Here is a 118,230-nt window from a genome sequence, read left to right on the forward strand (position 1 = left end):
TTCTCATCCAACCGTCATTTAAAGTCAAAAGATTAAATGTTAAAATTTCATCAATATTGACCATTTTTTTAACGTTCGACAGGTCCGGGGTCATCGTATTTCATCAGAAAATTGATTTTTTGGACTCTACAAAAAATTATTCAAAATGTCATTTGGATCGGGCCTCATGTTGAATAACCACTTTTTGAACCCTCACAGTGACCAAAATTGCCATTTTTACAGAGTTTTCGCTTACTCAGAAGCTTCAATTTTGACCAATTTCAGGCACAGAAATGACTTTAAACACACTTATTTTAGTTGAAAAAGTAATAATTCACATCCAACCGTCATTTAAAGTCAAAAGATTAAATGTTAAAATTTCATCAATATTGACCACTTTTTTGAACGTTCGACAGGTCCGGGGTCATCGTTTTTCATCAGGAAATACATTTTTTGGACTCTACCAAAAATTATTCAAAATGTCATTGGGATCGGGCCTCATGTTGAATAACCACTTTTTAGACCCTCACAGTGACCAAAATTGCCATTTTTACAGAGTTTTCGCTTACTCAAAAGCTTCAATTTTGACCAATTGCAGGCACAGAAATGACTTTAAACACACTTATTTTAGTTGAAAAAGTAATAATTCGCATCCAACCGTCATTTAAAGTCAAAAGATTAAATGTTAAAATTTCATCAATATTGACCACTTTTTTGACTGTTCGACAGGTCCGGGGTCATCGTTTTTCAACCAGAAAATTGATTTTTTGGACTCCACCAAAATGATTCAAAATGTCATGGGATCGGGCCTCATGTAGAATAACCACTTTTTAAACCCTCACAGTGACCAAAATTGCCATTTTTACAGAGTTTTCGCTTACTCAAAAGCTTCAATTTTGAACAATTTCAGGCACAGAAATGACTTTAAACACACTTATTTTAGTTGAAAAAGTAACAATTCACATCCAATCGTCATTTAAAGTCAAAAGATTAAATGTTAAATTTTCTTCAATATTGACCACTTTTTTGAACGTTCGACACGTCCGGGGTCATCGTTTTTCATCAGAAAATTGATTTTTTGGACTCTACCAAAAATGATTCAAAATGTCATTTGGATCGGGCCTCATGTAGAATAACCACTTTTTCAACCCTCACAGTGACCAAAATTGCCATTTTTACAGAGTTTTGCTTACTCAAATGCTTCAATTTTGACCAATTTCAGGCACAGAAATAACTTTAAACACACTTATTTTAGTTGAAAAAGTAATAATTCACATCCAACTGTCATTTAAAGTCAAAAGATTAAATGTTACATTTTCATCAATATTGACCATTTTTTGAACGTTCGACAGGTTTGGGGTCATCGTTTTTCATCAGAAAATTGATTTTTTTGGACTCTACAAAAAATGATTCAAAATGTCATTTGGATCGGGCCTCATGTAGAATAACCACTTTTTAAACCTTCACAGTGACCAAAATTGCAATTTTTACAGAGTTTTGCTTACTCAAAAGCTTCAATTTTGACCAATTTCAGGCACAGAAATGACTTTAAACACACTTATTTTAGTTGAAAAAGTAATAATTCTCATCCAACCGTCATTTAAAGTCAAAAGATTAAATGTTAAAATTTCATCAATATTGACCATTTTTTGACTGTTCGACAGGTCCGGGGTCATCGTTTTTCATCAGAAAATTGATTTTTTGGACTCCACCAAAAATTATTCAAAATGTCATTTGGATCGGACCTCATGTAGAATAACCACTTTTTAAACCCTCACAGTGACCAAAATTGCCATTTTTACAGAGTTTTCGCTTACTCAAAAGCTTCAATTTTGACCAATTTCAGGCACAGAAATGACTTTAAACACACTTATTTTAGTTGAAAAAGTAATAATTCACATCCAATCGTCATTTAAAGTCAAAAGATTAAATGTTAAATTTTCATTAATATTGACCATTTTTTGAATGTTCGACAGGTCCGGGGTCATCGTTTTTCATCAGAAAAGTGATTTTTTGGACTCTACAAAAAATGATTCAAAATGTCATTTGGATCGGGCCTCATGTAGAATAACCACTTTTTAAACCTTCACAGTGACCAAAATTGCCATTTTTACAGAGTTTTGCTTACTCAAAAGCTTCAATTTTGACCAATTTCAGGCACAGAAATGACTTTAAACACACTTATTTTAGTTGAAAAAGTAATAATTCACATCCAATCGTCATTTAAAGTCAAAAGATTAAATGTTAAATTTTCATCAATATTGACCATTTTTTGAACGTTCGACACGTCCGGGGTCATCGTTTTTCATCAGAAAATTGATTTTTTAAACTCTACCAAAAATGATCCAAAATGTCATTTGGATCGGGCCTCATGTAGAATAACCACTTTTTCAACCCTCACAGTGACCAAAATTGCCATTTTTACAGAGTTTTGCTTACTCAAAAGCTTCATTTTTGACCAATTTCAGGCACAGAAATGACTTTAAACACACTTATTTTAGTTGAAAAAGTAATAATTCACATCCAACTGTCATTTAAAGTCAAAAGATTAAATGTTACATTTTCATCAATATTGACCATTTTTTGAACGTTCGACTAGTTCGGGGTCATCGTTTTTCATCAGAAAATTGATTTTTTTGGACTCTACAAAAAATGATTCAAAATGTCATTTGGATCGGGCCTCATGTAGAATAACCACTTTTTAAACCTTCACAGTGACCAAAATTGCCATTTTTACAGAGTTTTGCTTACTCAAAAGCTTCAATTTTGACCAATTTCAGGCACAGAAATGACTTTAAACACACTTATTTTAGTTGAAAAAGTAATAATTCTCATCCAACCGTCATTTAAAGTCAAAAGATTAAATGTTAAAATTTCATCAATATTGACCTTTTTTTGACTGTTCGACAGGTCGTTTTTCATCAGAAAATTGATTTTTTGGACTCTACCAAAAATGATTCAAAATGTCATTGGGATCGGGCCTCATGTAGAATAACCACTTTTTAAACCCTCACAGTGACCAAAATTGCCATTTTTACAGAGTTTTCGCTTACTCAAAAGCTTCAATTTTGACCAATTTCAGGCACAGAAATGACATTAAACACACTTATTTTAGTTGAAAAAGTAATAATTCACATCCAATCGTCATTTAAAGTCAAAAGATTAAATGTTAAATTTTCATCAATATTGACCATTTTTTGAACGTTCGACAGGTCCGGGGTCATCGTTTTTCATCAGAAAATTGATTTTTTGGACTCCACCAAAAATGATTCAAAATGTCATTTGGATCGGACCTCATGTAGAATAACCACTTTTTAAACCCTCACAGTGACCAAAATTGCCATTTTTACAGAGTTTTCGCTTACTCAAAAGCTTCAATTTTGACCAATTTCAGGCACAGAAATGACTTTAAACACACTTATTTTAGTTGAAAAAGTAATAATTCACATCCAATCGTCATTTAAAGTCAAAAGATTAAATGTTAAATTTTCAATAATATTGACCATTTTTTGAACGTTCGACAGGTCCGGGGTCATCGTTTTTCATCAGAAAATTGATTTTTTGGACTCTACAAAAAATGATTCAAAATGTCATTTGAATCGGGCCTCATGTTGAATAACCACTTTTTAAACCCTCACAGTGACCAAAATTGCAATTTTTACAGAGTTTTCGCTTACTCAAAAGCTTCAATTTTGACCAATTTCAGGCACAGAAATGACTTTAAACACACTTATTTTAGTTGAAAAAGTAATAATTCACATCCAACCGTCATTTAAAGTCAAAAGATTAAATGTTAAAATTTCATCAATATTGACCACTTTTTTGAACGTTCGACAGGTCCGGGGTCATCGTTTTTCATCAGAAAATTTATTTTTTGGACTCTACCAAAAATTTTTCAAAATGTCATTGGGATCGGGCCTCATGTTGAATAACCACTTTTTAGACCCTCACAGTGACCAAAATTGCCATTTTTACAGAGTTTTCGCTTACTCAAAAGCTTCAATTTTGACCAATTTCAGGCACAGAAATGACTTTAAACACACTTATTTTAGTTGAAAAAGTAATAATTCACATCCAACCGTCATTTAAAGTCGAAAGATTAAATGTTAAAATTTCATCAATATTGACCACTTTTTTGACTGTTCGACAGGTCCGGGGTCATCGTTTTTCATCAGAAAATTGGTTTTTTGGACTCTACAAAAAATGATTCAAAATGTCATTTGAATCGGGCCTCATGTTGAATAACCACTTTTTAAACCCTCACAGTGACCAAAATTGCCATTTTTACAGAGTTTTCGCTTACTCAAAAGCTTCAATTTTGACCAATTTCAGGCACAGAAATGACTTTAAACACACTTATTTTAGTTGAAAAAGTAATAATTCACATCCAACCGTCATTTAAAGTCAAAAGATTAAATGTTAAAATTTCATCAATATTGACCATTTTTTTAACGTTCGACAGGTCCGGGGTCATCGTTTTTCGTCAGGAAATTAATTTTTTGGACTCTACCAAAAATGATTCAAAATGTCATTTGGATTGGGCCTCATGTTGAATAACAACTTTTTAAACCCTCACAGTGACCATCATTGCCATTTTTACAGAGTTTTGCTTACTCAGAAGCTTCAATTTTGACCAATTTCAGGCACAGAAATGACTTTAAACGCACTTATTTTAGTTGAAAAAGTAATAATTCACATCCAACCGTCATTTAAAGTCAAAAGATTAAATGTTAAATTTTCATCAATATTGACAATTTTTTGAACGTTCAACAGGTTCGGGGTCATCGTTTTTCATCAGAAAATTGATTTTTTGGACTCTACAAAAAATGATTCAAAATGTCATTTGGATCGGGCCTCATGTAGAATAACCACTTTTTAAACCTTCACAGTGACCAAAATTGCCATTTTTACAGAGTTTTGCTTACTCAAAAGCTTCAATTTTGACCAATTTCAGGCACAGAAATTACTTTAAACACACTTATTTTAGTTGAAAAAGTAATAATTCTCATCCAACCGTCATTTAAAGTCAAAAGATTAAATGTTAAAATTTCATCAATATTGACCTTTTTTTGACTGTTCGACAGGTCAGGGGTCATCGTTTTTCATCAGAAAATTGATTTTTTGGACTCTACCAAAAATGATTCAAAATGTCTTTTGGATCGGGCCTCATGTAGAATAACCACTTTTTAAACCCTCACAGTGACCAAAATTGCCATTTTTACAGAGTTTTTGCTTACTCAAAAGCTTCAATTTTGACCAATTGCAGGCACAGAAATGACTTAAACGTACTTATTTTAGTTTAAAAAGTAATAATTCACATCCAACCGTCATTTAAAGTCAAAAGATTAAATGTTAAAATTTCATCAATATTGACCATTTTTTTAACGTTCGACAGGTCCGGGGTCATCGTTTTTCGTCAGGAAATTAATTTTTTGGACTCTACCAAAAATGATTCAAAATGTCATTTGGATTGGGCCTCATGTTGAATAACAACTTTTTAAACCCTCACAGTGACCATCATTGCCATTTTTACAGAGTTTTGCTTACTCAGAAGCTTCAATTTTGACCAATTTCAGGCACAGAAATGACTTTAAACGCACTTATTTTAGTTGAAAAAGTAATAATTCACATCCAACCGTCATTTAAAGTCAAAAGATTAAATGTTAAATTTTCATCAATATTGACGATTTTTTGAACGTTCGACAGGTTCGGGGTCATCGTTTTTCATCAGAAAATTGATTTTTTGGACTCTACAAAAAATGATTCAAAATGTCATTTGGATCGGGCCTCATGTAGAATAACCACTTTTTAAACCTTCACAGTGACCAAAATTGCCATTTTTACAGAGTTTTCGCTTACTCAAAAGCTTCAATTTTGACCAATTTCAGGCACAGAAATGACTTTAAACACACTTATTTTAGTTGAAAAAGTAATAATTCACATCCAACCGTCATTTAAAGTCAAAAGATTAAATGTTAAAATTTCATCAATATTGACCATTTTTTTAACGTTCGACAGGTCCGGGGTCATCGTTTTTCGTCAGGAAATTAATTTTTTGGACTCTACCAAAAATGATTCAAAATGTCATTTGGATTGGGCCTCATGTTGAATAACAACTTTTTAAACCCTCACAGTGACCATCATTGCCATTTTTACAGAGTTTTGCTTACTCAGAAGCTTCAATTTTGACCAATTTCAGGCACAGAAATGACTTTAAACGCACTTATTTTAGTTGAAAAAGTAATAATTCACATCCAACCGTCATTTAAAGTCAAAAGATTAAATGTTAAATTTTCATCAATATTGACGATTTTTTGAACGTTCGACAGGTTCGGGGTCATCGTTTTTCATCAGAAAATTGATTTTTTGGACTCTACAAAAAATGATTCAAAATGTCATTTGGATCGGGCCTCATGTAGAATAACCACTTTTTAAACCTTCACAGTGACCAAAATTGCCATTTTTACAGAGTTTTGCTTACTCAAAAGCTTCAATTTTGACCAATTTCAGGCACAGAAATTACTTTAAACACACTTATTTTAGTTGAAAAAGTAATAATTCTCATCCAACCGTCATTTAAAGTCAAAAGATTAAATGTTAAAATTTCATCAATATTGACCTTTTTTTGACTGTTCGACAGGTCAGGGGTCATCGTTTTTCATCAGAAAATTGATTTTTTGGACTCTACCAAAAATGATTCAAAATGTCATTTGGATCGGGCCTCATGTAGAATAACCACTTTTTAAACCCTCACAGTGACCAAAATTGCCATTTTTACAGAGTTTTTGCTTACTCAAAAGCTTCAATTTTGACCAATTGCAGGCACAGAAATGACTTAAACGTACTTATTTTAGTTTAAAAAGTAATAATTCACATCCAACCGTCATTTAAAGTCAAAAGATTAAATGTTAAAATTTCATCAATATTGACCATTTTTTTAACGTTCGACAGGTCCGGGGTCATCGTTTTTCGTCAGGAAATTAATTTTTTGGACTCTACCAAAAATGATTCAAAATGTCATTTGGATTGGGCCTCATGTTGAATAACAACTTTTTAAACCCTCACAGTGACCATCATTGCCATTTTTACAGAGTTTTGCTTACTCAGAAGCTTCAATTTTGACCAATTTCAGGCACAGAAATGACTTTAAACCCACTTATTTTAGTTGAAAAAGTAATAATTCACATCCAACCGTCATTTAAAGTCAAAAGATTAAATGTTAAATTTTCATCAATATTGACGATTTTTTGAACGTTCGACAGGTTCGGGGTCATCGTTTTTCATCAGAAAATTGATTTTTTGGACTCTACAAAAAATGATTCAAAATGTCATTTGGATCGGGCCTCATGTAGAATAACCACTTTTTAAACCTTCACAGTGACCAAAATTGCCATTTTTACAGAGTTTTGCTTACTCAAAAGCTTCAATTTTGACCAATTTCAGGCACAGAAATTACTTTAAACACACTTATTTTAGTTGAAAAAGTAATAATTCTCATCCAACCGTCATTTAAAGTCAAAAGATTAAATGTTAAAATTTCATCAATATTGACCTTTTTTTGACTGTTCGACAGGTCCGGGGTCATCGTTTTTCATCAGAAAATTGATTTTTTGGACTCTACCAAAAATGATTCAAAATGTCATTTGGATCGGGCCTCATGTAGAATAACCACTTTTTAAACCCTCACAGTGACCAAAATTGCCATTTTTACAGAGTTTTTGCTTACTCAAAAGCTTCAATTTTGACCAATTGCAGGCACAGAAATGACTTAAACGTACTTATTTTAGTTTAAAAAGTAATAATTCACATCCAACCGTCATTTAAAGTCAAAAGATTAAATGTTAAAATTTCATCAATATTGACCACATTTTTGACTGTTCGACAGGTCCGGGTCATCGTTTTTCATCAGAAAATTGATTTTTTGGACTCTACCAAAAATGATTCCAAATGTCATTTGGATTGGGCCTCAAGTTGAATAACCACTTTTTAAACCCTCACAGTGACCAAAATTGCCCTTTTTACAGAGTTTTGCTTACTCAGAAGCTTCAATTTTGACCAATTTCAGGCACAGAAATGACTTTAAACACACTTATTTTCGTTGAAAAGGTAATAATACACATCCAACCGTCATTTAAAGTCAAAAGATTAAATGTTAAATTTTCATCAATATTGACCATTTTTTGAGCGTTCGACAGGTCCGGGGTCATCGTTTTTCATCAGAAAATTGATTTTTTGGACTCTACAAAAAATGATTCAAAATGTCATTTGGATCGGGCCTCATGTAGAATAACCACTTTTTAAACCTTCACAGTGACCAAATTGCCATTTTTACAGAGTTTTGCTTTCTCAAAAGCTTCAATTTTGACCAATTTCAGGCCCAGAAATGACTTTAAACACACTTATTTTAGTTGAAAAAGTAATAATTCTCATCCAACCGTCATTTAAAGTCAAAAGATTAAATGTTAAAATTTCATCAATATTGACCATTTTTTTAACGTTCGACAGGTCCGGGGTCATCGTATTTCATCAGAAAATTGATTTTTTGGACTCTACAAAAAATGATTCAAAATGTCATTTGGATCGGGCCTCATGTTGAATAACCACTTTTTAAACCCTCACAGTGACCAAAATTGCCATTTTTACAGAGTTTTCGCTTACTCAGAAGCTTCAATTTTGACCAATTTCAGGCACAGAAATGACTTTAAACACACTTATTTTAGTTGAAAAAGTAATAATTCACATCCAACCGTCATTTAAAGTCAAAAGATTAAATGTTAAAATTTCATCAATATTGACCACTTTTTTGAACGTTCGACAGGTCCGGGGTCATCGTTTTTCATCAGGAAATAGATTTTTTGGACTCTACCAAAAATTATTCAAAATTTCATTGGGATCGGGCCTCATGTTGAATAACCACTTTTTAGACCCTCACAGTGACCAAAATTGCCATTTTTACAGAGTTTTCGCTTACTCAAAAGCTTCAATTTTGACCAATTGCAGGCACAGAAATGACTTTAAACACACTTATTTTAGTTGAAAAAGTAATAATTCGCATCCAACCGTCATTTAAAGTCAAAAGATTAAATGTTAAAATTTCATCAATATTGACCACTTTTTTGACTGTTCGACAGGTCCGGGGTCATCGTTTTTCAACCAGAAAATTGATTTTTTGGACTCCACCAAAATGATTCAAAATGTCATGGGATCGGGCCTCATGTAGAATAACCACTTTTTAAACCCTCACAGTGACCAAAATTGCCATTTTTACAGAGTTTTCGCTTACTCAAAAGCTTCAATTTTGAACAATTTCAGGCACAGAAATGACTTTAAACACACTTATTTTAGTTGAAAAAGTAACAATTCACATCCAATCGTCATTTAAAGTCAAAAGATTAAATGTTAAATTTTCATCAATATTGACCACTTTTTTGAACGTTCGACACGTCCGGGGTCATCGTTTTTCATCAGAAAATTGATTTTTTGGACTCTACCAAAAATGATTCAAAATGTCATTTGGATCGGGCCTCATGTAGAATAACCACTTTTTCAACCCTCACAGTGACCAAAATTGCCATTTTTACAGAGTTTTGCTTACTCAAAAGCTTCAATTTTGACCAATTTCAGGCACAGAAATGACTTTAAACACACTTATTTTAGTTGAAAAAGTAATAATTCACATCCAACTGTCATTTAAAGTCAAAAGATTAAATGTTACATTTTCATCAATATTGACCATTTTTTGAACGTTCGACAGGTTTGGGGTCATCGTTTTTCATCAGAAAATTGATTTTTTTGGACTCTACAAAAAATGATTCAAAATGTCATTTGGATCGGGCCTCATGTAGAATAACCACTTTTTAAACCTTCACAGTGACCAAAATTGCAATTTTTACAGAGTTTTGCTTACTCAAAAGCTTCAATTTTGACCAATTTCAGGCACAGAAATGACTTTAAACACACTTATTTTAGTTGAAAAAGTAATAATTCTCATCCAACCGTCATTTAAAGTCAAAAGATTAAATGTTAAAATTTCATCAATATTGACCATTTTTTGACTGTTCGACAGGTCAGGGGTCATCGTTTTTCATCAGAAAATTGATTTTTTGGACTCCACCAAAAATTATTCAAAATGTCATTTGGATCGGACCTCATGTAGAATAACCACTTTTTAAACCCTCACAGTGACCAAAATTGCCATTTTTACAGAGTTTTCGCTTACTCAAAAGCTTCAATTTTGACCAATTTCAGGCACAGAAATGACTTTAAACACACTTATTTTAGTTGAAAAAGTAATAATTCACATCCAATCGTCATTTAAAGTCAAAAGATTAAATGTTAAATTTTCATTAATATTGACCATTTTTTGAACGTTCAACAGGTCCGGGGTCATCGTTTTTCATCAGAAAATTGATTTTTTGGACTCTACAAAAAATGATTCAAAATGTCATTTGGATCGGGCCTCATGTAGAATAACCACTTTTAAAACCTTCACAGTGACCAAAATTGCCATTTTTACAGAGTTTTGCTTACTCAAAAGCTTCAATTTTGACCAATTTCTGGCACAGAAATGACTTTAAACACACTTATTTTAGTTGAAAAAGTAATAATTCACATCCAATCGTCATTTAAAGTCAAAAGATTAAATGTTAAATTTTCATCAATATTGACCATTTTTTGAACGTTCGACACGTCCGGGGTCATCGTTTTTCATCAGAAAATTGATTTTTTAAACTCTACCAAAAATGATCCAAAATGTCATTTGGATCGGGCCTCATGTAGAATAACCACTTTTTCAACCCTCACAGTGACCAAAATTGCAATTTTTACAGAGTTTTGCTTACTCAAAAGCTTCAATTTTGACCAATTTCAGGCACAGAAATGACTTTAAACACACTTATTTTAGTTGAAAAAGTAATAATTCACATCCAACTGTCATTTAAAGTCAAAAGATTAAATGTTACATTTTCATCAATATTGACCATTTTTTGAACGTTCGACAGGTTCGGGGTCATCGTTTTTCATCAGAAAATTGATTTTTTTGGACTCTACAAAAAATGATTCAAAATGTCATTTGGATCGGGCCTCATGTAGAATAACCACTTTTTAAACCTTCACAGTGACCAAAATTGCCATTTTTACAGAGTTTTGCTTACTCAAAAGCTTCAATTTTGACCAATTTCAGGCACAGAAATGACTTTAAACACACTTATTTTAGTTGAAAAAGTAATAATTCTCATCCAACCGTCATTTAAAGTCAAAAGATTAAATGTTAAAATTTCATCAATATTGACCTTTTTTTGACTGTTCGACAGGTCGTTTTTCTTCAGAAAATTGATTTTTTGGACTCTACCAAAAATGATTCAAAATGTCATTGGGATCGGGCCTCATGTAGAATAACCACTTTTTAAACCCTCACAGTGACCAAAATTGCCATTTTTACAGAGTTTTCGCTTACTCAAAAGCTTCAATTTTGACCAATTTCAGGCACAGAAATGACATTAAACACACTTATTTTAGTTGAAAAAGTAATAATTCACATCCAATCGTCATTTAAAGTCAAAAGATTAAATGTTAAATTTTCATCAATATTGACCATTTTTTTTCATCAGAAATTTGATTTTTTGGACTCCACCAAAAATGATTCAAAATGTCATTTGGATCGGACCTCATGTAGAATAACCACTTTTTAAACCCTCACAGTGACCATCATTGCCATTTTTACAGAGTTTTGCTTACTCAGAAGCTTCAATTTTGACCAATTTCAGGCACAGAAATGACTTTAAACGCACTTATTTTAGTTGAAAAAGTAATAATTCACATCCAACCGTCATTTAAAGTCAAAAGATTAAATGTTAAATTTTCATCAATATTGACGATTTTTTGAACGTTCGACAGGTTCGGGGTCATCGTTTTTCATCAGAAAATTGATTTTTTGGACTCTACAAAAAATGATTCAAAATGTCATTTGGATCGGGCCTCATGTAGAATAACCACTTTTTAAACCTTCACAGTGACCAAAATTGCCATTTTTACAGAGTTTTGCTTACTCAAAAGCTTCAATTTTGACCAATTTCAGGCACAGAAATTACTTTAAACACACTTATTTTAGTTGAAAAAGTAATAATTCTCATCCAACCGTCATTTAAAGTCAAAAGATTAAATGTTAAAATTTCATCAATATTGACCTTTTTTTGACTGTTCGACAGGTCCGGGGTCATCGTTTTTCATCAGAAAATTGATTTTTTGGACTCTACCAAAAATGATTCAAAATGTCATTTGGATCGGGCCTCATGTAGAATAACCACTTTTTAAACCCTCACAGTGACCAAAATTGCCATTTTTACAGAGTTTTTGCTTACTCAAAAGCTTCAATTTTGACCAATTGCAGGCACAGAAATGACTTAAACGTACTTATTTTAGTTTAAAAAGTAATAATTCACATCCAACCGTCATTTAAAGTCAAAAGATTAAATGTTAAAATTTCATCAATATTGACCACATTTTTGACTGTTCGACAGATCCGGGGTCATCGTTTTTCATCAGAAAATTGATTTTTTGGCCTCTACCAAAAATGATTCCAAATGTCATTTGGATTGGGCCTCAAGTTGAATAACCACTTTTTAAACCCTCACAGTGACCAAAATTGCCATTTTTACAGAGTTTTGCTTACTCAGAAGCTTCAATTTTGACCAATTTCAGGCACAGAAATGACTTTAAACACACTTATTTTAGTTGAAAAAGTAATAATACACATCCAACCGTCATTTAAAGTCAAAAGATTAAATGTTAAATTTTCATCAATATTGACCATTTTTTGAGCGTTCGACAGGTCCGGGGTCATCGTTTTTCATCAGAAAATTGATTTTTTGGACTCTACAAAAAATGATTCAAAATGTCATTTGGATCGGGCCTCATGTAGAATAACCACTTTTTAAACCTTCACAGTGACCAAAATTGCCATTTTTACAGAGTTTTGCTTTCTCAAAAGCTTCAATTTTGACCAATTTCAGGCCCAGAAATGACTTTAAACACACTTATTTTAGTTGAAAAAGTAATAATTCTCATCCAACCGTCATTTAAAGTCAAAAGATTAAATGTTAAAATTTCATCAATATTGACCATTTTTTTAACGTTCGACAGGTCCGGGGTCATCGTATTTCATCAGAAAATTGATTTTTTGGACTCTACAAAAAATGATTCAAAATGTCATTTGGATCGGGCCTCATGTTGAATAACCACTTTTTAAACCCTCACAGTGACCAAAATTGCCATTTTTACAGAGTTTTCGCTTACTCAGAAGCTTCAATTTTGACCAATTTCAGGCACAGAAATGACTTTAAACACACTTATTTTAGTTGAAAAAGTAATAATTCACATCCAACCGTCATTTAAAGTCAAAAGATTAAATGTTAAAATTTCATCAATATTGACCACTTTTTTGAACGTTCGACAAGTCCGGGGTCATCGTTTTTCATCAGGAAATAGATTTTTTGGACTCTACCAAAAATTATTCAAAATGTCATTGGGATCGGGCCTCATGTTGAATAACCACTTTTTAGACCCTCACAGTGACCAAAATTGCTATTTTTACAGAGTTTTCGCTTACTCAAAAGCTTCAATTTTGACCAATTGCAGGCACAGAAATGACTTTAAACACACTTATTTTAGTTGAAAAAGTAATAATTCACATCCAACCGTCATTTAAAGTCAAAAGATTAAATGTTAAAATTTCATCAATATTGACCACTTTTTTGACTGTTCGACAGGTCCGGGGTCATCGTTTTTCATCAGAAAATTGATTTTTTGGACTCCACCAAAATGATTCAAAATGTCATTTGGATCGGGCCTCATGTTGAATAACCACTTTTTAAACCCTCACAGTGACCAAAATTGCCATTTTTACAGAGTTTTCGCTTTCTCAAAAGCTTCAATTTTGAACAATTTCAGGCACAGAAATGACTTTAAACACACTTATTTTAGTTGAAAAAGTAATAATTCACATCCAATCGTCATTTAAAGTCAAAAGATTAAATGTTAAATTTTCATCAATATTGACCACTTTTTTGAACGTTCGACACGTCCGGGGTCATCGTTTTTCATCAGAAAATTGATTTTTTGGACTCTACCAAAAATGATTCAAAATGTCATTTGGATTGGGCCTCATGTAGAATAACCACTTTTTCAACCCTCACAGTGACCAAAATTGCCATTTTTACAGAGTTTTGCTTACTCAAAAGCTTCAATTTTGACCAATTTCAGGCACAGAAATGACTTTAAACACACTTATTTTAGTTGAAAAAGTAAGAATTCACATCCAACTGTCATTTAAAGTCAAAAGATTAAATGTTACATTTTCATCAATATTGACCATTTTTTGAACGTTCGACATATCCGGGGTCATCGTTTTTCATCAGAAAATTTATTTTTTGGACTCCACCAAAATGATTCAAAATGTCATTTGGATCGGGCCTCATGTAGAATAACCACTTTTTAAACCCTCACAGTGACCAAAATTGTCATTTTTACAGAGTTTTCGCTTACTCAAAAGCTTCAATTTTGACCAATTTCAGGCACAGAAATGACTTTAAACACACGTATTTTAGTTGAAAAAGTAATAATTCACATCCAACCGTCATTTAAAGTCAAAAGATTAAATGTTAAAATTTCATCAATATTGACCACTTTTTTGAACGTGCGACAGGTCCGGGTCATCGTATTTCATTGAAAATTGATTTTTTGGACTCTACCAAAAATTATTCAAAATGTCATTGGGATCGGGCCTCATGTTGAATAACCACTTGTTAGACCCTCACAGTGACCAAAATTGCCATTTTTACAGAGTTTTCGCTTACTCAAAAGCTTCAATTTTGACCAATTGCAGGCACAGAATGACTTTAAACACACTTATTTTAGTTGAAAAAGTAATAATTCACATCCAACCGTCATTCAAAGTCAAAAGATTAAATGTTAAAATTTCATCAATATTGACCACTTTTTTGACTGTTCGACAGGTCCGGGGGCATCGTTTTTCATCAGAAAATTGATTTTTTGGACTCTACCAAAAATGATTCAAAATGTCATTGGGATCGGGCCTCATGTAGAATAACCACTTTTTAAACCCTCACAGTGACCAAAATTGCCATTTTTACAGAGTTTTCGCTTACTCAAAAGCTTCAATTTTGACCAATTGCAGGCACAGAATGACTTTAAACACACGTATTTTAGTTGAAAAAGTAATAATTCACATCCAACCGTCATTTAAAGTCAAAAGATTAAGGGGCAGATTTATGTTAACTGGCGCATCCCCAGGGATGCGCCAGTTAACATGCGCCACGGTGCGCCACTGCTACGCCACCCATGGTGCGCCGCATTTATGATGCGGCGCACCATGGTGCAAGGAAGTGAGGATGCGTGACGCATCTCTCGACGTACGGCGGCGCATTGCAGGAGTCATGTCGCAAGTGCGACATGACTCCTGCAATGCACAGGAGCCACCTATTCTTTGCATTGTGCGTCACCCTTACGCCTGCTTCAAGCAGGCGTAAGGAAGTGACGTAGAAAGTGACTGAGTGAAATCACATAGATATCACTCAGCCACTTTTAGGAGGCGTTCCTGCGCAGGAACGCCTCCTTATGGCGCAGGGCTTTCCAACGTGACGCATCTCTCAGATGCGTCACGTTGTAAATAGGGCGCATTGTTTGCGCCGCCGTTGCGTCACATTTAGTGACGCAATTGCGGCGCAAGGAGGCGCAAGGCCTTCATAAATCTGCCCCTAAATGTTAAATTTTCATCAATATTGACCATTTTTTGAACGTTCGACAGGTCCAGGGTCATCGTTTTTCATCAGAAAATTGATTTTTTGGACTCCACCAAAAATGATTCAAAATGTCATTTGGATCGGACCTCATGTAGAATAACCACTTTTTAAACCCTCACAGTGACCAAAATTGCCATTTTTACAGAGTTTTCGCTTACTCAAAAGCTTCAATTTTGACCAATTTCAGGCACAGAAATGACTTTAAACACACTTATTTTAGTTGAAAAAGTAATAATTCACATCCAATCGTCATTTAAAGTCAAAAGATTAAATGTTACATTTTCATTAATATTGACCATTTTTTGAACGTTTGACAGGTCCGGGGTCATCGTTTTTCATCAGAAAATTGATTTTTTGGACTCTACCAAAAATGATTCAAAATGTCATTTGGATCGGGCCTCATGTAGAATAACCACTTTTTAAACCCTCACAGTGACCAAAATTGCCATTTTTACAGAGTTTTCGCTTACGGGGTCAGTAAACAACAAGGCAGACCCTGCTTACCGGACTCCAAGGACGGCGGACATCGGAAGACTAGCACTGCGGCTGGACACTCGGAAGGAGGGCGGATCCGCGGCGAGTGCACTGAAAGCCACCCGGCATCTGCTGGGCTGTTCGGTGGTCGAGATAGGAGGCTTCCGCGCTGAGAAATGCAGGGAGTCTGAGCCTGCGCCTCCGACGACGGAGGACAAGATCCGTCACGACAATCGAGAGGAGCGGAACAACCTCTGAGTACGACGGACAAGGTGTGAGCGCCCCTGCCCCATCGCGCGGCGCGGCGCCCCCTGAATGCATTCTGCGTGTATCTACTCGGGGGAGCAGAGGGCGAACGGAGAAAGCGGCACGCCTGACTTTAAAATGGCGGCCGCTGAAGACACTACCTAACAACATCACGATCTCCTCGGCAATGCCCACAATTGCAACCAACAAGAGACAACAGCGAAGGGAGTGAGAGCATACGGAGGATATGATGAGCAGTCCTCGTATAAGAGCGGAGAAAGTGAAGGCCAAGGAAATGATCTAAGCACCACATCACCAGCAAAGAACTGGGCCATAGACATTGTAAAGGGACTGCAGACTCAAAACCACCAATAGCATTAACACAGGGCATAGACACTGAAAGAGGACCTTTTATATAAGAAAGCAAATGGGAACTAACTACAGAAACAGAAACGGCGGACATCTTGGAATGGCTAGCTTCACCCCAGACTTCTCCTAACTCATTAATTGGAGAGTTAACTTAATACCTATGGCACGGTAACTGATATATGAAGATGTAATTGGTGTTTATCAGATGAAATAACACTTACCACGAAATACTGGTACCTGATATATTCTCGGATATATTCTCCAATTACTGAAGCCAAGACAGTGTCCAGCACTGTACACCGACAAGGGACCAACTCAGATCAAATCATCATAGACCGACAACAGGAAGTGAAAATGGATGAAAGGGACCAAGGGACGACTGGCCCTAAAGCGCAGAGCATAAAATATCCTTCTACCCTATCCAAAAATGCTGCCAAAAAGTTTAAACACAACACATTGAGAAAAAACCCGGACACACTGTTCGCCGACCCATACTTCGATATAGTCAAAGGCACCATAACGAATGACTTGATTTTCCACACAAATAAAACAGCGAAATGGCGTAATGCCATTACAGAAATGCTGATCATAAGAAGTATGAAAAACATCCCACATGGCACAAAAATAATGACCACTCAATCAAGAAGCTGCAATGCTGATCTATGCATCACTTTATACAAAACGGGAATAGTGCTGATACAAGCTGCCAATAGGGACCTTGAGGAATTCGAAAAGATTTTCCTAACAATAAAAGTAACGCTGGAGAAACCAAGATTCCAACTACCCTTGACCCCACGTGAAGTCACATGTGACAATAGTGATAATTCAACTAGAGACGTCAACCGACCCGGGGACCACAAGACTCAAACTTCCAGCTTTAGAGATATAACTGAAAGTGTAAATGCAACCCACGAGAATAATACAGAAAGAACACAGATGCCTTCCAAGCGGACAAACGAAGAGCAGGGCCAGGTCCAAAGAGAAGAGATGATGACGCCACCAGGTGGTGTAAATCTGCCTGATGAAGACACCTCAGCTCCGAGCGAGTCACTACAGGACTCGTTACCCCGCTCAAATCCGATATCAGAGCCGAATTTATCCCCACCCACAAAGTTATTACTTAGACCTCTCAACATAGATAACTCGCAGGACACCTCAAATAGAAGCGAGAACAACAACCATACCGAAGATACTAATGATGGAACTGTGAGAATGAGAACTGATCAGTCTCGGAGAAGAACAAAATACACTACCCGAACTGGCAGATCTATCCACACCAAGTAATCATCCCGAAATCAGAAAGAAATTAAGGAGCTTCAGAAAATAGTAGGCAACTTGGCACAAGGCTCGAGGAAAATCTCACATGCAATCGAAATGATGTGGGAGCTGACGGTAAGCACGCACTCTAAGGTTTCGCATATCCAGGACCTAGTACTCTCCGCACAAAAAAAGAATGACGAGATGGCTTTGTCACATAAAAATAGGCTCAACAGACCAGACAGGATAATCCCCTCATCAAATGAAGAAACATTGGCCTTACTCCGAACCTATGATCGACCAGCCAGGGAAAGGGAGGAGAGAATTAAAACCGTACCAATTGATTCCAATAGAACTTCCAGAAAGAATGACAGGAAAGCAATCCACCTCAATCTACAACATATCCAGTTAACAGCAACTGAACCCGAAGCTGGGAACCTCCTTAACTCGGATAAACCACTGAAATGCCTTCTACTCAACTGTCGTTCAGCAACTAAACATGCATCAGATATAGCAGCCCTCATCATCAGTAAGGAAATCGACCTGGCAATACTTACGGAAACATGGCTAAAGGAATCATCCGCTCCTGCTATTGATCTCCTAGTACCACCTCATTATAACATTGTGAGATTAGATAGGCTAAGAAAAATAGGAGGAGGTATAGCATGCATTCACCGATCAGAGATAGACGTCAACTTGATACAAGCCGACCCCTTAGAATCATGTGAATATCTGGGTCTGAATATAAAATCTTCAAACAATCAAAAATGCAACTTGCATGCATTTTACCACCCACCAGGAGAGAACGCCAAGTTCACAGAGGAACTAATAGAGATCATAACGGCCAATTCCAATCCAGAAGTCAACAACATATTCCTAGGAGATTTTAATTTACACTGGGATGACGGCAAGGACAAACTGGTCAATTTGGTTAAAGAGTTCCTCTCCGAACTAAACCTCACACAAGCATGCACCCAACCTACCCACGTGCAAGGAGCGACCTTAGATTGGATTATTTCAAGAAACAAAGAGTCATCAATCCGTGCTATAGACCCTTGTGATTGGTCGGACCACCACGCCATAACTTTCGTGATTCCCTCAGTGAAAAAGGGTAGGTCTGTGCAACCCCACAGGACCAAAAAATTGATCCGAGATACAAGAGAAGCGAACATTGAGCTATTGGCTGAAAGATGCGAGAGAGGCCTCAAGCCACCCAGTGACCTGCAGAATGTAAGCGAACTGACTGATCACTACTTAACCTCAATTGGAAATATAGTCAATGAAACTATGCCACTAAAATTGAAAAGGACTACAGATAAGCCAAAGAATCCGTGGTTCAGTGGGTCTCTGAATGAAGACAGGCGCAAGTTGAGAACTGCCGAAAGGAAATGGAGACAACATCCTTCATCACCAGAGCTGAAAGCCCTCAGAAAAATCAGAAAGGATTATAACAAAAAGGTAATCAATTCCAAAAAAGAATTTATAAGAGCAGAACTTGACAATGCCAAAAACAGGCCAAGAAAACTTTTCGAGATCCTAAAGCAGCAATCCGATAAACAAGCCAAATCGACTCAAGAGAATGCAAAATCTCCACTAAGCTGCGAGGAATTCTCTACATTTTTCTTAGAGAAGTCCAAAGCGCTAGAGGTAGAGCTCGCAATGGCCGCAAGTATCCTCCCGACCCAACCTCGACTGACGAGCGAGACCGGCATGATAACAGAGAGTAAGGCAAAAAGTGAGCCAAAAAATAGAGCAAACTGGGACACATTTGAACTATATGAACATGACAAGATCGCCAAAACGCTGTCCGAAATCAGACCGAATAACCACTATCATGACCCTTTGCCTGCAAAATGTGTAAGAGAAATAAGTCAAATTGTGGTTCCAATCTGGACCAAAATAATAAACGCTTCACTTACACAAGGGATCCTCCCTGATTGCCTAAAAACAGGACAAGTAGTTCCAATAATCAAAAAACCGACAGCGAATGCATCAGATCCCAATAACTATAGACCAGTAACTAACATCCCTCTACTGGCCAAACTAATTGAGAAATGCGTGCAGAACCAATTGAAGCAACACATCACTAAGTTCTCCCTACTAGACGAATGCCAATCAGGATTCAGAACAGGACACAGCACAGAAACAGCGATCCTGCACATTGCTGATGACGCACTACAAGCCCTAGACAAAAATCAAGCTTGCCTATTGATTCTCCTTGACCTGTCTTCTGCGTTCGACACGGTAAATCATGAGGCACTTCTGATCAGGCTACAGGACAGGATGGGATTATCCGGAAACGTCCTGAGCTGGTTCAACTCTTTCCTAAGTAACAGATCTCAACGATTCATGGTTAACCAAGCAATCTCCGCCCCATGTCCCAACGCAATTGGGGTCCCGCAAGGCTCAACACTATCCCCAGATCTATTCAACCTGTATGTCGAACCCCTCACAGACATTCTTCGGAATTCAAAGATATCCTACCACATGTATGCAGATGACACGCAAATATACCTAAAGATCGCCTCCCTTGAAGACATAGATCTACTCAATGAAACACTAAGGATGACGGTACAATGGTTAACTTCCAATCATCTGAAATTAAATGCCTAGAAAACCGAATTCTTGCTAATCTCACCTCCAAGGAGCCACCCAGAAATAAAGGAATGGACCAAATTGGTGACTGCGCTAAACTGCACACCTACCATAGTCAACTCTGCCAAATCACTAGGAATCACATTAGATGAGAAACTCGACATGAAAGCCCACATTAATTCAATGGCAAAAAGTGCCCGCTTCCATTTGAACTACCTAAGAAAACTAAAACCTTTCATCTCAGAAGCAGATCTGAAACTAGCTGTACAATCCCTAGTAATATCCAGGATAGAATATGGATGCTCTACCTTAACTGGCCTACCCAAAACTTCCACAGCACCTCTAAAAGCCTGTCTCAACGCTGCGGCAAGACTCATCACTGGATCTAGGAAATTTGATCATATATCGCCTCACCTGAAAGCACTAAACTGGCTACCTTTTGAGGCTAGAGTTCAAATGAAGATAGCTTGTATTACTCACAAAGCGGTGCACCATAACACCCCAGGATACCTAGCCAAGAAAATCAAGCTATCGGGAGGAAACAGACCAGGGAGAAGCGCCAAGGAGCTGCTGCTGAGACCAGCCTTCTTCCGAAAGAAAAAGACTTATGACCGAGCATTCTCTGGAGCTGCCCCCAGAGTCTGGAACTCACTCCCCCCTAGCATTAGGAAGATTCAAAATATTGTACAATTTAAACGTGAAATGAAAAGCCTAATGATGAGTAAATACCTTGCATAGGGAAGCCGATAGATCCCTGGTATGAACTATTTCATTAACGGAAGGGTGGCCTCCACATGAACACTATCGCTGACATGAGACTGACGCCACACACAAGCCTCGGCGGTATCCGCCAAACTATATAATCTATATAACCTCTACATCAACTTATCGACTGATCATTGTCTCTATCACTTCTTTTTACCATTTCCACATGTGTTTGGAAGATATATAGTTAGACACTCTATATAGCCATAGTCTCTGTTATCTCTTATTTATCTGTTGTATATCGATACCGAATTGGAAATGTATAACCTGCCTCGATGTTAAGCGCTCTGATACCCACGGGTCTTGTTCGCGCTATACAAAACTCTAAATAAATAAATAAAATAAATAAATACTCAAAAGCTTCAATTTTGACCAATTGCAGGCACAGAAATGACTTTAAACACACTTATTTTAGTTGAAAAAGTAATAATTCACATCCAATCGTCATTTAAAGTCAAAAGATTAAATGTTACATTTTCATCAATATTGACCATTTTTTTAACGTTCGACAGGTCCGGGGTCATCGTTTTTCATCAGAAAATTGATTTTTTGGACTCTACCAAAAATGATTCAAAATGTCATTTGGATCGGGCCTCATGTAGAATAACCACTTTTTAAACCTTCACAGTGACCAAAATTGCCATTTTTACAGAGTTTCACTTACTCAAAAGCTTCAATTTTGACCAATTTCAGGCACAGAAATGACTTTAAACACACTTATTTTAGTTGAAAAAGTAATAATTCACATCCAACCGTCATTTAAAGTCAATAGATTAAATGTTAAAATTTCATCAATATTGACCACTTTTTTGACTGTTCGACAGGTCCGGGGTCATCGTTTTTCATCTGAAAATTGATTTTTTGGACTCTACCAAAAATGATCCAAAATGTCATTTGGATCGGGCCTCATGTTGAATAACCACTTTTTAAACCCTCACAGTGACCAAAATTGCCATTTTTACAGAGTTTTGCTTACTCAGAAGCTTCAATTTTGACCAATTTCAGGCACAGAAATGACTTTAAACACACTTATTTTAGTTGAAAAAGTAATAATTCACATCCAACCGTCATTTAAAGTCAAAAGATTAAATGTTAAAATTTCATCAATATTGACCTTTTTTTTTTACTGTTCGACAGGTCCGGGGTCATCGTTTTTCATCAGAAAATTGATTTTTTGGACTCTACCAAAAATGATTCAAAATGTCATTGGGATCGGGCCTCATGTAGAAAAACCACTTTTTAAACCCTCACAGTGACCAAAATTGCCATTTTTACAGAGTTTTCGCTTACTCAAAAGCTTCAATTTTGACCAATTTCAGGCACAGAAATGACTTTAAACACACTTATTTTAGTTGAAAAAGTAATAATTCACATCCAACCGTCATTTAAAGTCAAAAGATTAAATGTTAAAATTTCATCAATATTGACCACTTTTTTGAACGTTCGACAGGTCCGGGGTCATCGTTTTTCATCAGAAAATTGATTTTTTGGACTCTACCAAAAATTATTCAAAATGTCATTGGGATCGGGCCTCATGTTGAATAACCACTTTTTAGACCCTCACAGTGACCAAAATTGCCATTTTTACAGAGTTTTCGCTTACTCAAAAGCTTCAATTTTGACCAATTTCAGGCACAGAAATGACTTTAAACACACTTATTTTAGTTGAAAAAGTAATAATTCACATCCAACCGTCATTTAAAGTCAAAAGATTAAATGTTAAAATTTCATCAATATTGACCACTTTTTTGACTGTTCGACAGGTCCGGGGTCATCGTTTTTCAACCAGAAAATTGATTTTTTGGACTCTACCAAAAATGATTCAAAATGTCATGGGATCGGGCCTCATGTAGAATAACCACTTTTTAAACCCTCACAGTGACCAAAATTGCCATTTTTACAGAGTTTTCGCTTACTCAAAATCTTCAATTTTGACCAATTTCAGGCACAGAAATGACTTTAAACACACTTATTTTAGTTGAAAAAGTAATAATTCACATCCAATCGTCATTTAAAGTCAAAAGATTAAATGTTACATTTTCATCAATATTGACCATTTTTTGAACGTGCGACAGGTCCGGGTCATCGTTTTTCATTGAAAATTGATTTTTTGGACTCTACCAAAAATTATTCAAAATGTCATTGGGATCGGGCCTCATGTTGAATAACCACTTTTTAGACCCTCACAGTGACCAAAATTGCCATTTTTACAGAGTTTTCGCTTACTCAAAAGCTTCAATTTTGACCAATTGCAGGCACAGAATGACTTTAAACACACTTATTTTAGTTGAAAAAGTAATAATTCACATCCAACCGTCATTCAAAGTCAAAAGATTAAATGTTAAAATTTCATCAATATTGACCACTTTTTTGACTGTTCGACAGGTCCGGGGGCATCGTTTTTCATCAGAAAATTGATTTTTTGGACTCTACCAAAAATGATTCAAAATGTCATTGGGATCGGGCCTCATGTAGAATAACCACTTTTTAAACCCTCACAGTGACCAAAATTGTCATTTTTACAGAGTTTTCGCTTACTCAAAAGCTTCAATTTTGACCAATTTCAGGCACAGAAATGACTTTAAACACACGTATTTTAGTTGAAAAAGTAATAATTCACATCCAACCGTCATTTAAAGTCAAAAGATTAAATGTTAAATTTTCATCAATATTGACCATTTTTTGAACGTTCGACAGGTCCAGGGTCATCGTTTTTCATCAGAAAATTGATTTTTTGGACTCCACCAAAAATGATTCAAAATGTCATTTGGATCGGACCTCATGTAGAATAACCACTTTTTAAACCCTCACAGTGACCAAAATTGCCATTTTTACAGAGTTTTCGCTTACTCAAAAGCTTCAATTTTGACCAATTGCAGGCACAGAAATGACTTTAAACACACTTATTTTAGTTGAAAAAGTAATAATTCACATCCAACCGTCATTTAAAGTCAATAGATTAAATGTTAAAATTTCATCAATATTGACCACTTTTTTGACTGTTCGACAGGTCCGGGGTCATCGTTTTTCATCAGAAAATTGATTTTTTGGACTCTACCAAAAATGATTCAAAATGTCATTGGGATCGGGCCTCATGTAGAAAAACCACTTTTTAAACCCTCACAGTGACCAAAATTGCCATTTTTACAGAGTTTTGCTTACTCAAAAGCTTCAATTTTGACCAATTTCAGGCACAGAAATGACTTTAAACACACTTATTTTAGTTGAAAAAGTAATAATTCACATCCAACCGTCATTTAAAGTCAAAAGATTAAATGTTAAAATTTCATCAATATTGACCACTTTTTTGAACGTGCGACAGGTCCGGGGTCATCGTTTTTCATCAGAAAATTGATTTTTTAGACTCTACCAAAAATTATTCAAAATGTCATTGGGATCGGGCCTCATGTTGAATAACCACTTTTTAAACCCTCACAGTGACCAAAATTGCCATTTTTACAGAGTTTTCGCTTACTCAAAAGCTTCAATTTTGACCAATTTCAGGCACAGAAATGACTTTAAACACACTTATTTTAGTTGAAAAAGTAATATTTCACATCCAACCGTCATTTAAAGTCAAAAGATTAAATGTTAAAATTTCATCAATATTGACCACTTTTTTGAACGTTCGACAGGTCCGGGGTCATCGTTTTTCATCAGAAAATTGATTTTTTGGACTCTACCAAAAATTATTCAAAATGTCATTGGGATCGGGCCTCATGTTGAATAACCACTTTTTAGACCCTCACAGTGACCAAAATTGCCATTTTTACAGAGTTTTCGCTTACTCAAAAGCTTCAATTTTGACCAATTTCAGGCACAGAAATGACTTTAAACACACTTATTTTAGTTGAAAAAGTAATAATTCACATCCAACCGTCATTTAAAGTCAAAAGATTAAATGTTAAAATTTCATCAATATTGACCACTTTTTTGACTGTTCGACAGGTCCGGGGTCATCGTTTTTCAACCAGAAAATTGATTTTTTGGACTCTACCAAAAATGATTCAAAATGTCATGGGATCGGGCCTCATGTAGAATAACCACTTTTTAAACCCTCACAGTGACCAAAATTGCCATTTTTACAGAGTTTTCGCTTACTCAAAATCTTCAATTTTGACCAATTTCAGGCACAGAAATGACTTTAAACACACTTATTTTAGTTGAAAAAGTAATAATTCACATCCAATCATCATTTAAAGTCAAAAGATTAAATGTTACATTTTCATCAATATTGACCATTTTTTGAACGTGCGACAGGTCCGGGTCATCGTTTTTCATTGAAAATTGATTTTTTGGACTCTACCAAAAATTATTCAAAATGTCATTGGGATCGGGCCTCATGTTGAATAACCACTTTTTAGACCCTCACAGTGACCAAAATTGCCATTTTTACAGAGTTTTCGCTTACTCAAAAGCTTCAATTTTGACCAATTGCAGGCACAGAATGACTTTAAACACACTTATTTTAGTTGAAAAAGTAATAATTCACATCCACCCGTCATTCAAAGTCAAAAGATTAAATGTTAAAATTTCATCAATATTGACCACTTTTTTGACTGTTCGACAGGTCCGGGGGCATCGTTTTTCATCAGAAAATTGATTTTTTGGACTCTACCAAAAATGATTCAAAATGTCATTGGGATCGTGCCTCATGTAGAATAACCACTTTTTAAACCCTCACAGTGACCAAAATTGTCATTTTTACAGAGTTTTCGCTTACTCAAAAGCTTCAATTTTGACCAATTTCAGGCACAGAAATGACTTTAAACACACGTATTTTAGTTGAAAAAGTAATAATTCACATCCAACCGTCATTTAAAGTCAAAAGATTAAATGTTAAATTTTCATCAATATTGACCATTTTTTGAACGTTCGACAGGTCCAGGGTCATCGTTTTTCATCAGAAAATTGATTTTTTGGACTCCACCAAAAATGATTCAAAATGTCATTTGAATCGGACCTCATGTAGAATAACCACTTTTTAAACCCTCACAGTGACCAAAATTGCCATTTTTACAGAGTTTTCGCTTACTCAAAAGCTTCAATTTTGACCAATTTCAGGCACAGAAATGACTTTAAACACACTTATTTTAGTTGAAAAAGTAATAATTCACATCCAATCGTCATTTAAAGTCAAAAGATTAAATGTTACATTTTCATTAATATTGACCATTTTTTGAACGTTTGACAGGTCCGGGGTCATTGTTTTTCATCAGAAAATTGATTTTTTGGACTCTACCAAAAATGATTCAAAATGTCATTTGGATCGGGCCTCATGTAGAATAACCACTTTTTAAACCCTCACAGTGACCAAAATTGCCATTTTTACAGAGTTTTCGCTTACTCAAAAGCTTCAATTTTGACCAATTGCAGGCACAGAAATGACTTTAAACACACTTATTTTAGTTGAAAAAGTAATAATTCACATCCAACCGTCATTTAAAGTCAATAGATTAAATGTTAAAATTTCATCAATATTGACCACTTTTTTGACTGTTCGACAGGTCCGGGGTCATCGTTTTTCATCTGAAAATTGATTTTTTGGACTCTACCAAAAATGATCCAAAATGTCATTTGGATCGGGCCTCATGTTGAATAACCACTTTTTAAACCCTCACAGTGACCAAAATTGCCATTTTTACAGAGTTTTGCTTACTCAGAAGCTTCAATTTTGACCAATTTCAGGCACAGAAATGACTTTAAACACACTTATTTTAGTTGAAAAAGTAATAATTCACATCCAACCGTCATTTAAAGTCAAAAGATTAAATGTTAAAATTTCATCAATATTGACCTTTTTTTTGACTGTTCGACAGGTCCGGGGTCATCGTTTTTCATCAGAAAATTGATTTTTTGGACTCTACCAAAAATTATTTAAAATGTCATTGGGATCGGGCCTCATGTTGAATAACCACTTTTTAGACCCTCACAGTGACCAAAATTGCCATTTTTACAGAGTTTTCGCTTACTCAAAAGCTTCAATTTTGACCAATTTCAGGCACAGAAATGACTTTAAACACACTTATTTTAGTTGAAAAAGTAATAATTCACATCCAACCGTCATTTAAAGTCAAAAGATTAAATGTTAAAATTTCATCAATATTGACCACTTTTTTGACTGTTCGACAGGTCCGGGGTCATCGTTTTTCAACCAGAAAATTGATTTTTTGGACTCTACCAAAAATGATTCAAAATGTCATGGGATCGGGCCTCATGTAGAATAACCACTTTTTAAACCCTCACAGTGACCAAAATTGCCATTTTTACAGAGTTTTCGCTTACTCAAAATCTTCAATTTTGACCAATTTCAGGCACAGAAATGACTTTAAACACACTTATTTTAGTTGAAAAAGTAATAATTCACATCCAATCATCATTTAAAGTCAAAAGATTAAATGTTACATTTTCATCAATATTGACCATTTTTTGAACGTGCGACAGGTCCGGGTCATCGTTTTTCATTGAAAATTGATTTTTTGGACTCTACCAAAAATTATTCAAAATGTCATTGGGATCGGGCCTCATGTTGAATAACCACTTTTTAGACCCTCACAGTGACCAAAATTGCCATTTTTACAGAGTTTTCGCTTACTCAAAAGCTTCAATTTTGACCAATTGCAGGCACAGAATGACTTTAAACACACTTATTTTAGTTGAAAAAGTAATAATTCACATCCACCCGTCATTCAAAGTCAAAAGATTAAATGTTAAAATTTCATCAATATTGACCACTTTTTTGACTGTTCGACAGGTCCGGGGGCATCGTTTTTCATCAGAAAATTGATTTTTTGGACTCTACCAAAAATGATTCAAAATGTCATTGGGATCGGGCCTCATGTAGAATAACCACTTTTTAAACCCTCACAGTGACCAAAATTGTCATTTTTACAGAGTTTTCGCTTACTCAAAAGCTTCAATTTTGACCAATTTCAGGCACAGAAATGACTTTAAACACACGTATTTTAGTTGAAAAAGTAATAATTCACATCCAACCGTCATTTAAAGTCAAAAGATTAAATGTTAAATTTTCATCAATATTGACCATTTTTTGAACGTTCGACAGGTCCAGGGTCATCGTTTTTCATCAGAAAATTGATTTTTTGGACTCCACCAAAAATGATTCAAAATGTCATTTGAATCGGACCTCATGTAGAATAACCACTTTTTAAACCCTCACAGTGACCAAAATTGCCATTTTTACAGAGTTTTCGCTTACTCAAAAGCTTCAATTTTGACCAATTTCAGGCACAGAAATGACTTTAAACACACTTATTTTAGTTGAAAAAGTAATAATTCACATCCAATCGTCATTTAAAGTCAAAAGATTAAATGTTACATTTTCATTAATATTGACCATTTTTTGAACGTTTGACAGGTCCGGGGTCATTGTTTTTCATCAGAAAATTGATTTTTTGGACTCTACCAAAAATGATTCAAAATGTCATTTGGATCGGGCCTCATGTAGAATAACCACTTTTTAAACCCTCACAGTGACCAAAATTGCCATTTTTACAGAGTTTTCGCTTACTCAAAAGCTTCAATTTTGACCAATTGCAGGCACAGAAATGACTTTAAACACACTTATTTTAGTTGAAAAAGTAATAATTCACATCCAACCGTCATTTAAAGTCAATAGATTAAATGTTAAAATTTCATCAATATTGACCACTTTTTTGACTGTTCTCGACAGGTCCGGGGTCATCGTTTTTCATCTGAAAATTGATTTTTTGGACTCTACCAAAAATGATCCAAAATGTCATTTGGATCGGGCCTCATGTTGAATAACCACTTTTTAAACCCTCACAGTGACCAAAATTGCCATTTTTACAGAGTTTTGCTTACTCAGAAGCTTCAATTTTGACCAATTTCAGGCACAGAAATGACTTTAAACACACTTATTTTAGTTGAAAAAGTAATAATTCACATCCAACCGTCATTTAAAGTCAAAAGATTAAATGTTAAAATTTCATCAATATTGACCTTTTTTTTTGACTGTTCGACAGGTCCGGGGTCATCGTTTTTCAACCAGAAAATTGATTTTTTGGACTCTACCAAAAATGATTCAAAATGTCATGGGATCGGGCCTCATGTAGAATAACCACTTTTTAAACCCTCACAGTGACCAAAATTGCCATTTTTACAGAGTTTTCGCTTACTCAAAATCTTCAATTTTGACCAATTTCAGGCACAGAAATGACTTTAAACACACTTATTTTAGTTGAAAAAGTAATAATTCACATCCAATCATCATTTAAAGTCAAAAGATTAAATGTTACATTTTCATCAATATTGACCATTTTTTGAACGTGCGACAGGTCCGGGTCATCGTTTTTCATTGAAAATTGATTTTTTGGACTCTACCAAAAATTATTCAAAATGTCATTGGGATCGGGCCTCATGTTGAATAACCACTTTTTAGACCCTCACAGTGACCAAAATTGCCATTTTTACAGAGTTTTCGCTTACTCAAAAGCTTCAATTTTGACCAATTGCAGGCACAGAATGACTTTAAACACACTTATTTTAGTTGAAAAAGTAATAATTCACATCCACCCGTCATTCAAAGTCAAAAGATTAAATGTTAAAATTTCATCAATATTGACCACTTTTTTGACTGTTCGACAGGTCTGGGGGCATCGTTTTTCATCAGAAAATTGATTTTTTGGACTCTACCAAAAATGATTCAAAATGTCATTGGGATCGGGCCTCATGTAGAATAACCACTTTTTAAACCCTCACAGTGACCAAAATTGTCATTTTTACAGAGTTTTCGCTTACTCAAAAGCTTAAATTTTGACCAATTTCAGGCACAGAAATGACTTTAAACACACGTATTTTAGTTGAAAAAGTAATAATTCACATCCAACCGTCATTTAAAGTCAAAAGATTAAATGTTAAATTTTCATCAATATTGACCATTTTTTGAACGTTCGACAGGTCCAGGGTCATCGTTTTTCATCAGAAAATTGATTTTTTGGACTCCACCAAAAATGATTCAAAATGTCATTTGAATCGGACCTCATGTAGAATAACCACTTTTTAAACCCTCACAGTGACCAAAATTGCCATTTTTACAGAGTTTTCGCTTACTCAAAAGCTTCAATTTTGACCAATTTCAGGCACAGAAATGACTTTAAACACACTTATTTTAGTTGAAAAAGTAATAATTCACATCCAATCGTCATTTAAAGTCAAAAGATTAAATGTTACATTTTCATTAATATTGACCATTTTTTGAACGTTTGACAGGTCCGGGGTCATTGTTTTTCATCAGAAAATTGATTTTTTGGACTCTACCAAAAATGATTCAAAATGTCATTTGGATCGGGCCTCATGTAGAATAACCACTTTTTAAACCCTCACAGTGACCAAAATTGCCATTTTTACAGAGTTTTCGCTTACTCAAAAGCTTCAATTTTGACCAATTGCAGGCACAGAAATGACTTTAAACACACTTATTTTAGTTGAAAAAGTAATAATTCACATCCAACCGTCATTTAAAGTCAATAGATTAAATGTTAAAATTTCATCAATATTGACCACTTTTTTGACTGTTCGACAGGTCCGGGGTCATCGTTTTTCATCTGAAAATTGATTTTTTGGACTCTACCAAAAATGATCCAAAATGTCATTTGGATCGGGCCTCATGTTGAATAACCACTTTTTAAACCCTCACAGCGACCAAAATTGCCATTTTTACAGAGTTTTGCTTACTCAGAAGCTTCAATTTTGACCAATTTCAGGCACAGAAATGACTTTAAACACACTTATTTTAGTTGAAAAAGTAATAATACACATCCAACCGTCATTTAAAGTCAAAAGATTAAATGTTAAAATTTCATCAATATTGACCTTTTTTTTTGACTGTTCGACAGGTCCGGGGTCATCGTTTTTCATCAGAAAATTGATTTTTTGGACTCTACCAAAAATGATTCAAAATGTCATTGGGATCGGGCCTCATGTAGAAAAACCACTTTTTAAACCCTCACAGTGACCAAAATTGCCATTTTTTACAGAGTTTTCGTTTACTCAAAAGCTTCAATTTTGACCAATTTCAGGCACAGAAATGACTTTAAACACACTTATTTTAGTTGAAAAAGTAATAATTCACATCCAACCGTCATTTAAAGTCAAAAGATTAAATGTTAAAATTTCATCAATATTGACCACTTTTTTGAACGTGCGACAGGTCCCGGGTCATCATTTTTCATCAGAAAATTGATTTTTTGGACTCTACCAAAAATTATTCAAAATGTCATTGGGATCGGGCCTCATGTAGAATAACCACTTTTTAAACCCTCACAGTGACCAAAATTGCCATTTTTACAGAGTTTTCGCTTACTCAAAATCTTCAATTTTGACCAATTTCAGGCACAGAAATGACTTTAAACACACTTATTTTAGTTGAAAAAGTAATAATTCACATCCAATCGTCATTTAAAGTCAAAAGATTAAATGTTACATTTTCATCAATATTGACCATTTTTTGAACGTTCGACAGGTCCGGGGTCATCGTTTTTCATCAGAAAATGTATTTTTTGGACTCCACCAAAATGATTCAAAATGTCATTTGGATCGGGCCTCATGTTGAATAACCACTTTTTAAACCCTCACAGTGACCAAAATTGCCATTTTTACAGAGTTTTCGCTTACTCAAAAGCTTCAATTTTGAACAATTTCAGGCACAGAAATGACTTTAAACACACTTATTTTAGTTGAAAAAATAATAATTCACATCCAACCGTCATTTAAAGTCAAAAGATTAAATGTTAAAATTTCATCAATATTGACCACTTTTTTGAACGTGCGACAGGTCCGGGTCATCGTTTTTCATTGAAAATTGATTTTTTGGACTCTACCAAAAATTATTCAAAATGTCATTGGGATCGGGCCTCATGTTGAATAACCACTTTTTAAACCCTCACAGTGACCAAAATTGCAATTTTTACAGAGTTTTCGCTTACTCAAAAGCTTCAATTTTGACCAATTGCAGGCACAGAATGACTTTAAACACACTTATTTTAGTTGAAAAAGTAATAATTCACATCCAACCGTCATTTAAAGTCAAAAGATTAAATGTTAAATTTTCATCAATATTGACCATTTTTTGAACGTTCGACAGGTCCAGGGTCATCGTTTTTCATCAGAAAATTGATTTTTTGGACTCCACCAAAAATGATTCAAAATGTCATTTGGATCGGACCTCATGTAGAATAACCACTTTTTAAACCCTCACAGTGACCAAAATTGCCATTTTTACAGAGTTTTCGCTTACTCAAAAGCTTGAATTTTGACCAATTTCAGGCACAGAAATGACTTTAAACACACTTATTTTAGTTGAAAAAGTAATAATTCACATCCAATCGTCATTTAAAGTCAAAAGATTAAATGTTACATTTTCATTAATATTGACCATTTTTTGAACGTTTGACAGGTCCGGGGTCATCGTTTTTCATCAGAAAATTGATTTTTTGGACTCTACCAAAAATGATTCAAAATGTCATTTGGATCGGGCCTCATGTAGAATAACCACTTTTTAAACCCTCACAGTGACCAAAATTGCCATTTTTACAGAGTTTTCGCTTACTCAAAAGCTTCAATTTTGACCAATTGCAGGCACAGAAATGACTTTAAACACACTTATTTTAGTTGAAAAAGTAATAGTTCACATCCAATCGTCATTTAAAGTCAAAAGATTAAATGTTACATTTTCATCAATATTGACCATTTTTTTAACGTTCGACAGGTCCGGGGTCATCGTTTTTCATCAGAAAATTGATTTTTTGGACTCTACCAAAAATGATTCAAAATGTCATTTGGATCGGGCCTCATGTAGAATAACCACTTTTTAAACCTTCACAGTGACCAAAATTGCCATTTTTACAGAGTTTCACTTACTCAAAAGCTTCAATTTTGACCAATTTCAGGCACAGAAATGACTTTAAACACACTTATTTTAGTTGAAAAAGTAATAATTCACATCCAACCGTCATTTAAAGTCAATAGATTAAATGTTAAAATTTCATCAATATTGACCACTTTTTTGACTGTTCGACAGGTCCGGGGTCATCGTTTTTCATCTGAAAATTGATTTTTTGGACTCTACCAAAAATGATCCAAAATGTCATTTGGATCGGGCCTCATGTTGAATAACCACTTTTTAAACCCTCACAGTGACCAAAATTGCCATTTTTACAGAGTTTTGCTTACTCAGAAGCTTCAATTTTGACCAATTTCAGGCACAGAAATGACTTTAAACACACTTATTTTAGTTGAAAAAGTAATAATTCACATCCAACCGTCATTTAAAGTCAAAAGATTAAATGTTAAAATTTCATCAATATTGACCTTTTTTTTTGACTGTTCGACAGGTCCGGGGTCATCGTTTTTCATCAGAAAATTGATTTTTTGGACTCTACCAAAAATGATTCAAAATGTCATTGGGATCGGGCCTCATGTTGAATAACCACTTTTTAAACCCTCACAGTGACCAAAATTGCCATTTTTACAGAGTTTTCGCTTACTCAAAAGCTTCAATTTTGAACAATTTCAGGCACAGAAATGACTTTAAACACACTTATTTTAGTTGAAAAAGTAATAATTCACATCCAACCGTCATTTAAAGTCAAAAGATTAAATGTTAAAATTTCATCAATATTGACCACTTTTTTGAACGTGCGACAGGTCCGGGTCATCGTTTTTCATTGAAAATTGATTTTTTGGACTCTACCAAAAATTATTCAAAATGTCATTGGGATCGGGCCTCATGTTGAATAACCACTTTTTAGACCCTCACAGTGACCAAAATTGCCATTTTTACAGAGTTTTCGCTTACTCAAAAGCTTCAATTTTGACCAATTGCAGGCACAGAAATGACTTTAAACACACTTATTTTAGTTGAAAAAGTAATAATTCACATCCAACCGTCATTTAAAGTCAAAAGATGAAATGTTAAAATTTCATCAATATTGACCACTTTTTTGACTGTTCGACAGGTCCGGGGTCATCGTTTTTCATCAGAAAATTGATTTTTTGGACTCTACCAAAAATTATCCAAAATGTCATTTGGATCGGGCCTCATGTTGAATAACCACTTTTTAAACCCTCACAGTGACCAAAATTGCCATTTTTACAGAGTTTTGCTTACTCAAAATCTTCAATTTTGACCAATTTCAGGCACAGAAATGACTTTAAACACACTTATTTTAGTTGAAAAAGTAATAATTCACATCCAATCGTCATTTAAAGTCAAAAGATTAAATGTTACATTTTCATCAATATTGACCATTTTTTGAACGTTCGACAGGTCCGGGGTCATCGTTTTTCATCAGAAAATTGATTTTTTGGACTCTACCAAAAATGATTCAAAATGTCATTTGGATCGGGCCTCATGTAGAATAACCACTTTTTAAACCTTCACAGTGACCAAAATTGCCATTTTTACAGAGTTTCACTTACTCAAAAGCTTCAATTTTGACCAATTTCAGGCACAGAAATGACTTTAAACACACTTATTTTAGTTGAAAAAGTAATAATTCACATCCAACCGTCATTTAAAGTCAATAGATTAAATGTTAAAATGTCATCAATATTGACCACTTTTTTGAACATTCGACAGGTCCGGGGTCATCGTTTTTCATCAGAAAATTGATTTTTTGGACTCTACCAAAAATTATTCAAAATGTCATTGGGATCGGGCCTCATGTTGAATAACCACTTTTTAGACTCTCACAGTGACCAAAATTGCAATTTTTACAGAGTTTTCGCTTACTCAAAAGCTTCAATTTTGACCAATTGCAGGCACAGAAATGACTTTAAACACACTTATTTTAGTTGAAAAAGTATTAATTCACATCCAACCGTCATTTAAAGTCAAAAGATTAAATGTTAAAATATCATCAATATTGACCACTTTTTTGACTGTTCGACAGGTCCGGGGTCATCGTTTTTCATCAGAAAATTGATTTTTTGGACTCTACCAAAAATGATCCAAAATGTCATTTGGATCGGGCCTCATGTTGAATAACCACTTTTTAAACCCTCACAGTGACCAAAATTGCCATTTTCACAGAGTTTTGCTTACTCAGAAGCTTCAATTTTGACCAATTTCAGGCACAGAAATGACTTTAAACACACTTATTTTAGTTGAAAAAGTAATAATTCACATCCAACCGTCATTTAAAGTCAAAAGATTAAATGTTAAAATTTCATCAATATTGACCTTTTTTTTGACTGTTCGACAGGTCCGGGGTCATCGTTTTTCATCAGAAAATTGATTTTTTTGGACTCTACCAAAAATGATTCAAAATGTCATTGGGATCGGGCCTCATGTAGAATAACCACTTTTTAAACCCTCACAGTGACCAAAATTGTCATTTTTACAGAGTTTTCGCTTACTCAAAAGCTTCAATTTTGACCAATTTCAGGCACAGAAATGACTTTAAACACACTTATTTTAGTTGAAAAAGTAATAATTCACATCCAATCGTCATTTAAAGTCAAAAGATTAAATGTTACATTTTCATCAATATTGACCATTTTTTGGACGTTCGACATGTCCGGGGTCATCGTTTTTCATCAGAAAATTTATTTTTTGGACTCCACCAAAATGATTCAAAATGTCATTTGGATCGGGCCTCATGTTGAATAACCACTTTTTAAACCCTCACAGTGACCAAAATTGCCATTTTTACAGAGTTTTCGCTTACTCAAAAGCTTCAATTTTGAACAATTTCAGGCACAGAAATGACTTTAAACACACTTATTTTAGTTGAAAAAGTAATAATTCACATCCTACCGTCATTTAAAGTCAAAAGATTAAATGTTAAAATTTCATCAATATTGACCACTTTTTTGAACGTGCGACAGGTCCGGGTCATCGTTTTTCATTGAAAATTGATTTTTTGGACTCTACCAAAAATTATTCAAAATGTCATTGGGATCGGGCCTCATGTTGAATAACCACTTTTTAGACCCTCACAGTGACCAAAATTGCCATTTTTACAGAGTTTTCGCTTACTCAAAAGCTTCAATTTTGACCAATTGCCAGACCCTCCAGGATATCGCGAGTTCGCGATTTCGCGATTTGCCGCGAAATCGGCACTTCTGTAGAAATGCCGCGATTTTTACAAAAATGCCCGCGAAATCGGCACTTTTGTAGAGATCGCGGTATTTTTACAAACACTAATCCATGCTGCTATATCCTGGGGGGTCTGATTACATGGAAACAACTGAATTTATGTACTTTTGATTAAGTGTCACTCGGTGTCACGCTCTAAAGACACAGAAATGTCCCACATATGCACACAGAAAAACAAGGGACTGTCACACATAAGGACAATAAAAACTTGCCAGCACCGAACTGGATGAATATGATTGCCTTGTTTACTGTCAGAAACACGTCCTTTTTTGGAGAAGTACAAGAGTTACATTAAGCCCCCCAATAAAGGCAACGTAAGAGCTGTTCTTTGAACGTCCTTCCTTCGTTTGCATCGCCGACGATCCTAAACTAAAGAGTAAGTGAGCCTGGTACGTGACAAACCTGCGCCATCTAGTGGCTAAACTGAAACTTGCACACCCTGTGCGTTAGCTGCATTTTCCATATCAGCTTTAGAAAAACTACTTCGTAGTAATACCAACTGCTATTTTCTTTTTGAAATTTCATTTACTCTGAAAGTTTTCCACACCGGTTTACCCATCCGCGGCCCATCTGCGTTACCTTTATTTTGATCAACGTGGACCACTGTCGCTGCATTGTCCCCCAGGCTTGTTCTGGATTTCCTCTGTTCTAGCATCCACTCCACTGTGATTTGAGTAACAACAAAATGTAAAGCCAGTGAAGATTTCAGAGCAGACGGAAGTTAAAAGTGACCACCCTTCTCCCCCACAGAAGAGCAGAGGCCCATCTCCACCCACAACTCCCCCCTACTCACTTATTGAACACTACATTCCATTCTCAACGGGTCATCAGCTCATCTGTGGCTCCGATTATTACGTGGACCAAGAACAAGAAAAATAGTTTGCTGACACTAAAAAAGCGTGACCCCTGACACATTTGCATTCTTTTAAGATTACCATGTAGCAGCTGACATGCTGTTTAGAGAATATTGTTTGCTTATTTAAATAACCAATACATTATTCTTAGAGTGCTTTCCTACTATGGCAGATCATGACGTTTCTCAACCTTTAAGTGTTTGTTGCTCCTAGAAAATGTAGTACCTGACAGCAAATTCTAAAATCGAATTCCACTTGTAAAATTAGCTAAAGATGACACCCAAGCTGCATAAATTGTAGGTAATTGGATTCTGTGAAAAAATCCACTTCCACTAGAAATCAGAGTTTGGAGAGACTGGGCAGGCAACCAAAGTACGAGGTGTGACAGGGGGAAATATGAAACTAGTAACAAAAGGAGACTCAAACTCTTGTGTATTCTGCATTTGAAAGCACCACGTTCTAACAAGAAGCCATGCAGACAGTACATATCTTACACATTTATCACTTAAGTGTGTCATACAATGCAAACTAGATACAGAATGGTTGAAGGTTTTGGGCACAGCTGCTGCATTAGGGAGGCGCTGACACCGCGCTATAAAGCGCCGCCTTGCCCCACGCAACGTGGGACGCCTGTAATGCTGTTTTGCTGCCATGGGCTGCTGACTGGCAGTCTTTTGCTTTTCAAGGGAAACAAAGTATCTACATTGTAAATAAACCAAATATACATAGCTTCATGTTGTTAAATAACTAAAAAAGCTAAGATATCTGTGTTTGTTGTAGGAAAAATGGCCAAATAAAATGCCGCAAAATTGCCGCTAAATTTCCATATTTGTGCCGCTAAATTTCCATTTTTGTGCCGCTAAATTTGCTAATCTATGCCGCTATATCCTGGGGGGTCTGAATTGCAGGCACAGAATGACTTTAAACACACTTATTTTAGTTGAAAAAGTAATAATTCACATCCAACCGTCATTCAAAGTCAAAAGATTAAATGTTAAAATTTCATCAATATTGACCACTTTTTTGACTGTTCGACAGGTCCGGGGGCATCGTTTTTCATCAGAAAATTGATTTTTTGGACTCTACCAAAAATGATTCAAAATGTCATTGGGATCGGGCCTCATGTAGAATAACCACTTTTTAAACCCTCACAGTGACCAAAATTGTCATTTTTACAGAGTTTTCGCTTACTCAAAAGCTTCAATTTTGACCAATTTCAGGCACAGAAATGACTTTAAACACACGTATTTTAGTTGAAAAAGTAATAATTCACATCCAACCGTCATTTAAAGTCAAAAGATTAAATGTTAAATTTTCATCAATATTGACCATTTTTTGAACGTTCGACAGGTCCAGGGTCATCGTTTTTCATCAGAAAATTGATTTTTTGGACTCCACCAAAAATGATTCAAAATGTCATTTGGATCGGACCTCATGTAGAATAACCACTTTTTAAACCCTCAGAGTGACCAAAATTGCAATTTTTACAGAGTTTTCGCTTACTCAAAAGCTTCAATTTTGACCAATTTCAGGCACAGAAATGACTTTAAACACACTTATTTTAGTTGAAAAAGTAATAATTCACATCCAATCGTCATTTAAAGTCAAAAGATTAAATGTTACATTTTCATTAATATTGACCATTTTTTGAACGTTTGACAGGTCCGGGGTCATCGTTTTTCATCAGAAAATTGATTTTTTGGACTCTACCAAAAATGATTCAAAATGTCATTTGGATCGGGCCTCATGTAGAATAACCACTTTTTAAACCCTCACAGTGACCAAAATTGCCATTTTTACAGAGTTTTCGCTTACTCAAAAGCTTCAATTTTGACCAATTTCAGGCACAGAAATGACTTTAAACACACTTATTTTAGTTGAAAAAGTAATAATTCACATCCAATCGTCATTTAAAGTCAAAAGATTAAATGTTACATTTTCATTAATATTGACCATTTTTTGAACGTTTGACAGGTCCGGGGTCATCGTTTTTCATCAGAAAATTGATTTTTTGGACTCTACCAAAAATGATTCAAAATGTCATTTGGATCGGGCCTCATGTAGAATAACCACTTTTTAAACCCTCACAGTGACCAAAATTGCCATTTTTACAGAGTTTTCGCTTACTCAAAAGCTTCAATTTTGACCAATTTCAGGCACAGAAATGACTTTAAACACACCTTTTTTAGTTGAAAAAGTAATAATTCACATCCAACCGTCATTTAAAGTCAAAAGATTAAATGTTAAAATTTCATCAATATTGACCACTTTTTTGAACATTCGACAGGTCCGGGGTCATCGTTTTTCATCAGAAAATTGATTTTTTGGACTCTACCAAAAATTATTCAAAATGTCATTGGGATCGGGCCTCATGTTGAATAACCACTTTTTAGACTCTCACAGTGACCAAAATTGCAATTTTTACAGAGTTTTCGCTTACTCAAAAGCTTCAATTTTGACCAATTGCAGGCACAGAAATGACTTTAAACACACTTATTTTAGTTGAAAAAGTATTAATTCACATCCAATCGTCATTTAAAGTCAAAAGATTAAATGTTAAAATATCATCAATATTGACCACTTTTTTGACTGTTCGACAGGTCCGGGGTCATCGTTTTTCATCAGAAAATTGATTTTTTGGACTCTACCAAAAATTATTCAAAATGTCATTGGGATCGGGCCTCATGTTGAATAACCACTTTTTAGACCCTCACAGTGACCAAAATTGCCATTTTTACAGAGTTTTCGCTTACTCAAAAGCTTCAATTTTGACCAATTGCAGGCACAGAAATGACTTTAAACACACTTATTTTAGTTGAAAAAGTAATAATTCACATCCAATCGTCATTTAAAGTCAAAAGATTAAATGTTACATTTTCATCAATATTGACCATTTTTTTAACGTTCGACAGGTCCGGGGTCATCGTTTTTCATCAGAAAATTGATTTTTTGGACTCTACCAAAAATTATTCAAAATGTCATTGGGATCGGGCCTCATGTTGAATAACCACTTTTTAGACTCTCACAGTGACCAAAATTGCAATTTTTACAGAGTTTTCGCTTACTCAAAAGCTTCAATTTTGACCAATTGCAGGCACAGAAATGACTTTAAACACACTTATTTTAGTTGAAAAAGTATTAATTCACATCCAATCGTCATTTAAAGTCAAAAGATTAAATGTTAAAATATCATCAATATTGACCACTTTTTTGACTGTTCGACAGGTCCGGGGTCATCGTTTTTCATCAGAAAATTGATTTTTTGGACTCTACCAAAAATTATTCAAAATGTCATTGGGATCGGGCCTCATGTTGAATAACCACTTTTTAGACCCTCACAGTGACCAAAATTGCCATTTTTACAGAGTTTTCGCTTACTCAAAAGCTTCAATTTTGACCAATTGCAGGCACAGAAATGACTTTAAACACACTTATTTTAGTTGAAAAAGTAATAATTCACATCCAATCGTCATTTAAAGTCAAAAGATTAAATGTTACATTTTCATCAATATTGACCATTTTTTTAACGTTCGACAGGTCCGGGGTCATCGTTTTTCATCAGAAAATTGATTTTTTGGACTCTACCAAAAATGATTCAAAATGTCATTTGGATCGGGCCTCATGTAGAATAACCACTTTTTAAACCTTCACAGTGACCAAAATTGCCATTTTTACAGAGTTTCACTTACTCAAAAGCTTCAATTTTGACCAATTTCAGGCACAGAAATGACTTTAAACACACTTATTTTAGTTGAAAAAGTAATAATTCACATCCAACCGTCATTTAAAGTCAAAAGATTAAATGTTAAAATTTCATCAATATTGACCACTTTTTTGAACGTGCGACAGGTCCGGGGTCATCGTTTTTCATCAGAAAATTGATTTTTTGGACTCTACCAAAAATTATTCAAAATGTCATTGGAATCGGGCCTCATGTTGAATAACCACTTTTTAAACCCTCACAGTGACCAAAATTGCCATTTTTACAGAGTTTTCGCTTACTCAAAAGCTTCAATTTTGACCAATTTCAGGCACAGAAATGACTTTAAACACACTTATTTTAGTTGAAAAAGTAATAATTCACATCCAACCGTCATTTAAAGTCAAAAGATTAAATGTTAAAATTTCATCAATATTGACCACTTTTTTGAACGTTCGACAGGTCCGGGGTCATCGTTTTTCATCAGAAAATTGATTTTTTGGACTCTACCAAAAATTATTCAAAATGTCATTGGGATCGGGCCTCATGTTGAATAACCACTTTTTAGACCCTCACAGTGACCAAAATTGCCATTTTTACAGAGTTTTCGCTTACTCAAAAGCTTCAATTTTGACCAATTTCAGGCACAGAAATGACTTTAAACACACTTATTTTAGTTGAAAAAGTAATAATTCACATCCAATCGTCATTTAAAGTCAAAAGATTAAATGTTACATTTTCATTAATATTGACCATTTTTTGAACGTTTGACAGGTCCGGGGTCATCGTTTTTCATCAGAAAATTGATTTTTTGGACTCTACCAAAAATGATTCAAAATGTCATTTGGATCGGGCCTCATGTAGAATAACCACTTTTTAAACCCTCACAGTGACCAAAATTGCCATTTTTACAGAGTTTTCGCTTACTCAAAAGCTTCAATTTTGACCAATTTCAGGCACAGAAATGACTTTAAACACACTTATTTTAGTTGAAAAAGTAATAATTCACATCCAATCGTCATTTAAAGTCAAAAGATTAAATGTTACATTTTCATTAATATTGACCATTTTTTGAACGTTTGACAGGTCCGGGGTCATCGTTTTTCATCAGAAAATTGATTTTTTGGACTCTACCAAAAATGATTCAAAATGTCATTTGGATCGGGCCTCATGTAGAATAACCACTTTTTAAACCCTCACAGTGACCAAAATTGCCATTTTTACAGAGTTTTCGCTTACTCAAAAGCTTCAATTTTGACCAATTTCAGGCACAGAAATGACTTTAAACACACTTTTTTTAGTTGAAAAAGTAATAATTCACATCCAACCGTCATTTAAAGTCAAAAGATTAAATGTTAAAATATCATCAATATTGACCACTTTTTTGACTGTTCGACAGGTCCGGGGTCATCGTTTTTCATCAGAAAATTGATTTTTTGGACTCTACCAAAAATTATTCAAAATGTCATTGGGATCGGGCCTCATGTTGAATAACCACTTTTTAGACCCTCACAGTGACCAAAATTGCCATTTTTACAGAGTTTTCGCTTACTCAAAAGCTTCAATTTTGACCAATTGCAGGCACAGAAATGACTTTAAACACACTTATTTTAGTTGAAAAAGTAATAATTCACATCCAATCGTCATTTAAAGTCAAAAGATTAAATGTTACATTTTCATCAATATTGACCATTTTTTTAACGTTCGACAGGTCCGGGGTCATCGTTTTTCATCAGAAAATTGATTTTTTGGACTCTACCAAAAATTATTCAAAATGTCATTGGGATCGGGCCTCATGTTGAATAACCACTTTTTAGACTCTCACAGTGACCAAAATTGCAATTTTTACAGAGTTTTCGCTTACTCAAAAGCTTCAATTTTGACCAATTGCAGGCACAGAAATGACTTTAAACACACTTATTTTAGTTGAAAAAGTATTAATTCACATCCAATCGTCATTTAAAGTCAAAAGATTAAATGTTAAAATATCATCAATATTGACCACTTTTTTGACTGTTCGACAGGTCCGGGGTCATCGTTTTTCATCAGAAAATAGATTTTTTGGACTCTACCAAAAATTATTCAAAATGTCATTGGGATCGGGCCTCATGTTGAATAACCACTTTTTAGACCCTCACAGTGACCAAAATTGCCATTTTTACAGAGTTTTCGCTTACTCAAAAGCTTCAATTTTGACCAATTGCAGGCACAGAAATGACTTTAAACACACTTATTTTAGTTGAAAAAGTAATAATTCACATCCAATCGTCATTTAAAGTCAAAAGATTAAATGTTACATTTTCATCAATATTGACCATTTTTTTAACGTTCGACAGGTCCGGGGTCATCGTTTTTCATCAGAAAATTGATTTTTTGGACTCTACCAAAAATGATTCAAAATGTCATTTGGATCGGGCCTCATGTAGAATAACCACTTTTTAAACCTTCACAGTGACCAAAATTGCCATTTTTACAGAGTTTCACTTACTCAAAAGCTTCAATTTTGACCAATTTCAGGCACAGAAATGACTTTAAACACACTTATTTTAGTTGAAAAAGTAATAATTCACATCCAACCGTCATTTAAAGTCAAAAGATTAAATGTTAAAATTTCATCAATATTGACCACTTTTTTGAACGTGCGACAGGTCCGGGGTCATCGTTTTTCATCAGAAAATTGATTTTTTGGACTCTACCAAAAATTATTCAAAATGTCATTGGAATCGGGCCTCATGTTGAATAACCACTTTTTAAACCCTCACAGTGACCAAAATTGCCATTTTTACAGAGTTTTCGCTTACTCAAAAGCTTCAATTTTGACCAATTTCAGGCACAGAAATGACTTTAAACACACTTATTTTAGTTGAAAAAGTAATAATTCACATCCAACCGTCATTTAAAGTCAAAAGATTAAATGTTAAAATTTCATCAATATTGACCACTTTTTTGAACGTTCGACAGGTCCGGGGTCATCGTTTTTCATCAGAAAATTGATTTTTTGGACTCTACCAAAAATTATGCAAAATGTCATTGGGATCGGGCCTCATGTTGAATAACCACTTTTTAGACCCTCACAGTGACCAAAATTGCCATTTTTACAGAGTTTTCGCTTACTCAAAAGCTTCAATTTTGACCAATTTCAGGCACAGAAATGACTTTAAACACACTTATTTTAGTTGAAAAAGTAATAATTCACATCCAACCGTCATTTAAAGTCAAAAGATTAAATGTTAAAATTTCATCAATATTGACCACTTTTTTGACTGTTCGACAGGTCCGGGGTCATCGTTTTTCAACCAGAAAATTGATTTTTTGGACTCTACCAAAAATGATTCAAAATGTCATGGGATCGGGCCTCATGTAGAATAACCACTTTTTAAACCCTCACAGTGACCAAAATTGCCATTTTTACAGAGTTTTCGCTTACTCAAAATCTTCAATTTTGACCAATTTCAGGCACAGAAATGACTTTAAACACACTTATTTTAGTTGAAAAAGTAATAATTCACATCCAACCGTCATTTAAAGTCAAAAGATTAAATGTTAAAATTTCATCAATATTGACCACTTTTTTGAACGTGCGACAGGTCCGGGTCATCGTTTTTCATTGAAAATTGATTTTTTGGACTCTACCAAAAATTATTCAAAATGTCATTGGGATAGGGCCTCATGTTGAATAACCACTTTTTAGACCCTCACAGTGACCAAAATTGCCATTTTTACAGAGTTTTCGCTTACTCAAAAGCTTCAATTTTGAACAATTTCAGGCACAGAAATGACTTTAAACACACTTATTTTAGTTGAAAAAGTAATAATTCACATCCAACCGTCATTTAAAGTCAAAAGATTAAATGTTAAAATTTCATCAATATTGACCACTTTTTTGAACGTGCGACAGGTCCGGGTCATCGTTTTTCATTGAAAATTGATTTTTTGGACTCTACCAAAAATTATTCAAAATGTCATTGGGATAGGGCCTCATGTTGAATAACCACTTTTTAGACCCTCACAGTGACCAAAATTGCCATTTTTACAGAGTTTTGCTTACTCAAAAGCTTCAATTTTGACCAATTGCAGGCACAGAAATGACTTTAAACACACTTATTTTAGTTGAAAAAGTAATAATTCACATCCAACCGTCATTTAAAGTCAAAAGATTAAATGTTAAAATTTCATCAATATTGACCACTTTTTTGACTGTTCGACAGGTCCGGGGTCATCGTTTTTCATCAGAAAATTGATTTTTTGGACTCTACCAAAAATTATCCAAAATGTCATTTGGATCGGGCCTCATGTTGAATAACCACTTTTTAAACCCTCACAGTGACCAAAATTGCCATTTTTACAGAGTTTTGCTTACTCAAAATCTTCAATTTTGACCAATTTCAGGCACAGAAATGACTTTAAACACACTTATTTTAGTTGAAAAAGTAATAATTCACATCCAATCGTCATTTAAAGTCAAAAGATTAAATGTTACATTTTCATCAATATTGACCATTTTTTGAACGTTCGACAGGTCCGGGGTCATCGTTTTTCATCAGAAAATTGATTTTTTGGACTCTACCAAAAATGATTCAAAATGTCATTTGGATCGGGCCTCATGTAGAATAACCACTTTTTAAACCTTCACAGTGACCAAAATTGCCATTTTTACAGAGTTTCACTTACTCAAAAGCTTGAATTTTGACCAATTTCAGCACAGAAATGACTTTAAACACACTTATTTTAGTTGAAAAAGTAATAATTCACATCCAACCGTCATTTAAAGTCAATAGATTAAATGTTAAAATGTCATCAATATTGACCACTTTTTTGAACATTCGACAGGTCCGGGGTCATCGTTTTTCATCAGAAAATTGATTTTTTGGACTCTACCAAAAATGATCCAAAATGTCATTTGGATCGGGCCTCATGTTGAATAACCACTTTTTAAACCCTCACAGTGACCAAAATTGCCATTTTCAGAGAGTTTTGCTTACTCAGAAGCTTCAATTTTGACCAATTTCAGGCACAGAAATGACTTTAAACACACTTATTTTAGTTGAAAAAGTAATAATTCACATCCAACCGTCATTTAAAGTCAAAAGATTAAATGTTAAAATTTCATCAATATTGACCTTTTTTTTGACTGTTCGACAGGTCCGGGGTCATCGTTTTTCATCAGAAAATTGATTTTTTGGACTCTACCAAAAAATGATTCAAAATGTCATTGGGATCGGGCCTCATGTAGAATAACCACTTTTTAAACCCTCACAGTGACCAAAATTGTCATTTTTACAGAGTTTTCGCTTACTCAAAAGCTTCAATTTTGACCAATTTCAGGCACAGAAATGACTTTAAACACACTTATTTTAGTTGAAAAAGTAATAATTCACATCCAATCGTCATTTAAAGTCAAAAGATTAAATGTTACATATTCATCAATATTGACCATTTTTTGAACGTTCGACAGGTCCGGGGTCATCGTTTTTCATCAGAAAATTGATTTTTTGGACTCTACCAAAAATGATTCAAAATGTCATTTGGATCGGGCCTCATGTAGAATAACCACTTTTTAAACCTTCACAGTGACCAAAATTGCCATTTTTACAGAGTTTCACTTACTCAAAAGCTTGAATTTTGACCAATTTCAGCACAGAAATGACTTTAAACACACTTATTTTAGTTGAAAAAGTAATAATTCACATCCAACCGTCATTTAAAGTCAATAGATTAAATGTTAAAATGTCATCAATATTGACCACTTTTTTGAACATTCGACAGGTCCGGGGTCATCGTTTTTCATCAGAAAATTGATTTTTTGGACTCTACCAAAAATTATTTAAAATGTCATTGGGATCGGGCCTCATGTTGAATAACCACTTTTTAGACTCTCACAGTGACCAAAATTGCAATTTTTACAGAGTTTTCGCTTACTCAAAAGCTTCAATTTTGACCAATTGCAGGCACAGAAATGACTTTAAACACACTTATTTTAGTTGAAAAAGTATTAATTCACATCCAACCGTCATTTAAAGTCAAAAGATTAAATGTTAAAATATCATCAATATTGACCACTTTTTTGACTGTTCGACAGGTCCGGGGTCATCGTTTTTCATCAGAAAATTGATTTTTTGGACTCTACCAAAAATGATCCAAAATGTCATTTGGATCGGGCCTCATGTTGAATAACCACTTTTTAAACCCTCACAGTGACCAAAATTGCCATTTTCAGAGAGTTTTGCTTACTCAGAAGCTTCAATTTTGACCAATTTCAGGCACAGAAATGACTTTAAACACACTTATTTTAGTTGAAAAAGTAATAATTCACATCCAACCGTCATTTAAAGTCAAAAGATTAAATGTTAAAATTTCATCAATATTGACCTTTTTTTTGACTGTTCGACAGGTCCGGGGTCATCGTTTTTCATCAGAAAATTGATTTTTTGGACTCTACCAAAAATGATTCAAAATGTCATTTGGATCGGGCCTCATGTAGAATAACCACTTTTTAAACCTTCACAGTGACCAAAATTGCCATTTTTACAGAGTTTCACTTACTCAAAAGCTTGAATTTTGACCAATTTCAGCACAGAAATGACTTTAAACACACTTATTTTAGTTGAAAAAGTAATAATTCACATCCAACCGTCATTTAAAGTCAATAGATTAAATGTTAAAATGTCATCAATATTGACCACTTTTTTGAACATTCGACAGGTCCGGGGTCATCGTTTTTCATCAGAAAATTGATTTTTTGGACTCTACCAAAAATTATTCAAAATGTCATTGGGATCGGGCCTCATGTTGAATAACCACTTTTTAGACTCTCACAGTGACCAAAATTGCAATTTTTACAGAGTTTTCGCTTACTCAAAAGCTTCAATTTTGACCAATTGCAGGCACAGAAATGACTTTAAACACACTTATTTTAGTTGAAAAAGTATTAATTCACATCCAACCGTCATTTAAAGTCAAAAGATTAAATGTTAAAATATCATCAATATTGACCACTTTTTTGACTGTTCGACAGGTCCGGGGTCATCGTTTTTCATCAGAAAATTGATTTTTTGGACTCTACCAAAAATGATCCAAAATGTCATTTGGATCGGGCCTCATGTTGAATAACCACTTTTTAAACCCTCACAGTGACCAAAATTGCCATTTTCAGAGAGTTTTGCTTACTCAGAAGCTTCAATTTTGACCAATTTCAGGCACAGAAATGACTTTAAACACACTTATTTTAGTTGAAAAAGTAATAATTCACATCCAACCGTCATTTAAAGTCAAAAGATTAAATGTTAAAATTTCATCAATATTGACCTTTTTTTTGACTGTTCGACAGGTCCGGGGTCATCGTTTTTCATCAGAAAATTGATTTTTTGGACTCTACCAAAAAATGATTCAAAATGTCATTGGGATCGGGCCTCATGTAGAATAACCACTTTTTAAACCCTCACAGTGACCAAAATTGTCATTTTTACAGAGTTTTCGCTTACTCAAAAGCTTCAATTTTGACCAATTTCAGGCACAGAAATGACTTTAAACACACTTATTTTAGTTGAAAAAGTAATAATTCACATCCAATCGTCATTTAAAGTCAAAAGATTAAATGTTACATATTCATCAATATTGACCATTTTTTGAACGTTCGACAGGTCCGGGGTCATCGTTTTTCATCAGAAAATTGATTTTTTGGACTCTACCAAAAATGATTCAAAATGTCATTTGGATCGGGCCTCATGTTGAATAACCACTTTTTAAACCTTCACAGTGACCAAAATTGCCATTTTTACAGAGTTTTGCTTACTCAAAAGCTTCAATTTTGAACAATTTCAGGCACAGAAATGACTTTAAACACCCTTATTTCAGTTGAAAAAGTAATAATTCACATCCAACTGTCATTTAAATTCAAAAGATTAAATGTTAAATTTTCATCAATATTGACCATTTTTTGAACGTTCGACAGGTCCGGGGTCATCGTTTTTCATCAGAAAATAGATTTTTTGGACTCTACCAAAAATTATTCAAAATGTCATTTGGATCGGGCCTCATGTTGAATAACCACTTTTTAAACCCTCACAGTGACCAAAATTGCCATTTTTACAGAGTTTTCGCTTACTCAAAAGCTTCAATTTTGACCAATTTCAGACACAGAAATGACTTTAAACACACTTATTTTAGTTGAAAAAGTAATAATTCACATCCAATCGTCATTTAAAGTCAAAAGATTAAATGTTAAAATTTCATCAATATTGACCACTTTTTTGAACGTTCGACAGGTCCGGGGTCATCGTTTTTCATCAGAAAATCGATTTTTTCGACTCTACCAAAAATGATCCAAACCTCATTTGGATCGGGCCTCATGTTGAATACCCACTTTTTAAACCCTCACAGTGACCAAAATTGCCATTTTTACAGAGTTTTGCTTACTCAGAAGCTTCAATTTTGACCAATTTCAGGCACAGAAATTACTTTAAACACACTTATTTTAGTTGAAAAAGTAATAATTCACATCCAATCGTCATTTAAAGTCAAAAGATTAAATGTTAAATTTTCATCAATATTGACCATTTTTTGAACGTTCGACAGGTCCGGGGTCATCGTTTTTCATCAGAAAATTGATTTTTTGGACTCTACCAAAAATGATTCAAAATGTCATTTGGATCGGGCCTCATGTAGAATAACCACTTTTTAAACCCTCACAGTGACCAAAATTGCCATTTTTACAGAGTTTTGCTTACTCAAAAGCTTCAATTTTGACCAATTTCAGGCACAGAAATGACTTTAAACACACTTATTTTAGTTGAAAAAGTAATAATTCACATCCAACCGTCATTTAAAGTCAAAAGATTAAATGTTAAAATTTCATCAATATTGACCTTTTTTTTTACTGTTCGACAGGTCCGGGGTCATCGTTTTTCATCAGAAAATTGATTTTTTGGACTCTACCAAAAATGATCCAAAATCTCATTTGGATCGGGCCTCATGTTGAATACCCACTTTTTAAACCCTCACAGTGACCAAAATTGCCATTTTTACAGAGTTTTGCTTACTCAGAAGCTTCAATTTTGACCAATTTCAGGCACAGAAATTACTTTAAACACACTTATTTTAGTTGAAAAGTAATAATTCACATCCAATCGTCATTTAAAGTCAAAAGATTAAATGTTAAATTTTCATCAATATTGACCATTTTTTGAACGTTCGACAGGTCCGGGGTCATCGTTTTTCATCAGAAAATTGATTTTTTGGACTCTACCAAAAATGATTCAAAATGTCATTTGGATCGGGCCTCATGTAGAATAACCACTTTTTAAACCCTCACAGTGACCAAAATTGCCATTTTTACAGAGTTTTGCTTACTCAAAAGCTTCAATTTTGACCAATTTCAGGCACAGAAATGACTTTAAACACACTTATTTTAGTTGAAAAAGTAATAATTCACATCCAACCGTCATTTAAAGTCAAAAGATTAAATGTTAAAATTTCATCAATATTGACCTTTTTTTTGACTGTTCGACAGGTCCGGGGTCATCGTTTTTCATCAGAAAATTGATTTTTTGGACTCTACCAAAAATGATTCAAAATGTCATTGGGATCGGGCCTCATCTAGAATAACCACTTTTTAAACCCTCACAGTGACCAAAATTGCCATTTTTACAGAGTTTCGCTTACTCAAAAGCTTCAATTTTGACCAATTTCAGGCACAGAAATGACTTTAAACACACTTATTTTAGTTGAAAAAGTAATAATTCATATCCAACTGTCATTTAAAGTCAAAAGATTAAATGTTAAAATTTCATCAATATTGACCACTTTTTTGAACGTTCGACAGGTCCGGGGTCATCGTTTTTCATCAGAAAATTGATTTTTTGGACTCTACCAAAAATTATCCAAAATGTCATTTGGATCGGGCCTCATGTTGAATAACCACTTTTTAAACCCTCACAGTGACCAAAATTGCCATTTTTACAGAGTTTTGCTTACTCAGAAGCTTCAATTTTGATCAATTTCAGGCACAGAAATTACTTTAAACACACTTATTTTAGTTGAAAAAGTAATAATTCACATCCAATCGTCATTTAAAGTCAAAAGATTAAATGTTAAATTTTCATCAATATTGACCATTTTTTGAACGTTCGACAGGTCCGGGGTCATCGTTTTTCATCAGAAAATTGATTTTTTGGACTCTACCAAAAATGATTCAAAATGTCATTTGGATCGGGCCTCATGTTGAATAACCACTTTTTAGACTCTCACAGTGACTAAAATTGCAATTTTTACAGAGTTTTCGCTTACTCAAAAGCTTCAATTTTGACCAATTGCAGGCACAGAAATGACTTTAAACACACTTATTTTAGTTGAAAAAGTAATAATTCACATCCAACCGACATTTAAAGTCAAAAGATTAAATGGTAAAATATCATCAATATTGACCACTTTTTTGACTGTTCGACAGGTCCGGGGTCATCGTTTTTCATCAGAAAATTGATTTTTTGGACTCTACCAAAAATGATCCAAAATGTCATTTGGATCGGGCCTCATGTTGAATAACCACTTTTTAACCCTCACAGTGACCAAAATTGCCATTTTTACAGAGTTTTCGCTTACTCAAAAGCTTCAATTTTGACCAATTTCAGGCACAGAAATGACTTTAAACACACTTATTTTAGTTGAAAAAGTAATAATTCACATCCAACCGTCATTTAAAGTCAAAAGATTAAATGTTAAAATTTCATCAATATTGACCTTTTTTTTGACTGTTCGACAGGTCCGGGGTCATCGTTTTTCATCAGAAAATTGATTTTTTGGACTCTACCAAAAATGATTCAAATTGTCATTGGGATCGGGCCTCATGTAGAATAACCACTTTTTAAACCCTCACAGTGACCAAAATTGTCATTTTTACAGAGTTTTCGCTTACTCAAAAGCTTCAATTTTGACCAATTTCAGGCACAGAAATGACTTTAAACACACTTATTTTAGTTGAAAAAGTAATAATTCACATCCAATCGTCATTTAAAGTCAAAAGATTAAATGTTACATATTCATCAATATTGACCATTTTTTGAACGTTCGACAGGTCCGGGGTCATCGTTTTTCATCAGAAAATTGATTTTTTTGGACTCTACCAAAAATGATTCAAAATGTCATTTGGATCGGGCCTCATGTTGAATAACCACTTTTTAAACCTTCACAGTGACCAAAATTGCCATTTTTACAGAGTTTTGCTTACTCAAAAGCTTCAATTTTGACCAATTTCAGGCACAGAAATGACTTTAAACACCCTTATTTCAGTTGAAAAAGTAATAATTCAGATCCAACTGTCATTTATGTTAAATTTTCATCAATATTGACCATTTTTTGAACGTTCGACAGGTCCGGGGTCATCGTTTTTCATCAGAAAATTGATTTTTTGGACTCTACCAAAAATGATTCAAAATGTCATTTGAATTGGGCCTCATGTTGAAAACAACTTTTTAAACCCTCACAGTGACCAAAATTGCCATTTTTACAGAGTTTTTCTTACTCAGAAGCTTCAATTTTGACCAATTTCAGGCACAGAAATGACTTTAAACACACTTATTTTAGTTGAAAAAGTAATAATTCACATCCAATCGTCATTTAAAGTCAAAAGATTACATGTTAAAATTTCATCAATATTGACCACTTTTTTGAACGTTCGACAGGTCCGGGGGTCATCGTTTTTCATCAGAAAATTGATTTTTTGGACTCTACCAAAAATGATCCAAAATCTCATTTGGATCGGGCCTCATGTTGAATACCCACTTTTTAAACCCTCACAGTGACCAAAATTGCCATTTTCACACAGTTTTGCTTACTCAGAAGCTTCAATTTTGACCAATTTCAGGCACAGAAATGACTTTAAACACACTTATTTTAGTTGAAAAAGTAATAATTCACATCCAACCGTCATTTAAAGTCAAAAGATTAAATGTTAAAATTTCATCAATATTGACCTTTTTTTTGACTGTTCGACAGGTCCGGGGTCATCGTTTTTCATCAGAAAATTGATTTTTTGGACTCTACCAAAAATGATTCAAAATGTCATTGGGATCGGGCCTCATGTAGAATAACCACTTTTTAAACCCTCACAGTGACCAAAATTGTCATTTTTACAGAGTTTTCGCTTACTCAAAAGCTTCAATTTTGACCAATTTCAGGCACAGAAATCACTTTAAACACACTTATTTTAGTTGAAAAAGTAATAATTCACATCCAATCGTCATTTAAAGTCAAAAGATTAAATGTTACATATTCATCAATATTGACCATTTTTTGAACGTTCGACAGGTCCGGGGTCATCGTTTTTCATCAGAAAATTGATTTTTTGGACTCTACCAAAAATGATTCAAAATGTCATTTGGATCGGGCCTCATGTTGAATAACCACTTTTTAAACCCTCACAGTGACCAAAATTGCCATTTTTACAGAGTTTTCGCTTACTCAAAAGCTTCAATTTTGACCAATTTCAGACACAGAAATGACTTTAAACACACTTATTTTAGTTGAAAAAGTAATAATTCACATCCAACCGTCATTTAAAGTCAAAAGATTAAATGTTAAAATTTCATCAATATTGACCATTTTTTGAACGTTCAACAGGTCCGGGGTCATCGTTTTTCATCAGAAAATTGATTTTTTGGACTCTACCAAAAATGATTCAAAATGTCATTTGAATTGGGCCTCATGTTGAAAACAACTTTTTAAACCCTCACAGTGACCAAAATTGCCATTTTTACAGAGTTTTTCTTACTCAGAAGCTTCAATTTTGACCAATTTCAGGCACAGAAATGACTTTAAACACACTTATTTTAGTTGAAAAAGTAATAATTCACATCCAATCGTCATTTAAAGTCAAAAGATTAAATGTTAAAATTTCATCAATATTGACCACTTTTTTGAACGTTCGACAGGTCCGGGGTCATCGTTTTTCATCAGAAAATTGATTTTTTGGACTCTACCAAAAATGATCCAAAATCTCATTTGGATCGGGCCTCATGTTGAATACCCACTTTTTAAACCCTCACAGTGACCAAAATTGCAATTTTTACAGAGTTTTGCTTACTCAGAAGCTTCAATTTTGACCAATTTCAGGCACAGAAATTACTTTAAACACACTTATTTTAGTTGAAAAAGTAATAATTCACATCCAATCGTCACTTAAAGTCAAAAGATTAAATGTTAAATTTTCATCAATATTGACCATTTTTTGAACGTTCGACAGGTCCGGGGTCATCGTTTTTCATCAGAAAATTGATTTTTTGGACTCTACCAAAAATGATTCAAAATGTCATTTGGATCGGGCCTCATGTAGAATAACCACTTTTTAAACCCTCACAGTGACCAAAATTGCCATTTTTACAGAGTTTTGCTTACTCAAACGCTTCAATTTTGACCAATTTCAGGCACAGAAATGACTTTAAACACACTTATTTTAGTTGAAAAAGTAATAATTCACATCCAACCGTCATTTAAAGTCAAAAGATTAAATGTTAAAATTTCATCAATATTGACCTTTTTTTTGACTGTTCGACAGGTCCGGGGTCATCGTTTTTCATCAGAAAATTGATTTTTTGGACTCTACCAAAAATGATTCAAAATGTCATTGGGATCGGGCCTCATGTAGAATAACCACTTTTTAAACCCTCACAGTGACCAAAATTGCCATTTTTACAGAGTTTCGCTTACTCAAAAGCTTCAATTTTGACCAATTTCAGGCACAGAAATGACTTTAAACACACTTATTTTAGTTGAAAAAGTAATAATTCATATCCAACTGTCATTTAAAGTCAAAAGATTAAATGTTAAAATTTCATCAATATTGACCACTTTTTTGAACGTTCGACAGGTCCGGGGTCATCGTTTTTCATCAGAAAATTGATTTTTTGGACTCTACCAAAAATTATCCAAAATGTCATTTGGATCGGGCCTCATGTTGAATAACCACTTTTTAAACCCTCACAGTGACCAAAATTGCCATTTTTACAGAGTTTTGCTTACTCAGAAGCTTCAATTTTGACCAATTTCAGGCACAGAAATTACTTTAAACACACTTATTTTAGTTGAAAAAGTAATAATTCACATCCAATCGTCATTTAAAGTCAAAATATTAAATGTTAAATTTTCATCAATATTGACCATTTTTTGAACGTTCGACAGGTCCGGGGTCATCGTTTTTCATCAGAAAATTGATTTTTTGGACTCTACCAAAAATGATTCAAAATGTCATTTGGATCGGGCCTCATGTAGAATAACCACTTTTTAAACCCTCACAGTGACAAAAATTGGCATTTTTACAGAGTTTTGCTTACTCAAAAGCTTCAATTTTGACCAATTTCAGGCACAGAAATGACTTTAAACACACTTATTTTAGTTGAAAAAGTAATAATTCACATCCAACCGTCATTTAAAGTCAAAAGATTAAATGTTAAAATTTCATCAATATTGACCTTTTTTTTGACTGTTCGACAGGTCCGGGGTCATCGTTTTTCATCAGAAAATTGATTTTTTGGACTCTACCAAAAATGATTCAAAATGTCATTGGGATCGGGCCTCATGTAGAATAACCACTTTTTAAACCCTCACAGTGACCAAAATTGCCATTTTTACAGAGTTTCGATTACTCAAAAGCTTCAATTTTGACCAATTTCAGGCACAGAAATGACTTTAAACACACTTATTTTAGTTGAAAAAGTAATAATTCATATCCAACTGTCATTTAAAGTCAAAAGATTAAATGTTAAAATTTCATCAATATTGACCACTTTTTTGAACGTTCGACAGGTCCGGGGTCATCGTTTTTCATCAGAAAATTGATTTTTTGGACTCTACCAAAAATTATCCAAAATGTCATTTGGATCGGGCCTCATGTTGAATAACCACTTTTTAAACCCTCACAGTGACCAAAATTGCCATTTTTACAGAGTTTTGCTTACTCAGAAGCTTCAATTTTGACCAATTTCAGGCACAGAAATTACTTTAAACACACTTATTTTAGTTGAAAAAGTAATAATTCACATCCAATCGTCATTTAAAGTCAAAATATTAAATGTTAAATTTTCATCAATATTGACCATTTTTTGAACGTTCGACAGGTCCGGGGTCATCGTTTTTCATCAGAAAATTGATTTTTTGGACTCTACCAAAAATGATTCAAAATGTCATTTGAATTGGGCCTCATGTTGAAAACAACTTTTTAAACCCTCACAGTGACCAAAATTGCCATTTTTACAGAGTTTTTCTTACTCAGAAGCTTCAATTTTGACCAATTTCAGGCACAGAAATGACTTTAAACACACTTATTTTAGTTGAAAAAGTAATAATTCACATCCAATCGTCATTTAAAGTCAAAAGATTAAATGTTAAAATTTCATCAATATTGACCACTTTTTTGAACGTTCGACAGGTCCGGGGTCATCGTTTTTCATCAGAAAATTGATTTTTTGGACTCTACCAAAAATGATCCAAAATCTCATTTGGATCGGGCCTCATGTTGAATACCCACTTTTTAAACCCTCACAGTGACCAAAATTGCAATTTTTACAGAGTTTTGCTTACTCAGAAGCTTCAATTTTGACCAATTTCAGGCACAGAAATTACTTTAAACACACTTATTTTAGTTGAAAAAGTAATAATTCACATCCAATCGTCATTTAAAGTCAAAAGATTAAATGTTAAATTTTCATCAATATTGACCATTTTTTGAACGTTCGACAGGTCCGGGGTCATCGTTTTTCATCAGAAAATTGATTTTTTGGACTCTACCAAAAATGATTCAAAATGTCATTTGGATCGGGCCTCATGTAGAATAACCACTTTTTAAACCCTCACAGTGACCAAAATTGCCATTTTTACAGAGTTTTGCTTACTCAAAAGCTTCAATTTTGACCAATTTCAGGCACAGAAATGACTTTAAACACACTTATTTTAGTTGAAAAAGTAATAATTCACATCCAACCGTCATTTAAAGTCAAAAGATTAAATGTTAAAATTTCATCAATATTGACCTTTTTTTTGACTGTTCGACAGGTCCGGGGTCATCGTTTTTCATCAGAAAATTGATTTTTTGGACTCTACCAAAAATGATTCAAAATGTCATTGGGATCGGGCCTCATGTAGAATAACCACTTTTTAAACCCTCACAGTGACCAAAATTGCCATTTTTACAGAGTTTCGCTTACTCAAAAGCTTCAATTTTGACCAATTTCAGGCACAGAAATGACTTTAAACACACTTATTTTAGTTGAAAAAGTAATAATTCATATCCAACTGTCATTTAAAGTCAAAAGATTAAATGTTAAAATTTCATCAATATTGACCACTTTTTTGAACGTTCGACAGGTCCGGGGTCATCGTTTTTCATCAGAAAATTGATTTTTTGGACTCTACCAAAAATTATCCAAAATGTCATTTGGATCGGGCCTCATGTTGAATAACCACTTTTTAAACCCTCACAGTGACCAAAATTGCCATTTTTACAGAGTTTTGCTTACTCAAAGCTTCAATTTTGACCAATTTCAGGCACAGAAATTACTTTAAACACACTTATTTTAGTTGAAAAAGTAATAATTCACATCCAATCGTCATTTAAAGTCAAAATATTAAATGTTAAATTTTCATCAATATTGACCATTTTTTGAACGTTCGACAGGTCCGGGGTCATCGTTTTTCATCAGAAAATTGATTTTTTGGACTCTACCAAAAATGATTCAAAATGTCATTTGGATCGGGCCTCATGTAGAATAACCACTTTTTAAACCCTCACAGTGACAAAAATTGGCATTTTTACAGAGTTTTGCTTACTCAAAAGCTTCAATTTTGACCAATTTCAGGCACAGAAATGACTTTAAACACACTTATTTTAGTTGAAAAAGTAATAATTCACATCCAACCGTCATTTAAAGTCAAAAGATTAAATGTTAAAATTTCATCAATATTGACCTTTTTTTTGACTGTTCGACAGGTCCGGGGTCATCGTTTTTCATCAGAAAATTGATTTTTTGGACTCTACCAAAAATGATTCAAAATGTCATTGGGATCGGGCCTCATGTAGAATAACCACTTTTTAAACCCTCACAGTGACCAAAATTGCCATTTTTACAGAGTTTCGATTACTCAAAAGCTTCAATTTTGACCAATTTCAGGCACAGAAATGACTTTAAACACACTTATTTTAGTTGAAAAAGTAATAATTCATATCCAACTGTCATTTAAAGTCAAAAGATTAAATGTTAAAATTTCATCAATATTGACCACTTTTTTGAACGTTCGACAGGTCCGGGGTCATCGTTTTTCATCAGAAAATTGATTTTTTGGACTCTACCAAAAATTATCCAAAATGTCATTTGGATCGGGCCTCATGTTGAATAACCACTTTTTAAACCCTCACAGTGACCAAAATTGCCATTTTTACAGAGTTTTGCTTACTCAGAAGCTTCAATTTTGACCAATTTCAGGCACAGAAATTACTTTAAACACACTTATTTTAGTTGAAAAAGTAATAATTCACATCCAATCGTCATTTAAAGTCAAAAGATTAAATGTTAAATTTTCATCAATATTGACCATTTTTTGAACGTTCGACAGGTCCGGGGTCATCGTTTTTCATCAGAAAATTGATTTTTTGGACTCTACCAAAAATGATTCAAAATGTCATTTGGATCGGGCCTCATGTAGAATAACCACTTTTTAAACCCTCACAGTGACCAAAATTGGCATTTTTACAGAGTTTTGCTTACTCAAAAGCTTCAATTTTGACCAATTTCAGGCACAGAAATGACTTTAAACACACTTATTTTAGTTGAGAAAGTAATAATTCACATCCAACTGTCATTTAAATTCAAAAGATTAAATGTTAAATTTTCATCAATATTGACCATTTTTTGAACGTTCGACAGGTCCGGGGTCATCGTTTTTCATCAGAAAATAGATTTTTTGGACTCTACCAAAAATGATTCAAAATGTCATTTGGATCGGGCCTCATGTTGAATAACCACTTTTTTAACCCTCACAGTGACCAAAATTGCCATTTTTACAGAGTTTCGCTTACTCAAAAGCTTCAATTTTGACCAATTTCAGGCACAGAAATGACTTTAAACACACTTATTTTAGTTGAAAAAGTAATAATTCACATCCAACCGTCATTTAAAGTCAAAAGATTAAATGTTAAAATTTCATCAATATTGACCACTTTTTTGAACGTTCGACAGGTCCGGGGTCATCGTTTTTCATCAGAAAATTTATTTTTTGGACTGTACCAAAAATTATTCAAAATGTCATTGGGATCGGGCCTCATGTTGAATAACCACTTTTTAGACCCTCACAGTGAACAAAATTGCCATTTTTACAGAGTTTTCGCTTACTCAAAGCTTCAATTTTGACCAATTGCAGGCACAGAAATGACTTTAAACACACTTATTTTAGTTGAAAAAGTAATAATTCACATCCAACCGTCATTTAAAGTCAAAAGATTAAATGTTAAAATTTCATCAATATTGACCACTTTTTTGACTGTTCAACAGGTCCGGGGTCATCGTTTTTCATCAGAAAATTGATTTTTTGGACTCTACCAAAAATGATCCAAAATGTCCTTATATATAAAGATAGATAGATAGATAGATAGATAGATAGATAGATAGATAGATAGATAGATATATAGATAGATAGATAGTTAGATAGATAGATAGATAGATAGATAGATAGATAGATAGATAGATAGATAGATAGATAGATAGATAGATAGATAGATAGATAGATAGATAGATAGATAGATAGATAGATAGATAGATAGATAGATAGATAGATAGATAGATAGATAGATAGATAGATAGATAGATAGATAGATAGATAGATAGATAGATAGATAGATAGATAGATAGATAGATAGATGATAGATGGATGGATGGATGGACGGACGGACGGACCGACGGACAGACAGACAGACAAAAAGACAGACAGACAGACAGACAGACAGACAGACAGACAGACAGACAGTTAGATAGACAGATAGATAGATAGATAGATAGATAGATAGATAGATAGATAGATAGATAGATAGATAGATAGATAGATAGATAGATAGATAGATAGATAGATAGATAGATAGATAGATAGATAGATAGATAGATAGATAGATAGATAGATAGATAGATAGATAGATAGATAGATAGATAGATAGATAGATAGATAGATAGATAGATATAGGGAGAGAGAGCATTAATATAAACAGAGACTTTATTTTCAATCAAGCGGTCTTTTCTTTCCTTTAAGAGCAGAATGTTCTGCTCATCAGCGCACCAGAATGTAGTGCTTGGTTGGCAAGCATCACATATTGTGATGTGTTAGCTAAGAGTTCCATGTCCTTCAGACTCATATATTCCTCTGTAGTTGTACCTTGGTGATTCAACAAAACATGGCATCATAATCAGCATTCTACTGCCACAGACTGGACAGAGAAACCATTTAGAATTTCCCTGAAAAAGAAAAAAGCATACTTAGGCAAAGCTTTGTGGACAGGAAGGACATTAGAGCAAGTGAGGAATAAGCACTGCTTTTGATAATTTACATAGGCAGAACAGAGACTGCTGGGAAAAGCCTGAAATTAAAGGCACAGAAAATGCCTGCTTCTGGAGAGAACACTAAGAAGGGTTGAACGTTTTTCCTCTGACCCTAGCCACTCTTACAAGGAATCCTATGATAGTCAGCAGGACCCACCCTAAAAAGGAAGGGACAACCATTTGGACCCTTTCCACCTTTTCTAGATCGAGCCTGATCGAGCGCTGATTGAGCGGATAAGCACATGTACTTCTCATTTTGGGAAGGTATTGCTTAGCTTGCTACCAGCAGCTCAGTTATGTTATGATGTTAGAGGCTATGCAAGAAATGCTTTAGTCCTGCATTAGGCAGTTTTTATTGCTTCTTGCATTCAAAAGATAGATAATTAGCCAGAATCTGTGGTCCAGCTATTCACCTTGGCATTCCGATTTGCACAAAGGGAATAAGTATTTGAGAGAAAAGGCAAAATGTGTTTCTTATGTTGTTATGAACAGCTTTTTATTCTTTCTCTTTAGGCTCTAGCCAATGCATAAATATATAAATAACTGCTGACTTCCTGTAAGACGTGTCCAATGCTGAGACAAAATAAAAGGGGACAGTTACAAATGATAGTGCTATCGTTTGAGAAAGGGTAAGTTGACACTGAATTTCATGTGTATTCACAGACCAAGCATGAAAAAGACCCCAGCATGATCTTCATTGCGGGCTTAGAGCTGGTATTACCTTTTCAGAGGTGAGGGCCTTTCAATGGCTTGTTGGTCTAGGGGTATGATTCTCGCTTTGGGTGCGAGAGGTCCTGGGTTCAAATCCCGGACGAGCCTTTTCATTGGTGCTCTTTTAAAGTAGTTTTGAAGTATGCATTTCAAAGCCAATATCAATTTTCTCTTTGCAGTAGTGGATGAATATATGCTAGAGTCATGCTTTTAACCTTGCCCTGCCTGAGCAAATAGGAAACATTTCTCTTTAAGCACTTTGCTAAAATGCTGAACTTGCAAGGCATATACAAGCGTTCAGATAGGGCTGTCCGGCAGGTTGCATGAAAGAAATCTAAAACCAGATGCCCTTGGAATAGCCTGTTTTGAGCAGTTGCATCACAGAAGAATCAACTGTATGTATCTGTTTCTGTAGTGTAGTGGTTATCACGTTCGCCTCACACGCGAAAGGTCCCCGGTTTGAAACCGGGCAGAAACACCGGTTATATTGTCTTTGCTGCAATGTTGAGAGTTGCCGTTTTGCATGAAATTGTCCAGGCCCTGACGATGGGTTCATGCAGACTCGTTCCAAGAAAGTGAATTCTCTTAAAAACAATAACATAATTGGCATTTGGATGTATATGTTGATTCACAGACCTCACTTTCAAAAGAGCCCTGCATTCGGTTCAATGCTCAACCAGAACAAGCATTAACTTTGAGAATTGTTGGCACCAACAGGCCTCTTATCTTAGTGGAGTGTTTCTGGTTTTTAAGTGCTGAGGCCTGAACTCAATTCCTAGATGATCCTTCTCAAGGTGATGATACAAATTCATCGTCACCTTTACGTTTAATGTCAGAATTGTTTATTTCCATTTGGTGGTGTATGAATGCTTTCGACAGTATGGGGATTTTTTCCAGCCTTGCATGAATAAAAGCATATCACTGCTCTTTATGTATTTTTCTAATACATTTATATTTGCATCTCCTCTCCTAGCATGCATTTTTGACTATCTTACAGGCTGAATATAATAAGTATCAATTCAGGGGCGCTTCTTCTACTCAAATCATAACTGTTCTATCACGACATTGATAAGCAATCTGCATCTGCTTCTATTGCTTATTGGTTATCATATTTACCTGACGTGTGAAAGTCCCATGTTTGACAGTGCACGTTAACAAAGAAACCAATGATTTTTATTAAAAGTTGTCTTGTGTTTTGGTTACCTTGCATCAGCCAAAAAGTGCCAGAGATGACTTCATTTGCAGTCACTTAAAAAGTAGAGATCTCAAATTAATGGCAAGAGGTTGAAACAAATCCAAAGAAATGCATGGCATATCTATGTGTATGTGTATGCATGTATCTATATATAAAGATAGATAGATAGATAAATATATAGATAGATAGATAGATAGATAGATAGATAGATAGATAGATAGATAGATAGATAGATAGATAGATAGATAGATAGATAGATAGATAGATAGATAGATAGATGGATGGATGGATGGATGGATGGATGGATGGATGGACGGACGGACGGACGGACGGACGGACGGACGGACGGACGGACGGACGGACGGACGGACGGACGGACGGACGGACGGACGGACGGACAGACAGACAGACAGACAGACAGACAGACAGACAGACAGACAGACAGACAGACAGACAGACAGACAGACAGATAGATAGATAGATAGATAGATAGATAGATAGATAGATAGATAGATAGATAGATAGATAGATAGATAGATAGATAGATAGATAGATAGATAGATAGATAGATAGATAGATATAGGGAGAGAGAGAGCATTAATATAAACAGAGACTTTATTTTCAATCAAGCGGTCTTTTCTTTCCTTTAAGAGCAGAATGTTCTGCTCATCAGCGCACCAGAATGTAGTGCTTGGTTGGCAAGCATCACATATTGTGATGTGTTAGCTAAGAGTTCCATGTCCTTCAGACTCATATATTCCTCTGTAGTTGTACCTTGGTGATTCAACAAAACATGGCATCATAATCAGCATTCTACTGCCACAGACTGGACAGAGAAACCATTTAGAATTTCCCTGAAAAAGAAAAAAGCATACTTAGGCAAAGCTTTGTGGACAGGAAGGACATTAGAGCAAGTGAGGAATAAGCACTGCTTTTGATAATTTACATAGGCAGAACAGAGACTGCTGGGAAAAGCCTGAAATTAAAGGCACAGAAAATGCCTGCTTCTGGAGAGAACACTAAGAAGGGTTGAACGTTTTTCCTATGACCCTAGCCACTCTTACAAGGAATCCTATGATAGTCAGCAGGACCCACCCTAAAAAGGAAGGGACAGCCATTTGGACCCTTTCCACCTTTTCTATATCGAGCCTGATCGAGCGCTGATTGATTGAGCGCTGATTGAGCGCTGATTGAGCGGATAAGCACATGTACTTCTCATTTTGGGAAGGTATTGCTTAGCTTGCTACCAGCAGCTCAGTTATGTTATGATGTTAGAGGCTATGCAAGAAATGCTTTAGTCCTGCATTAGGCAGTTTTTATTGCTTCTTGCATTCAAGAGATAGATAATTAGCCAGAATCTGTGGTCCAGCTATTCACCTTGGCATTCCGATTTGCACAAAGGGAATAAGTATTTGAGAGAAAAGGCAAAATGTGTTTCTTATGTTGTTATGAACAGCTTTTTATTCTTTCTCTTTAGGCTCTAGCCAATGCATAAATATATAAATAACTGCTGACTTCCTGTAAGACGTGTCCAATGCTGAGACAAAATAAAAGGGGACACTTACAAATGATAGTGCTATCGTTTGAGAAAGGGTAAGTTGACACTGAATTTCATGTGTATTCACAGACCAAGCATGAAAAAGACCCCAGCATGATCTTCATTGCGGGCTTAGAGCTGGTATTACCTTTTCAGAGGTGAGGGCCTTTCGACGGCTCGTTGGACTAGGGGTATGATTCTCGCTTTGGGTGCGAGAGGTCCCGGGTTCAAATCCCGGATGAGCCTTTTCATTGGTGCTCTTTTAAAGTAGTTTTGAAGTATGCATTTCAAAGCCAATATCAATTTTCTCTTTGCAGTAGTGGATGAATATATGCTAGAGTCTCATGCTTTTAACCTTGCCCTGCCTGAGCAAATAGGAAACATTTCTCTTTAAGCATTTTGCTAAAATGCTGAACTTGCAAGGCATATACAAGCGTTCAGATAGGGCTGTCCGGCAGGTTGCATGAAAGAAATCTAAAACCAGATGCCCTTGGAATAGCCTGTTTTGAGCAGTTTCATCACAGAAGAATCAACTGTAGGTATCTGTTTCTGTAGTGTAGTGGTTATCACGTTCGCCTCACACGCGAAAGGTCCCCGGTTCGAAACCGGGCAGAAACACTGGTTATATTGTCTTGGCTGCAATGTTGAGAGTTGCCGTTTTGCATGAAATTGTCCAGGCCCTGACGATGGGTTCATGCAGACTCGTTCCAAGAAAGTGAATTCTCTTAAAAACAATAACATAATTGGCATTTGGATGTATATGTTGATTCACAGACCTCACTTTCAAAAGAGCCCTGCATTCGGTTCAATGCTCAACCAGAACAAGCATTAACTTTGAGAATTGTTGGCACCAACAGGCCTCTTATCTTAGTGGAGTGTTTCTGGTTTTTAAGTGCTGAGGCCTGGGCTCAATTCCTAGATGATCCTTCTCAAGGTGATGATACAAATTCATCGTCACCTTTACGTTTAATGTCAGAATTGTTTATTTCCATTTGGTGGTGTATGAATGCTTTCGACAGTATGGGGATTTTTTCCAGCCTTGCATGAATAAAAGCATATCACTCCTCTTTATGTATTTTTCTAATAGATTTATATTTGCATCTCCTCTCCTAGCATGCATTTTTGACTATCTTACAGGCTGAATATAATAAGTATCAATTCAGGAGCGCTTCTTCTACTCAAATCATAACTGTTCTATCACGACATTGATAAGCAATCTGAATCTGCTTCTGTTGCGTATTGGTTATCATATTTACCAGACGTGTGAAAGTCCCATGTTTGACAGTGCACGTTAACAAAGAAACCAATGATTTTTATTAAAAGTTGTCTTGTGTTTTGGTTACCTTGCATCAGCCAAAAAGTGCCAGAGATGACTTCATTTGCAGTCACTTGAAAATTAGAGATTCTCAAATAAATGGCAAGAGGTTGAAACAAATCCAAAGAAATGCATGGCATATCTATGTGTATGCATGTATCTATATATAAAGATAGATAGATAGATAGATAGATAGATAGATAGATAGATAGATAGATAGATAGATAGATAGATAGATAGATAGATAGATAGATAGATAGATAGATAGATAGATAGATAGATAGATAGATAGATAGATAGATAGATAGATAGATAGATAGATAGATAGATAGATAGATAGATAGATAGATAGATAGATAGATATAGGGAGAGAGAGAGCATTAATATAAACAGAGACTTTATTTTCAATCAAGCGGTCTTTTCTTTCCTTTAAGAGCAGAATGTTCTGCTCATCAGCGCACCAGAATGTAGTGCTTGGTTGGCAAGCACCACATATTGTGATGTGTTAGCTAAGAGTTCCATGTCCTTCAGACTCATATATTCCTCTGTAGTTGTACCTTGGTGATTCAACAAAACATGGCATCATAATCAGCATTCTACTGCCACAGACTGGACAGAGAAACCATTTAGAATTTCCCTGAAAAAGAAAAAAAGCATACTTAGGCAAAGCTTTGTGGACAGGAAGGACATTAGAGCAAGTGAGGAATAAGCACTGCTTTTGATAATTTACATAGGCAGAACAGAAACTGCTGGGAAAAGCCTGAAATTAAAGGCACAGAAAATGCCTGCTTCTGGAGAGAACACTAAGAAGGGTTGAACGTTTTTCCTTTGACCCTAGCCACTCTAACAAGGAATCCTATGATAGTCAGCAGGACCCACCCTAAAAAGGAAGGGACAGCCATTTGGACCCTTTCCACCTTTTCTATATCTCGCCTGATCGAGGCTGATTGAGCGCTGATTGAGCGGATAAGCACATGTACTTCTCATTTTGGGAAGGTATGGCTTAGCTTGCTATCAGCAGCTCAGTTATGTTATCATGTTAGAGGCTATGCAAGGAATGCTTTAGTCCTGCATTAGGCAGTTTTTATTGCTTCTTGCATTCAAGAGATAGATAATTAGCCAGAATCTGTGGCCCAGCTATTCACCTTGGCATTCCGATTTGCACAAAGGGAATAAGTATTTGAGAGAAAAGGCAAAATGTGTTTCTTATGTTGTTATGAACAGCTTTTTATTCTTTCTCTTTAGGCTCTAGCCAATGCAGAAATATATAAATAACTGCTGACTTCCTGTAAGACGTGTCCAATGCTGAGACAAAATAAAAGGGGACACTTACAAATGATAGTGCTATCGTTTGAGAAAGGGTAAGTTGACACTGAATTTCATGTGTATTCACAGACCAAGCATGAAAAAGACCCCAGCAGGATCTTCATTGCGGGCTTAGAGCTGGTATTACCTTTTCAGAGGTGAGTGCCTTTCGACGGCTCGTTGGTCTAGGGGTATGATTCTCGCTTTGGGTGCGAGAGGTCCCGGGTTCAAATCCCAGAGGAGCCCTTTCATTGGTGCTCTTTTAAAGTAGTTTTGAAGTATGCATTTCAAAGCCAATATCAATTTTATCTTTGCAGTAGTGGGATGAATATATGCTAGAGTCTCATGCTTTTAACCTTGCCCTGCCTGAGCAAATAGGAAACATTTCTCTTTAAGCATTTTGCTAAAATGCTGAACTTGCAAGGCATATACAAGCGTTCAGATAGGGCTGTCCGGCAGGTTGCATGAAAGAAATCTAAAACCAGATGCCCTTGGAATAGCCTGTTTTGAGCAGTTTCACCCCAGAAGAATCAACTGTAGGTATCTGTTTCTGTAGTGTAGTGGTTATCACGTTTGCCTCACACGCAAAAGGTCCCCGGTTCGAAACCGGGCAGAAACACTGGTTATATTGTCTTGGCTGCAATGTTGAGAGTTGCCGTTTTGCATGAAATTGTCCAGGCCCTGACGATGGGTTCATGCAGTCTCGTTCCAAGAAAGTGAATTCTCTTAAAAACAATAACATAATTGGCATTTGGATGTATATGTTGATTCACAGACCTCACTTTCAAAAGAGCCCTGCATTCGGTTCAATGCTCAACCAGAACAAGCATTAACTTTGAGAATTGTTGGCACCAACAGGCCTCTTATCTTAGTGGAGTGTTTCTGGTTTTTAAGTGCTGAGGCCTAGGCTCAATTCCTAGATGATCCTTCTCAAGGTGATTGTTAGACCTGGCATCATTGGCATGAGTCTCTCCTCCATTTTTTCTGTTTGCCTCCTCTGTTTACGATGTTTTTGCTAGTAAATGCTTTGGGCACTGTGCCACTGCTGATCAGTGCCACAGTGCAAGTGCTCCCTATGTGAAATTGCTGTATTGATTGAATTCCATGTTTGGCTTATTTGGTTTACTGTCAGTCCCTAGTAGAGTGCACCAGGAGTGCCAGGGCTTGTAAATACAAATGCTGCTAGTGGTCCTGCAGCCCGTGTTGTGCCACCCACAAGAGCGGCCTAGTAAAAGTATGTCTGAAGGTCTACCATTGCTAGACCACGTGCAGTCTGGTTTTGTCACGCAGACTGTGCAAGTACACCTACTTGCCAGTCCCTAAACCTTCCCTTAACTTCATGTTAGTCACCCCTATGATAGGCCCAAGGGCAGGGTGCATTGTAAGCATAAGGTAGGACAAGCCTGACAATGTTGGCATGTCCTAATAGTGAATTACAGCCATATTCGTATTTCACTATTGTAAGGTAACCTGCTCTCCATCAGTTAGAATGGGCTGCCAGGATTATTAATGCTATAATCCTAGCGGGCTCGGGGAGCATGGTGCAATGTCGAGTTTTGTATCCCTGAACTCAGGGTTTAATAATGCATCCGTTTGTGTGGATGGTTTTTGGACTCTGTGTTTGAAAATAGCACTTTTAGAAAGTAGCTATTTTCTTGTCTAACTGTCTACCGGTCTCTGCTGGTTCTGGTGTGCGTGTGACAGGAGCTGGGTGGCTCCAGAGGTCTGAATGAGTCAGTGTGGGATGAGTGGGGCATTTGCATTGAGAGTGGGGGAAGAGTAGCTCCTGATAGCCTGCCCTGCCTGATAGAATGCTGGCTCCGCCCCCCTGCCAGGCGACTGATGACTCTGTGCCTGCCTGGGACTTTCCTGGCCCACCTCCTGCCGGGCAACTGATGGCCCTGCCCCTGCCAGTGACAATGCTGGCTCCGCTCCTGCTGGGCGGCTGAAGACTCTGCCCTGCACAGTGAATAGGCCAGGTGCTTTGGCCTGGCAACACCCACAACAAACCCAAGATGGGGGGAAATTCCCCTGCATGGACAAAGGGATCAAAGTCAAAAAGGGGTATAAGAGAAGGACCCCTGAACCAAGAATTTAGATCACTTCTGACAAGGAAACCTGAACCAAGGACAAGAAGCCTGCTGATCTAAGGACTGCCTACCCCTTCTGCCAGAGTGCTGTTTGTTGGGGGAATCCTGCATTGCTTCTTTATTTTTGCCAAGGAACCAGGAGAGAGGAACTGTGTGTGTACTCTCAATCTTTGCTAAGAAAATCTCCAAGGGCTGGAAGAGTGCCAGTCTCCTGTTGAAGTCACAGGGCTAAAGGACTTCATCTGCTTAAAGTGCTGTTTGCTGGAATTTGTGAATCCAGCACCTCTGAAAGAATCCAGCAATCTCGACGCCGACGGACGCCGCCGAATCCAGCTCGACATCGTGAGTAACGGCTCCAGTGTCCCGCTTCCTCGACGCCGGCCGCCGGGCCCGATCGACGCCAGCAACAACGCCAGTGAGTAGTGAGTTCGGCTCCAGCTTCAAGTGACCTCTTGTCTGCACCGCTGCTGATCGCATCGACTTCGAGCCCTCTCGACGCCGTGAGCGCTGCTCACTCTTGCAACATCGACATCGACGACGCCGTATCCTGCTTCATCTCGTGAGCGCTGCTCCTGCCTGACTTCGGTCGACGCCGCTGCAGATCGCCCCGACTCCGAGGCCCGATCGACGCCGAAGACGCGACGCCGGACATCTCGACGCCGCTGATCATCGAGTGCTTCACTTTTCCAAGGTACTGTGTTGTGGGGGTCTGTGCGACTCCGGGCTCGACGTAGCGCTCCTCGCGGTCGACGCCGAACCTTTGGATTAATTTTGCCTCGACGTCGTGTGACTCCCGTGTGGGTTACATTGTTGCCAAGAACTGTGTTTAGAGAAGAAGAGTTGCTTTTGATACTAAAGACTGTGTGCTAAGAAGAAACCGTACTTGAACTATTATTTTTCCTTCCAAGAGTATTTATTAAGATTGTGGTATATTTTTGTCGTTATTTGGTCTTGTGCTAAGCCTTATATAAAAATCCTTATTTTTATAATACTACTGTGTTGTGTCCATTTGTAGTGTATTCACTTTATTACTGCATGTGGTCATCAATGCTTAACGCACTGCCTCTGAGATAAGCCTGTCTGCTTTGCCAAGCTACCAAGGGGGTGAGCAGGGGTTATCTAAGTGTGTGATCCCCTTGCCCTGACTAGAAAATGTGTGTCCCTATTTGTCAGAAGTGTATACCTCTGCCAACTAGAGACAGCCGCTTCTAACATTGGTGGGTCAGCGGTGAGGATTTGAACTTTGCATTTATGACCCATGTGCAGTGATTAGTGTACGCTACATAGTGAAAGCAGACCATAGCGCATTCACAATCTGTTTTGGTTGGATATTCTATTTTTGTTCTCCGCTTTCCTGGAACTTGATTTTTGAAACTGCCAGTTTTGACCATGAGTGATGCCGGAGTCACTGCCCCTATTGCTGCTGTGGAGGAGTTTGATAGGAGCAAGATAAAGGATTACAAGTTACAGGATCTGAAATCCTTTTGTAAGCAATTTAAAGTTCCTACAACAGGCCTCAAAGTTAAAGAAAATTATCTCAAAGCATTGGAGGCCTGGTTAGAGGCCAGAGATCCCTCTGATGCGGTGGTGGTACCGCCAGGGGAAGGGGAGGAGGAAGTACCAGTGAATGGTCATGTGTCCTCTCCTGGCAGCAGTGTTTCCTCCAAAGGTCTTTCTCCTGAAGAAAGAGAAGAAAGGGAGAAGGAGCGAGCATACAACATGGAGATGGCAAAACTTAAGATAAATGGGCAGTTGGAAATAGAGAATGCAAGAGGCAGGAGAGAAGCTGATATGGAGATCAAAAGGTTAGAGTTTGAAAGAGAGAAGTTAGCTTTTGAGCGTGATACCAGGATGAGGGAGTTGGAGCTCAAAGCTAAAGAGTTAGAATTGAATCCCTCTGGTGGCAGCATCCCATCTGTGCCTGCAGAAAGTAGGTTTTATTTTCCCAAAGATGTGATCAAAGATTTTCAGAAGAATGAGGATATTGGTCAATGGTTTAAAGCATATGAGTTAGCATTGTTGGCCCACCGGGTCCCTGAGAAGGATTGGGGAGTGGGGTTGTGGGGTCGCTTTGTGAATGAGGGAAGAGATACCCTGTTAGACATGCCTGTTTAGGATAGGATGTCTTATGCTCATATGAAAGATGCTTTAATGTTAAGGTATGGCCTAACCCCAGAAAAGTACAGACAGGCCTTTAGAGAATGTAAGAAGTTGCCTGGTACGACGTGGGTGGAATATGTGTCATATTTTTGCAGAGCCATGGATGGTTGGGTAAAGGGCAGCAAAGTAGAAAGTTATGATGCTCTTTATGATTTGTTTGCTTGGGAGCACTTGTCTAATAACTGTTTTCCAGAGCTGCGCCAGCACCTTATTGATAGCAAGATATCTAACCCTAGAAAACTTGCTGAAGAGGCGGACCGCTGGGTCAGTACCAGGGTCCACAAGGGTCCAGTGGGAGACTCAGCCAAAGGTGGGCAGGGTCCCCAGCAGAAGAGTGGGGGGGACAAGGGTAAACAGAGGGAGTTCCAGAAAGGGCCCCAAAGTAATCCCCAAGGGAACCAAGAGAAGGGTTCCCAGCCTCCCCCAGAGAAGAAATCAGAGGCCCCGACAGGTAAACCTGTTCGTAGGGGCCCAATGACCTACTTCGCTTGTAAGCAGGTGGGACACCGGTTTTATGATCCCCAGTGTCCCTTGAAGAACTCTAGTGCACCACCACGTGCCGCCCCCCGTCAGTTGGCGAATGTAGCCCTGGGAGGGGAGGAGATGGTTGCCCATGGTGGGGAGGGTCCCGCAGAGATGTCCCTGGTCTCTCTAGGAGACATGGAATTGGTCCCTCCACCCCCTCTGCCTAGTAACACTAAGAAATATAGGCAGTGGGTGACCATTAATGGCCATAGAGTGGAAGCTCTCAGAGACACCGGAGCGAGTGTGACAGCTGTCAAGTGTCACTTGGTGTCCAGAGAGCAGGTGGTTCCCCACGCATTCTACCCTGTGATAGCTGCTGACAACTCCCAGAGAGCTTGTGAGGTAGCTCAGGTTCCCTTTGAATGGGGGGGAGTTTCAGGTACTCTTCAAGTTGCTGTAAGGCCCGCAATGCCTGTTGATTGTCTCCTGGGCAATGATTTGGAAGACTCCCCTTGGGCTAAGGTGGAGAGGGAGACAGATTTGAAAATGTTGGGTGTGCCACAGTGGGTGTGTGCAACCACTCGATCCATGACAGCAAGTAAGGGTGTTGATGGGGTTCTGGAGCCTGAAAGTATGGCCCAGGACCCAGCTGTGAAGAGAAGAGGCAGGGGGCACGGGAAACCGTCCCCCGTAGTTCCCGTGGTCCAGGAGGAGGCAGGCCTTGAGGGGCATGCCCTGGAACCCACAGGTGAACAAGTTGCTGAACTGGGAGACCTGCCCGAGCTGACCCATTGGCAGCAGGATGGTGGTCCCTCCAGGGAGGAATTCTGTGCAGAACAGAAAGTGTGCCCTTCTCTTGTGGGTATGAGGCAGCAGGCCTCAGCCCAAACCTCAGGTGATCAGTCAGGGTCACATTTTGTTTACTGGGAGAACGACCTCCTGTATAGCGAGCCTAAGGCTGCTGAGCCTGGGTCAGCCCGTGTGCTGGTGGTACCCCAGCACTTCAGAGCCTTCCTACTGGGTTTGGCTCATGACGTTCCTTTAGCTAGACATCTGGGGCAGGACAAAACCTATGACAGGCTTGTCACCCATTTGTATTGGCCTCAGATGAGAAGGGATACAGATATCCATTGCAAGACCTGTCAAACTTGCCAGGCAAGTGGGAAAAGCGGGCGGAAGCAGAAGGCTCCCCTCCAACCTTTTCCCGTGGTCAGTACCCCCTTTGACCGGGTGGGGATTGACATTGTTGGGCCCCTGGACCCCAAGACAGCCCTGGGCAACAGGTTCATCCTGGTCTTGGTGGACCATGCCACACGGTACCCGGAAGCCATCCCTCTCAGAACAGTGACGGCCCCGTGGTGGGACGGGCACTGATGGGTGTTTTCTCCCGAATGGGGTTCCCCAGAGAGGTGGTGTCAGACCGGGGCACCAACTTCATTTCCAACTATATGAAGTCTCTGTGGAAGGAGTGTGGGGTAACCTACAAGTTCACCACTCCTTACCACCCTCAAGGTAATGGGTTGGTTGAAAGATTCAACCGTACCCTTAAAGGCATGATTATGGGTCTTGAAGAACCAATGAGGCGTAAATGGGACGTCCTCTTGCCATGCCTGTTGTTTGCTTACCGTGAGGTGCCACAAAAGTCTCTAGGGTTCAGCCCCTTTGAGCTTTTGTATGGTCACCCGGTAAGAGGACCTTTGAGTCTGGTCAAAGAAGGCTGGGAGCAATCTCCCAGGAAACCTCCCCAGGATGTATACAGTTACATGCTGGCCTTTAGGAACCAGACTAGGCGCTTCAGAGATCTTGCTCAGGCAAATCTGGAGGCCAGCCAGGAGGAGATGAAGCAGTGGTACGACCAGAAGGCCACTCTGGTAGAGCTTCAGCCTGGACAGAAAGTTTGGGTTATGTCCCCTGTGGAACCTTGTGCGCTCAAGGACAGGTGGACTGGACCATTTAAGGTTGTGGAGAAAAAGAGCGATGTCACCTACATGGTGGACTTGCAATCTCCCAGGAACCCCTTGCGGGTCCTGCATGTCAACCGTTTAAAGCCCCACTTAGAAAGGTCCGAAGTGGGCATGCTCCTAGCTACAGATGCTGGAATGGAGGAGGAGAGTGAGCCTCTTCCTGACCTCCTGTCTGCAAAAGAGCAAGATGGGTCAGTGGATGGTGTTGTCCTCTCTGACACACTGACCCCTGAACAGCAGCAGGATTGTCGCCAATTGTTGGGACAATTCCCTGATCTGTTTTCCTTGATTCCTGGTGTCACTCAGTGGTGTGTCCATGATGTGGACACCGGGGACAGCACTCCTGTGAAGCACAAGGCTTACAGAGTGACTGACAAGGTCAGAGCTTACATCAAGGAGGAGGTCTCCAAAATGTTTGCCTTAGGGGTGGTTGAGTCCTATAGCAGTCCTTGGGCCAGCCCAGTGGTCTTGGTCCCAAAGGCTGCAGCACCTGGTGCTTCACCGGAACTTCGGTTCTGTGTGGATTACCGAGGACTCAATTCAGTCACCAAGACTGACGCGCACCCCATCCCCAGAGCTGATGTGCTCATAGATCGGTTGGGGGCTGCCCGGTACCTTAGTACGTTTGATCTAACGTCTGGGTACTGGCAGATCGCCTTGACTGATGGGGCAAAAGAGAGGTCAGCATTCTCCATACCAGATGGGCACTACCAGTTCCGGGTTATGCCCTTTGGGATGAAGAATGCCCCTGCCACCTTCCAGAGGTTGGTCAACCAGGTCTTGGCTGGACTGGAGGATTTCAGTGCCGCCTACCTGGACGACATTGCAGTGTTCAGCGCCAGCTGGGAGGAACACTTGCGCCACCTCCAGGAAGTGTTGTTGGCCCTGCGTAGAGCAGGCCTCACAATCAAAGCCAGTAAGTGCCAGATTGGGCAGGGTTCAGTGGTGTACTTGGGGCACCAAGTAGGGAGCGGCAAGGTGGCCCCCCTGCAACCCAAGATTGATACCATCCTGGCATGGGCACCGCCCAAAACCCAGACTCAGGTGAGAGCCTTCTTGGGTCTCACGGGTTATTACAGGAGGTTCGTCAAGGATTATGGTAACATTGTGCACCCCTTGACTTCGCTGACTTCCAGGAAGCAGCCACGACTTGTGATCTGGACTGACGCCTGTCAGACGGCCTTTGACACCCTGAAGACTGCAATGTGCACAGCACCCATACTCCAGGCACCCGACTTTTCTAAAGAATTTGTTGTCCAGACGGACGCTTCAGAGCATGGCGTGGGGGCTGTTCTAGCTCAGGTGAATGAAGAGGGCCGAGACTTACCTGTAGCCTTCATCAGCAGGAGGTTACTTCCCAGGGAACAGAGGTGGAGTGCGATAGAGAGAGAAGCATTTGCTGTGGTCTGGGCGCTGAAGAAGCTAAGACCCTACCTGTTTGGGACTCACTTCCGGGTTCAGACAGACCACAGGCCCCTCAGATGGTTGATGCAGATGAGGGGTGAGAATCCAAAGCTGTTGAGGTGGTCCATTTCCCTACAGGGGATGGACTTCACGGTGGAACACCGCCCTGGCACAGATCACGCCAATGCTGATGGTCTGTACAGATTTTTCCGCCTTAGTGATGAGGACTCCCTAGGGTAAGGGTAGTTCTCCCCACATTTCGCTGGAGGGGACACGTGTTAGACCTGGCATCATTGGCATGAGTCTCTCCTCCATTTTTTATGTTTGCCTCCTCTGTTTACGATGTTTTTGCTGGTAAATGCTTTGGGCACTGTGCCACTGCTGATCAGTGCCACAGTGCAAGTGCTCCCTATGTGAAATTGCTGTATTGATTGAATTCCATGTTTGGCTTATTTGGTTTACTGTCAGTCCCTAGTAGAGTGCACCAGGAGTGCCAGGGCTTGTAAATACAAATGCTGCTAGTGGGCCTGCAGCCCGTGTTGTGCCACCCACAAGAGCGGCCTAGTAAAAGTATGTCTGAAGGTCTACCATTGCTAGACCACGTGCAGTCTGGTACTGTCACGCAGACTGTGCAAGTACACCTACTTGCCAGTCCCTAAACCTTCCCTTAACTTCATGTTAGTCACCCCTATGATAGGCCCAAGGGCAGGGTGCATTGTAAGCATAAGGTAGGACAAGCCTGACAAGGTTGGCATGTCCTAATAGTGAATTACAGCCATATTCGTTTTTCACTATTGTAAGGTAACCTGCTCTCCATCAGTTAGAATGGGCTGCCAGGATTATTAATGCTATAATCCTAGCGGGCTCGGGGAGCATGGTGCAATGTCGAGTTTGGTATCCCTGAACTCAGGGTTTAATAATGCATCCGTTTGTGTGGATGGTTTTTGGACTCTGTGTTTGAAAATAGCACTTTTAGAAAGTAGCTATTTTCTTGTCTAACTGTCTACCGGTCTCTGCTGGTTCTGGTGTGCGTGTGACAGGAGCTGGGTGGCTCCAGAGGTCTGAATGAGTCAGTGTGGGATGAGTGGGGCATTTGCATTGAGAGTGGGGGAAGAGTAGCTCCTGATAGCCTGCCCTGCCTGATACAATGCTGGCTCCGCCTCCCTGCCAGGCGACTGATGACTCTGTGCCTGCCTGGGACTTTCCTGGCCCACCTCCTGCCGGGCAACTGATGGCCCTGCCCCTGCCAGTGACAATGCTGGCTCCGCTCCTGCTGGGCGGCTGAAGACTCTGCCCTGCACAGTGAATAGGCCAGGTGCTTCGGCCTGGCAACACCCACAACAAACCCAAGATGGGGGGAAATTCCCCTGCATGGACAAAGGGATCAAAGCCAAAAAGGGGTATAAGAGAAGGACCCCTGAACTAAGAATTTAGATCACTTCTGACAAGGAAACCTGAACCAAGGACTAGAAGCCTGCTGATCTAAGGACTGCCTACCCCTTCTGCCAGAGTGCTGTTTGTTGGGGGAATCCTGCATTGCTTCTTTATTTTTGCCAAGGAACCAGGAGAGAGGAACTGTGTGTGTACTCTCAATCTTTGCTAAGAAAATCTCCAAGGGCTGGAAGAGTGCCAGTCTCCTGTTGAAGTCACAGGGCTAAAGGACTTCATCTGCTTAAAGTGCTGTTTGCTGGAATTTGTGAATCCAGCACCTCTGAAAGAATCCAGCAATCTCGACGCCGACGGACGCCGCCGAATCCAGCTCGACATCGTGAGTAACGGCTCCAGTGTCCCACTTCCTCGACGCCGGCCGCCGGGCCCGATCGACGCCAGCAACAACGCCAGTGAGTAGTGAGTTCGGCTCCAGCTCCAAGTGACCTCGTGTCTGCACCGCTGCTGATCGCATCGACTTCGAGCCCTCTTGACGCCGTGAGCGCTGCTCACTCTTGCAACATCGACATCGACGACGCCGTATCCTGCTTCATCTCGTGAGCGCTGCTCCTGCCTGACTTCGGTCGACGCCGCTGCAGATCGCCCCGACTCCGAGGCCCGATCGACGCCGAAGACGCGACGCCGGACATCTCGACGCCGCTGATCATCGAGTGCTTCACTTTTCCAAGGTACTGTGTTGTGGGGGTCTGTGCGACTCCGGGCTCGACGTAGCGCTCCTCGCGGTCGACGCCGAACCTTTGGATTAACTTTGCCTCGACGTCGTGTGACTCCCGTGTGGGTTACATTGTTGCCAAGAACTGTGTTTAGAGAAGAAGAGTTGCTTTTGATACTAAAGACTGTGTGCTAAGAAGAAACCGTACTTGAACTATTATTTTTCCTTCCAAGAGTATTTATTAAGATTGTGGTATATTTTTGTCGTTATTTGGTCTTGTGCTAAGCCTTATATAAAAATCCTTATTTTTATAATACTACTGTGTTGTGTCCATTTGTAGTGTATTCACTTTATTACTGTATGTGGTCATCAATGCTTAAAGCACTGCCTTTGAGATAAGCCTGTCTGCTTTGCCAAGCTACCAAGGGGGTGAGCAGGGGTTATCTAAGTGTGTGATCCCCTTGCCCTGACTAGAAAAGGTGTGTCCCTATTTGTCAGAAGTGTATACCTCTGCCAACTAGAGACAGCCGCTTCTAACAGTGATGATACAAATTCATCGTCACCTTTACGTTTAATGTCAGAATTGTTTATTTCCATTTGGTAGTGTATGAATGCTTTCGACAGTATGGGGATTTTTTCTAGCCTTGCATGAATAAAAGCATATCACTCCTCTTTATGTATTTTTCTAATACATTTATATTTGCATCTCCTCTCCTAGCATGCATTTTTGACTATCTTACAGGCTGAATATAATAAGTATCAATTCAGGGGCGCTTCTTCTACTCAAATCATAACTGTTGTATCACGACATTGATAAGCAATCTGCATCTGCTTCTGTTGCGTATTGGTTATCATATTTACCTGACGTGTGAAAGTCCCATGTTTGACAGTGCACGTTAACAAAGAAACCAATGATTTTTATTAAAAGTTGTCTTGTGTTTTGGTTACCTTGCATCAGCCAAGAAGTGCCAGAAATGACTTCATTTGCAGTCACTTGAAAAGTAGAGATTCTCAAATAAATGGCAAGAGGTTGAAACAAATCCAAAGAAATGCATGGCATATCTATGTGTATGTGTATGCATGTATCTATATATAAAGATAGATATATAGATAGATAGATAGATAGATAGATAGATAGATAGATAGATAGATAGATAGATAGATAGATAGATAGATAGATAGATAGATAGATAGATAGATAGATAGATAGATAGATAGATAGATAGATAGATAGATAGATAGATAGATAGATAGATAGATAGATAGATAGATAGATAGATAGATAGATAGATAGATAGATAGATAGATAGATAGATAGATAGATAGATAGATAAATAGATAGATGGATGGATGGATGGATAGACGGACGGACGGACAGACAGACAGACAGATAGATAGATAGATAGATAGATAGATAGATAGATAGATAGATAGATAGATAGATAGATAGATAGATAGATAGATAGATAGATAGATAGATAGATAGATAGATAGATAGATAGACAGACAGACAGATAGATAGATAGATAGATAGATAGATAGATAGATAGATAGATAGATAGATAGATAGATAGATAGATAGATAGATAGATAGATAGATAGATAGATAGATAGATAGATAGATAGATAGATAGATAGATAGATAGATAGATAGATAGATAGATAGATAGATAGATAGATAGATAGATAGATAGATAGATAGATAGATATAGGGAGAGAGAGAGCATTAATATAAACAGAGACTTTATTTTCAATCAAGCGGTCTTTTCTTTCCTTTAAGAGCAGAATGTTCTGCTCATCAGCGCACCAGAATGTAGTGCTTGGTTGGCAAGCATCACATATTGTGATGTGTTAACTAAGAGTTCCATGTCCTTCAGACTCATATATTCCTCTGTAGTTGTACCTTGGTGATTCAACAAAACATGGCATCATAATCAGCATTCTACTGCCACAGACTGGACAGAGAAACCATTTAGAATTTCCCTGAAAAAGAAAAAAAGCATACTTAGCGTCAGGGCACCTGTGTTTGGACTTATATGGACCCGACGGGAGAGACACTAAGTAAGTACTGCGTGTCTTCTAAGCGGACAAACTAGATAATCCAAAGAGAATATTTTAGATAACCTCTTTACCTGACGAATTTATATGTTCGTCTGTTTCAGACTTCACAGTTGTCACGGCGGTCACTAGCACAGCAGCACCAACTCGTACAGTGCTGTGAGGACATGACCAGGGTCCTGGAGCACCTCACCACGGCGGTTACGGCACTACACCCTCCTGCTCTACCTGCCACTGTTGGGGGTGATGATGGCAGTGAGGGGGCATCCAGCATCAGCAGCCACTCTGCCGCACTAGTCCCGCCACTCAGGCGCAGCACCAGGGCAACGCCAGGTACAGGTGCCCCGGAAGAGGAAGAGCCTCAGAGGCGCTTGGGCGTAACGCGCGGGAGGCGCAATTGACTCATTCAGACAATTACAGGCACAGGCTGACTATAAGCCTGCCCTGTCCTTTGACACTGCAGTATGAAGTAATACTGTTAGTAGAAAATAGTTGTACTGGTGACATTTTTTGTGAATGAAACAAATATATTTATTTTGCAGCACACATTAGCGTTGTGTCATCATTACATTTAGCATGCAATTGTGATTTGTGGGGTGAGGGAAGAGGGTGGCCTAGAAATTGTTCTCTGTGATGTGGTTGCGACGTCTGTGACCTTCAGCTGGGTTCTCCCCGCGTGCATGGTGCGCATGTGCAGGTGGCCGGTCGTCCCCTTCTGATTCACTGCCAGAGATGTCAACAGGTATCCGGCGCTTGGTTGCAATGTTATGAAGTATTGCACAGACAGCCACAATGCGGCAGCACACTGCAGGACTGTAATACATGGCCCCACCTGTCTTGTGCAGTATGCAGAACCTGCTCTTGAGCAGGCCAAATGTCCTTTCTATACAGTTCCTTGTCCGAATGTGCGCAACATTGTAGCGCCATTGCTGAGGTGTGGCAGGGTTGAGGTAAGGGGTCAGGAGGTATTCCCGTAGGGCGTAGCCACTGTCACCTGAATGAGAGGAGCAGATGTTGATTGCCTGTGCTGCGCAGTTACTTCATAGCAAAGTGACATTGTCGACAAAGTGTACTTACCAAGTAGGTGTCCTTCCCCAAACTCTCCCCTGAGCAGTCGTGTGTGGAGTCCGCTGTGCCGGAAGATAAAGGAGTCATGGGTACTCCCTGGGTACTGGGCGACAATGTCAGTGATGTAGGTCTTAGCATTGCAGACCATCTGTATGTTGAGGGAGTGGTAGGACTTTCTATTGCGGAACATATACTCCGTGGCAGCTGGTGGGCAGATGGCGACATGGGTACAGTCTATGCATCCGAGTACATGGGGAAAATGGGCTACATTGTAGAATTGTAGCTTTGTCAAGTCCAATTCCTGTTGGCTCGTGGGAAATGTGATGTGACGGTGTAGCTGGGTGAGCATGGCGTCAACGAAAGTGTGGAGGCAGCGTGACATGGTGGGCTGGGATATCCCCCCAGCAGCCGCTACTATGCCCTGGAAACTCCCGGAGGCCAGGAGGTGCAGGCTACACAATACCTGCACATGTGTAGGCACCGCATTGGTTCGCCTTGTTGGGTGCTACATCAGGGGGTCAAGGTCATGTATCAGCTGGATTATCATTTCCCCATTCAGCCTGTATTTAGCAAATATCTGCTTTCTGGTTTGGCCCAGCAAGGTGACCCGCTGGCGGAGAATCCTTTCCTGCATCATGCGTCTCCTCCGTGCTGCTCGCTGTAGCCTTCGCCGCATCACCACCATGTACATTCCTGGCATTGTGGAACGCCTAATGCTGCTGCTGAATGTCCTTATGTGTGATTGGTCAGGCCTGAACCTGTTGGTGATTGGCCAACGGTTTTTCAAATGTAATTTATTCATGGCTTTTATGGTTACCACCTGCTTTGAGTTGTCCTTAATTTGCGACGCGCAAACAGCGATTTTGGGTTTTTTCGCTATTAGAGATTTTTCATGAATGCCGATTGAGAATATATTGCGATTTCGCTATTTATTTCGCAGATTCCGTGGTTGGTCGCTTTTTCCGATTCGCTAATGCTCGACTACCGGGAATCTGCGATTTTTATAGCGAATTCGCTATTATGTGTTAGCGTATTCGCTATTATGTGTTAGCGAATTCGCTATTTTGTTGTTGAATGCCAATTACGTAAATTGCGCCCGCAATTGCATTTTCGCAGCAATTGCGGGCGCAATTTTGCTTCATGAATCAGGCTGTTGGTTACCTTGCATCAGCCAAAAAGTGCCAGAGATGACTTCATTTGCAGTCACTTGAAAAGTAGAGATTCTCAAATAAATGGCAAGAGGTTGAAACAAATCCAAAGAAATGCATGGCATATCTATGTGTATGTGTATGCATGTATCTATATATAAAGATAGATAGATAGATAGATAGATAGATAGATAGATAGATAGATAGATAGATAGATAGATAGATAGATAGATAGATAGATAGATAGATAGATAGATAGATATAGGGAGAGAGAGAGCATTAATATAAACAGAGACTTTATTTTCAATCAAGCGGTCTTTTCTTTCCTTTAAGAGCAGAATGTTCTGCTCATCAGCGCACCAGAATGTAGTGCTTGGTTGGCAAGCATCACATATTGTGATGTGTTAGCTAAGAGTTCCATGTCCTTCAGACTCATATATTCCTCTGTAGTTGTACCTTGGTGATTCAACAAAACATGGCATCATAATCAGCATTCTACTGTAAACAGACTGGACAGAGAAACCATTTAGAATTTCCCTGAAAAAGAAAAAAAGCATACTTAGGCAAAGCTTTGTGGACAGGAAGGACATTAGAGCAAGTGAGGAATAAGCACTGCTTTTGATAATTTACATAGGCAGAACAGAGACTGCTGGGAAAAGCCTGAAATTAAAGGCACAGAAAATGCCTGCTTCTGAAGAGAACACTAAGAAGGGTTGAACGTTTTTCCTCTGACCCTAGCCACTCTTACAAGGAATCCTATGATAGTCAGCAGGACCCACCCTAAAAAGGAAGGGACAGCCATTTGGATCCTTTCCACCTTTTCTATATCTCGCCTGATCAAGCCTGATTGAGCGCTGATTGAGCGGATAAGCACATGTACTTATCATTTTGGGAAGGTATTGCTTAGCTTGGTACCAGCAGCTCAGTTATGTTATGATGTTAGAGGCTATGCAAGGAATGCTTTAGTTCTGCATTAGGCAGTTTTTATTGCTTCTTGCATTCAAGAGATAGATAATTAGCCAGAATCTGTGGCCCAGCTATTCACCTTGGCATTCCGATTTGCACAAAGGGAATAAGTATTTGAGAGAAAAGGCAAAATGTGTTTCTTATGTTGTTATGAACAGCTTTTTATTTTTTCTCTTTAGGCTCTAGCCAATGCATACATATATAAATAACTGCTGACTTCCTGTAAGACGTGTCCAATGCTGAGACAAAATAAAAGGGGACACTTACAAATGATAGTGCTATCGTTTGAGAAAGGGTAAGTTGACACTGAATTTCATGTGTATTCACAGACCCAGCATGAAAAAGACCCCAGCATGATCTTCATTGCGGGCTTAGAGCTGGTATTACCTTTTCAGAGGGGAGGGCCTTTTGACGGCTCGTTGGTCTAGGGGTATGATTCTCGCTTTGGGTGCGAGAGGTCCCGGGCTCAAATCCCGGACGAGCCCTTTCATTGGTGCTCTTTTAAAGTAGTTTTGAAGTATGCATTTCAAAGCCAATATCAATTTTCTCTTTGCAGTAGTGGATGAATATATGCTAGAGTCTCATGCTTTTAACCTTGCCCTGCCTGAGCAAATAGGAAACATTTCTCTTTAAGCATTTTGCTAAAATGCTGAACTTGCAAGGCATATACAAGCGTTCAGATAGGGCTGTCCGGCAGGTTGCATGAAAGAAATCTAAAACCAGATGCCCTTGGAATAGCCTGTTTTGAGCAGTTTCACCCCAGAAGAATCAACTGTAGGTATCTGTTTCTGTAGTGTAGTGGTTATCACATTCGCCTCACACGCGAAAGGTCCCCGGTTCGAAACCGGGCAGAAACACCAGTTATATTGTCTTGGCTGCAATGTTGAGAGTTGCTGTTTTGCATGAAATTGTCCAGGCCCTGACGATGGGTTCATGCAGTCTCGTTCCAAGAAAGTGAATTCTCTTAAAAACAATAACATAATTGGCATTTGGATGTATATGTTGATTCACAGACCTCACTTTCAAAAGAGCCCTGCATTCGGTTCAATGCTCAACCAGAACAAGCATTAACTTTGAGAATTGTTGGCACCAACAGGCCTCTTATCTTAGTGGAGTGTTTCTGGTTTTTAAGTGCTGAGGCCTGGGCTCAATTCCTAGATTATCCTTCTCAAGGTGATGATACAAATTCATCGTCACCTTTACGTTTAATGTCAGAATTGTTTATTTCCATTTGGTGGTGTATGAATGCTTTCGACAGTATGGGGATTTTATCTAGCCTTGCATGAATAAAAGCATATCACTCCTCTTTATGTATTTTTCTAATACATTTATATTTGCATCTCCTCTCCTAGCATGCATTTTTGACTATCTTACAGGCTGAATATAATAAGTATCAATTCAGGGGCGCTTCTTCTACTCAAATCATAACTGTTCTATCACGACATTGATAAGCAATCTGCATATGCTTCTGTTGCGTATTGGTTATCATATTTACCTGACGTGTGAAAGTCCCATGTTTGACAGTGCACGTTAACAAAGAAACCAATGATTTTTATTAAAAGTTGTCTTGTGTTTTGGTTACCTTGCATCAGCCAAAAAGTGCCAGAGATGACTTCATTTGCAGTCACTTGAAAAGTAGAGATTCTCAAATAAATGGCAAGAGGTTGAAACAAATCCAAAGAAATGCATGGCATATCTATGTGTATGTGTATGCATGTATCTATATATAAAGATAGATAGATAGATAGATAGATAGATAGATAGATAGATAGATAGATAGATAGATAGATAGATAGATAGATAGATAGATAGATAGATAGATAGATAGATGGATGGATAGATAGATAGATAGATAGATAGATAGATAGATAGATAGATAGATAGATAGATAGATAGATAGATAGATAGATAGATAGATAGATAGATAGATAGATAGATAGATAGATAGATAGATAGATAGATAGATAGATAGATAGATAGATGGATGGATGGATAGATAGATAGATAGATAGATAGACAGACGGACGGACGGACGGACGGACGGACGGACGGACGGACGGACGGACGGACGGACGGACGGACGGACGGACGGACGGACGGACGGACGGACGGACGGACGGACGGACGGACGGACGGACGGACGGACGGACGGACGGACGGACGGACGGACGGACGGACGGACAGACAGACAGACAGACAGACAGACAGACAGACAGACAGACAGACAGATAGATAGATAGATAGATAGATAGATATAGGGAGAGAGAGAGCATTAATATAAACAGAGACTTTATTTTCAATCAAGCGGTCTTTTCTTTCCTTTAAGAGCAGAATGTTCTGCTCATCAGCGCACCAGAATGTAGTGCTTGGTTGTCAAGCATCACATATTGTGATGTGTTAGCTAAGAGTTCCATGTCCTTCAGACTCATATATTCCTCTGTAGTTGTACCTTGGTGATTCAACAAAACATGGCATCATAATCAGCATTCTACTGCCACAGACTTGACAGAGAAACCATTTAGAATTTCCCTGAAAAAGAAAAAAAGCATACTTAGGCAAAGCTTTGTGGACAGGAAGGACATTAGAGCAAGTGAGGAATAAGCACTGCTTTTGATAATTTACATAGGCAGAACAGAGACTGCTGGGAAAAGCCTGAAATTAAAGGCACAGAAAATGCCTGCTTCTGGAGAGAACACTAAGAAGGGTTGAACGTTTTTCCTCTGACCCTAGCCACTCTTACAAGGAATCCTATGATAGTCAGCAGGACCCACCCTAAAAAGGAAGGGACAGCCATTTGGACCCTTTCCACCTTTTCTTGATCGAGCCTGATCGAGCGCTGATTGAGCGGATAAGCACATGTACTTATCATTTTGGGAAGGTATTGCTTAGCTTGCTACCAGCAGCTCAGTTATGTTATGATGTTAGAGGCTATGCAAGGAATGCTTTATTCCTGCATTAGGCAGTTTTTATTGCTTCTTGCATTCAAGAGATAGATAATTAGCCAGAATCTGTGGCCCAACTATTCACCTTGGCATTCCGATTTGCACAAAGGGAATAAGTATTTGAGAGAAAAGGCAAAATGTGTTTCTTATGTTGTTATGAACAGCTTTTTATTCTTTCTCTTTAGGCTCTAGCCAATGCATAAATATATAAATAACTGCTGACTTCCTGTAAGACGTGTCCAATGCTGAGACAAAATAAAAGGGGACACTTACAAATGATAGTGCTATCGTTTGAGAAAGGGTAAGTTGACACTGAATTTCATGTGTATTCACAGACCAAGCATGAAAAAGACCCCAGCATGATCTTCATTGCGGGCTTAGAGCTGGTATTACCTTTTCAGAGGTGAGGGCCTTTTGACGGCTCGTTGGTCTAGGGGTATGATTCTCGCTTTGGGTGCGAGAGGTCCCGTGGTTCAAATCCCGGACGAGCCCTTTCATTGGTGCTCTTTTAAAGTAGTTTTGAAGTATGCATTTCAAAGCCAATATCAATTTTCTCTTTGCAGTAGTGGATGAATATCAGTGCTTAATTTGTAAAAAATGAAGTGCAGGTGCTCAAATGTTTTTCGGAGACCACACCCACTTCCTCAACTCCACCCACTCCTCCACTGGCTCCACCCACTTGTTCTATTGGCTCAAGCCACAAACTCAACTGGCATTGCTGAAAGCCAGATGTAATAATGGATCTGAATTTCAACAAGAGAGCCTTGCTCAAGTAAGGTTTTGTTAGGAATTTCCCCCGCCCTGCGGAAAAAAAAATCATATGGTACACTTGAATGAGCCATTTATCACTTCTAGTGGCAAAATAGGTTTGGATCATTAATAGTTGAGGGGTCTGTGAAATCAAACAATTTATCAATTGTGCTTGTTACGGTTACTCACTCCCGGAGCAATATATGTGCATTTATTAAAATTCAAAATATTAAAAAACATATAACAATGCTCCTGAGACACACAATTGAGCTACTGCAGGCACATGGACTCCTGAAGCAACCCAAAGGAGGTACAGCTGCTGCAGGCATCCAACGGAGCTCCTGCTGACACAGACAGAAGCCACTGGAGACATCTAACGGTGCTCCTGCAGACACTCATTTGACCTACTGCAGCCACCTGAACTCCTGCAGAAACACAACAAAGCAACTATGTGCACTCAGCAGAGAAGCAACTGCAGATTATTCAATGGAGCTCCTGCAGGCAACGCGCAGGGCCAATGCAGACACCCAACTGAACCTCTGTACGCACCCCACGGAGCTCTTGCAGACACCCAAAGTAGCTCCAGCAGACAGCCATGGAGTTCCTGTGGACACCCAACAGAGCTGGTGCAGGTGCCCGAACACCTGCAGTCCCCCAACAGAGCTCCTGCAGACATCCAGTGGCGATATAGTAGACATCCCGTGGCAATCATACAGACACCCAATGGAGCTACTGCAGCCAACTGAGATCCTGCAGAATTACAGCAGAACTACAGACACATAGTGGACCTTCTACAGACACCAAAGCACAGATACTGCAAACACCCAACAGAGGTACTGCAGACACCTAACAGATACTTTAGACACCAACAGAAGTACTGAAGACACCTAACAGATACTGTAGACACCCAACGGAGGTACTGGAGAACCCAACAGAGGTACTAGAGACACCCGGCAGAGGTACTGCTGACACCCGGCAGAGGTACTGCTGACACCCGGCAGAGGTACTGGAGACACCCAGCAGAGGTACTGGAGACACCCAGCAGAGGTACTGGAGACACCCAGCAGAGGTACTGGAGACACCCCACAGAGGTACTGGAGACACCCCACAGAGGTACTGGAGACACCCCACAGAGGTACTGGAGACACCCCACAGAGGTACTGCCAACACAACAGAGGTACTGCAGACATCCAGCAGAAACACTGCAAATGATCGCAGGAAAGCTTTGGAGGAGCCCTGCAGGCTTTGTTCAACAATTTTAGGGTCCACTCGTTAATAGGGTTTGTTGGCTGCCGCTGTCACACCACATTCACTCCCAGCATATGCTACTGCATATATATGTGCAATCACATCTGGGCCATGCATGTCCACATGGAAGGATAGTAGGACCCATCTGAAGAGGCCTTCTGCCTGAGCCACCTGACAGACTAATTTAAAACAGGATCGCACTTTCCTGAGGAGCACAAATGAAAAGGCCTTTCCTGCTACTATAATCTGTGCATAGCTGCCAAGGTTTCAGCTACGTGTGACATTTTAAAAATATCAGTGTAATTATGAGTGACATTTCAAAGACTAGGAGTGGCACTTTCTCACAAGCAAAATCAAGCAATGAAGATGAGGGAGACCTATAAATATCAGAAATTACACCCATTTGAGCAACAAGAAACTCCAAGAACATCTTAAAAGTGTACAGTGGTTAGTGTCAGTTGGCCCCCAAATGTGAGTCAACACGTGTTCCATCATGCTAGGATAAACAAAATGCTTCAGCAAATTGAGGTTGCCAGGGAGTGGTGGGCAGTAATGGTTCAGGTGCGACAAGTAATAATTTATAGGTTTGCTTTCTGCTCTACATTTAAAGAGACAGTGGGCAGTCGGAGTTTCAGACTCTTCTCCTTTGACTCGGTGGAAATTGCCCACGCACTGAGCTCTTTCCCAGCTTTTGATAGACAAATCCAAGAATACCAGACCACAGAATGCCGATTCCTCAGAAAAGCATGCTGCATGCATTAAAATAATTTAAAAAAACTTTCATAGCCCTGTGGGGGTTGCAGAAGGCAGTAGCAGGATGACAAGTGAGCAGGCCTGCAAGTGAGCATCCTGCAGGTATCAATTGGCACGCCTTGGCAGATACACACCCTCAGACTCAACTCTGAGTCTTTGCTTCTCCGGTTATATTTTTGAGCAGAAGGCAAACAGCCTTGAGGCTTCCAGAGCAGCTGCTGGCAATTCTAGGCCTATGGAAACCCAGGGACCCGAGTGTAGCCTGATCGGCTCTGTGCCTGCGATCAGAACTGGAGGGGCGTGAAGCACAGGAGAGCTCAGGGACAGGTCGGAAGGTACAGGTATTCTCACTGAGCCTCCCCCTGGGCATGGGAATGCTAGTGATTAGGGAAAGTCTTCAGGGGAGAATGCAGCAGGTGGGTGAAATTTGCTTCTTCTTTGTTGTTTTTCAGCCCTTCTTAGAGCCCCTGCTTCTCCACTCTGCCTATTTCTGGAAGAATCCCCCCCCCCAATTTGGATCTAGTTGCGCCTCTGGGTGTGAACAATCGTGGAGCAGAGTAAAAATAACGTTATTTCAGCATCATTGCCATAACATCAGGCATTTCATTTTTCACTCATACATTTCTAATCGAAAGAGGCCCACTTCACCTTTCACCCCAATTAGGCAGACAAGAACAGTTTCAAACATGGTAAATAAATTAGCAATAGTGCAACAAGCAGCCATGCCAGGACACTACAAAACTTCTGAGAATTACAGTGATTTTTGTACACGACCGGCACCCACTGTGGCAGCTGCCGATCGTGCGCTCTCTGAAGGAATTACATAATCACACGCACTGCCTGCATTGCAGCACCGCTCTCCCACTTACTTCTGAAAGTTGCAGGAGCTCGAGCCATGGCGCATCGGTCACTGAGCATTCACGCATGATTGTTGCGCCAATGCCAAAAATCAAAAATCTCCACCTGAAGAACGGGGGCAGGTTATGGAGCAAGGTCTCCCGAGCCATACAGGGGCGCAATTTCCGTCCCTGTAGCACTGCAATATTACCACTACAGAACCCTGGCCTGAACACATTACAGTGCAGGCCTGATCTCTAAAGCGCAGATTGACATCTATTGGCAGAGCCCCTAGTGTTCACCTGCTGTCCAAGCGCCCATATCTTTTTGCCAGAATTAAAATTTTACACTAATCACGGAGTATAGTAACTTAACCTTTCCCCTCCTTGCAATGGTGTTAAATGCAAACAAAATAAACACACTTCTTAGAGCTCCGAGTGATACCTACCCGAGACCTGGTGTTGCACACTTCCTGACGCGATCCTGCTTCAAATAATAGGGCCGGACGGCCGTTGCCGGGGCGTGTGTGCTTTCCTGATGATTAGGCGGGCTGGCAGCGTAGAATTTAAAAAAGCTTACGCACTCTCACGCTGCCGCCCCGCCTGTCGCAGGCACACATGACCAAATTCAGCCCAATCAGAGCCCCCCCCCCTCCCCGCAACACAAAATGAAAATGCATGGATTTATGGCTCCGCTCTTCACAGAGAGACATTTATGGCTCCGCTCTTCACAGAGAGACAGAGTAAGAGTGCGGTTCTTATATGAACACTGAACTTTAAAATGTATTAATTTTTCGATGCACGCTGCTGTTGATGTGAGTTGTCATTGGCAATCTGGTCTAGACCCGGCCCTGACAAATACGTGCCGGTGCTAAGCACCGGGAAGCACCGGCACAAATTGAATATATGCTAGAGTCTCATGCTTTTAACCTTGCCCTGCCTGAGCAAATAGGAAACATTTCTCTTTAAGCATTTTGCTAAAATGCTGAACTTGCAAGGCATATACAAGCGTTCAGATAGGGCTGTCCGGCAGGTTGCATGAAAGAAATCTAAAACCAGATGCCCTTGGAATAGCCTGTTTTGAGCAGTTTCATCACAGAAGAATCAACTGTAGGTATCTGTTTCTGTAGTGTAGTGGTTGTCACGTTCGCCTCACACGCGAAAGGTCCCCGGTTCGAAACCGGGCAGAAACACCGGTTATATAGTCTTGGCTGCAATGTTGAGAGTTGCCGTTTTGCATGAAATTGTCCAGGCCCTGACGATGGGTTCATGCAGTCGCGTTCCAAGAAAGTGAATTCTCTTAAAAACAATAACATAATTGGCATTTGGATGTATATGTTGATTCACAGACCAAACTTTCAAAAGAGCCCTGCATTCGGTTTAATGCTCAACCAGAACAAGCATTAACTTTGAGAATTGTTGGCACCAACAGGCCTCTTATCTTAGTGGAATGTTTCTGATTTTTTAAGTGCTGAGGCCTGGGCTCAATTCCTAGATGATCCTTCTCAAGGTGATGATACAAATTCATCGTCACCTTTACGTTTAATGTCAGAATTGTTTATTTCCATTTGGTGGTGTATGAATGCTTTCGACAGTATGGGGATTTTTTCCAGCCTTGCATGAATAAAAGCATATCACTCCTCTTTATGTATTTTTCTAATACATTTATATTTGCATCTCCTCTCCTAGCATGCATTTTTGACTATCTTACAGGCTGAATATAATAAGTATCAATTCAGGGGCGCTTCTTCTACTCAAATCATAACTGTTCTATCACGACATTGATAAGCAATCTGCATCTGCTTCTGTTGCGTATTGGTTATCATGTTTACCTGACGTGTGAAAGTCCAATGTTTGACAGTGCACGTTAATAAAGAAACCAATGATTTTTATTAAAAGTTGTCTTGTGTTTTGGTTACCTTGCATCAGCCAAAAAGGGCCAAAGATGACTTCATTTGCAGTCACTTGAAAAGTAGGGATTCTCAAATAAATGGCAAGAGGTTGAAACAAATCCAAAGAAATGCATGGCATATCTATGTGTATGTGTATGCATGTATCTATATATAAAGATAGATAGATAGATAGATATATAGATAGATAGATAGATAGATAGATAGATAGATAGATAAATAGATAGATGGACGGACGGACAGACGGACGGACAGACAGACAGACAGACAGACAGACAGACAGACAGACAGACAGACAGACAGACAGACAGACAGACAGATAGACAGACAGACAGACAGATAGATAGATAGATAGATAGATAGATAGATAGATAGATAGATAGATAGATAGATAGATAGATAGATAGATAGATAGATAGATAGATAGATAGATAGATAGATAGATAGATAGATAGATAGATAGATAGATAGATAGATAGATAGATAGATAGATAGATAGAGGCAGAGAGAGAGCATTAATATAAACAGAGACTTTATTTTCAATCAAGCGGTCTTTTCTTTCCTTTAAGAGCAGAATGTTCTGCTCATCAGCGCACCAGAATGTAGTGCTTGGTTGGCAAGCATCACATATTGTGATGTGTTAGCTAAGAGTTCCATGTCCTTCAGACTCATATATTCCTCTGTAGTTGTACCTTGGTGATTCAACAAAACATGGCATCATAATCAGCATTCTACTGCCACAGACTGGACAGAGAAACCATTTAGAATTTCCCTGAAATAGAAAAAAAGCATACTTAGGCAAAGCTTTGTGGACAGGAAGAACATTAGAGCAAGTGAGGAATAAGCACTGCTTTTGATAATTTACATAGGCAGAACAGAGACTGCTGGGAAAAGCCTGAAATTAAAGGCACAGAAAATGCCTGCTTCTGGAGAGAACACTAAGAAGGGTTGAACGTTTTTCCTCTGACCCTAGCCACTCCTACAAGGAATCCTATGATAATCAGCAGGACCCACCCTAAAAAGGAAGGGACAGCCATTTGGACCCTTTCCACCTTTTCTATATCTCGCCTGATCGAGCCTATTGAGCGCTGATTGAGCGGATAAGCACATGTACTTATCATTTTGGGAAGGTATTGCTTAGCTTGCTATCAGCAGCTCAGTTATGTTATGATGTTAGAGGCTATGCAAGGAATGCTTTAGTCCTGCATTAGGCAGTTTTTATTGCTTCTTGCATTCAAGAGATAGATAATTAGCCAGAATCTGTGGCCCAGCTATTCACCTTGGCATTCCGATGTGCACAAAGGGAATAAGTATTTGAGAGAAAAGGCAAAATGTGTTTCTTATGTTGTTATGAACATCTTTTTATTCTTTCTCTTTAGGCTCTAGCCAATGCAGAAATATATAAATAACTGCTGACTTCCTGTAAGACGTGTCCAATGCTGAGACAAAATAAAAGGGGACACTTACAAATGATAGTGCTATCGTTTGAGAAAGGGTAGGTTGACACTGAATTTCATGTGTATTCACAGACCAAGCATGAAAAAGACCCCAGCATGATCTTCATTGCGGGCTTAGAGCTGGTATTACCTTTTCAGAGGTGAGGGCCTTTCGATGGCTCGTTGGTCTAGGGGTATGATTCTCGCTTTGGGTGCGAGAGGTCCCGGGTTCAAATCCCAGACGAGCCCTTTCATTGGTGATCTTTTAAAGTAGTTTTGAAGTATGCATTTCAAAGCCAATATCAATTTTCTCTTTGCAGTAGTGGATGAATATATGCTAGAGTCTCATGCTTTTAACCTTGCCCTGCCTGAGCAAATAGGAAACATTTCTCTTTAAGCATTTTGCTAAAATGCTGAACTTGCAAGGCATATACAAGCGTTCAGATAGGGCTGTCCGGCAGGTTGCATGAAAGAAATCTAAAAACAGATGCCCTTGGAATAACCTGTTTTGAGCAGTTTCACCCCAGAAGAATCAACTGTAGGTATCTGTTTCTGTAGTGTAGTGGTTATCACGTTCGCCTCACACGCGAAAGGTCCCCGGTTCGAAACCGGACAGAAACACCGGTTATATTGTCTTGGCTGCAATGTTGAGAGTTGCCATTTTGCATGAAATTGTCCAGGCCCTGACGATGGGTTCATGCAGTCTCGTTCCAAGAAAGTGAATTCTCTTAAAAACAATAACATAATTGGCATTTGGATGTATATGTTGATTCACAGACCTCACTTTCAAAAGAGCCCTGCATTCGGTTCAATGCTCAACCAGAACAAGCATTAACTTTGAGAATTGTTGGCACCAACAAGCCTCTTATCTTAGTGGAGTGTTTCTGGTTTTTAAGTGCTGAGGCCTGGGCTCAATTCCTAGATGATCCTTCTCAAGGTGATGATACAAATTCATCGTCACCTTTACGTTTAATGTCAGAATTGTTTATTTCCATTTGGTGGTGTATGAATGCTTTCGACAGTATGGGGATTTTTTCTAGCCTTGCATGAATAAAAGCATATCACTCCTCTTTATGTATTTTTCTAATACATTTATATTTGCATCTCCTCTCCTAGCATGCATTTTTGACTATCTTACAGGCTGAATATAATAAGTATCAATTATGGGGCGCTTCTTCTACTCAAATCATAACTGTTCTATCACGACATTGATAAGCAATCTGCATCTGCTTCTGTTGCGTATTGGTTATCATATTTACCTGACGTGTGAAAGTCCCATGTTTGACAGTGCACGTTAACAAAGAAACCAATGATTTTTATTAAAAGTTGCTTTGTGTTTTGGTTACCTTGCATCAGCCAAAAAGTGCCAGAGATGACTTCATTTGCAGTCACTTGAAAGGTAGAGATTCTCAAATAAATGGCAAGAGGTTGAAACAAATCCAAAGAAATGCATGGCATATCTATGTGTATGTGTATGCATGTATCTATATATAAAGATAGATAGATAGATAGATAGATAGATAGATAGATAGATAGATAGATAGATAGATAGATAGATAGATAGATAGATAGATAGATAGATAGATAGATAGATAGATAGATAGATAGATAGATAGATAGATAGATAGATAGATAGATAGATAGATAGATAGATAGATAGATAGATAGATAGATAGATAGATAGATAGATAGATAGATAGATAGATAGATAGATAGATAGATGGATGGATGGATGGATAGATGGAGGACGGACAGACAGACAGACAGACAGACAGATAGATAGATAGATAGATAGATAGATAGATAGATAGATAGATAGATAGATAGATAGATAGATAGATAGATAGATAGATAGATAGATAGATAGATATAGGGAGAGAGAGAGCATTAATATAAACAGAGACTTTATTTTCAATCAAGCGGTCTTTTCTTTCCTTTAAGAGCACAATGTTCTGCTCATCAGCGCACCAGAATGTAGTGCTTGGATGGCAAGCATCACATATTGTGATGTGTTAGCTAAGTGTTCCATGTCCTTCAGACTCATATATTCCTCTGTAGTTGTACCTTGGTGATTCAACAAAACATGGCATCATAATCAGCATTCTACTGCCACAGACTGGACAGAGAAACCATTTAGAATTTCCCTGAAAAAGAAAAAAAGCATACTTAGGCAAAGCTTTGTGGACAGGAAGGACATTAGAGCAAGTGAGGAATAAGCACTGCTTTTGATAATTTACATAGGCAGAACAGAGACTGCTGGGAAAAGCCTGAAATTAAAGGCACAGAAAATGCCTGCTTCTGGAGAGAACACTAAGAAGGGTTGAACGTTTTTCCTCTGACCCTAGCCACTCTTACAAGGAATCCTATGATAGTCAGCAGGACCCACCCTAAAAAGGAAGGGACAGCCATTTGGACCCTTTCCACCTTTTCTATATCTCGCCTGATCGAGCCTGATTGAGCGGATAAGCACATGTACTTATCATTTTGGGAAGGTATTGATTAGTTTGCTACCAGCAGCTCAGTTATGTTATGATGTTAGAGGCTATGCAAGGAATGCTTTAGTCCTGCATTAGGCAGTTTTTATTGCTTCTTGCATTCAAGAGATAGATAATTAGCCAGAATCTGTGGCCCAGCTATTCACCTTGGCATTCCGATTTGCACAAAGGGAATAAGTATTTGAGAGAAAAGGCAAAATGTGTTTCTTATGTTGTTATGAACAGCTTTTTATTCTTTCTCTTTAGGCTCTAGCCAATGCATAAATATATAAATAACTGCTGACTTCCTGTAAGACGTGTCCAATGCTGAGACAAAATAAAAGGGGACACTTGCAAATGATAGTGCTATCGTTTGAGAAAGGGTAAGTTGACACTGAATTTCATGTGTATTCACAGACCAAGCATGAAAAAGACCCCAGCATGATCTTCATTGCGGGCTTAGAGCTGGTATTACCTTTTCAGAGGTGAGGGCCTTTAGACGGCTCGTTGGTCTAGGGGTATGATTCTCGATTTAGGTGCGAGAGGTCCCGGGTTCAAATCCCGGACGAGCCCTCTCATTGGTCCTCTTTTAAAGTAGTTTTGAAGTATGCATTTCAAAGCCAATATCAATTTTCTCTTTGCAGTAGTGGATGAATATATGCTAGAGTCTCATGCTTTTAACCTTGCCCTGCCTGAGCAAATAGGAAACATTTCTCTTTAAGCATTTTGCTAAAATGCTGAACTTGCAAGGCATATACAAGCGTTCAGATAGGGCTGTCCGGCAGGTTGCATGAAAGAAATCTGAAACCAGATGCCCTTGAAATAGCCTGTTTTGAGCATTTTCACCCCAGAAGAATCGACTGTAGGTATCTGTTTCTGTAGTGTAGTGGTTATCCCGTTCGCCTCACACGCGAAAGGTCCCCGGTTCGAAACCGGGCAGAAACACCGGCTATATTGTCTTGGCTGCAATGTTGAGAGTTGCCGTTTTGCATGAAATTGTCCAGGCCCTGACAATGGGTTCATGCAGTCTCGTTCCAAGAAAGTGAATTCTCTTAAAAACAATAACATAATTGGCATTTGGATGTATATGTTGATTCACAGACCTCACTTTCAAAAGAGCCCTGCATTCGGTTCAATGCTCAACCAGAACAAGCATTAACTTTGAGAATTGTTGGCACCAACAGGCCTCTTATCTTAGTGGAGTGTTTCTGGTTTTTAAGTGCTGAGGCCTGGGCTCAATTCCTAGATGATCCTTCTCAAGGTGATGATACAAATTCATCGTCACCTTTACGTTTAATGTCAGAATTGTTAATTTCCATTTGGTGGTGTATGAATGCTTTCGACAGTGTGGGGATTTTTTCTAGCCTTGCATGAATAAAAGCATATCACTCCTCTTTATGTATTTTTCTAATACATTTATATTTGCATCTCCTCTCCTAGCATGCATTTTTGACTATCTTACAGGCTGAATATAATAAGTATCAATTCAGGGGCGCTTCTTCTACTCAAATCATAACTGTTCTATCACGACATTGATAAGCAGTCTGCATCTGCTTCTGTTGCGTATTGGTTATCATATTTACCTGACGTGTGAAAGTCCCATGTTTGACAGTGCACGTTAACAAAGAAACCAATGATTTTTATTAAAAGTTGTCTTGTGTTTTGGTTACCTTGCATCAGCCAAAAAGTGCCAGAGATGACTTCATTTGCAGTCACTTGAAAAGTAGAGATTCTCAAATAAATGGCAAGAGGTTGAAACAAATCCAAAGAAATGCATGGCATATCTATGTGTATGTGTATGCATGTATCTATATATAAAGATAGATAGATAGATAGATAGATAGATATATAGATAGATAGATAGATAGATAGATAGATAGATAGATAGATAGATAGATAGATAGATAGATAGATAGATAGATAGATAGATAGATAGATAGATAGATAGATAGATAGATAGATAGATAGATAGATAGATAGATAGATAGATAGATAGATAGATAGATGGATAGACGGACGGACGGACAGACAGACAGACAGACAGACAGACAGACAGACAGACAGACAGACAGACAGACAGACAGACAGACAGACAGATAGATAGATAGATAGATAGATAGATAGATAGATAGATAGATAGATAGATAGATAGATAGATAGATAGATAGATAGATAGATAGATAGATAGATAGATAGATAGATAGATAGATATAGGGAGAGAGAGAGCATTAATATAAACAGAGACTTTATTTTCAATCAAGCGGTCTTTTTTTTCCTTTAAGAGCAGAATGTTCTGCTCATCAGCGCACCAGAATGTAGTGCTTGGTTGGCAAGCATCACATATTGTGATGTGTTAGCTAAGAGTTCCATGTCCTTCAGACTCATATATTCCTCTGTAGTTGTACCATAGTGATTCAACAAAACATGGCATCATAATCAGCATTCTACTGCCACAGACTGGACAGAGAAACCATTTAGAATTTCCCTGAAAAAGAAAAAAAGCATACTTAGGCAAAGCTTTGTGGACAGGAAGGACATTAGAGCAAGTGAGGAATAAGCACTGCTTTTGATAATTTACATAGGCAGAACAGAGACTGCTGGGAAAAGCCTGAAATTAAAGGCACAGAAAATGCCTGCTTCTGGAGAGAACACTAAGAAGGGTTGAACGTTTTTCCTCTGACCCTAGCCACTCTTACAAGGAATCCTATGATAATCAGCAGGACCCACCCTAAAAAGGAAGGGACAGCCATTTGGACCCTCTCCACCTTTTCTATATCTCGCCTGATCGAGCCTGATTGAGCGGATAAGCACATGTACTTATCATTTTGGGAAGGTATTGCTTAGCTTGCTACCAGCAGCTCAGTTATGTTATGATGTTAGAGGCTATGCAAGGAATGCTTTAGTCCTGCATTAGGCAGTTTTTATTGCTTCTTGCATTCAAGAGATAGATAATTAGCCAGAATCTGTGGCCCAGCTATTCACCTTGGCATTCCGATTTGCACAAAGGGAATAAGTATTTGAGAGAAAAGGCAAAATGTGTTTCTTATGTTGTTATGAACAGCTTTTTATTCTTTCTCTTTAGGCTCTAGCCAATGCAGAAATATATAAATAACTGCTGACTTCCTGTAAGAGGTGTCCAATGCTGAGACAAAATAAAAGGGGACACTTACAAATGATAGTGCTATCGTTTGAGAAAGGGTAAGTTGACACTGAATTTCATGTGTATTCACAGACCAAGCATGAAAAAGACCCCAGCATGATCTTCATTGCGGGCTTAGAGCTGGTATTACCTTTTCAGAGGTGAGGGCCTTTCGACGGCTCGTTGGTCTAGGGGTATGATTCTCGCTTTGGGTGCGAGAGGTCCCGGGTTCAAATCCCGGACGAGCCCTTTCATTGGTGCTCTTTTAAAGTAGTTTTGAAGTATGCATTTCAAAGCCAATATCAATTTTCTCTTTGCAGTAGTGGATGAATATATGCTAGAGTCTCATGCTTTTAACCTTGCCCTGCCTGAGCAAATAGGAAACATTTCTCTTTAAGCATTTTGCTAAAATGCTGAACTTGCTAGGCATATACAAGCGTTCAGATAGGGCTGTCCGGCAGGTTGCATGAAAGAAATCTAAAACCAGATGCCCTTGGAATAGCCTGTTTTGAGCAGTTTCACCCCAGAAGAATCAACTGTAGGTATCTGATTCTGTAGTGTAGTGGTTATCACGTTCGCCTCACACGCGAAAGGTCCCCGGTTCGAAACCGGGCAGAAACACCGGTTATATTGTCTTGGCTGCAATGTTGAGAGTTTCCATTTTGCATGAAATTGTCCAGGCCCTGACGATGGGTTCATGCAGTCTCGTTCCAAGAAAGTGAATTCTCTTAAAAACAATAACATAATTGGCATTTGGATGTATATGTTGATTCACAGACCTCACTTTCAAAAGAGCCCTGCATTCGGTTCAATGCTCAACCAGAACAAGCATTAACTTTGAGAATTGTTGGCACCAACAAGCCTCTTATCTTAGTGGAGTGTTTCTGGTTTTTAAGTGCTGAGGCCTGGGCTCAATTCCTAGATGATCCTTCTCAAGGTGATGATACAAATTCATCGTCACCTTTACGTTTAATGTCAGAATTGTTTATTTCCATTTGGTGGTGTATGAATGCTTTCGACAGTATGGGGATTTTTTCTAGCCTTGCATGAATAAAAGCATATCACTCCTCTTTATGTATTTTTCTAATACATTTATATTTGCATCTCCTCTCCTAGCATGCATTTTTGACTATCTTACAGGCTGAATATAATAAGTATCAATTCAGGGGCGCTTCTTCTACTCAAATCATAACTGTTCTATCACGACATTGATAAGCAATCTGCATCTGCTTCTGTTGCGTATTGGTTATCATATTTACCTGACGTGTGAAAGTCCCATGTTTGACAGTGCACGTTAACAAAGAAACCAATGATTTTTATTAAAAGTTGTCTTGTGTTTTGGTTACCTTGCATCAGCCAAAAAGTGCCAGAGATGACTTCATTTGCAGTCACTTGAAAAGTAGAGATTCTCAAATAAATGGCAAGAGGTTGAAACAAATCCAAAGAAATGCATGGCATATCTATGTGTATGTGTATGCATGTATCTATATATAAAGATAGATAGATAGATAGATAGATAGATGGATGGATGGATGGATGGATAGATGGACGGACGGACAGACAAACAGACAGACAGACAGACAGACAGACAGACAGACAGACAGACAGACAGACAGACAGACAGACAGACAGACAGACAGACAGACAGACAGACAGACAGACAGACAGATAGATAGATAGATAGATAGATAGATAGATAGATAGATAGATAGATAGATAGATAGATAGATAGATAGATAGATAGATAGATAGATAGATAGATAGATAGATAGATAGATAGATAGATAGATAGATAGATAGATAGATAGATAGATAGATAGATAGATAGATAGATAGATAGATAGATTGATAGATAGATAGATAGATAGATATAGGGAGAGAGAGAGCATTAATATAAACAGAGACTTTATTTTCAATCAAGCGGCCTTTTATTTCCTTTAAGAGCAGAAGCTTGGTTGGCAAGCATCACATATTGTGATGTGTTAGCTAAGAGTTCCATGTCCTTCAGACTCATATATTCCTCTGTAGTTGTACCTTGGTGATTCAACAAAACATGGCATCATAATCAGCATTCTACTGCCACAGACTGGACAGAGAAACCATTTTTTTTTTTAAATGTTTTTATTGAGAACATTCAGAGCAAGAAAGCTGCAGTTACATCATGAAGAAACATGCACAATGTGCAATCAAGCACAAACAGGTCTTACAATGCTTTCCGTTGATAAACCATAATAGGAGCTGACATTTTCATTTTTGGTAACAGTTCAAACTTTAACATAGGTGTACATTAGGGCAGCCGATTAGAAAACAAGTACATCAGAATGCATGTAGAAAAACAAAGAGGCAAATCATTATTCCAAGGCATGGTCGAGGCAACGGGAAAGCAGCGCCCCAGCAGTGATAACCATGTGGGCGGGGGCCTAGTTACAGTGTGCAAATCTAGTGTTAGCGGTCAGGCAGCTGGCGCCAACTAGTACGGTAGCCATCTCCACCACCGTGTCCGCGAGTGGGACAGACAGTATCAGTAAAACAGGCCGGAGGACTATACAGCAGGTCAATTGTGCCCTGCCGGGCTGTCCGGGGGTGTCCCAGACGGAGGCTGTGACCATCGCAAGAAGGGTTCCCAGATGTCCCTTGGGCGCGCAGCGGCAGGCATTAGCTCCCAGTATGACCCCAACTGAGCATGGCCATATGTCACATCAGACAGCCAGTCTTTCAGTCTTGGTTTGGACTTACGGCCCCATGTGACTGCCACCCGCCTCTTTGCGTATAGCAGCAGGAGCGCATGAAGTTTACGGTTCGTGGGCGCCGTGTCCACCACCCAACCCAGGATGCCCAGCAGTGGTGACGGGGCGTCATTCCTCCCTAGAATCTGGTTTATTGCTCCGAACATTTCGATCCAGTATGCGGAAAGCGCCGGGCAGTGCCAAGCTACATGTAAGAAGGAAGCACCCTCCGCCCCACACTTCCAGCACCTGTCATCTTCCCTGAGGCCCATACGGTGGAGGGAAGTAGGAGTGCGGTAGTATCTGTGCAGGAATTTAAAGTGCACCAGCCAAAGCTTATAGTTAGGGGATAATGCCAACAGCTGCCCACAACAGAATGCCCATTGCTCATCTGTCAGCGGCTCCCCAAGGTCCTCTCCCCACAATTGTTGCGATCTGGGTACCAGCAAGGGGGATTATTCTTGCATTGAGTTATAGAGCCTGGTCACAAGCTTTTTGCGGGACGCCCTGGCAAGTATAGTCTGTAGAGCAGCCAGCTGCGGCGGTTCCTCTGGAAAACAGTCTCCCAGCGCCCTACATGCAGCCTTCAGTTTGTGGTACGTGAATTTATCAGTAAATGTCATAGGGCTCTCTGGTGTTTCCGGGGGTAGCTCCAGAAATCTGCCGTCTGGGTATAAGTCTGAGAACGTGCGCAGGACGGCACCAGCAAGGGAGACATCACCACTATTGGATTCCAAGCAGGGAATCATGGGGTTGTGTCTTAGGGGCATCACAGGTGCATACAGCAGGGGAAAAGAGGAGCGCCTCAGTAGTTCCCTCCAAGACCAGTGGAGCATGTCTGCCGTGTTCACATCTAGTGTAGGCCTCGGTGCTTTGTAATAGAGTGCTACAGCGAGTGGGATTGGAGAGACCATGTCCGTCTCCACCGCTACATGCGGCTGGTAAGGTGTGGGGTAGATCCAGAAGTGCAAGTATTGGGCCTGTGCGCAAAGCGCGTATAAATGCATGTCTGGTGCGCCTAGCCCACCCTGTCGCAGCGGCAGCGTCAACAGCGCCCAGGAGATCCTGGCTTGGCCTCCCGCCCAAGCAAGCGCAAGTAGGTTGGAACGCAAGCGCGTGAAAAAGTGTTGTGTCAGGGGAATTGGTACGTTAGCAAAAAGATAAAGGAATTTGGGCAAGACGATCATTTTCGCCAGTGCGATTCTGCCCGCCAGGGAGAGAGGAAGTTTGGACCAGATCGCCACCCTGCCCTCCAGCCACGCAACCGCCCTACCAAAGTTTAGGTTCCAGATCTCCTGCATGTTCCTGCTCACCCAGACCCCCAGGTATTTTACTTCATCCGCTTCCCACCGGAGTGGGTAATCTGAGTGTACCTCTGCGGTGTTATCAGTGAGCGGGAATATGACCGATTTAGACCAGTTTATGGTGACTCCGGAGAGGCCGCCAAATTTAACAAATTCACGGAGTAGTGGGTTCAGGTTTTCAGTCGGTTTGTTTATATACAGGGTGACATCATCCGCGTACAACGAGATTAGGAGGCTGCGCAAACTAAAGGCAATTCCCCTCGCCGTGTGGTATTGGCGAATCCGAGCCGCAAGCGGCTCCATAGCAATGGCAAATAGGAGGGGGGATAGTGGACATCCTTGCCTGGTTCCCCTGGAGATCGGAAAAGACTCAGAGATCATACCATTTAGTCGTAGTCTAGCTCTGGGGGCGGTGTACAGCAATCTAATTAGGTTTATGAAAAGGGGGCTGAAGCCCATCCTTGCTAAAATGGTAAAAAGGAAGGACCACTCCAGAGAGTCAAAGGCTTTGGTCGCATCCAGGAACACCACCGCAGCCTGGGTGTCAGGGTGGAGATAGTGCAGCACGGAGAAGATAGTTCTTAAATTATGCTTGGTGGAACGTCCCGGTATAAAGCCCGACTGATCCGGCAGGGCCACGTAGGGTAACAGTGGCTGAAGACGGTCAGCTATACTTTTAGCGTAGATCTTGACGTCTACATTTATAAGTGACAAGGGGCGGTATGAGTCCATGCATTTATCGTCTTTGTCTGGTTTGAGTAGCGTTACTATCATAGCCTCCCTCATCGATTCCGGCAGTATTCCCACCTCCTGAGCCTCCACAAAGACTGCATGCAGGCGGGGGGCCAGTTCCTCTGCGTATGTTTTATAGAAGGCGGCCGTGAGCCCGTCCGGGCCAGGTGCCTTGTTTTGGGGTAGCGCTTTGATGGTGTCGACAATCTCCTTTACCGTCACTGGCTGATCCATGTACTGTCTGTGTGTGTTATTGAACCATACTAGCGCTATGGACTCCAGAAAAGCCTCAAGTGTGTCGTCCGAGGATGTGTGAGTGGATTTGTACAGTGTGGCATAGTATTCAGTAAAGGTCTGTAGTATCTCCCGTTGATCTGTCAGTGCCCTCCCTGTGCGGTCAATGATAGTGTGTACCCTCGTAGGCGCTTGGATTGGGCGAATCAGTCTAGCAAGCGTGCGGCTCGGTCTGTCTCCCTCCCCATATCTGCGGGCCTCTGCATGCTTCCCCAGAAATTTGAGTTCACGCTGCGCTTCATCATTGTATTCCAGCAGTTTGCCTTTAATCTGACCAGCCAGTGCGGGTGCAGGAGACGCACAGAAGTCGCGCTCCAAGAGCTGCAGTTCTCCCTCGAGCCGCTGTAACGTGCCCCTGATTGCCCTCAGAACCCCGGCCCTGCGGGCGATACACTGTCCCCGGATAACAACTTTGAACGCATCCCAAAGCATAGCGTCTGTTTTTACTGTACCAGTGTTTGTATCAAAGTACTCTACAATGTCCTGTCGGATTTCTTCAGTGAAAGCGGCATCAAGGAATGCATCTGGGGGGAGGCGCCAGGAAAAGGCGCCGCGTTGATTACCTGGGATGTTTAGTTCAAGTAAGCATGGGGAATGGTCTGACAGGGACCTGGCCAGTATGTCCACATGTGAGGACCAGGTGGCGACATCCGCTGATACTAACCAGAAATTCAGTCTGGACCAGGCCGCATGATGTGCAGATATACAAGTGCCCACCCTAGCATTCATATTTCTAGCCCTCCACACATCCAATAACATACCTTCACACATGATATCTGACAAGGCCTGACGAGCATTGGGGTGCATGGGTCTCGGGGCTCCCTGTCTGTCCATTGACTCGTCCAGTACAACATTGAAGTCACCTCCCCAAATGACAGTGGAACAGCCTGTGATATCGATCTTAGCCCAGACCTCTCTGAAAAATTCCGGGTCATCCACATTCGGGCCATACACAGCCACCAGTACCAACTCTTTGCCCAGTAGGACCCCATGTAAAATCACATATCTCCCGGCCTCGTCAAGCACCACTGACGATGTCCTCCAGTCCATGCCACGACGTAGCAGGATGGCCACCCCTCTAGCATAATTAGAGTAAATGGCTGAGTATGACATACCCCACCGGGATTGCTTAAGTCGCGGGGAGCAAGACGAATTTATATGTGTTTCCTGTAGGAAACAGATATCTATATTATGTCTGGAGAGGTAGCTATGCATAAGTCTGGATTTTCCGTGGTCGCTGAGGCCCCTAATGTTCCAAGTGAGGAGCCTGATCACCTCCATCTGGGACGCTGTTCCGGTATGCATCCACCCGCCACCCGACCCATCACCTTCATTCTGAACAACAACAGCATTTGGTCATTGCGATGTGCCCAATAGTACACCAAAGAACTCCCAACCCAACCCCACCCTCCACCCACATCAACCCCCCAAACAGGTTGTGTCATTACCCCCCCTAGCGCGCCAGGTCTAAGTACCCAGCAGGCGCAAACCATGAAAACAACAGCATAGTGGGAGACACCCCTCGGGGGCATGGCATCCCGAGCATACACCCCCGTTCACACAGGGTGGCTGCATTTAGTAAGCTATTTCGGCAAATGTGAAAAGGAAGAAATAAACAGTGCGCTTCCGCCTTTTTTGATGCGTACAGTCAGGAATAGCGAACAAAAACAGAAGAAACAATAGCAGGTGATTTCGCTAGAGACTGTGAGCACCTAGGTACACAGACTGACAGTTAGGCTGCAGTAGATCACCATAACTGGACCTCACCATCTCGACCTTCAATCATTGTCACTTAGCTGGCTCAGAGAGTCAGTCCCAGTATCCGCCCTCCTTCCCGACCTGGGTTTACTTATGTGTTTCGCAAACTTCAAAGCAGAGCCCACGTCCAGGAAGTGATGCGTCGTGCCATCGTGGACCACCTTCAGTTTTGCAGGGTACATAAGGGAGTAGGGGATTTGTGCTTGGAGTAGAATCCGCTTGGCAGGTAGAAATTCTTTGCGAGCCGCCTGGACCAAGGGTGTGAAGTCAGGGAAGAAGGATATGACATTTCCCTTGTGCGATATTTTCCCTTTTTCTCTCGCCAGCCTCAACACGGTGTCCCTGTCCTGATAATTTAACAGTTTGGCCAGAATCGGTCTAGGTGGGGTCCCGAGAGGCGGCTTTTTCCCCAGTGTCCTGTGGGCCCTTTCTACAGTGAATACAGGGGACAGATTTGGATCGAAGAGTTCATGCAGTAGGTCCGTCACAAAGGATTCCATTGTACCCATCGACGTTGTCTCCGGGATGCCCATGATGCGAACGTTGCATCTCCTGGACCTCGCCTCAAGATCATCCGCTTTGGCGCTGAGAGTTTCAATTTTTTTCTCCAGATTGCTGATGTGCGTCTTAGTTTCTTGCTGGAATTCACAACATTCTGTGTTTCTATTCTCAAGCACATCAATGCGCGTCTCATGAGTGGCCACCTGCGCTCTGACCCCTTCTAGTTGGGCGGCCATGTTGTCAAGTTTTGCGTCAATGCCTTTTAGGCTCGCCCTCACCTCCAACAGCAATGCAGGCACGTCAATGTCCTGGGGGGGGTCTGTATTGTGTCCCCCGGCCACCGCAGCCTCCTGTTCCACCTGTTTTGCTGTCTTTTTCTGCTGCTCGAACGTGAGCCGGGGTTGGCGAGGATCCCCTTTCCCCATTATCTATGCGTATCGGATCAACGCACAAGGGCCGCAGGTGAGTTACACTGACCCAAACGTCACCCGTTCCGTGTAGGAGCGCGGAGCTGAAGGTAAGACACTGGCCTCACAGGTTCTGGGTGTGTGGGTAGTTGGGCCAGGGCCAGCAGCACAGGGTCAGCCAGCATGATCTTTTCCGGCACACGTGGCGCAGACTGCAGTGTCACAGTAAGTGAATAGGCCAGCACCAGGTATTGTAAGGGTGTGGAGTGGCGAATGGGCCCCGGAGGCCAGTAAGCACCACCGCAGCAGCCCCCCAGAGGCTTCTCCGCAGCTCCCCAGTAGGCTAGGGAGCGTGCCCCACCACATAATGGCCGCTCACTCCCGCAGTTAACACCAATGTGGGGGCGCTCGCGTTGTCAGCAGGTCCACCATACCGAAGGGCACCGGGATAGGGCCGAATGACATTAGCACGCACCTGGGATTATGTCCTGGCCGGCCCGGGCTGCAGCAAGCACAGCAGCGCCGCGCTAGCCCAGCTCAAGATGGCGGATCACAATGTCGAGATGTAGGTCCGATGGGGTCTGACGTCGCAATGAAGGCGCCGCAAGCACTCACCGCGCCCCGCAGCCGAGGAGGAGGTGTGGGAGATAGCGGGACCGCTCCGCTCCAGTGGAGGTGCTGCCGCCGGTAGACTCCGCGGGCCGCCCCGCCCGTCAGCTCGTCAGGCCTCCCACGCCGCGGCCTCAGGTGGCGTAACGTCTCCACGGAGGTCTCCAGGGCCGCCAGGCGTCTCGCTCGGCGGGAACAGCGGGGCCGTGCAAAGGATGTGTCCAGTGGCCCGCAACGCCGAAATTGCAGTTGAGTCTGTCTCGGCCTCACGGCTGTCCGCCCGCACTAGGCAGGAGAGCACACAAGGTGAAATAGCAGGATTTCATACAGGATTTCAGAAGCAGCCGGCGGAGCTCGCGTTTAAGCAGCCATGTCGCAGCTCGCTCGGCCACGCCCCCACAGAGAAACCATTTAGAATTTCCCTGAAAAAGAAAAAAAACAGACTTAGGCAAAGCTTTGTGGACAGGAAGGACATTAGAGCAAGTGAGGAATAAGCACTGCTTTTGATAATTTACATAGGCAGAACAGAGACTGCTGGGAAAAGCCTGAAATTAAAGGCACAGAAAATGCCTGCTTCTGGAGAGAACACTAAGAAGGGTTGAACGTTTTTCCTCTGACCCTAGCCACTCTTACAAGGAATCCTATGATAATCAGCAGGACCCACCCTAAAAAGGAAGGGACAGCCATTTGGACCCTTTCCACCTTTTCTATATCTCGCCTGATTGAGCGGATAAGCACATGTACTTATCATTTTGGGAAGGTATTGCTTAGCTTGCTACCAGCAGCTCAGTTATGTTATGATGTTAGAGGCTATGCAAGGAATGCTTTAGTCCTGCATTAGGCAGTTTTTATTGCTTCTTGCATTCAAGAGATAGATAATTAGCCAGAATCTGTGGCCCAGCTATTCACCTTGGCATTCCGATTTGCACAAAGGGAATAAGTATTTGAGAGAAAAGGCAAAATGTGTTTCTTATGTTGTTATGAACAGCTTTTTATTCTTTCTCTTTAGGCTCTAGCCAATGCAGAAATATATAAATAACTGCTGACTTCCTGTAAGACGTGTCCAATGCTGAGACAAAATAAAAGGGGACACTTACAAATGATAGTGCTATCGTTTGAGAAAGGGTAAGTTGACACTGAATTTCATGTGTATTCACAGACCAAGCATGAAAAAGACCCCAGCATGATCTTCATTGCGGGCTTAGAGCTGGTATTACCTTTTCAGAGGTGAGGGCCTTGCGACGGCTCGTTGGTCTAGGGGTATGATTCTTGCTTTGGGTGCGAGAGGTCCCGGGTTCAAATCCCGGACGAGCCCTTTCATTGGTGCTCTTTTAAAGTAGTTTTGAAGTATGCATTTCAAAGCCAATATCAATTTTCTCTTTGCAGTAGTGGATGAATATATGCTAGAGTCTCATGCTTTTAACCTTGCCCTGCCTGAGCAAATAGGAAACATTTCTCTTTAAGCATTTTGCTAAAATGCTGAACTTGCAAGGCATATACAAGCGTTCAGATAGGGCTGTCCGGCAGGTTGCATGAAAGAAATCTAAAACCAGATGCCCTTGGAATAGCCTGTTTTGAGCAGTTTCATCACAGAAGAATCAACTGTAGGTATCTGTTTCTGTAGTGTAGTGGTTATCACGTTCGCCTCACACGCGAAAGGTTCCCGGTTAGAAACTGGGCAGAAACACTGGTTATATTGTCTTGGCTGCAATGTTGAGAGTTGCCGTTTTGCATGAAATTGTCCAGGCCCTGACGATGGGTTCATGCAGTCTCGTTCCAAGAAAGTGAATTCTCTTAAAAACAATAACATAATTGGCATTTGGATGTATATGTTGATTCACAGACCTCACTTTCAAAAGAGCCCTGCATTCGGTTCAATGCTCAACCAGAACAAGCATTAACTTTGAGAATTGTTGGCACCAACAGGCCTCTTATCTTAGTGGAGTGTTTCTGGTTTTTAAGTGCTGAGGCCTGGGCTCAATTCCTAGATGATCCTTCTCAAGGTGATGATACAAATTCATCGTCACCTTTACGTTTAATGTCAGAATTGTTTATTTCCATTTGGTGGTGTATGAATGCTTTCGACAGTATGGGGATTTTTTCTAGCCTTGCATGAATAAAAGCATATCACTCCTCTTTATGTATTTTTCTAATACATTTATATTTGCATCTCCTCTCCTAGCATGCATTTTTGACTATCTTACAGGCTGAATATAATAAGTATCAATTCAGGGGCGCTTCTTCTACTCAAATCATAACTGTTCTATCACGACATTGATAAGCAATCTGCATCTGCTTCTGTTGCGTATTGGTTATCATATTTACCTGACGTGTGAAAGTCCCATGTTTGACAGTGCACGTTAACAAAGAAACCAATGATTTTTATTAAAAGTTGTCTTGTGTTTTGGTTACCTTGCATCAGCCAAAAAGTGCCAGAGATGACTTCATTTGCAGTCACTTGAAAAGTAGAGATTCTCAAATAAATGGCAAGAGGTTGAAACAAATCCAAAGAAATGCATGGCATATCTATGTGTATGTGTATGCATGTATCTATATATAAAGATAGATAGATAGATAGATAAATAGATAGATGGATGGATGGATGGATGGATAGATGGACGGACGGACGGACAGACAGACAGACAGACAGACAGACAGACAGACAGACAGACAGACAGACAGACAGATAGACAGACAGATAGATAGCTAGATAGATAGATAGATAGATAGATAGATAGATAGATAGATAGATAGATAGATAGATAGATAGATAGATAGATAGATAGATAGATAGATAGATAGATAGATAGATAGATAGATAGATAGATAGATAGATAGATAGATAGATAGATAGATAGATAGATAGATAGATAGATAGATAGATAGATAGATAGATAGATAGATAGATAGATAGATAGATAGATAGATAGATAGACGGACGGACGGACGGACGGACGGACGGACAGACAGACAGACAGACAGACAGATAGATAGATAGATAGATAGATAGATAGATAGATAGATAGATATAGGGAGAGAGAGAGCATTAATATAAACAGAGACTTTATTTTCAATCAAGCGGTCTTTTCTTTTCTTTAAGAGCAGAATGTTCTGCTCCTCAGCGCACCAGAATGTAGTGCTTGGTTGGCAAGCATCACATATTGTGATGTGTTAGCTAAGAGTTCCATGTCCTTCAGACTCATATATTCCTCTGTAGTTGTACCTTGGTGATTCAACAAAACATGGCATCATAATCAGCATTCTACTGCCACAGACTGGACAGAGAAACCATTTAGAATTTCCCTGAAAAAGAAAAAAAGCATACTTAGGCAGTGCTTTGTGGACAGGAAGGACATTAGAGCAAGTGAGGAATAAGCACTGCTTTTGATAATTTACATAGGCAGAACAGAGACTGTTGGGAAAAGCCTGAAATTAAAGGCACAGAAAATGCCTGCTTCTGGAGAGAACACTAAGAAGGGTTGAACGTTTTTCCTCTGACCCTAGCCACTCTTACAAGGAATCCTATGATAGTCAGCAAGACCCACCCTAAAAAGGAAGGGACAGCCATTTGGACCCTTTCCACCTTTTCTATATCTCGCCTGATCGAACCTCATTGAGCGCTGATTGAGCGGATAAGCACATGTACTTCTCATTTTGGGAAGGTATTGCTTAGCTTGCTACCAGCAGCTCAGTTATGTTATGATGTTAGAGGCTATGCAAGGAATGCTTTAGTCCTGCATTAGGCAGTTTTTATTGCTTCTTGCATTCAAGAGATAGATAATTAGCCAGAATCTGTGGCCCAGCTATTCACCTTGGCATTCCGATTTGCACAAAGGGAATAAGTATTTGAGAGAAAAGGCAAAATGTGTTTCTTATGTTGTTATGAACAGCTTTTTATTCTTTCTCTTTAGGCTCTAGCCAATGCATAAATATATAAATAACTGCTGACTTCCTGTAAGACGTGTCCAATGCTGAGACAAAATAAAAGGGGACACTTACAAATGATAGTGCTATCGTTTGAGAAAGGGTAAGTTGACACTGAATTTCATGTGTATTCACAGACCAAGCATGAAAAAGACCCCAGCATGATCTTCATTGCGGGCTTAGAGCTGGTATTACCTTTTCAGAGGTGAGGGCCTTTCGACGGCTCGTTGGTCTAGGGGTATGATTCTCGCTTTGGGTGCGAGAGGTACCGGCTTCAAATCCCGGACGAGCCCTTTCATTGGTGCTCTTTTGAAGTATGCATTTTAAAGCCAATATCAATTTTCTCTTTGCAGTAGTGGATGAATATATGCTAGAGTCTCATGCTTTTAACCTTGCCCTGCCTGAGCAAATAGGAAACATTTCTCTTTAAGCATTTTGCTAAAATGCTGAACTTGCAAGGCATATACAAGCGTTCAGATAGGGCTGTCGGGCAGGTTGCATGAAAGAAATCTAAAACCAGATGCCCTTGGAATAGCCTGTTTTGAGCAGTTTCATCACAGAAGAATCAACTGTAGGTATCTGTTTCTGTAGTGTAGTGGTTATCACGTTCGCCTCACACGCGAAAGGTCACCGGGCAGAAACACTGGTTATACTGTCTTGGTTGCAATGTTGAGAGTTGCCGTTTTGCATGAAATTGTCCAAGCCCTGACGATGGGTTCATGCAGTCTCGTTCCAAGAAAGTGAATTCTCTTAAAAACAATAACATAATTGGCATTTGGATGTATATGTTGATTCACAGACCTCACTTTCAAAAGAGCCCTGCATTCGGTTCAATGCTCAACCAGAACAAGCATTAACTTTGAGAATTGTTGGCACCAACAGGCCTCTTATCTTAGTGGAGTGTTTCTGGTTTTTAAGTGCTGAGGCCTGGGCTCAATTCCTAGATGATCCTTCTCAAGGTGATGATACAAATTCATCGTCACCTTTAAGTTTAATGTCAGAATTGTTTATTTCCATTTGGTGGTGTATGAATGCTTTCGACAGTATGGGGATTTTTTCTAGCCTTGCATGAATAAAAGCATATCACTCCTCTTTATGTATTTTTCTAATACATTTATATTTGCATCTCCTCTCCTAGCATGCATTTTTGACTATCTTACAGGCTGAATATAATAAGTATCAATTCAGGGGCGCTTCTTCTACTCAAATCATAACTGTTCTATCACGACATTGATAAGCAATCTGCATCTGTTTCTGTTGCGTATTGGTTATCATATTTACCTGACGTGTGAAAGTCCCATGTTTGACAGTGCACGTTAACAAAGAAACCAATGATTTTTATTAAAAGTTGTCTTGTGTTTTGGTTACCTTGCATCAGCCAAAAAGTGCCAGAGATGACTTCATTTGCAGTCACTTGAAAAGTAGAGATTCTCAAATAAATGGCAAGATGTTGAAACAAATCCAAAGAAATGCATGGCATATCTATGTGTATGTGTATGCATGTATCTATATATAAAGATAGATAGATAGATAGATAGATAAATAGATAGATGGATGGATGGATGGATGGATGGATGGATGGACGGTCGGACGGACAGACAGACAGACAGACAGACAGACAGACAGACAGACTGATAGACAGATAGACAGATAGATAGATAGATAGATAGATAGATAGATAGATAGATAGATAGATAGAAAGATAGAAAGATAGATAGATAGATAGATAGATAGATAGATAGATAGATAGATAGATAGATAGATAGATAGATAGATAGATAGATAGATAGATAGATAGATAGATAGATAGATAGATAGATAGATAGATAGATAGATAGATAGATAGATAGATAGATAGATAGATAGATAGATAGATAGATAGATAGATAGATAGATAGATAGATAGATAGATAGATAGATAGATAGATAGATAGATAGATAGATAGATAGATAGATAGATAGATATAGGGAGAGAGAGAGCATTAATATAAACAGAGACTTTATTTTCAATCAAGCGGTCTTTTCTTTCCTTTAAGAGCAGAATGTTCTGCTCATCAGCGCACCAGAATGTAGTGCTTGGTTGGCAAGCATCACATATTGTGATGTGTTAGCTAAGAGTTCCATGTCCTTCAGACTCATATATTCCTCTGTAGTTGTACCTTGGTGATTCAACAAAACATGGCATCATAATAGCATTCTACTGCCACAGACTGGACAGAGAAACCATTTAGAATTTCCCTGAAAAAGAAAAAAAGCATACTTAGGCAAAGCTTTGTGGACAGGAAGGACATTAGAGCAAGTGAGGAATAAGCACTGCTTTTGATAATTTACATAGGCAGAACAGAGACTGCTGGGAAAAGCCTGAAATTAAAGGCACAGAAAATGCCTGCTTCTGGAGAGAACACTAAGAAGGGTTGAACGTTTATCCTCTGACCATAGCCACTCTTACAAGGAATCCTATGATAATCAGCAGGACCCACCCTAAAAAGGAAGGGACAGCCATTTGGACCCTTTCCACCTTTTCTATATCTCGCCTGATCGAGCCTGATTGAGCGGATAAGCACATGTACTTATCATTTTGGGAAGGTATTGCTTAGCTTGCTACCAGCAGCTCAGTTATGTTATGATGTTAGAGGCTATGCAAGGAATGCTTTAGTCCTGCATTAGGCAGTTTTTATTGCTTCTTGCATTCAAGAGATAGATAATTAGCCAGAATCTGTGGCCCAGCTATTCACCTTGGCATTCGGATTTGCACAAAGGGAATAAGTATTTGAGAGAAAAGGCAAAATGTGTTTCTTATGTTGTTATGAACAGCTTTTTATTCTTTCTCTTTAGGCTCTAGCCAATGCATAAATATATAAATAACTGCTGACTTCCTGTAAGACGTGTCCAATGCTGAGACAAAATAAAAGGGGACACTTACAAATGATAGTGCTATCGTTTGAGAAAGGGTAAGTTGACACTGAATTTCATGTGTATTCACAGACCAAGCATGAAAAAGACCCCAGCATGATCTTCATTGCGGGCTTAGAGCTGGTATTACCTTTTCAGAGGTGAGGGCCTTTTGACGGCTCATTGGTCTAGGGGTATGATTCTCGCTTTGGGTGCGAGAGGTCCCGAGTTCAAATCCCGGACGAGCCCTTTCATTGGTGCTCTTTTAAAGTAGTTTTGAAGTATGCATTTCAAAGCCAATATCAATTTTCTCTTTGCAGTAGTGGATGAATATATGCTAGAGTCTCATGCTTTTAACCTTGCCCTGCCTGAGCAAATATAAAACATTTCTCTTTAAGCATTTTGCTAAAATGCTGAACTTGCAAGGCATATACAAGCGTTCAGATAGGGCTGTCCGGCAGGTTGCATGAAAGAAATCTAAAACCAGATGCCCTTGGAATAGCCTGTTTTGAGCAGTTTCATCACAGAAGAATCAACTGTAGGTATCTGTTTCTGTAGTGTAGTGGTTATCACGTTCGCCTCACACGCGAAAGGTCCCCGGTTAGAAACCGGGTACAAACACTGGTTATATTGTCTTGGCTGCAATGTTGAGAGTTGCCGTTTTGCATGAAATTGTCCAGGCCCTGACGATGGGTTCATGCAGTCTCATTCCAAGAAAGTGAATTCTCTTAAAAACAATAACATAATTGGCATTTGGATGTATATGTTGATTCACAGACCTCACTTTCAAAAGAGCCCTGCAATCGGTTCAATGCTCAACCAGAACAAGCATTAACTTTGAGAATTGTTGGCACCAACAGGCCTCTTATCTTAGTGGAGTGTTTCTGGTTTTTAAGTGCTGAGGCCTGGGCTCAATTCCTAGATGATCCTTCTCAAGGTGATGATACAAATTCATCGTCACCTTTACGTTTAATGTCAGAATTGTTTATTTCCATTTGGTGGTGTATGAATGCTTTCGACAGTATGGGGATTTTTTCTAGCCTTGCATGAATAAAAGCATATCACTCCTCTTTATGTATTTTTCTAATACATTTATATTTGCATCTCCTCTCCTAGCATGCATTTTTGACTATCTTACAGGCTGAATATAATAAGTATCAATTCAGGGGCGCTTCTTCTACTCAAATCATAACTGTTCTATCACGACATTGATAAGCAATCTGCATCTGCTTCTGTTGCGTATTGGTTATCATATTTACCTGACGTGTGAAAGTGCCATGTTTGACAGTGCACGTTAACAAAGAAACCAATGATTTTTATTAAAAGTTGTCTTGTGTTTTGGTTACCTTGCATCAGCCAAAAAGTGCCAGAGATGTCTTCATTTGCAGTCACTTGAAAAGTAGAGATTCTCAAATAAATGGCAAGAGGTCGAAACAAATCCAAAGAAATGCATGGCATATCTATGTGTATGTGTATGCATGTATCTATATATAAAGATAGATAGATAGATAGATAGATAGATAGATAGATAGATAGATAGATAGATAGATAGATAGATAAATAGATAGATGGATGGATGGATAGATGTACGGATGGACAGACAGACAGACAGACAGACAGACAGACAGACAGACAGACAGACAGACAGACAGACAGACAGACAGATAGATAGATAGATAGATAGATAGATAGATAGATAGATAGATAGATAGATAGATAGATAGATAGATAGATAGATAGATAGATAGATAGATAGATAGATAGATAGATAGATAGATAGATAGATAGATAGATAGATAGATAGATAGATAGATAGATAGATAGATAGATAGATAGATAGATAGATAGATAGATAGATAGATAGATAGATAGATATAGGGAGAGAGAGAGCATTAATATAAACAGAGACTTTATTTTCAATCAAGCGGTCTTTTCTTTCCTTTAAGTTCAAGTTCAAGTTCAAGTTCAGGCATTTATAAAGCGCACTACTCACCCAGAGGGTCTCAAGGCGCTAGGGGGAGGGGATCACTGTTTATCGAATAGCCAAGTTTTCAGTTCTTTTCTGAAGGAGATGTGATTCTGAGTAAGGCGGAGGTGGGTGGGGAGTGAGTTCCAGGTCTTGGCGGCCAGGAAGGAGAAGGATCTGCCACCCATGGTGGTTTTTCGGATGCGCGGGACTGCGGCGAGGGCTTGATTGAATGATCTTAGTTGGCGGGTGGGATAGTAGAAGGACAGTCGGGTGTTGAGGCATTCGGGTCCTAGATTATAAAGGGCCTTGTGTGCGTGGGTAAGAAGGCGGAAAGTGATTCTTTTGTTGACGGGAAGCCAGTGGAGGTTTTTTAAGTGACCGGTGATGTGTTCTTGGCGTGGGATGTCTAATATGAGTCTCGCTGATGCGTTTTGAATGCGCTGGAGCTTTTTCTGCAATTTTGTTGTAATTCCGGCGTAGAGTGTGTTGCCATAGTCCAGTCGACTTGTGACCAGTGCATGGGTGACAGTCTTTCTTGTTTCGAGGGGGATCCAGCGGAAGATCTTTTTGAGAATGCGAAGGACGTTGAAGCAGGAGGACGATACCGCGTTGACTTGTCTGGACATTGAGAGAGAGGAGTCTAGAATGAAGCCAAGGTTACGTGCATGGTCTGTGGGTGTGGGCGCTGATCCCAAAGCGGAAGGCCACCAGGAGTCGTCCCAAGCTGAGGGGGAGGATCCAAGGATGAGCACCTCCGTTTTGTCTGAGTTGAGTTTTAAGCGGCTCTGTTTCATCCATTCGGCTACTTCTTTCATACCTTCGTGAAGGTTGTTTTTGGCGGTGTTGGGGTCTTTGGTGAGGGAAAGGATTAGCTGGGTGTCGTCGGCGTAGGAGATGATGTTGAGGTTGTGTTGACGTGCGATGGAGGCGAGGGGACTCATGTAGACGTTGAAGAGGGTGGGACTGAGTGAGGAGCCTTGAGGTACGCCGCAGATGACTTCGGTGGACTCGGAGTAGAAAGGGGGGAGTCGGACTCTCTGGGTTCTTCCGGCTAGGAACGAGATGATCCAGTCCAAGGCTTTTCCTTGTATGCCGATGTTGTAGAGGCGTTGTATGAGGGTGTTGTGACAGACAGTGTCGAAGGCGGCGGAGAGGTCGAGTAGAATGAGGGCCACTGTTTCACCGTTGTCCAGGAGTGCTCGGATGTCGTCGGTCGCCGCAATGAGGGCGGTTTCGGTGCTGTGTTTGGCTCGGAAGCCGTTTTGTGAGGGATCCAGGGAGTTGTTGGATTCGAGGAAGGCTGCGAGTTGGTTGTTGACGGCTTTCTCGATGACTTTGGCCGGGAAAGGGAGGAGGGAAATGGGTCGGTAGTTTTTCAGTTCTGAGGGGTCTGCTGTTGGTTTTTTCAGAAGGGCGCTGAGTTCGGCGTGTTTCCATATTTCTGGAAAGGAGGCGGAGTTGAAGGAGCAGTTGATGACATCGCGGAGTTGGGGGGCGATGATGGAGTCAGCTTTGTTGAAGATGTAGTGGGGACAGGGGTCCGAGGGTGAGCCAGAGTGGATTGAGTTCATGAGGCGAATGGTATCTTCAGTGGTGATTGGGTTCCAGGACTTGAGGTAGTTAGTTGGAGGGGTGGGAACAGAAGGGGAATGTTCTGCTCATCAGCGCACCAGAATGTAGTGCTTGGTTGGCAAGCATCACATATTGTGATGTGTTAGCTAAGAGTTCCATGTCCTTCAGACTCATATATTCCTCTGTAGTTGTACCTTGGTGATTCAACAAAACATGGCATCATAATCAGCATTCTACTGCCACAGTCTGGACAGAGAAACCATTTAGAATTTCCCTGAAAAAGAAAAAAAGCATACTTAGGCAAAGCTTTGTGGACAGGAAGGACATTAGAGCAAGTGAGGAATAAGCACTGCTTTTGATAATTTACATAGGCAGAACAGAGACTGCTGGGAAAAGCCTGAAATTAAAGGCACAGAAAATGCCTGCTTCTGGAGAGAACACTAAGAAGGGTTGAACGTTTTTCCTCTGACCCTAGCCACTCTTACAAGGAATCCTATGATAGTCAGCAGGACCCACCCTAAAAAGGAAGGGACAGCCATTTGGACCCTTTCCACCTTTTCTATATCTCGCCTGATCGAGCCTGATTGAGCGGATAAGCACATGTACTTCTCATTTTGGGAAGGTATTGCTTAGCTTGCTACCAGCAGCTCAGTTATGTTATGATGTTAGAGGCTATGCAAGGAATGCTTTAGTCCTGCATTAGGCAGTTTTTATTGCTTCTTGCATTCAAGAGATAGATAATTAGCCAGAATCTGTGGCCCAGCTATTCACCTTGGCATTCCGATTTGCACAAAGGAAATAAGTATTTGAGAGAAAAGGCAAAATGTGTTTCTTATGTTGTTATGAACAGCTTTTTATTCTTTCTCTTTAGGCTCTAGCCAATGCATAAATATATAAATAACTGCTGACTTCCTGTAAGACGTGTCCAATGCTGAGACAAAATAAAAGGGGACACTTACAAATGATAGTGCTATAGTTTGAGAAAGGGTAAGTTGACACTGAATTTCATGTGTATTCACAGACCAAGCATGAAAAAGACCCCAGCATGATCTTCATTGCGGGCTTAGAGCTGGTATTACCTTTTCAGAGGGGAGGGCCTTTCGACGGCTCCTTGGTCTAGGGGTATGATTCTCGCTGTGGGTGCGAGAGGTCCCGGGTTCAAATCCCGGACGAGCCCTTTCATTGGTGCCCTTGTAAAGTAGTTTTGAAGTATGCATTTCAAAGCCAATATCAATTTTCTCTTTGCAGTAGTGGATGAATATATGCTAGAGTCTCATGCTTTTAACCTTGCCCTACCTGAGCAAATAGGAAACATTTCTCTTTAAGCATTTTGCTAAAATGCTGAACTTGCAAGGCATATACAAGCGTTCAGATAGGGCTGTCCGGCAGGTTGCATGAAAGAAATCTAAAACCAGATGCCCTTGGAATAGCCTGTTTTGAGCAGTTTCACCCCAGAAGAATCAACTGTAGGTATCTGATTCTGTAGTGTAGTGGTTATCACATTCGCCTCACACGCGAAAGGTCACCTGTTCGAAACCGGGCAGAAGCACCGGTTATATTGTCTTGGCTGCAATGTTGAGAGTTTCCGTTTTGCATGAAATTGCCCAGGCCCTGACGATGGGTTCATGCAGTCTCGTTCCAAGAAAGTGAATTCTCTTAAAAACAATAACATAATTGGCATTTGGATGTATATGTTGATTCACAGACCTCACTTTCAAAAGAGCCCTGCATTCAGTTCAATGCTCAACCAGAACAAGCATTAACTTTGAGAATTGTTGGCACCAACAGGCCTCTTATCTTAGT

General features: G+C 39.1%; 18 non-coding genes across 18 annotated transcripts; all 18 read left to right on the forward strand.

Moving 5' to 3' along the window:
• Positions 1-61,511: 61,511 nt before the first annotated feature.
• TRNAP-UGG (transfer RNA proline (anticodon UGG)) lies at positions 61,512-61,583 on the forward strand. The gene has a single exon. It is a non-coding gene; the product is annotated as a tRNA-Pro (tRNA).
• Positions 61,584-61,880: 297 nt separating this feature from the next.
• TRNAV-CAC (transfer RNA valine (anticodon CAC)) lies at positions 61,881-61,953 on the forward strand. The gene has a single exon. It is a non-coding gene; the product is annotated as a tRNA-Val (tRNA).
• A 2,428-nt stretch (positions 61,954-64,381) lies between these two features.
• Positions 64,382-64,453, forward strand: TRNAP-UGG (transfer RNA proline (anticodon UGG)). The gene has a single exon. It is a non-coding gene; the product is annotated as a tRNA-Pro (tRNA).
• Positions 64,454-64,752: 299 nt separating this feature from the next.
• On the forward strand, positions 64,753-64,825 carry TRNAV-CAC (transfer RNA valine (anticodon CAC)). Its single transcript has one exon. It is a non-coding gene; the product is annotated as a tRNA-Val (tRNA).
• Positions 64,826-67,001: 2,176 nt separating this feature from the next.
• On the forward strand, positions 67,002-67,073 carry TRNAP-UGG (transfer RNA proline (anticodon UGG)). The gene has a single exon. It is a non-coding gene; the product is annotated as a tRNA-Pro (tRNA).
• A 300-nt stretch (positions 67,074-67,373) lies between these two features.
• TRNAV-CAC (transfer RNA valine (anticodon CAC)) lies at positions 67,374-67,446 on the forward strand. The gene has a single exon. It is a non-coding gene; the product is annotated as a tRNA-Val (tRNA).
• Positions 67,447-82,664: 15,218 nt separating this feature from the next.
• TRNAP-UGG (transfer RNA proline (anticodon UGG)) lies at positions 82,665-82,736 on the forward strand. Its single transcript has one exon. It is a non-coding gene; the product is annotated as a tRNA-Pro (tRNA).
• Positions 82,737-83,035: 299 nt separating this feature from the next.
• TRNAV-CAC (transfer RNA valine (anticodon CAC)) lies at positions 83,036-83,108 on the forward strand. The gene has a single exon. It is a non-coding gene; the product is annotated as a tRNA-Val (tRNA).
• Positions 83,109-85,612: 2,504 nt separating this feature from the next.
• On the forward strand, positions 85,613-85,685 carry TRNAP-UGG (transfer RNA proline (anticodon UGG)). The gene has a single exon. It is a non-coding gene; the product is annotated as a tRNA-Pro (tRNA).
• Positions 85,686-89,900: 4,215 nt separating this feature from the next.
• On the forward strand, positions 89,901-89,973 carry TRNAV-CAC (transfer RNA valine (anticodon CAC)). The gene has a single exon. It is a non-coding gene; the product is annotated as a tRNA-Val (tRNA).
• Positions 89,974-92,303: 2,330 nt separating this feature from the next.
• TRNAP-UGG (transfer RNA proline (anticodon UGG)) lies at positions 92,304-92,375 on the forward strand. Its single transcript has one exon. It is a non-coding gene; the product is annotated as a tRNA-Pro (tRNA).
• A 299-nt stretch (positions 92,376-92,674) lies between these two features.
• On the forward strand, positions 92,675-92,747 carry TRNAV-CAC (transfer RNA valine (anticodon CAC)). Its single transcript has one exon. It is a non-coding gene; the product is annotated as a tRNA-Val (tRNA).
• Positions 92,748-95,472: 2,725 nt separating this feature from the next.
• TRNAV-CAC (transfer RNA valine (anticodon CAC)) lies at positions 95,473-95,545 on the forward strand. The gene has a single exon. It is a non-coding gene; the product is annotated as a tRNA-Val (tRNA).
• Positions 95,546-97,916: 2,371 nt separating this feature from the next.
• TRNAP-UGG (transfer RNA proline (anticodon UGG)) lies at positions 97,917-97,988 on the forward strand. The gene has a single exon. It is a non-coding gene; the product is annotated as a tRNA-Pro (tRNA).
• A 299-nt stretch (positions 97,989-98,287) lies between these two features.
• TRNAV-CAC (transfer RNA valine (anticodon CAC)) lies at positions 98,288-98,360 on the forward strand. The gene has a single exon. It is a non-coding gene; the product is annotated as a tRNA-Val (tRNA).
• An 8,953-nt stretch (positions 98,361-107,313) lies between these two features.
• On the forward strand, positions 107,314-107,385 carry TRNAP-UGG (transfer RNA proline (anticodon UGG)). The gene has a single exon. It is a non-coding gene; the product is annotated as a tRNA-Pro (tRNA).
• Positions 107,386-107,684: 299 nt separating this feature from the next.
• Positions 107,685-107,757, forward strand: TRNAV-CAC (transfer RNA valine (anticodon CAC)). Its single transcript has one exon. It is a non-coding gene; the product is annotated as a tRNA-Val (tRNA).
• A 5,677-nt stretch (positions 107,758-113,434) lies between these two features.
• On the forward strand, positions 113,435-113,507 carry TRNAV-CAC (transfer RNA valine (anticodon CAC)). The gene has a single exon. It is a non-coding gene; the product is annotated as a tRNA-Val (tRNA).
• Positions 113,508-118,230: the final 4,723 nt, after the last annotated feature.

The sequence above is a fragment of the Lissotriton helveticus genome, chromosome 8 (genome assembly GCF_964261635.1).
Source record: "Lissotriton helveticus chromosome 8, aLisHel1.1, whole genome shotgun sequence".
In the NCBI taxonomy this organism is placed as follows: domain Eukaryota; kingdom Metazoa; phylum Chordata; class Amphibia; order Caudata; family Salamandridae; genus Lissotriton; species Lissotriton helveticus.